Source organism: Harmonia axyridis, chromosome 7 (genome assembly GCF_914767665.1).
Source record: "Harmonia axyridis chromosome 7, icHarAxyr1.1, whole genome shotgun sequence".
In the NCBI taxonomy this organism is placed as follows: domain Eukaryota; kingdom Metazoa; phylum Arthropoda; class Insecta; order Coleoptera; family Coccinellidae; genus Harmonia; species Harmonia axyridis.
In genome coordinates, this window is record NC_059507.1 from 25,926,908 (window position 1) to 26,040,107 (window position 113,200).

The following is a 113,200-nucleotide window of genomic DNA, read 5'->3' on the forward strand; positions in this document are numbered from 1 at the left end:
GAATCATACGAGAAGAAAAAGTTTCCACTTCACAAGAAATTTTCACCTGCTTTGTTTATAGATATAGGTAACAGTTATTTTGATCAAATTCGATTCAAAATTCGAAAATTACAGACATTGTAAAGAAATGATAGAGCAAAATGTACGAAGTCAAGAATATTTGCGCCCGGTTTCAAATTCGAAGTCATATAATTTTGTATGATCTCTGAAACAGTTATCATTGAATATAATAAAAGACAAATATTAGAACAAATCAGTAGTATCATCGCAAGTTATTTACGCTTATCATAACAGGCAATGTTGGGTTGAGGTCTTTAAATTATTTCATTTCCTAGGTACCCTACAGAAAAATATTGTTTTCAACAACTGATGGAATCAGCAGCATGGAAACTCACTTGGCCCTGGCATATACACCCTTCACATATTTCTATAGCGTTGCATGGCAACTTTGCTATAGAACGGTTGGGTTTAGGTCTCCATAAAATTAAATTTCATTGAATATTTCACTCCTGTCAAGAATTCTATGTATATGGAAAACAATTATCGAAAATTACAGCGAATATTTCCCTCCTGTCAAAAATTCTATGTATATGGAGAACAATTATCGAAAATTACAGCGAATATTTCCCTCCTGTCAAAAATTCTATGTATCTGGAGAACAATTATCGAAAATTACAGCGATAATTGCATTGTAGGAAGCGAAACTGCACTGCGATAATTGTTCTGTTCATAGATGCATAGTTTCTATGCATCTTACACAGTTCGAATCTGTGGCAATTCCATTCTAAATCAGTTTGACAGGTAAAGTAACAGTTTATTCGGAAAATATTCCCCCGAATTACACTCGTGCATCAAAATTACCGGATAATTTCGCATTCCAGCGTGTTTTCTTTGAAAAACTGCATTCGGTCATTTTCATTTTTGGAGAAAGAGCCCTCCACCTTCGGTGTCGGGCTCTTTCTCCAAAAATGAAAATGAACTCATGCAGTTTTTATGACAACACGCTGTCATGCAAAATTATCGGTAATTTTGATGCACTTGTGCAATTACTTACGATAATTGCATTGTAGGAAGCGAAACTGCACTGCGATAATTGTTCTGTTCATAGATGCATAGTTTCTATGCATCTTAAACAGTTCGAATCTATGGCAATTCCATTCTAAATCAGTTTGACAGGTAATGTAACAGTTTATTCGGGAAATATTCCCCCGAATTACACTCGTGCATCAAAATGACCGGATAATTTCGCATTCCAGCGTGTTTTTTTTGAAAAACTGCATTCGGTCATTTTCATTTTTGGAGAAAGAGCCCTCCACCTTCGGTGCAGTTTTGATGACAACACGCTGTCATGAAAAATTATCAACAATTCTTATAATTATTGGGAGAGTGAGTAGAATGTATTCATCTGATTTGTTGTTTAAAGTTACTGAAGAACTAAAAATTGAATAACTTTACACCTATGAGATCCTATTGTATCAAATTAAAATAGAAAAAATATTGCCCAGCATATTTTCTTAACAAGACAGGATCAGAATAGAAACATTGTAGTCCCAAGGTTTAACAAACAAAAAACACAGAGGAGTTTATTTTATTACGGTCCCAAATGTTATAGGTATTTTATATCTACTGAAATAAAGGAGACATTTCATTTGAGAAGTGAGAAACATAGCATTCTGTTACAAGTTTAGCATTCAGTATTGTGAAAGAATGGATCGAATTTTATCTATAACGTCGTAAAATCGTTTCTGTCATTGTGTTTTCAGTACATACCTACTGCAATATTTCTTTGCGCAAGTATCAGAGTAATGAGAACTTTATTTTATTGAAAATATGAATTTCAGGAATTTAGGAAGAATCCTAATGGAACTTATTTACGTCTTAATTCCTCGATCATTATACGAGTTTAATCTTATCATTTAAATTTTCATTTCTGTGTATATAACTAACTTGTAAATAATGCTATTGTTGTCTGATGGACTATTGGCTATTTTTTTATACTTTTGTAATTATTTCTTCGATAAAAATTGTTGCAGCAAATATTTAAGTGAAGACAAAATTGGGTCAGTCCGAGATTGCTTTCAACTATTGAACATATACATATATGAATCGAAATAATTGAATTGATAGGAAATGCAAATTGCAAAGGTACGTAAAAATTCTTTGTAAAATAAAGCTTATCAAAATAAAAAACGATTCTGTAATGTGAAATGAATATCTATAAATCTAAAACATTCAGCCACTTCATTTTGTCAATTAAATTCCAGTTACATAATTTTTTTTTCCGAGTAATAGTAGGTATACCCGATAATGGTATAATTCCAACTTAAATTTACACCACCTATTTTCAATGAGGTGTCGTATTTTTCATGAGGTGTCGTATTTTTTATTGAGTTGTCGTTTGTAGATCCTATCAACCTTTGTTAAGTTGTAGTTATTCTCAGCCGACAGTCACCAAAGAAGTATTTTGTTTTATGATCTTGTAATAACAAGATCATAAAACATAATACTTTCTCTGGAGGAACCTACACAATAGCATAGAATCACGTACAACCTCAATCAACAATGAAATCGGTCCGAAGATTCACCTAACAGTCCCAAGTTGGAAATTCCAAATTCCTAACTACCGACCGTCTCGCTACTAAGCGAGGAACGAAGGTGCCGACCTTCGTTCCTCCGCCGCTGGAGTTGGTCCTCTACCTAGTCGCAACTCGTAATCGTCTACGGTTTCGTTTCCTGTAACCACAGTTACAAAATCGCGGTATTTTGGAGCGGTATTTTTCTGGAGCGGTCGCGAAAGTAACGCGACTGGTAAGTAACCGGTATTCGCATCCCTATTGACTAGTGATGTTGATCATCGGCCCTTAGTGCATGTTTTGATAATGTCCACTTCACTGTGTTCGTGCTGTTTACGCTTCAAATTCAGCCCAGAAGAAATTGAACAGCGGCATGAAAGTCAAGAAATAGATAAAATGTTGGAAAAAGACAAGCAAACACTTAAGAGATAGGTGAAGCTCCTTTTGCTAGAAGCTGGAGAGAGTGGAAAATCCACATTTCTCAAACAAATGAGGATTATTCATGGGATGAAGTTCGACCATGAATATCTCAAGGAGTTCCAACAGGTCATATACGAAAATGTTGTCCGAGGGATGCAAAGTTTAGTGGATGCCAGGGCTAAATTAGACATTCCTTGGGGTGACCCTACGAACTCTAGTGCTGGAAAAGAGTTACTTCTATTCAACAAAGTATTGCATTTAGATGCAAAACTTTTTCTAACTTACACTCCGTCTATAGCAAAATTGTGGTCTGACAAGTGGTATACGAAGAGCTTTTGATCGAAGAAGAGAGTTCCAAATTGTAAGTACCTGCCATTCATGTAGTGTAGGTTATATTGATAAAAGTCATTCATCTCAGTGAATCATTATTCTTGAGATCATCAATTATTTAATCTGCAAAGGATGTGACCATATTCTAGATGTGTAAGCTGTTAAGTCATATGATCTACTTAAATATTTGAACTATAATACAGTTTCCTTCTTGTTAGAACTTGATCAGAATTTTTGAATATATTGTAGCAGTACTTTTTCAGTCATGAATTATTGCACTGAAAGGCAATCCTATTTTACTTCTGCTTCAACCTCTTCTACTCTAGAAAAACAAATATGATTTTCATTGCATTTATATGTTTTATGACTCATATTCTGTTGAGATTTCCCTAACAACTCTTGTTTGAATTAGGACAAGCACTTCCACTGTTCCATTATGTTATTACATATTAAAATGTTCAATATTTTTTGGTTATGAGTGAAAAGGGACGAATAAGCTCTCTTTGAATCTAATCTAATTTCTTCTTATTTTTGATTAATTCCAAACTCATTCATTCTAAGCGCTTGAAGTATGGAATATTCAATTCTAATTTGCCCTTAATTGTTTGATATTTTCCCGTTACATTTCTTTTTTTCGATTCAAATCATTTTTTGGGTCAATGCCTTAATTTCCTTTTTTTAAATTTCTTTGATCTTCATTCATTTCTTCAACTGTTATTCCAAATTTCACTTACAAATTTTTAAAGATGAGAATGAGCATTTCGTGGTTCATTTTCATTGTTTTGAAATAAATGAGATCAAACACTGCTAAGAAGAACTGATATAGATAAGAATAATTAGTTACGTCGCAAATTTATTTGTGCTTTGTTAGGGCCGAAACTAGCCTATGTTATGATATTATACAACAATATAATTCCGTCACAGTAGATAATACCAGGAACAACAGAAATTTAATAAAAGAGTGGAATTATAAATCTTGCAGATAAGATTGATTTGGCCTAATATTTTTTTTATTTTTGGTGATGTTCATTGAATTATATTTTTTCTTTTTTCATTAGTTTTTATAATTAAACATTGAACATAACAATTGACACGATTTATCCATTATTTTAAAGAAGTGTTGAGTTTCTAATGTGCCATTCAAAGATCTGCAAAAATAGTTTGTCTACCCAGGTCAAGGTCGTTTTTATTGTTTTGTCAGGGCCCCCGCAAGGGTCATCAACGCCCGCGTGCCGAAAATATTTTGGCGCCCCTTAAGGGGGTAAAGTGGAGAAAAACGTCTCAGGATAATCGGCAAAAAATGTTTCAGTTTTTGTTAGGAATTTATTTGTAGAAGGGTTAAAAAAACTATCAGCAACCTTTATTGAATGCCTTAAGAACTTTATGCTGTCAGTTGTTGCATATTACATTTTTTAAATGTTTCATTATTTTATTCAAGCATTCGATCAAAACCGCATTTTATTTTAATTTTGTAATGAAACTGCAGAGTTTTCAAAACCTGAGCTTTATTCTTCTTTAATTTATTCATAATATTATATTAAAATATTAATATTAATAATTATTAAATATTATTCCATACTCCCAGCCATCTTCTCCCTTTGTTGAAGTCTAGCTTTTTTTTGCTCTCGAAATTTTGCATCAGAAGGTCGTTTTCTCTTGTATGGCTCCTAGAATTTAAGAAAAACTTGATCCAAAATTGGTAAGGACATTCACCCATGATTTACTTTGCGCCATCCCTTTGAGAATAACCTGTATGTTTTCATTTTTATGAATTTAAACCTTAAATCCGAGCCTTTAAACCTAAACGGAGTTAATATTAATAATAATAATAAGTTAAGACCGATCTGAAGCACATACCCTGTTCCTGTTATAATAATTAATTTTTGGCAAAGGTGAAATATAATTTTTTTAGAATGTCAAACGGCTACGAACATCAAATAAATAATACAGATGCAGGGTGCATATTAAAAAAAAATTAAGTATAATATGATGGTGGCCCCAGGTAACAAATTCAAAATATCAAAGTCGATTCAATTTTTTCACGATTACAAACAATACTTCCCTATTTGAAGCAAATAAAAATAATATTATAGTATATAGGTATGGGATAATTTAGGATGTGCACCATTTTAAACAGAAAAAAAAATATCGAATTTTATAGACCAATAGAAATGCTAATACTGTATGTGGATAGGTACTTACCATTTCATAAAATTTAATTCAATCATAACAAGAAACAGTTAAAAAAACCACAATTACACAAAATACAAATCTTTTTAATTATCTGAGTATTTTAATTTTTTGCGTCTTGACCTCAACCCCTAAACGTTTCGAAACAAAATAACTATTCTTTGGATAGGTTTCTGCTGTTATAGCATAGCAAGCAGATTTTGGTAGTTTCAGAAATTCTCTGTAACCTGTAGTATTTTTCCTAAAGATGGTGGCGAAAGTTTTAGTAATTCCCATGGCTAAAAGCTATTGCCTCGGTATTTATGATTGTTTATGTGTACTATATGCGTTTTAGTGATGATCGAAGAAATGGTGCCCGCCGTCCGGTGCAGGTGGTCCATAAAAAAATCCCGTACCGACAAAGGGATGATTGTTTATGATTTGTTTACTCGAAAAGAATCGTATATTTGCAATCTGTGGCCGAGGTTATTTTATGGGGATTGCGACGTTCGGGTTCGGGAACTTGTTTGGATGTGTAAAAGATGTCTTTGCACGTTGAAAATTGTTGAAAAAATAAAAAAAAAACTTTTTCAAAAACCTTTGGTCTTTGGGTTTTTCATGCGGTCTATAAGGGATTTTGGCGCCCCCTTAGAGTGGCGCCCGCGTGCGGTGCACGCGTTGAACGCGCGGTTGCGGGGGCCCTGTGTTTTGTATGAAGAACATGAAATTTATACATACCTAAACATTGGAATAATACAATTGAATGCTTCTGTAGGAATGAGTTTATTCAAATAAGTAGGTACATGAGCATCACTTAATTTAGTTACCATTTTCAAGTCCTTTTCTTTTTCTAATTCATATAATTCTTCGATGTGTTTCCATCTTGCTATCTTTCCTTCAAATTCCACTTCATATTTCAATAATACCTATATTCCTCATGCACTTCATTAAATGTGGGACGTCAAATAAATATAGCAATTCCTTTCCATTCATATCAAATTTAGTGCATTTATTAGTTACACCTAAATTTTTGGAAAATGCAACAAAGTTAGACCCCAAATCAGACACTAGGACTCTTGCATTAAGTACTATTTCAACCATTTTGTCGATGCAATCTCCAATAATTCCACTCAGGTCTGTTGGACTACAGGATGTATTCAAAAAATTATATCCTAATGGCTGCTTCCAATTATTGTTTATTCCTCTTACCATCAATACTAAAGCATTTTTTGCTGGGATATATTTTTTTCTTTGCCTGAAATAAAAAGGTTTTGTAAAAACTTGTTCTATATATCAAGTATTCAGCAAATGAAAAAATTCAGCTCTTAATGCTAACCAATATCATGGAAACCCACAATTTCATCATTTTTCTTATCATATTGCAAATTTGCTTTGATCGATACTTCATCCATTGACAAAGCACACATCCTGTCTTCTTTGCTTTTACCTTCTAGTCGCCATTTGAGACTTCTGAATATAAAATCATTTAAACCAGTTCTTTTCTCAATATTCTCTGTCATTCTTCTCAATGTAGATACTGATGGAAAATTATATATGGCAACCATTCTTTTATAAATTTTAGGCCCGGAATAATATAGTGAAAGGGCATGCTGTTTAAATTCCTTGGTATATCTTCTTCCGTTTAGATTTTTATCATTGAGATCACTGATTATTTTGGCTATATTTCCAAAACTATAATATTTGGCAGATGAATATCACAAGCCTTTTCGAATTTGTCTTTAGATAGTTGTGTCTTGCAGGGGTCTATTTCCTGAATAGACTGTTTGAAGTTGAATGTCTTTAATATCATTCTTTCAATTTCATTTTCCTTTGACTGAAAAATAAGGTTTTTTCTATTGACTATATATTCTCCAAATTTAACTATACATTACCTCAATTAGATGCCTCAACTTTCTTTTTCTTGGTGTTTGGTGAGATAATTCTTTAGTTGTTTGAGTTTCTATATGTGCAACTCGTTTTCCTTCGGTTCCCATTTTATCTTCTGTTCACTTCATACATACATATTTTACTAATTCCAAATATATTATAAATAATAAAATATTTAGTTCCTTTGTTGTTTTAATTCAAAGAAATATATTTAATGTTTTTGAAAAAACAGGAATTTTGAATACTTCGATAAATTTTGCTTGGTATTCAATATTCAAAGAGAATAGGAGTTGAATACAAGCAGTCGGGTGAATTCAAAAATTTGAATTGGTTAATCTGACAAATCACTTGCGTTTTGAACCTTTTAGAAAGAGTGGGAAGTTCGGTTATCTTTGTCATTTTTTACTACAGTAGTTCATAGTGAAACTCAAGGTCAACGAAACGCCGTGCCTAAAAACGGCAGAGAGAATTGTCTGGTTAGTCTGTGCTATTACCTTTCAATTAGGGATGCGCCGAAGCATCGATTCGGCTTCGGTATCCGGCCGCTTCGGTCTACTTTTCAATTATTCGGCTTCGCTTCGGCCGAAGCAGGGGGGTGAAACTCGTAGTACTAAATTGGAAACAAATATTCTATGCGCCTACCTAACAGAGAATGAAAGAGATAGAAGATGTATGGTTATCTCTGTCGCTCATGACAAGAAGGATAATGTTCCAAAATCCAAATTGACATTCGACAGTTGCAGTTTGGCGCCTTCGCGGTTTTAGCGGTTAAAATGTTTTGTTGCAGTGTATAATGAAAATAATTTACTAGGTAATTCACTATAGTTTCTCATCGTTCTTCGCAATTATTGTTTTTCTTGTTAAGGATATCTCATCCCAATTACCCATTCCTGAAAATACCACCAAAACCAGTGAAACTTTCCCTTTATAAAAATGTATTCTATTGTAAATTTCCATCTTGTAAAAATTCTTATAGGTCTAAAACCCTAAACCATCAGCAAAACAAGCGCTTTTTCTGTTTTCCTACCAATCCATCAAGGTTATTGTCATGGCAAAAAGTTTGCGGAATAGAACCGAGCGTGAAATGTTCATATTTTCGAATATGTGAGGATCATTTTTTACCATCTGATTTTAATTGCCCTAACCCTAACATTGTTTCCCGTCTTCGTGTTGATGCTGTTCCAAGATTTCCACCAAAATATCATGTTCTTAATGAACATAATTACACACGTAAGTCTGAAAATGATAGGTTATCCTCCAAAGCCAGCATCAATATTATTAGTGATGTACTAATCACTCCAAGCACTCTTATGACCTCAACATCTAATTCTTGCTCTTCTATGCCCTCACCATCTAATCCTCCCACTCGTATTCCCTCAGCATATAATCCTCGCACTCCTATTCCCTCAACATCTGATCCTCTCAATCCTATTCCCTCAATATCTAATCCATCAACTCCAGTAAGTAGCCCCGTATCATGTACAAGTGAATTTTCTAGTTCTGAAACAGCTCAAAAAAATTCATTAGATATGTACTCATTTTAGACAGACAGACAAACAGGATTTTTACGGAAAGTTGGGCTTCATAAATCAGATTTATCCTTTGAGCAGGAGTCCATGTACAAAATTCATAGAACTGTGTCTTCCAGATTATCGAAACTCAAAAATTTATTAAATAATGAGCGTATTCAGTTTCCAACACTGAAAGAATTGTACAAAGTTGGTAAATTTCAATTTATTGAAGACAATTTGAATAAAGTCACCACGCAGTTCATAAATTCACAATTAAGAAATGCCAACAAGCCTCCAACAGCTCGCCGGTGGTCTACAGAAGATAAAGCTTTTGCGTTATCTTTGTTTAAAAGGAGTCCAAAACTTTATAACTATCTTCGAAATATTTTTCAGTTACCATCACCTAGATCACTTCAATTAATTTTGGCTTCAATACCTTTCGAATGTGGACTTCTTAAACCTGTTTTGGAACACTTGAAAATTCACGTTGAAAACATGGACGAGATTGATCGTTATTGTGCCTTAATTTTTGATGAGATGTCTTTGAGTAGTGGTCTCTACTATGAAAGCCACAAGCAAAGAATATCTGGCTTCGAGGATTTGGGCACAAAGGGTAGAACATCCAACCCTGCAAATCATGCTCTCATTTTCATGATACGGAGCATCAGTAAATGTTACAAGATGCCTGTCGCATATTTTTTCACTAAAGACTCCATAAAAACTGATAATTTGAAAGAAATGATTATTCAAGTTATCAGAGAGCTACGATTGGTAGGGATGAAGGTTTGTGCCACAGTTTGTGACCAGGGTAGCTCTAATAGGGCGGCTATTGCTGCTCTCACTAGAGAGTATCCAGACAAAAACCCAAGTCCATATCAATTTATAGTTGATGGAGAATTAGTGGTAACAATATTCGACGTACCACATCTTTTAAAAAATACAAGAAATGCAATAATTGATTGTAGGATAGAATTTGAAAAAGGAAAGTTTGCAAGCATGGAACATATTTTGCAAGCTTTCCAATTCGATAATTCTAGACGTACTTATAGATGTCTGTTTAGAATGAAAGAGTCTTATTTCAATTTCAAAGATTCTTACATGAAAATGAAAGTTAAAGTAGCAGCTCGACAGCTGAGTCAAACAATGGCAGCAGCCATTGAAACATTTCATTCTTCTGGACATTTGAAATCAGATTCTTTACATACTGCGGAATTCTGTCATCTGATGGATAATTTATTTGACTCACTGAACAGTTCACAAGTGCGTAATCACGAAGGAAGAAAATTTCGATCTGCACTATCGGGTAATTCTCCTCATTTAGAGTTTTGGTATGACATGTTGTCTAAAATTAATAGATGGAAAATTTTTGATAAGCAGGGAAAGTTGAGAAATAATTTTAAATTCGTTGATGGGTGGCTAACAAGTATTAGAGCAATCATTTTACTTTGGAAAAAGTTACAATTGCAGGGGATAACATTTTTGAATTTAAGGAACTTGAATCAAGATCCTTTAGAAAACTTTTTTGGCCAGATAAGGCAGCATGGTGTCTGCAATACGAATCCCACATGCCAACAATTTGTTGCAGCTATGAAAACTTTAATTATTAATAATTTAAGTTCTCCGCTCAGCAAATCAAGAAATTGTGAGGATGATTTCTATGAATTTTTAGGGAATTTTGGTAAATTTATTGAAAAGTATTCAGACACCATTGACCAAACTCCTGAAACATCTTGTAGTAATACAATTGTTGACACTCCTGATAGTACGGATGAAATTTTTTTGGAGCAAAATTATGCTACTGCTTATGTAGCAGGGTATATTTTGAGCAAAGTTGATGTACTGGACTGTGTTCAGTGTCGAAATAACTTATTCTCGAATGATGTGATTTTAAATCAGCATCTATTCGTTACGTTTAAAGAGAACGATGAGAGAACAAGATTGAATTATCCGAGTGAAAGGTTAGTTCAATTTATAGATTTAATACATGAAAAATGTTATAAATACCTCCACGCAAATGCCCACAATGTTAACCTCGTAGATATAAGGTGTGTGAATAAGTCTTTCCCGCTTTTTTTCAAATTTTGAGCCTTTATTGTGAAAAAATGGTTACAAATGAATTATTGAAAGTATTGGCCGTCGCTAGCTACAACTTTTCCCCATCTTTCTGGCAACATACGAATCCCGTTGCGAAAAAATTCGACCGGTTTGGCCTCTATCCAGTCATCCACCCATTTTTTGGCTTCCTCGTAGGAATGGAAGTGCTGGTCAGCCAGGCCATGCGTCATCGATCTGAAGAGATGGTAATCAGACGGAGCAATGTCTGGACTATACGGCGGGTGGGGTAGGACTTCCCAATTGAGCGTTTCTAAGTATGTTTTCACCGGCTGTGCAACATGTGGGCGAGCATTGTCATGTTGCAAAATAACTTTGTCGTGCCTGTCGGAGTATTGTGGCCGTTTTTCTCGCAGTGCGCGGCTCAAACGCATCAATTGTCGTCGATAGACCTCGCCTGTGATCATTTCATTCGGTTTCAGAAGCTCATAGTAAACCACACCTAGCTGGTCCCACCATATACAGAGCATGAGCTTGGCGCCATGAATATTTGGCTTGGCCGTCGATGATGATGCATGGCCGGGTAGTCCCCATGATTTTCTTCGCTTCGGATTATCGTAACGGATCCACTTTTCATCGCCAGTCACGATACGATGCAGAAAACCCTTTCTTTTATGTCGCTGAAGCAGCTGTTCGCAAGTGAAAAAACGCCGTTCGACGTCTCTCAGCTTCAGTTCGTACGGCACCCAATTTCCTTGCTTTTGGATCATTCCCATGGCTTTCAAACGCTTGGAAATGGTTGTTCGGTCAACTCCCAATGCTTCAGCAAGTTCTTCTTGCGTTTGACACGAATCTTCATCAAGCAAAGTCGCCAATTCTTGATCTTCAAAGATTTGCGGCCGCCCGGAACGCTCCTTGTCTTCCACGTCGAAATCGCCACTTTTGAAGCGTCGAAACCATCCGCGAACACTTGAATCATCGACACAACCTTCTCCATAAGCTTCCTGAAGCAACCGATGCGCCTCGGCAGCAGATTTCTTCAAATTGAACCAATAAAGTGAAACTTCCCGCAAATTACGTCGACTCGGCTCAAATTTCGACATTTTCACGATTTCAAAAATTTATGATGCGAAAAAATTTCAACTAATGTGTTAGTGTGGAATTGTTGACAGATGAATAAGCTTTGATTATGACATATGTAACCATTAAATACTCGCACAGTATTGGTGGCGCCATCTCTTACAAAAAACGGGAAAGACTTATTCACACACCTTATAAATTTCGAAATTCCTTCAAAAAAGAACTCGTTAATTTTTCATTTTGTGGGGAACATAACATAACAGAAAAAATTCTCAATATGACTGCACGGTTAATTATTTATGAATATTTGAAGGAAAAAAACCAGTTAAAAACAGGAACTGCCAGTAATTTAAAAAAACAAGCAGTATTTTTGGATTCGAATATAAAAAACAAAAACCTCAACATTTGTTGAAAAAAAATTTTTTTGACTGATTCGTTTAATTTTTTCATTTGTGATATTGTTATAATGAGTCTTTTATTTATATATATTATTACGTTATTATGTTTTGAATTTGAAAAAACGAATTATTTTTCTATCCAAATATTTAAAAAACCTCAACATTCGTTGAAAAAAAAAATTTAAACTTGTTACTCTATTTTTAGATAATTTTTAATTAATTCGTTTTCAGTTCGATAATCAAACAATTTCCTATTCTACTATTAAAAAAACCTCAACATTCTTTTGAAAAATAATTAAAATATTTTCAAGACTGATATTAGATATTACGTTAATTTATTTTTTGTTTGAAAAATCGAACATCATTTTTCTTTGCGAGTATTCAAAGAACTCAACATTTGATGAAAAAAAAATTTTTAAAACCATTTTCTCTGATATTAAGTTAATTTGTTTTTTGTTTGAAAAAATACATCATTTTTTATTCAAATATTAAAAAAATTATCAACATTCGTTAAAAAAAAATTTATCTTGTTCCAATATTTTTAGATGATTTTACGTTAACGTTTTATAACCAAACATTTTCGGATAGTATAAGGTGTGTGAATAAGTCTTTCCCGTTTTTTTTCAAATTTTGAGCCTTTATTGTGAAAAAATGGTTACAAATGAATTATTGAAAGTATTGGCCATCGCTAGCTACAACTTTTCCCCATCTTTCTGGCAACATACGAATCCCGTTGCGAAAAAATTCGACCGGTTTGGCCTCTATCCAGTCAGCCACCCATTTTTTGGCTTCCTCGTAGGAATGGAAGTGCTGGTCAGGCAGGCCATGCGTCATCGATCTGAAGAGATGGTAATCAGACGGAGCAATGTCTGGACTATACGGCGGGTGGGGTAGGACTTCCCATTTGAGCGTTTCTAAGTATGTTTTCACCGGCTGTGCAACATGTGGGCGAGCATTGTCATGTTGCAAAATAACTTTGTCGTGCCTGTCGGAGTATTGTGGCCGTTTTTCTCGCAGTGCGCGGCTCAAACGCATCAATTGTCGTCGATAGACCTCGCCTGTGATCCTTTCATTCGGTTTCAGAAGCTCATAGTAAACCACACCTAGCTGGTCCCACCATATACAGAGCATGAGCTTGGCGCCATGAATATTTGGCTTGGCCGTCGATGATGATGCATGGCCGGGTAGTCCCCATGATTTTCTTCGCTTCTGATTATCGTAACGGATCCACTTTTCATCGCCAGTCACGATACGATGCAGAAAACCCTTTCTTTTATGTCGCTGAAGCAGCTGTTCGCAAGTGAAAAAACGCCGTTCGACGTCTCTCAGCTTCAGTTCGTACGGCACCCAATTTCTTTGCTTTTGGATCATTCCCATGGCTTTCAAACGCTTGGAAATGGTTGTTCGGTCAACTCCCAATGCTTCAGCAAGTTCTTCTTGCGTTTGACACGAATCTTCATCAAGCAAAGTCGCCAATTCTTGATCTTCAAAGATTTGCGGCCGCCCGGAACGCTCCTTGTCTTCCACGTCGAAATCGCCACTTTTGAAGCGTCGAAACCATCCGCGAACACTTGAATCATCGACACAACCTTCTCCATAAGCTTCCTGAAGCAACCGATGCGCCTCGGCAGCAGATTTCTTCAAATTGAACCAATAAAGTGAAACTTCCCGCAAATGACGTCGACTCGGCTCAAATTTCGACATTTTCACGATTTCAAAAATTTATGATGCGAAAAAATTTCAACTAATGTGTTAGTGTGGAATTGTTGACAGATGAATAAGCTTTGATTATGACATATGTAACCATTAAATACTCGCACAGTATTGGTGGCGCCATCTCTTACAAAAAACGGGAAAGACTTATTCACACACCTGATAGTATTGAAAAATATTCAACATTCGTTGAAAAAAAAAATTTTATCCATTAAGACTGATATTAGATATTATGTTAATTTATTTTTTGTTTGAAAAACCAACATTTTTATTATTTATCTTTGTGAGTATTGAAAAAAAATCAATTTGTTCAATAAAAAAAATTTTTAAATCTTTTGATCTTATATTATGTTATTTGTTTTTAGTTTGAAAAACCAAACATAATTTGGTATTTAAAAAAACTCAACATTTCAATCATGGGCGCCCGCAGAAATTTTTCTCAGGGGGGGCAAAATGAAAATAATTGAAAAACAATAAGGCATCCATGATTGTCGTAGGCGACATCAGTATTCCGTTTCTTTCTATTTCTGTATTTATATTTATCACCAGCGTCTACTCTGAATTTCAAAAGATCACTAAAAGTGGTACAGGGTGGACAAAAATACAATAGTTTCGTGTGTGCTCATAAAATAACGCATAATATTCTTTATTAGTTAAATTAATAATATTATCAAAAATACTTATTGTCTAGCGCTAATTGGTTTGAATGTAACACCCTGTAGTTTGTTACATTTTTAGATTAATAAAAATGAGCTGTTTCCAAACATGTTTGGTACTTTTAGTCTAGCAGACAGAATATGAAAGAAATTATTTCTTATTTTTATACATTTTTATCAATCTAAAAATGTAACAAACTACAGGGTGTTATATTCAAACCAATTGCCGTATTTTTGATAATATTGTTAATTTAACCAATAAAGAATGTTACGCGTCACTTTATGAGCAAACACAAAACTATTGTATTTTCGTCCACCCTGTACCAATTGGAATCAACATGTGATACATTTTTGGAATCTGCTCAGCCAGAGTAATCGGAAAATTCAGTCAAAATGGGGGTATTCCATTAAAAAAAAATGACGCTGACGTCATTACTCGAAAGTAATTCACCCTGTATATTAGATTATTATTTTAAAATACGGTAAATTAAAATAAAGAATCGACATGTTTCAGGATTATTTCTTAAAATGGTCTGTTTAGCTGAAAATGAATTTTGTTCCATACTTAACGGTTACGGACGCAGTGTATAAGATGAATTTATAAACAAATTGACACGCATGGAGTGCTTTCGGTTCCATGATTTTTCTTCACCCAAGAAGTGCTCAACGCGCCTAAAAAAGTTTTTAATTCAAAAAATACCTCTGCCGATTATGGATTATATGTATAGTATGTAATTCCATTGAAAACCGGAAAATAGTTGTGAATCTATTACTTTCCTTTTTTCCTTGACCTTTGGATTGAGAAAGTAATATTGAGGGTGTTGTGCTGAAAAATGAGGCATCCAAAATCTCAGGGGGGGCCATGGCCCCCCCTGGCCCCCCCCTGCGGGCGCCCATGATTTCAATTCAATTTCAATTACAAAATTATTATTTGTGATATATTTATTAGAGATTTGTTTTTTTACCGATGGTGTTTTTTAGTCAGTAAGAATCTGACACTACTGTTTAAGTGCGGACCCTTGCAGTGTCTCCTGTGAGGAAGGATCCTCTCAGGCAGCTGTACAAAGCTTTATTGTGTTTGTTTTGTGCAGTTGATGCAAGATTTTTCACCTATAAAAAAAAAACTTATTATTGATCATAAAATTGTTGAATAAATTCGTTGACATTCTAATATCTGTTTACAGGTCTGCACAACTTTTGGTCTAGTCTAAGGATTGAAATGAGTGCCTTAAATCTTCGATGGACGACTCCATTGGTTATGTACATCCTAAAATGGCTGTTTGATTACTATATCATCAATTTTTAACAGAATTATAAATGATTGAATGAATTTGACCGGTAAAGGTCAATAATTAATCATGGAAAACCCATTTATTAGTTGCCGACGTGAAGCCAACATACTTTAAAATCCCATATATCGCAGACCTCTAACAAAAAGCTCGTCATTTTTCAAAATACGAAGGGGTTGCAATTGCTTTGAAACCAGAGAACATCAAAATAGATAATTTTTTTACACTTTCATAGACTTAAGTTTATATTTAATATTGTATTCCTCCTTTCAGAGCCCTGAAGGTATAACGAAACTGGTCGGCAACTAATAAATGGGATTTCCATGATTAATTTTTGACCTTTACCTGCTAATTTCATTCAATCGTACAGTCATTATCAACCAACAATATTATAAATTATGTACTGTATTTCTGTTTGTTCCATGTAGTGTGTCCATTGAAATATTAGATAGAAGTCAAATAATATAGAGTGAAATCAATTTTTGCTCTTTTTACTAGTAGAATTAAAGGCCGCTTACATTTTAAACTTTCCTGCGGTAATTTCAAATTTTCCCGCCCTGAAGAAAGCCTATTTCTCACTTTGCCCGTTGGTGTCGCTAGTGCGGACCTAATCAAGATGGCGGTTATTTTGTTTCCACAGATTAGTAGGGAGATTGCATTTCTTATTATTAGTATTCTGTGCTGTGCAGTATGTCTGCATGTGTTGGTATATAATCTGGTTTTGTCAATCGTTCCAGATTATTCAAGAAATATTCCACAGAATCACTCTGAAAAGAAAAAATTAAGTTAGTATTAGGTATATCAACAATTACAAGAAAAATTATTGAATCACATGCTAATTATTTATCAATCACACAACTAGTATATTGTTGGAACTATAGCTTTTTTTAAAGCTTCTAGAAATAAGCTATAGTTCCAACAATACATAAAAAGGAAGACCCTTCAGATATCGCCAGTTATAGACCATTTCAAATTTGGGTGTCTTTGATAACTTAAGGGCCTTTAATTCCTTGAATCACAGATTATATGGGCGAAAATTTACAGGATGGGATTTCCAGGTATCTTCTTAAAGTAGTTGCAGAGCTATTTAGCGAACAGGCAAATGAGAGCAAAAGTTAATGGTTTCTTCTTCAAGGACTTTAATATAGATCATGGAGTTCCACAAAGCTCTAGATTAGGACCATTGTTATTTCTACTATTCGTTAATGATTTTCCTGAATATAGGAGAGCTAAGGTATTAATTATATTCGCTGATAATGTATCTACTTTAACGTCTGGCACCCTTTTGACCTAATGAGTTACCTTCAATATTTTCCGGAAGAGTTTGTGTGCACTGGTGCAACAAAAAAGGCATGTAATACTTATTGTATTTATTTTGGCGCTAATATCTGCTTGATCAGAGGTGTTGAAGTTGAACTGTGATTCAATGGTGTGATTGGAAGCTGCGTTTCACGGTACACAAAACGAAAAAATTTGAAATTTCTGCCTATTAAGGAATATTACAAAACTTTGATTGAAGATTCTTTCAGAAACAAAATCAGAAAGCTTGTTTCAGTATTTTCTTTTATTCAAGTTGAATTATTTATTATTTGCCTAGATTTTTCTATGTGGTATTTGTTTCAATCGATGGAATCTACACATACTTTATTTGAAACAGATATACATCTAATTTATGTGAACTTGTTGATATATATTTATTATTGTTTTATAGAAGAACTATTGTAAGTAGTAATTTATTTCCTATACACAATTACATCTTGAGGGAATAATAAATTATTATTATGAAAGTTTAGCCTTATGGATTGACGACTTTGATGATGAATAGGATGATAGATCAACAGTGATAACTGGACAACTGAATCGACACAATGTTAATTCGGCCTGGAATAACATAATTGCCTAATTTCGTTGAATTTTTGCGATCTAACATTTTCTACGTGGCAACACATTATCCAATTATTGTGACTTCGCCTACTAGAGGACATCCCCCATATAGTTTGCTGGCTTATAACCAACAAGTTTCAGAAATTTCTACATGAAACACAAACGAAAACTAACACGGGCTTAGCCAGGGGGGGGGGGTTTTGGGGGTTCAAACCCCCCCCGAAATGTTAAAGATGTCAAAAAAAAACTTTTTTTTTCAAAATCTCGAAAATATTTTTTAATGGAATTTGTAAAAAGTGAATGAAATTATCACTCTCAGTTTGATTAATTTGTAATGTGAAATTTGAATTGAATTACCTCTATGTAATCCAGTCAATTTGTGCTCACATGTGTCCTTCAAAGGAAAGTTATGGGTTAGTTTGATTTTTTCGATCGTATATAACGGGTGTTTTTTTTCGAGGTATATAACTTTAAGTTGGCATTACTGTTCAAGATGGCGACCGATTTAACAGCTGTCAAGTGATTTATTCTCAGTTCGGTTTGGCAATTCATCATGAATAGACTCACGCCTGAACAACGCTTGAAAATAGTGCAATTTTATTTCGAAAATAATGGTTCTGTGCGGAATACGTATCGCGCACTACGTCCATTAGCGATGAAGCGCACTTCTGGTTGAATGGCTACGTCAACAAACAAAACTGCCGCATTTGGAGTGAAGCTAATCCTCAAGTGTATGTCGAAACACCGTTACATCCAGAAAAACTGACTGTTTGGTGCGCTTTATGGGCTGGTGGAATCATTGGTCCGTACTTCTTCAAAAACGATGATGGCCAGAACGTTTCAGTCAATGGTGATCGGTATAGAGCCATGATTACTAACTTTTTCATTCCTGAATTGAACAACCATGATGTCCAGGAGCTGTGGTTCCAACAAGACGGCGCAACATGTCACACAGCTCGTGCCACAATCGATTTATTGAAAGACACGTTTGGTGACCGCCTAATTTCACGTTTTGGACCAATTGCCTCCAAGACCTTGTGATTTAACACCGCTAGACTACTTTCTGTGGGGCTATGTAAATTCATTGGTCTATGCGGATAAGCCACAAACCCTTGACCATTTGCCGTGTTATTGCCGATATACGGCCACAAATGTTGGAAAAAGTCATCGAAAATTGGACGTCCAGATTGGACTACATCCGAGCCAGCCTTGTCGGTCATATGGCAAAAATCATATTCAAAATGTAATGCCACAAGATTATCTTGCGGATAAATAAAATTCATATCAATCGAATAATCTATCGTTGTTTTATTGCAATTTAAAGTTCTATAGCTCTAAAAAAAACACCTTTTATTTTTTTGGGTTCTGAATCCGAATCTGAGGTTCAGCACCAGAATTCTGTGACGGAACATTAAAAAAAAATACAAAAAAAATTTAATCTTCTGACGTTTTCTTCCATAAAGTTTTTTGTCCGAAAAACCTGGCTCAAACGATAGTTCAAAATTGGCGTATTATATCTATCTCTGCTAAAACTCAGTTGATGGGGTAGTTTTAATTTCTTCGATTTATTATCTCTGTTTCTGGGGTACAGAATTCGAATCTGAAGTTTGCCACCATAATAATGATAAAACATTGAAAAAAAATGCAAAAAAGGTGATAACTATCATTTTTTACCGGTTTTTTGGATATAAACTTTCTACTCATAAATTTGAATTTGAGTACTCTGTTGTATAAATACTACGACGGTATTTTTCTCCTAAATATATTTATAGGAATCGATGTGAAGAAATAAACTAAATTTCAAAAAGTGATTTTGAAAATGCTTTTTTTCTCAAAACATACTTGAAAAATAAAACTAGTGAAAATAGACTGAATGGGTTGGCTCTTTTAAAGTTGATATATTTGAAAAGAAAAACATAAGATTTTTTTTATAATATGTAAAACCCCCCCCCGAAACTGAAACCTGGCTACGCCCGTGATAACTAATGAAGTTAATACATCAAAGTAACCTTCATTGTCGATTAATGCATGAAGGATTGAATATCGAAAATTAAAGTCAATTCTATAATTGTTTGACAAAAAGATTGTTTTTAATAAAATTTCGTTACTTACTTTAGGAACATACAATTGATTTTTGTGTATACTTGACTTTTTAATTCACCACCACAACAATTTATAAAAAAGTTGGAGATACAATTCTATGATTTTGCTAAAAAATCCTCCTGAAATTTAACGTGAACACTCAAATAGATATTTTACATAATAGACAAATTCAATCTAGTCAGATCGGTTGTTCCGTAAATATTGGGTCTTTGTTCCATATTTTGGTGCGATCAACCCAAAAAAATTAATATATAGTTTAAGGAGCTTCAAGCCTTGCGATAGTTGATTAAAAAAATATAATGTTAACAATTAACAATGCCTACTATCCAAATATCGATTTGATGAAAATTAAATATAAACACTTTTTAGTTTCCACAGATTTTTATTAATTAATTGTTTCACCGTCTTAGCGACTTTATCAAAACTTTGTTACATTGCAGAGTAACCAATTCTTGATAAAGCCTTTTAGGTATTAATGAAAATCTGTGGAAATTAAAACGTTTTTGTAATTATTCTTATAATATTAATGTGAATTTTCATCAAGTAAGGACTGAATCCATTGAATATCAAAAAATCGAATGAATATTTTTCCTTACCGCAAAGCCCTATAATTTAGAAATTGTGGGTTTTGAAAACTTTAATCGTAACAACTACGCGTTGAAACCGCTCAGCAACATTTTTAAAAAGTTTCGAGATGGTAGAGAATAAGAAACCAACAAAAAATTGGCAGATCCGAACTAAGCTACGTTTTTATCAAATTTTGGTACTTTCTACCTGACTTTTTTTACGAATTCTTGAAGTGTACAAGCCAATTCAGGCAAAGTACGTCCTAATACCTCAACTGTAAATCTATATCCTTAAAATAACAGACAAAATAATATTCTTTGTACTAGAGGATTTCCTAAATCCACCACACAGATTTTCGACATCTGCTGTTGGTCAAGCTGATACAATGGTCTCTAAACACATAAATATCACAAAAGCTAAATGAACTCATACTGTGAAGGCACCATTAGTAAAGATTCTCCCTAGAAGAGAATTTCTGATCCCAAAAAATTTTCAGTCAGCACTTCGACTATTGTTCAAACGAAAGAAAGAAAAAATTCTATAACAATTGACATGGTATTCAAAATTTCACATCTCCGTACCTACTAAGAATAGGAGTTTTCAAGTTGAATCAAGCTATCTGATATATTCATGACATTACCCCTTTTTAATTTATAATGATCTTTTATATTGTTTTCCCCTGTAATCACCGAATTCAATTTTCAACTTTTAAAAACTATGAATCATATTAGTATGCTAGAAAAATCAATAGCAACTTGTTTAGGAATCTTTTGGGAAAAATTTGCAGTAATCAAGGTTATTTTATGTTTCAATTGTGGTATTTTCCATTCTATGGGTTAAATGTCAAACTGATATTGGATTCAAATATTATGCTTCTATAAATATCCAAATTTTCATTGCTTGGCACGGAAATTGAAAGAAATTTTCAGAAAAATCGTATTTTTGTTCACAAATTTTATCTGACGAAATAACATAAAGAAAAAAGTTGGTTCATCAGATTTTCTATAATATTATTAGTAATTCAATAGCGTTTTAGTAAATACACTTCAAGCCCGAAATCGTTCAAATATACAGAATATCGAAAGAAATTACCCAATATTCCGATGACTATGTTTGAATTGATTTCAGATAAACCGAAAACAATGATATAATAAATGACATTTTATATGTAGTCTCTATGGGCGCAATGGGAACAAGAAGAGACAAGCCATGTTCATTGCGAACGATTAACAAAATTAAAGTTCAATTTTTTCCCATTGTACTCAAGATGAAATAACAAATCGGTGCAATGTAAATGAAGTAAATGATTAAACTACGAGCGAGTATGTACGTCAGTGGAGTAAACATAACAGCAAAAAGAATTCCGATAAACCAATATTAAGCCTTCTACATATTCAAATGATCAATTACTTTTCTGCCAGAACTTTTGACTTTCTATTCCTTCAAAAAAATTGTGAAAAATTCATATCATAAAGAAATTCGAGATATTATATTGGTTTTCCAACATTGAATTGTGAACCTCAAATTTTGTTAGTCAAATTATTTCCATGTTTGCTCACATTATAAAATTACATAAAATTTACTTCTCCAGAAAATTGATATTCGCTCTATAAATTTTACATAAAATTTCGAACGGCCATATTTACGGAACCCCTAGTCGTATTTCGCTCATTAACGAAATTTCAAAGTTCTTCCGTTTGAGAGTTCTAGTGTATACGACCTACCGGAAGTACAAAATTTAATTTGAAGACGGATTCGTCATTAGCCGAACCTCATCTTTTGAGAGCATTCCCGGCTCAAAATTCATAAAAATACTCACATTCAGACGAATTGATAGTGTTCGGCTCTCGAAGACGAGCACTCAAAAATATTACTACGGTATTCCTGATTCTTGTTTACATTAAGTTGTATGATATTATTAATTGACAATTATTATTGAACCAATATGTGCATTCAAAAAGATAAACTTATCTCACGTCCATGACGATGAACCTAGGGTTAGGTTTTTTCAGACACAAATTCACTAGATACCGACTAATCTTCGGCCTTAATTAAAATAATATTATGTAATAACATTTCGAATTGAAATTGCTATATTTCTTCGATAGAAATCTCGTTCGAAAAACTTAAAAATAAATGTTTATGATTTGAATCATTCTGATTTTGATGTGTGCTGAATAACACTCAAATGTATTGCAAATTTAACACTTTCGTTATACCCTCGGATCGCAAATCATCGAATCAAGGAATTATCGATTTAGAATTACGACTATGGTTTGAAAAAATTCATGGCTCTCAGGATAAGAGGTCTTGAACAAAATTAAAAAAGGTTATAGCTAATTGAGAAAAAAAAAATTGGACACGGTTGATGCGACTATAGGTCTCCCTAAAACGGTTCCTAAGGTTTGTTACTGGAAATGATAAACCAAAAAATACAGTCCGAATCGAATCGAAAAAATCAAATGTCGTAAATTTCATTCATTCAGTGGGTAATGCTATGATTATACCGAATGCAATATTTTTACAGCAAGATTAAAGCTCAAATGGTTTCCGAGTTGTGAATTCTTCGATATCCCCCTGTAAATGTAGTAATTACTCGCTTTGACAGGATCGATTTTGAAAAGATTGAATTTTTTTTTTCATTATAGCTTTTAATAGAGAAATCTTAGCTCTAGAATATTCTTCGAGAGAGAAGGAAATAATAAACCATTTTGAATATTTTGCAGCGTTTTTTTATTCAATTTTTGGATTTTAATAATTCCAAAACGTAAACTGTGGAACTTTCAGTGGAAATTAACTGTGTGAAAACATTTCACGGAGGATTAAAAATATGATTCAATCCAGTGTTCAATTTTTTGAGAAAAAAGGAAGTTGGTTATACGTTTCTAATACATGTATCAAAATAGCTCATTTAGCAGCGATAAGAAATTTCTAAGAAATTTTTTAGCATTATTTACAACCTAGAAAAGGTGGCAAAAATTCAACTAAAAATGGGTCATGTCTAAGGATCAATAAAATGGCTCAGTTTTTCTAAAGAAAGTTCTTTTTTAGTGCCTACCCTAATCGTCTGTTAAAATATGTTGAGCTCCAAAAGAGGCGGCAAAAATGTAAATTGCATGCGACAAGCAGACTGTAAAGCGATAAAACTGTGAATTTTGCCTGTTGCTAGTACCTACTTAGGGTATCGTACAATAGTAAGATGTATTTTGCGATAGAATTGTTCAGAACCTTTTCAGACTAGTCTTGCCAATATACATAATTGTTGTTTACAACTTCCAACAATAAACCTATACAAGCTGAAAGAGGGAAAGTTCTTACCCAAAAATGTTAACAGTTTACATTTTGACAACAAAAATTTTAAAAATTTTATCGACTATGCGGAACAAGCTTGATAACGGAAATAATTAAAACTTATAATCACGTGATGAGAAACGAACTTGAGATGACGTCAATTGGTGATGAACACGTTTCTTTGCGTTTAGAGTTTTGCTGCGAAATTAGTCATTTCAACAAAGAAATATGCTAGTTACTTTGAGAATCTTCTAACAATGCAATAACGGGTGTTCCAATACAAATGATACAATTAAAAATGGCAACACTGTGTATTATTTTTTGACAAGTTTTATCTTTCAGTAAGTCAGGTATGCTAAAATGTTTTGTCAAAATCGCTACAAAATTTGAGAAGAATTCATGAATGACATACTTCAGTTAATCAATTCACTATTCGTCGTATTGTAGACAAATTTGAAAGTGAATTTTCTTTATACGATTCAAGAGTACCAGTACGACGAAGAAATACGCACTTACAAGAGAATATTGATTTGGTCGCAGCAAGTGCAAGAGAAAATCCAAGCTGTTCTCAACAATTAAATCTTTATCAACAACAACATGGAGAATTTAAAGGAATGAATTGGATTCACTACTGGTCCAAGAACTGAAGTCATTGGACCACCAAAAATGTTTATTTTCTGATTTTGCTCAACTTGAAAATGATGAATAATTTCATCTGAAACTTTTCACAGCGATGAAGATCATTTTCGGTTGACTGGAGTGATGAAAATCCACACGAAAATTTTAAGGATTTTTTTAGGAAAATGGTCGGAGATGATAGTTAACGGAAACGATACGATTGAATGATTTTTTTTTTTCTGTTGTTGAGAATAATCTGGAGGATATTCGGTTTCAACAAGATGGTGCTACATGCCATATAGCCACTTAACAATAGAATTATTGAGAAAACAAATTTGGCGATTAAATGATCTCAAGAATGTTCTAGTTGATTATTCTCACAGATCGAGTGATTTAACACCTTGTGGGGATATATCACAAGTTGATGCTGATATTCCAACAGCTAAGCAATAAAAAATCAACATTGATGATGTACTATTGATTAAATACAACCAAATTCATATGGAAAACTGATTAAAAATCATTATTTTTCTTACGTAATGCAATTTTTCGAATACAAAAAAATTCTCACTGAATAATTAGTTTTTTTAATTCTTGTCATCACTACCAGAAAACTCTATACATCTCACGAATCGTTTTATCATTCGGTAAAATCATAGCTACCAAATAAACAGATTAACCTTTTCATTCTTGAATACATATTCCACAATGATTGGTTGTCTAGACATGAAAAATATCTATTATTCACATAATGGTATTGGGTGCAAGGCTTTTTCAAAGTATTTTTGATGGTTTCTAAAAAATTGAAATATTTTCCATGTAGGATGAAGTAATCAATCATTATATGAAGTTTGCAGTGTTTTCGATAACCAACTTAATTTAATTAGTTTCCAAGGAAAGCTAACAAATATTCTTATTAGAGTTTTATGGAATTCACCAGAAAATACAACTTAATTTTCTCTATTTTTCGAATTATTCTTTTATAGTATGCAATTGAAATATCGGGAAATTTTTATTTCATCAGAAATGTAAAAATAATCTCGTTTCTTCCGTGAGTGAGATGAGAAAGCAAGTTTTCGTTATTTGTTCTTAATAATCATTTATTTTGGAAAATGAATAACCACCACATGTGAGCTAGATTTGATGGACATTGAGGAACATGAATCTTCTAAGCAGAAAAAGGAATTATTATTGAAATTACTGCCAATTAAAATTAAAAGTTCATCAGTTATAAGTAATAAACTGATTTTTTTTCAAACTTTAATACCGTTTATCTTGAAAACGAAGCTTGTAGTCCAAGAAAATGGTCAATGAAATACGAATTTTGAGCTTAAAACTTGAATTTTCGATATAAGTTACTTTGAAGCATCTAAAAACGAACTGTGAAAGGTTTTTTTAAATTCACCCCCGAAAAGGGGTGAAAAAAAAATAAAAAAAGTGGTTTTTTTGAAATTTTGGGGAAATGGTAAGTGTTAGAAAAAAAAGATTCGAATAAAAGTTGTAGAGCGTAAAATTTTACATAAAAATGTTCTCAAAACTGTTTTTCCTAAAATTGAAATTAACTGAGATAGGGTAGCTAGAAGCTAGGGGATGATAACAGGAACTTTAAAAAATCATAAGTTGTTGAAAAATTGAAAAAACTCATAATTTTTTTTTTAAATTACTTATATGATTATAAACTTTAATTCTAGAGGAAATTTTTTTTTTTTTAATTGTTTATGAAAAAGTTATAACAATTCAAAATTTTTATTTTCAAATTAAATCAACTTTAACTGATGAAAATATTGTTTTTTTTTTTTAATAGATTAATATTTTAAGAAATTGACCATACGCGTTGAAATTTAATTTTTACCTGTTCTTTTCAAGCAGGTATAAAATAATTTACCTGGTGAAAGATATTGTGTGGCGGCGACTTTGCTTTTACTACCGACTTCGGTACCTCATGCATGGAAAATACTGTATTACATCAAATTTTGGAGTCGATCTGAATCAAAAAACTTTTTTTGGCGAAAAAATATCCAAGATTATAGTCTTGGTTTTTTCGAAAAATACGACCGATCGAATTTGAACTTTTTATGGTGTATTTAGATAGTTTCGAGGATGTACATTCCGAATCAGGCATCGATTTCGATCAGAAAAATTTGTATACACATTTAAAGCACTATTTTTCTACAAAATTAGCCATATCTCACATCTGGGAAGTGCTAGGAAGAAACCGATGGTAGATGTATATTCAGAATCGAAAATTCTGCATGTAACCAAATTTTGAACGTGATCCGCCGCCAATTTTTTTTTCAAGAAAACACCCACAAAAGAAGTCTGATATGGTACTCAAATGAAAGGTCTCGTTGGGAGGAACTCAAAAATGGTCTAACTTTCGATCTGGGATCAACGGTTCTCGAGTTATAGAAGTTTTTTGGGATTTAAAAAAAATTAAAGAGTCTGATATGGTACTCAAATGAAAGGTCTCGTTGGGAGGAACTCAAAAATGGTCTAACTTCCGATCTGGGATCAACGGTTCTCGAGTTATAGCAGTTTTTTGGGATTTCAAAAAAAAATTAAAAAGTTTGACATGGTACTCAAATGAAAGGTCTTGTTGGGAGGAACTCAAAAATGGTCTAACTTTCGATCTGAAATCAACGGTTCTCGAGTTATAGCAGTTTTTTGGGATTTCAAAAAAAAAATTAAAAAGTCTGACATGGTACTCAAATGAAAGGTCTCGTTGGGAGGAACTCAAAAATGGTCTAACTTTCGATCTGGGATCAACGGTTCTCGAATTATAGCGGTTTTTTAGAATTTCCAAAAAAAATTAAAAAGTCTGATATGGTACTCAAATGAAAGGTCTTGTTGGGAGGAACTCAAAAATGGTCTAACTTTCGATCTGGGATCAACGGCTCTCCCAACGAGACCTTTCATTTGAGTACCATAGCAGACTCTTTAATTTTTATTTTAAATCCCAAAAAACTGTTATAACTAGAGAACCGTTAATCCCAGATCGAAAGTTGGACCATTTTTGAGTTCCTCCCAACCAGACCTTTCATTTGAGTACCATATCAGACTTTTAATTTTTTTTTGAAAATTCTTAAAAACTGCTATAACTCGAAAACCGTTAATCCCAGATCGAAAGTTAGACCATTTTTGAGTTCCTCCCATCGAGACCTTTCATTTGAGTACTATATCAGACCTTTTTTGTAGGTGTTTTCTTGAAAAAAAAAATTGGCTGCGGATCACATTCAAAATTTGGTTATATGCAGAATTTTCGATTCTGAATATACATCTACCATCGGTTTCTTCCTAGCACTTCCCAGAGGTGAAATATGGCTAATTTTGTAGAAAAATAGTGCTTTAAATGTGTATACAATTTTTTCTAATCGAAATCGATGCCTGATTCGGAATGTACATCCTGGAAACTATCTAAATACACCATAAAAAGTTCAAATTCGATCGGTCGTATTTTTCGAAAAAACCAAGACTATATATCGGGTGTCCCAAGGTGAGTGGCCTATTAGATTATAATGGAAACTATTGATGGTAAAGATTTCAAATTTTGTAGATAGATATTTGGCCATATAAGGTACATTTTTAAAATACATTCACATTTCCAGTGTTGCCGGATGAACGACAATTTGGCAACAACTTTGTTATTTTGAATGGGACATCCGGTATTTCTATTTTTTTTATGATACTCCATAAAATATTAAATCTATTCACTCTTATTTTTTCATCCCTATCTTCAACGGTTTTTGAGTTATTAATTATTTTTCGAAATTTTAGATCAAATTGGCGTATTAAGAAAATGACTCTAGTTCGCTCAATATTTGAGATTTAAGTCAGAAATTTTGCAAGTCGTTAGATATTGATCTGATCTGTGTCACTGCATTTGAATTATGGTCGTCAATAATACAGGACGGACCAAAAAAAATCATCATTTGCCAAGTTACAAAATTGTAAAAAGTCTATTTTTTCAAATTAGACACCTAGTATATTTTTCAATTTTTGGAATCAGTACAACACACTCTACAATTTTTCTATTCACGTCCCTATACCTATCTCAACTGGACTCCGAGTTATATGCGTTTATTAGAACTCACATTGATTCAATAAGCGTTAATTTCTTTTGTATTGTTATTTTCTCTATGTCGTTCATAGATCGATATATCAATGAATCAGTTCAATCCATAAATGTCAAAATAAACAATTATTGCCTAACAGGTGTTTTGTTCCGAGGTTTTTCTATAAATAATGGCTCAAGAAAGATATATACATATAACGCATATAACTCGGAATCCAGTTGAGATAGGTATAGGGACGTGAAAAGGAAAATTGTAGAGTGTGTTGTACTGATTCCAAAAATTGAAAAATATACTAGGTGTCTAATTTGAAAAAATAGACTTTTTTACAATTTTGTAACTTGGCAAATGATGATTGTTTTTGGTCCGTCCTGTATTATTGACGACCATAATTCAGAAGCAGTGACACAGATCAGATCAATATCTAACGACTCGCAAAATTTCTGACTTAAATCTCAAATATTGAGCGAACTAGAGACACTTTCGTAATACGCCAATTTGATCTAAAATTTCGAAAAATAATTAATAACTCAAAAACCGTTAAAGATAGGGATGAAAAAGTAAGAGTGAATAGATTTAATATTTTATGGAGTATCATAAAAAAAATAGAAATACCGGATGTCCCATTCAAAATAACAAAGTTGTTGCCAAATTGTCGTACATCCGGCAACACTGGAAATGTGAAATTATTTTAAAAATATACCTTACATGGCCAAATATCTATCCACAAAATTTGAAATCTTTACCATCAATAGTTTCCATAATAATCTAATAGGCCACTCACCTTGGGACACCCGATATAACCTTGGATATTTTTTCGCCAAAAAAAGTTTTTGATTTAGATCGACTCCAAAATTTGATGTAATACAGTATTTTCCATACAGAATTCCTATTTGCAATCAGTTCCTCCCTAGACGCCCCCAAAATTGAGTTATTTCGAATTTTGTGGTAACGTTATCAAGGGGGTTTAGTCTGCCATCTGGTGGTATAAATCTGAGATTTTTAATATGGATATGCTTGCCCCACAACCATTTTTGAGTTCCTCCCAACGAGACCTTTCATTTGAGTACCATGTCAGACTTTTTATTTTTTTTTTGAAAATTCTAAGAAACAACTATAACTCGAAAACCGTTGATCCCAAATCGAAAGTGAGACCATTTTTGAGTTCCTCCCAAGGAGACCTTTCATTTGAGTACCATATCAGACTTTTTAATTTTTTTTGAAGATTCTAAAAAACAGCTATAACTCGAGAACCGTTGATCCCAGATCGAAAGTTAGACCATTTTTGAGTTCCTCCCAACGAGACCTTTCATTTGAGTACCATGTCAGGCTTTTTAATTTTTTTTTGAAATCCCAAAAAACTGCTATAACTCGAGAACCGTTGATCCCAGATCGAAAGTTAGACCATTTTTGAGTTCCTCCCAACGAGACCTTTCATTTGAGTACCATATCAGACTTTTTAATTTTTTTTGAAAATTCTAAAAAACAGCTATAACTCGAGAACCGTTGATACCAGATCGAAAGTTAGACCATTGTTGAGTTCCTCCCAACGAGACCTTTCATTTGAGTACCATGTCAGAGTTTTTAGAGTAAATTATTTTATACCTGCTTGAAAAGAACAGGTGAAAATTAAATTTCAACGCGTATGGTCAATTTCTTAAAATTTTAATCTATTAAAAAAAAAAATATATTTTCATCAGTTGAAGTTGATTTAATTTGAAAATAAAAATTTTAAATTGTTATAACTTTTTCATAAACAATTAAAAAAAAAAATTCCTCTAGAATTAAAGTTTATAATCATATAAGTAATTTAAAAAAAAAATTATGAGTTTTTTCAATTTTTCAACAACTTATGATTTTTTAAAGTTCCTGTTATCATCCCCTAGCTTCTAGCTACCCTATCTCAGTTAATTTCAATTTTAGGAAAAACAGTTATGAGAACATTTTTATGTAAAATTTTACGCTCTACAACTTTTATTCGAAACTTTTTTTTCTAACACTTACCATTTCCCCAAAATTAAAAAAAAAACACTTTTTTTGTTTTTTTTCACCCCTTCTCGGGGGTGAATTTAAAAAAACCTTTCACAGTTCGTTTTTAGATGCTTCAAAGTAACTTATATCGAAAATTCAAGTTTTAAGCTCAAAATTCGTATTTCATTGACCATTTTCTTGGACTTTTGTTAGGATATATGTGTATAGGATTTTTTCATGAAATTAGTTGTTCTATCCAACGTCTAAGTTATTGTACTAAAATCTAGACCATCCTCTATATTAGTCATTTATTATTATGAAGTTTGCTAGAAATATTTTATTCTCGGATTTTTAGCTTTCATGTTCCTGATTCTCTTGGAAGATCAATGGAACACAACATACTAATTTTGCACACAATCACAAGCTCTTTCTCAATCCAATGAAATGTTCTGAAATGCAGATTGGCGGATTTTTTCATCAGATTTTTTAGATACCCCACATTCTTAAAACGTAAACTGCTAAAATTGTAGAGTCAAAAGAATGAATACTACGTAATCGCTATAGAATCCAATAACATGATATTGATGACTTTTCATTTTATAAAATTCATTGTATATTGAAAAAACAACAATAATAATTTTCAACAAATTTTCTCAATTTTTTACAAAACTATAGAAACCGGTTTCGATATTCAAGTGTGGTTCTGGAATAAAGTATTTCAAAAAAAAACAGAATATAACGCGGTGATACACAAAAAAGAACGTGTCGTATAATTTTCATTATTCTCGATTTATGTGTATGTATATCCCATCCGAGATCCAATCTTATATTTTCTTTTCAAACATCTTCAATCGTCATTTCACTAAGAATAATCTGACTTTACGCACTTGGTTTCAACAGGAACAATCGAATAAATATTTATTGAGATAGGAACGAAAGACAGATAAAACAATTATATCTCCGACAATATTTATTGTTCTTTAAATTATGCATATTCCATTGAGAAAAAACACTCTAGTATTGAAAAATTTCGGTTGAATTTTTGCTATTATCTAGTAGTTTTAAAACGAATTCGAAAAACTGTCTATTTCTAACGCTGAATTTTTGACCGATTCTGAAGAGGATACATAACATAGTTCAACCGAAATAGAAACTTTAAGAGCGTGTTTACAGTTTTTTATTTCCGGTGATAAAGGAGCACCAGATATTAGCACCTCATCAAAGAATTCACCAGTATCGCTTCTCCATAACAGAGATACATCAAACCGAGTAATGGGCATCGTTCAAAATTACAAAAATTGCAAATTATACAAAATATTCACAACTCATGAAAACTACTAATTTTATAGATGCCACTCTTTCGTGAAGAAAATTATATGAGTGCATTAAAATTTTGACAGTTTAAGTCTTGCAATGGGGAGAATATAAAAAAATCCGTCCATATTCTTCATGAAAAGCTATTTGAATGAAATTAGTTTCTGAAATGAAATTGAAAAAAAAAGAAACATCACAAAAAATAACAGCATAAATTTTCGTTAAGTGTTCGAGAATTATTTCTCCAAAACATAGGTAAGCTTATTTGACACGAGTTCAGTTTATTTAAAACGATCCAAGATATTGCACATCAGATATTTACCATTTTTCAGAAATAGCCCAATACAAATTAGAATAATGGACTATGGATACAATATTTATATGTTCATCATTTTTGTAATTTCATTTCATGAAAAATTGTAAATTGAATTTACGAATAAAAAAAACTCAAAAATAACTTGTATATGTGACTTTTCTAAATGTGATGGAACTTTGGAATACGAACTGAGAGAATCAAAAAGACATGATGTAATAGTGCCAGAAGTGGAGTAAATTCAGATAACAAATAGTTATGAAAATGGGCCTCAATATAGACTAGAGAAAAAGGGGTTCAAAAAACAAAATTGTTAATGTGACTGAGCAGTAACAAAAATGTTTTTCGCATAGTCTGCATTGGCATTTCCTAATGGATACCGACTCCTTTTACTCGGACATTATATGAAAATCGATTCATTACTGATGAGTTATCTACTTCTAGCTTGAATTTCAATTATTTGCGATTAGCATTCAATTACTTTTCGAGCGCGAACAGAGCCTAGAATGTACCGAAGCAAAAATTTATTTTAATTAAATAGACTTAATTCCAAGAAAAAAATAGTCAAATTCCTATAAACAGCTCCTAAAAGCAGAATAAAGTATAGTATTTCACACGGCGCATAAAAAAATTCAGAAAAACGGGATTTTCCAAAGTTTCATTTAGGGTGAAATTTAGATCCTTTGAAAGTGGGCAGTTTTTCAAATACTGAAATTATATAAACTTTTTTGACGTTGTAGTTTCAATAACACACTTGAAGCTTTCTAAAAGAAAATTGATAGAACAATACAATATTAGACGTTTATGGAAAACTAATCATAATTTTCAGCTGAAAATTTGCATTTTGGGGTTTTGAGGTTATGATCTTTCTCCCTAAAATAATTTCAACTTCCGGTTATACCGGAAACCTTTTTTCCATTGGCACACCCAGTATATTATTGCATCATTAGATAGCTTTTTTGATGACAATTTCGGAAATATCCATTCCTTAGGTAAAAACACAACGGTTGATGAGGAATTCTTATGGAAAAAATGGTGGCGATGGGGGATTTTTTTAAATTTTTCGACAGAAAGAGCTTTTTTCGGAATTTTTTTTTCGATTCTGCAAAAACGTAGTATTATAAGACTGCGGTTTGGACCAAAAATGTACAGGGTCAGAAGATCATGAACTTGGACAACTCAAATTCATCAAAACTAAAGATTTTCAAATCAGAACCTATATTTTTTTTATTTCAGTCGATTCTACGAACAAAAATAGTGGGCAAACTTGGGCAAACCCTATACCTAAAATGAATACTTTGAGAGTTATCGAGGAAGAACTTTAAATGAGGAAAAACCGCAATTTATAATTGCGTGGAGAAGTGTGTGACTTCCGGAAAACACAGAAAAAAACTAAAATTCGATGTTTCCATAACTATTTTCACGCATACAACTTCAAAGGGATAAGATTACTCAACTCTCCTTAATACCTAGTAGTAAACCAATTGAAGATAAGCCAAATCAAATCAAAGAAATCATCAAAATCTTTGGAAACATTCGTTTTGACAAAATTGAATGGAGAACTCGTGAAAAAACAGGAAGATATTCTGAATTATTTCAAGGAGTCTCATCAATATTTATCACTCAAATGATCTGTTTATATGTCTGCAAGTTTTTTTCAAATAAAACTGCATCTCATTTAAATCATATTGAAATTATCAAAAAAGTTTGCAGACATCATATGAGCGATAAATATTGATGAGACTTTTCAACCGAAAATATGCAGCCATTTCGAACTCCTCAAGAGAATTCAGATCAAGTTTTCAAGAATTCATTGAAAACTTATATCTTACAATTATCTTCTTTGAAAATATGATCTTAAGTTTAAATCATTGTAATAACGAAATTTTTCAACAAAAAAAAATTGATGACAAGTGGGGTATTTCCAAATTAGAATCTCATGAAGTTTATGAATATATGAAATAGAAATTGGAAATTCGCATTTAAAAAAACTAAGTGATATCGTGTTTCACTTCAGACCAGCCGTAGAGTCAGAAAATAATTCAAGCTTATGCGCGCAGTGCTATCGATTCCGTCAGAATTTCAATAATTTTCCTAACCCACCCTGTATATCTCAAACTAAAAAATTGTAAGGGATAGGTATTCACCCTACTGATTGGAATAACAAGTCTTTTTGAAATTGAAGAAAATATCTAACATGAAAACGATATATTTTCCTCAGAAGAAATGGTTTCCATCAATTGAAAACATTAATTCAGGAATATTAAATCAGAAAAAATAACAATGTTCAATGTAAGTTTCAATATTACACAACTTTTAATAATCGAGTACCTATAAAAAAAGGAAATGGTTAAATTAGAATCAGACCAAACACATACTTATTTGAATAAACTCATTCCTACAGAAGCATTCAATTGTATTATTCCAATGTTTAGATATGTATAAATTTCATGTTCTTCATACAAAACAATAAAAACGACCTTGACCTTGGTAGACAAACTATTTTTGCAGGTCTTTGAATGGCACATTAGAAACTCAACACTTCTTTAAAATAATGGATAAATCGTGTCAATTGTTATGTTCAATGTTTAATTATAAAAACTAATGAAAAAAGAAAAAATATAATTCAATGAACATCACCAAAAAAAAAAAACTATTAGGCCAAATCAATCTTATCTGCAAGATTTATAATTCCACTTTTTTTTTAAATTTCTGTTGTTCCTGGTATTATCTACTGTGACGGAATTATATTGTTGTATAATATCATAACATAGGCTAGTTTCGGCCCTAACAAAGCTCAAATAAATTTGCGACGTAACTAATTATTCTTATCTATATCAGTTCTTCTTAGCAGTGTTTGATCTCATTTATTTCAAAACAATGAAAATGAACCACGAAATGCTCATTCTCATCTTTAAAAATTTGTAAGTGAAATTTGGAATAACAGTTGAAAGAAATTTAAAAAAGGGAAATTAAGGCATTGACCCAAAAAATGATTTGAATCGAAAAAAAGAAATGTAACGGGAAAATATCAAACAATTATGGGCAAATTAGAATTGAATATTCCATACTTCAAGCGCTTAGGATGAATGAGTTTGGAATTAATCAAAAATAAGAAGAAATTAGATTAGATTCAAAGAGAGCTTATTCGTCCCTTTTCACTCATAACCAAAAAATATTGAACATTTTAATATGTAATAACATAATGGAACAGTGGAAGTGCTTGTCCTAATTCAAACAAGAGTTGTTATGGAAATCTCAACAGAATATGAGTCATAAAACATATAAATGCAATGAAAATCATATTTGTTTTTCTAGAGTAGAAGAGGTTGAAGCAGAAGTAAAATAGGATTGCCTTTCAGTGCAATAATTCATGACTGAAAAAGTACCGCTACAATATATTCAAAAATTCTGATCAAGTTCTAACAAGAAGGAAACTGTATTATAGTTCAAATATTTAAGTACTTGTATCACAGAATATCCTTAAAAAAATATAATATTGTTCATGATTGATGCTTGATGAAGAAATGATGGCCGTTTGTACGAGTGTGGGTATGTACAGGTGCCATTGATAACCTGCCATTGATAAATTTACTAGCAATGCTATTGAGGCTGACCCGGATTGTGAGGCAAGTTGGTAGGGGGACCCGTTATGGTGGAGTAGTGGGGGGTGCCCAACATGTGATGTGGTGGTCCAGGACCTAGTTTTGGCCCATCTTCTGCTTTCTCTTCTTCTCTTCTTTTCAAACAAGCTGCCTTTGGATTCAAATTTCTTTCCCTAACTTGTTGCTCTAACGTCATTATAACTTCAACTGCCATATTAAGTATGCCAAGTTTTGTCTGGGGTTTATCCGTTTTCAAATGTGCCATACATATTCTTCCCAATTCCTTCAACGCTTCGTTTATGTCCCGAATACGTATTCGCTCACGAACATTGTTGGCCTGTCTACGTTCTTTTTCACGTACTGCCTTGTTGCTGGGATCGTCTATTTCTTCTTCTTCAGCGTTACTATACCTCCTCGACCTTTTGGAAGATTTTGATTGTGGCCCACTAGTCGAATTTGGTTGTATAACACTTTCTATTGAGCTGGATGGTTTTGTATCACTGTCTGGGGGTTCCTTGCGTTTCTTTGTGTTGTACGTTGCCCTTTCCACTTTGATTGGTTCTGGTAAGTGTGGTTCGGGAAGCGGTGGTACTGCGTATCCTAGAGAACTAAAATTAGGCTTACACATCTAGGATATGGTCCATCCTTTGCAGATTAAATAATTGATGATCTCAAGTATAATGATTCACTGAGATGAATGACTTTTATCAATATAACCTACACTACATGAATGGCAGGTACTTACAATTTGGAACTCTCTTCTTCGATCAAAAGCTCTTCGTATACCACTGTCAGACCACAATTTTGCTATAGACGGAGTGTAACTTAGAAAAAGTTTTGCATCTAAATGCAATACTTTGTTGAATAGAAGTAACTCTTTTTCAGCACTAGAGTTCGTAGGGTCACCCCAAGGAATGTCTAATTTAGCCCTGGCATCCACTGAACTTTGCATCCCTCGGACAACATTTTCGTATATGACCTGTTGGAACTCCTTGAGATATTCATGGTCGAACTTCATCCCATGAATAATCCTCATTTGTTTGAGAAATGTGGATTTTCCACTCTCTCCAGCTCCTAGCAAAAAGAGCTTTACCTGTCTCTTAAGTGTTTGCTTGTCTTTTTCCAACATTTTATCTATTTCTTGACTTTCATGCCGCTGTTCAATTTCTTCTGGGCTGAATTTGAAGCGTAAACAGCACGAACACAGTGAAGTGGACATTATCAAAACATACACTAAGGGCCGATGATCAACATCACTAGTCAAAACTTTCAGGGTTGTCTCTGCTTTCAGAACATGCTACAGATTTCGGATTTACTAAGGAAAATAAATTGACGGATTCCTACGTTTGGTAGAGGTGGTAACAGAAGTCATCTGTCAACGATGTTGCCAAATTTTATTTAAATTATACCGTGTATTTTTTGAAGTTATATTTTGTGATAATTCATATTTGAAAGGATCGAACGAAATTTTGAATAAAAAAGAAAATAAAGAATATCTGCTTAGAGCAGCTTCATATCTGTTCTCTCCAAATGCAGCTACTTCACCAGTAGATGCCATTTCAACACCCAACATGAAGTCGGCTCCAGCCAATCTAGAAAATGAAAATTGGGGCACTTTCACCCCTACTTTTCCAACGCCATGCAAGACCTTTGTTTCTTCACAAGGCTCTCCCATAATAACTTTGGTTGCCATAGCGACGAAATCATGATCTACAGTTTTGGACACAAATGGAAAAGATCGAGATACTCTGACGTTACATTCAATGACTTTGAGTTCATCATTCTTAGCAATCAACTGCATATTGAAGGTCCAGTAACATCTAGTTCTACTGCGATTGCTTTTGTTATTGCTTTTATCTTAGACAAAGTTTTAGGGTTAATGTCCTGAGGCGGTGTAACTAAAGTAGCGTCGCCAGAATGAACGCCAGCATTTTCAACATGCTCCGAAAGTGCCATACATAAAATCTCACCATTTCTCGCCACAGCATCTACGTCTAATTCTTTCGCATTCACTTCGAATTTGGAAATAACCACTGGATGTTCTTTGCTGACATCACTTGCCGCTTTCAAATAAGTTTCTAAATCTTTATTTGAATGAGCAACATTCATTGCTGCCCCACTCAAAACATACGATGGACGTACTAGACAAGGATATTTGACTTCGTCACAAAATTCGATTGCTGATTTGAGATTTGTTAGTTCCTTCCATCTTGGTTGTTTGATTCCTATTCTATCCAACGCTCTGGAAAATTTGAACCTATTTTCAGCCTCGTCAATCGATTTTGGAGATGTTCCCAGAATTCTTGCTTGTTGATGATATAAATCCATTGCTATACTATTAGGCAACTGACCACCCATGGATAAAATTATACCAACTGGATTCTCTATATTATAAATGTCCATAACAACCTCATAAGAAATTTCTTCGAAATATATTCTATCAGACATATCGTAGTCGGTACTGACTGTTTCAGGGTTGTAGTTCACCATAATTATTTTTCTATTTAATTTTCGAAGTTCTCGAATACAACCAACAGCGCACCAATCGAATTCTACTGAACTTCCAATCCTATATACACCTGAGCCAAGTACCATCACATGTTCCTCATCAAATGTGATATCATGGGAAATTGCATTGTACGTCAGATATAGGTAGTTTGTTGTTGCTGGCCATTCTGCTGCCACAGTATCTATCCGTTTCACAAATGGTTTGACACTTAATTCCTCTCTCATATTTCGTATAGCTTGTTCTGTACTTTGTACTGCTGCGCCTATTTGTTTATCGCAGAAACCTATTTGCTTAGATTTCAATAATATTTCTCGAGTAACTTCTTCCGGAGTAAGTGATTCCAAATATGTATTCCAATCGATTACATTTTTCTTTTTCTGCAAGAACCACCTGTCGATTTTAGTGAGTTCATAAAGTTTATCCACGGTATATCCACCTTTCAAGGCTGCAGCTATAACAAACATTCGTTTATCAGTAGGTTGCTCCAATTCTTCATCTTCAACTTTTTTTATATATGGATCAAAACCAGATACATTTTCATCGACCATTCGGAGTGCCTTTTGAAACTCTTCTTCAAATTTTCTTCCAATTGCCATTACCTCTCCCACACTCTTCATCGAGCTTCCTATTTTAGTACTGACCCTTTGAAATTTATGTAAATCCCATCTAGGGATTTTGACAACACAATAATCTAAACTAGGTTCGAAGCAAGCAGTTGTATCTCCTGTAACTGAGTTTTTGATGTCAGGAAGTGGAATTCCTTATCCTAATTTAGCTGCTACATAAGCTAATGGATAACCGGTAGCTTTACTGGCCAATGCAGAACTCCTCGATAATCTTGCGTTCACTTCAATTATGTAAAACTCCTCAGAATCAGGGTTCAAAGCATATTGAATATTACATTCTCCAACGATTCCGAAATGTTTAATTACTTTTATGGCTATAGTTCGAAGCATATTGTATTCCCTATCACTTAATGTTTGACTTGGTGCTACAACAATGGATTCTCCTGTATGAATTCCTAAAGGATCGACATTTTCCATGTTACATACTGTTATACAGTTATCATAGGCATCCCTAACAACTTCATACTCGACCTAGAAAAAATAAATAACTCAGTGGTTTTGGTAAGACGGAAAAACCTGATAACTTACCTTTTTCCACCCTTTAAGTGATTTGTCGATAATTAATTGAGCTGAATGTGCCAAACCTTTGATAGCAAGTACTCTTAGTTCCTCCTTGTTATTAGCGAACCCAGAACCTAACCCCCCTAAAGAAAATGCTGCTCTTGTCATTACAGGATAACCTAGTTCTTCTGCTGCCTCCAGAGCTTCATTCACTGAATGAGCTGCTAAACTTGGAGCGACTTTTTCTCCTATCGCGTTAATTTTTTCACTGAAAATTTTTCTATCTTCTGTATCTATAATTGATTGAATAGGGGTTCCTAGTATATTCACATTATATCTTTCAAATACTCCTTTTTTTTCTAATTCAATACCACAATTCAGACCAGTCTGACCACCAAAGGTAAGTAGAGCTCCATCAGGACGTTCAACTTTGATTACTTGTTCCACATACTCTGCAACTAGAGGTAGGAAATATACTTTATCAGCTAGCCCTTTAGAAGTTTGAACTGTAGCTATATTTGGATTGATGAGGACAGTTTGGATATTTTCTTCACGAAGAGCTTTGATTACTTGTGATCCAGAATAATCGAACTCTCCAGCCTGTCCAATAGATAATCCCCCTGATCCGATAATAAGAACTTTTTTTGGCCTCGCAATACTAGAAAGTTCTTTTTTGAATGATAATTTCGATTTGATACTTTCCATAGCAGTCATTTCCTTTTTGCCCTGATTTTTCACCAGATCTAAAAATACATCAAACAGACATTCTAAATCTTCTCGCCCAGCTGTATGCTCTGGATGAAATTGTACACTGAAATATGGAAGCTTGGTATGAACTATTCCCTCATTTGTTTTGTCATCAGCATTTGTAAAGAGTGGTTCTCAGTTCTTGGGCAAGGAGTGAGGATCCACAGCATAACCGTGATTTTGTGAGGTCATATAACATTTTTTCGTATGTTCATGAACACATGGTTGATTGTGTCCGCGATTACCATAACTAAAAAAAAATAATCAGTGGACTGCGTAAGCATAAAAATATTCAAACATACCTCATCTTGAATGTCTTGCATCCTATGGCAGAAGCCAATAGTTGATGTCCTAAGCAAATACCGAAGATCGGTTTCATTTTTGGAGATCTTAGCACTACTTTCATGTTTTCTATTGTGTCTTTACACATAACAGGGTCACCTGGGCCATTGCTCAGAAAGAGACCGTCATACTCATCTACATTTAATTTATGATTCCATGGAACAACATCTACTCTAGCGCCTCTTTTCAAGAGACATCTTATTAGGTTGTACTTCAAGCCGCAATCAACGGCACAAATTCTTGGATATCCATTTTTGTTGTATGTAACTGGTTTCTATAAAATATTGACTGAGTAAAGACTATAATAATGTAGATTCCTAAATTTCAAATCATTTGGATTTACAGTTTAGTTCGCCTATGATGAGAGACTGGTTTTAGAGAACAATTTCTCACATTCAATGTTCGGAAGAGAGTTTGAATATTAGGAATACATTTCATACGAATTCAATCGAACTGTTTTTTTCATAAATAGATCTTTATGCATCGACAGAGTAGATTTGCCCTTAAAATACTCTAAAAACTTAGAGATCAAAATTTGGTTTGTCTTCATTGCTTCAATATGTTCTAATATTTCATTGAGAGTTAAATTGTACTTATATTCGACAAGAGTCAATTAATAAATAAATTGACGAATCAAATGCAGATATTTGCCGAAAATATGGATCATTCAGTTCTACAGTTTCAACTATCTGAAAAAATAGAGGTGAACTTCAAAATTTGAACATACCTAAAATAAACAGCCTTATAATATTGGGACTGTCAGGGCTAGAATGGTTCAACGAAAAATATTACAAAACGTTCCCATTAGAAAATCTATATTGCAGAAGAAATCAGAAGGATTTTCAACTTATCGTCCCCTAACTAACCCTCTTCTAACTAAAAGTTGGATTGATCGCTTCAAAAGAAGATACCATATAATAATAATAATATAATTTCAAGTAGAATGCATGAAGAAGCTGCCAGAGTTTCAAAAATAAGATTGCTCAAATAATTCTTGGCCCGACATTGAAAAAAAAAATATTCTAATGGTGATATTTTCAAAGCTGACGAGACTGGAATTGCTTTGAAAAATATGCCAAATCATACTCTTATGTTTCAAAACGAGAGATGTTATTGAGGTAGGTAAAAGAAATAATGATGGAATTACAGTAGGTATTAAATTCCGCTAACATGTATGACAAGGAAAAAATTATTAATTATCGAAAAATCAAGGACACCTAGATATTTCCTGTTAATTATATTTCAAATAAAAAGTCATGAGTCACATCTGAAACTTTTGATACTAAAATCAGAAAATGGAAACTTGATTTACAAAAAAGAAAACACTTATTCTGCTCATCCACATTTCAAAAATCTATAGAGCATAAGTGCATTAGTGTTTCTGCCTCCAATTACAATCTCAAGTTAAAACCTATGGACCAAGGAATTAGAACATGTTTAAATATCATTTAAAAAAAATACTTCTAGTAGTTTGATATCTCATTTAGACAATGTAGAATATTTTAAATTTTCTCTTCTTGATGCTATACTTGTGTTAAATAGAATGAAGAGAATTCTCAACGGACTCAGCTCAGTTTATTTGATTGGGCAAATAGAAACCACCTATATATTATCACCAAAGAATTGAGGGACTATGACACTCTGGACGAGTCTGGAAATTTGTGAATATCTATCTGACGAAACGAAACATCAAATGAAGATAACGATAAAATATGGCAGTATCCATCTGCATCCCAAATATTTGATGCAATGAAAATTATATCTAACTGAATGGATTTGAAGATGAGACAATAGAAAAATATTATAGTCTTCAATAAAAAATAGAGCGATCATTACTGAATAAAAAATTTTCCTTATTTATATTTTCCTGGGTGAGTGCAAGTGTATTATTTATATTCAGTTGTTATTATATTGTTTACCTTAAACAATGCGTTGAATGTTTATAATCCTACGATGACATATGTTTTATTCACATATATTCTTTCTCCATATTCAGAAAATAGTTATCACAATCTTACTTGTAATAGCAGAGGCTGAGAATAATGAGACTATCTTTGTAATAACCGAATTCTGCCAATGTTTTTTAAATAAACGCTCGTATATAGCGATCAATTCATTTTCCTCATCAATCTCATTATAAGCGAACATTAACATGTAGGTAACATTAGTGAACACTCACAGCCACTGAGACTTCTGCGACTAGGTGTAATATATTTGGATTCTCAAAGGTTGTTAATTCAGTTGTTTCGGGTAGCTCATACACCATTTTTCCTAGACAACTTCCTTTCTCTCTAATTTTTTATCGACTCCTTGTATACCTGGTACATTTTCCTGCACCATCCATTCTGAAAATGTTTGTTGTTTTCTCCAATGACTGGGATAATCACAATATTCACCCACAACCAATGCATATGCCCAGATCTTGGAAGACTCGAAAAAACTGAAATTGAAAATATTACATTTTTATAAAATGAATTAAGCAAAGGTCAGATATAACCAAATATGATGAACAGAATGGGTATTTACCAGGGAATGCCATGCTCATCTTTGAGTTCTTGGTCAGGAACACCATAACTCCCAATAATAGGATAAGTTAAAATTAATATCTGACGATTGTAACTGGGATCTGTTAAGGATACTGAATATCCCACCATTCCAGTTTGAAATACTGAAAAAAAAATGGTTTTTAGAATAATCATCATTCAATAAAATATATGAGGATATTTTGTATGAACTCAATCGAAGTTTACACAAAAAGACAATGCTAATTTAAAGAACAAAGTAAATAAACTGATTCTACATAAAAAATAATTACAGTTTGCTATATAACTTCAGTTGCTTGGTAATCCGAGATACAGTTTTCCTTAAAAATTGACTATTTAATCATTAGTCCCAATTTTTCGAGAGGAAAAAATTGTATGCCATTGAGATGTATTTAAGACTAAAAATTATTTTTTATTTGCTCATTCAATTTATGAATAAAAACTTTTTTTCGTATAGGGCACCAGTTTTATGCAAAAAAATCAAACATCTCAACTTTAATACATTATCAAGAACTATCCATTAATAGATAATCCATTAAAGAAATAAAAATAAGCTTAAGGGACTTTTTTCAATGAAAATGAGTCTACATACCAAAAAAGGCATATGAGAGATTTTTTCTAAATTGAACGAGGAACTCAAAAATGATTTTCATCTTGAAATAAATCACATTTTTCTTTTAAAAATAAATTGGTACGCCACTGAGATATTTCTGGCTGAATGATAAAATTCCCAATTCTATGTCAATAAATGCACAATCACTGTTGGAACTCACCAAATTTTTTTGAATATCTCATCCGCTTTCAGAGCAATAATAATAACCAATATAATGTAATATGTAGTTTGTTTTTAAGAAGAAATCTAACACCCCGTATCTCGGAATATTTGCAAAAAAAATTTTATAGCGAACTGTCATTATGTAGGTTATATTGTGGAAATCAATTTTTTTTCATTTAATTTTTCGTTTCATGTAATGAATTTTCATTAAGTAAGGACCAAATCCATTAAACGCCATATAAAAGATTTAACATACATGACAAAATTAAACAAAAAAGAACTTTTTTAGAAAAGTCCAAGTATATTTGGAGAAAGATTTGCATCGTTTGTTATTCCTCATTCTCAAAAACTATTGATGGTTCTAACATCAAAGAAATTTCATTTTCATTGAGGAGAATTCAAAATTTTTTATTATTAACTGAGGTTGTATTAACACTATTAACAACACTCACAGAATCTTTATAGGCATTTAACGAATGTTTCGATATCGATGCTGTCATCTTCTGGAATTAAAAATAGTTTTTTAATTTTTGTTTTTAAAAATAACACCATCGTTTTCACAACGTGCATCAAACACTTGTTAAGATTTTATTGATTAGAGTGTGGCTACTACAATTTCATATTTTTGTTCAGTTGATAGATCTCGCACTACTTCTCCCCTGACCATTTTTGAGATCACAACTTTTTTAAGGATGAGTATAGCAATATAAAAAGTTCCTCTGATTTACCGTCCTTTTTTACCATATGCAATAATTCAAAATAATTTTTCACGTTCTTGTTTTTAATTTTATAAAAACCGCATTTTCAGCCTTTGACAAGACTTTTTGTATAATATTTTTATTATTCATAAAAAAAATTGTTTGTTCCGGAAATTATATCATGCGTATATAATTATTCTTCAATAAAAATTTATCTGATTTTCTTCCATTCCAAAAAAATTAATATGATGATGAACTCTTTGAAATGAATAATAGTGAAAACCTCATATATAAAAAAAAAGTTTCAGGTGGCCTTGGAATTGAACGCTAGACCAATAAATGAAGATAGGCTAGTTATTTTTCATATTCATTCGTCAAGATCAAGAATTTGCTATTTACTCAATTTAGTCAACAAATTTCGGCAGATAACGCTGAGGTCACACAGATTCTTGTCTCAAAATGATTCTCTTTAATAGCCTAACCGATATGGTATCTATTGAAGATAACATTTTTCAATATTCTTTCAGAAGCAAATTATTTTCCGCTAGTAAGTGTTATCAATGGATGATCTTATTATTGGCTGTAATAACAAGTAACTATTTTTTTTCACAGAAATTCTGGTGGAAAACCCAAAGTTAAAATGTTCGGGGCTTTTACGAGTTTTCACGTTAACTCGAAACAGGAATTTTTCGATCCAAATAGATATAGCTCTGTTGATAAAATAAAATTTTGAACCATGAATAGAAGCCATTAGAATGTATACATATTTCTAGTCAAGCTAAGAGAATTACAGTAGGCCACTGGCGTTATACGAATGAATGTCTATACCAAATTAAATTTTAATTTAAATTTCAATAAAACAATTACTCCTCCGGAGCAAGATTGATTGTTGTACTGCTTCTATTTTGAGAACGCGATCTATATGTTTCAAAGACGAAAAAATAATAGTCAAAATATTCAACAGTGAAAACCATATCGACTTCAAGGGCAATTTACAAAAATCCAGATTGACAAAATGAATAGTTTTTTTTTTATTTTGAGCTCTCGTTTATTCAAACGCCTATTGCGCTCTTCGAGACCTTGAAGACGATCTTCCTGGATATGTTAGTGATTATTTTACATATACAAACTAAATTCCAGCCTAGGTCAGATATGCTTGAATTTCCTGTGTTTCTGATGACGAGATTAACACAAAATTGTTAGTGGATCTGTTGTCACTGAAATATTGGGTATATCTTTCGATATTTTTATCGATTTTTTTTGTGATTCTTATTATGCGATCAACATGATATTTGGCATGAAGCTTGAAACTGTAGTTCTTCTAAATGCGAAACTCAACTACCCCTAAAATTAAAAAAGTTTTTCCCTTAGATAATTATCGCGTGCACTATAGCAAGGGCCAAGGACTTTATCGTTTGAGACCATTCTCGGCTCAATATTCAATACAGATATCTTGAACAAGTTATCTAACGCTCTGCTCAGGGAAAAAGTCTCAAAAACAGATTTATTGATTAGAAAGATGGAAATGATGAAAATCTATTATTTTTGATAATATATTATTGGAGCATTGTCTACAATGAAAACCACAAAACTAGTCATCAAATTAATTCTCACCGCAGACTTAAATACCCCTACTTCATATTTTTGAAAATTTTTCAAATTTCATTAATTGAAATTGTTTTTTCAGAAGTCCATGAAAACATTTGGTGAAATATCAATGAAACAACGGAATAAGTATATTATAGAATTAGTATTATAGATTTCAATATTGTAATTTCAAAATTCGCCGACAACAAATACATGTTATGTACGCATTTGACAACACAGCACACCGGAAAATCTAGTGTTGTGAAGTTAAAGAACCGGTTCCACATATTTTAATTAGTGATAAGAGAAAACGAATTGATTAGGAAACTAATAATAATATCTACTTATAGTCATACCAGGATATTTTGAGAAAAACATTTAAACTATTATATTTCTGAATGGAATAGAAAAAACAATACGAATACAAGTGAACTTACCAACTTCACCATTTTTCGGTATCTTCGCTCCGAACGATTGTCCTTTGATTATTTCTCCATCTTCTAATATTAAAAAGCATGGTGCGGAGTTTTCCATGTTTGTTCTTGTTTACATTATCATCAAACTTAATTTATATCATGATCAAACCTTGATATATTGGTACCATTTTTCGAAATGCGCATGATTGGAGTACTCAAGTGTTCTTTTTCTTCACATGATTGTACTACGATTTTGAGTATCCAGTGGCGGTACCTTCAGGCGGTTCGAAGGATTCCAAGGGTCAGAAGTTTTGCGCGCTCGCTCATAAGTAATATCATAGGTACCTTGAGATATGTTGTATTGAAGCCAGTTTCAAGCAATTTGTACATTTGACTAGACATTGAATAACCCATTCGAAAGATTAATGTAACTAACAATAATTTTAAAACGAGCTTTTCTTCAATTAGTCTCGAATTCATATTTTTAAAGTCAAGTTGTGAATATTTTTGAATTTGGATGCGTTCAATGAGCTGGTCAATCTGTAACATTCGTAATAAGCTCAATAACTCAACAGTCAAAAACAGTGATCAAATTGTATATTTGACAAATTTTGGTGTGGTTTAGAATCAGCCTGTATATACATAATTCGTACCCAGAGTTTTTCAATTCGGTCAATTAAAAAACACTCAGTATGAAACCTGTATAAGGGCTGGCCGAAGACCAGTAATGCAGATTTTGATATTGAGTCCATATCTTACTTCAACCAGATTACCAAAAATTGAAATTAGTCAAATATACAATTTAATCACCGTTTTGAGTACCCCGCCTATGACGAATGTAATCGGTCAGCCTGTGTATAAATTTTTCATACAGAGTATTTTTTTAAATTAAATCAATTGAAATAACACTCGGTATGAAACATGTATATACAGGCTGACCATAAACCAGTAATGCAGATAGTGATAGTGAGTTAATTCCTTACTTTAACCAAATAGCCAAAACTTGATTTTAATGGAATTTATGGAATTAGTAGGTTAATCTACGCATGATTTCAAGACAACAAGTCCGTTTAAATATTAGTTCAATTTTTTATAAAATCTACAGATCTGACGCGTTTGTTTACGGGTTCAAACAATATTTAAATAAAAAAAAATTAACTCACCGACTTCTCCCTCAGAAGCATTTATAGCTCCAAAAGAACTTCCTCTAATAACTTCTCCATCTTCCAATATAATATAGCAAGGTATTGAATCCATTTTAGAAAATTTATTTTCAATTAAAAATATTTACTTAGAATAAAAAAAAAATGTATATTGAAATTTCAAACAAAAGCCTAAAATGAAATTAAAAGATAAGTACTAATGATTCAATGACTGAGCTTGAAACTGCACCCACCTGTGCAAGCTGTGGGTGCAGCTTCAACCTCTGATTTTTAACTGTTACTAGTACTACTGATACAGTGTTGCCGAAAGTATAAACTCAAGATCGGTATAAATGACTGCGCAAAATCGGTGTATTTGGGGAGGAAATCGGTGTAAGGAAGATTTCGCCAAGAATATCAATTCATTAAAATAAAATATAAACAAAAGAACATTTAATTAACTGATAATACATTTTCTTGTAACCAAAAATAACATTAAGTGAAAAAATTAATAAAATACAATATTTTCATTAAAAAATAAAAACATATAAATTTTCCCCACAATTGGGTATTCATGAAATTGTCGACCCATACCAATATGATTTTGATAATATGGTTGTGACACTGTAACGAGAATTGATAGGTTCTATATGAAATAGTCTGATATTTCTGTTTTCTCGGTTGTATCGATTTCACCAAATCTAACGAAGAACAAATAGGATCTATTTCTCTAGTAGATCTGAGTAGACAGTTTCTTAAACTAAAGATATTGTAAGAATCTTCCACTACAAAAGTACAATAAAATTTTGGTACTTACCCAAGCAAGCTGTGATGTTAACTGGTTTTTCTGAACAAAATATGCAACACTGAATGTTGACACTTTCTCCCATCTTTGCAAAAAAGGCTCAAATGTTTAAAACCAATGAAAATAACACGAAAATCTAGACCAATCGCATAAGGACAAATTATTGGAAAAGCCAAAAAATTTTTGCGTTTCCTTTATCCTATATTCCTATCATAAACCCATTGAGTAATTGTATGCAATTACCTGCCGACAAATGTGGTCGGTACCTTCTAGTCTAGTTAATCCTATAGAGTAATAAACATGTATAAGCCGGAAATCCCAAAATTTCGAAAGCGCCCGTGGTCTGTAACTTTCCGGTAATGAAGGCCCATGAATCTTTGAATCTTATCTTTATGTATCTAAACCGAGCAAGATGTGCTCATCTAATCTCTTGCATTTGCCTATGCATCTAATTATAAAGAATATTTAATTTTTCGGTAAAAAATTCAATTTAATAATAATAATAATAATAATAGTTATTTATGTATCAAGGGAGTTATGAGGGTTTTAACCACAGAGGGCAACAGATTTCAATCCCGAGGGACGTAAGTCCCGAGGGATTGTTGCGTTGCCCGAGGTGGTTAAAATCCAATAACTCACAAGATAGATAATTAATTTTATTTCATACTGCATGAAATATAAAAACCAAATTGTTTTGGATTTCAGAACAAAACGAATTATCTTTATCAAGAATTAAGTAGGCATGGTTGCCATGGAAATGTCACTGACAACATTGTAGATATTTGTCATATCGTGTTTCTCATCATATTCAAATTAGTGAAAATGAATGCAAACTCAGAGAGAATTGAGATTTCAAGAGATTTGTTGGAAAAGGCTGAAAAAGCTCGTTCCGTACTACTACCAACAAAGTCGGAACTTAAGTACAAAAAGGAATATGACAAATTTCTTTGCTAGTTTTTTGGAATTGCCGAATCCAGAAACATTCACAGGACATTGTCTGCGAAGGACTTCTGCGACTGCCTTGGTCAATGCAGGAGCAAATATGACAACATTGAAGAGACATGATGGATGGCGAAGTTCAACGGTGGCAGAAGGGTATTTGGCCGACAGCATGGAATTGAAAAACAAAACTGCAAGACTGTTAGTTGGCATGTCAGATGAAAGAAGGGAAACAACTTCATGTTTGAATACAGTCATTAACAGTGACAACCGTTTAATAGAAAATCCTTGCAATTCGGGTAACAACTTTAGTGGTAAATTCGACAAATGTCGGTTTATTTTTGTGAACACTTTAGAGGGAGTTAAAGATCTATAACTGCCCTGTTTAACTCCCAAGGGAGTTATGACAATGTTTATAGTTACGGTAACTAAGCATTTATTCCTTTGTAATGTATCAGTATGAAATAAACTTTATTTTTCTGACCTTAAATCAGTACATAATATCTATGAAATTGAAAAAACGGTATACATTTATCCCCTTTCGGTACATCGGGAGATCAGTTTCCAAATCGGTATAAATACCGATAAATCGGTGTTTTCGGCAACACTGTACTGATAGTTAACCAGTGATGGTACGCCCTTTTAAGAAGGTCCTATTGTGTTCCCTCTTCTTTTTGAACAGCTTAAGGGTGGGAGAACATACCATATGAATCATAGCGTTGCCGTTCGTACGATAATTATCGTTTTGTACGATAATTTGCTGCTCAATACTATGTACGATACCGCATGTACGATAATAGCGTTTTGTACGATAATTTCAGTGTACCTATCATTTGAGCTAAAGTGTCACTCAAAATATAATGAAACTCAGTATGACTAGATTTAGTAGATATCCAATTTTTCAGTAGATTATTGCATTTTCAGGAAGTTTTTAGTAGGAAGAAATCATTTGATAGATTTTAGTAGTTTTAAAAAATCTAACCGAGACGGTTGGGAATGTCTAGACTCAAGAATGTTCCGATGAATCAATTCATTGTTCATTGGGGTTCTACGTTCAACGTGAATCTAGGAGAACGAACCTACTCAAACATAATAGATCATAAAACTTCTTTGGTGCCTGTCAGCTGAAAATAAATACAAAGAATCATGGAATATCCGAACTCCGGAGGGACGAAGGGTCCTCATTAAAAACAGATGGTGTTCAAAATTCAGTTGAAAATATACCAATTACCATTATCTCTCATTTGGTATTCTGTTTAGTGAAAAACAATTGTTGTAACTGGAATTTCATTGAAAAATTTGTGTGGCTGAATATTTCAGATTTGAATATATTCATTTCATATAAGAAAATCGTTTTTTTGATGACATTTATTTTATAGAGAATTTTTACGAAGATATATCTCTGTATTTCCAATCAATTCAATTATTCAGATTCATGTTATTTTATATGTGGTTATGGGAGCAAATGTTCAATTGTTGAAAGCACATTAAAAAGACCATCAAAAATATACTGCCGTTTCAATTGAAAAGGGCGTATGTGCAAAAAAGCACATTTGAGATATTTGTCTTTGAAGACTTTCATTTCATCCACAGATTCAATTGAATTAATATGAAGAAAAAATAAATGATAATGCATGTTAATTAAATTTAATCTGTGAATAGGATAATGCAGGTTGTCTGATCTTGCCTAATAATTGATTAATTATTCATTTACCGTTTTGTTCAAATAAAAAATAAATTACTTATTCGATATATTGCTTGTTTTTTCATCCTTGTCCACAAATTATCATATTTTCTCGCAAAAATTTCCTTTATTTCGAATGTGTACGATAAAAATCAGTGGGATACGATAATATGTACGATAATTTTGAACACGCGGTACGATATTTTCGGCTTGTCGGCCTGGCAACGCTGCATATGATGATGCATTCAGATATTTCTTGAGAATTCATTCGAAAATCGTCAATGGAAACGGATTGTACGCCCGTGACGATTAATAATCCTATAATTAAAACGAACAAACCTGTAAGATGCCCCCCTATAACTATTATACAAAAAATCGAATGCTATAAGCAGTTCCATTCAAAAATTAAATCAGTCATTAAAAACAAATATTCGGTGAAGTATAACACCAATGCAACAATAATACATACAACTGACGTGAACGACTACAAATCGCTTATCAATACCTTGAAGATTGAAGACATTGAATACTTCTCTCACACCGCCAAGGAAGATGCAAAGAAAAAACTGGTTATAAAAGCCGCCCCATTTATGACGGAGTCGATGCTGGCAGAGGAACTATCAAAAGGAGGCAGAATCAAACCCGAAGAAATCAAAGTAAGCAAATTGAGAGGGAAAGGACCAAACCCCCATTCATTTTTAGTATATTACCCCAAAAAAACTAACCCCCAGGATCTGAAGTCAATCCAAGTAATTGATAACGTTCGTGTACAGCGGCAGGACTTCACAAAAAAACAAAGTGTCACGCAGTGTCACCGTTGCCAAAAATTCGTACACGGATCGGCAAATTGTAATATTAAGCCAAGGTGCGTTAAGTGCGGGAAAAACCACCTAACCTCGGAGTGTAGCGCGAAGTTTATTGATCGAGATCAAATTCAGTGTGCGAATTGTAACGGGCCTCATACGGCCAATTACTCTAAATGTCCTGTGCTAATAAGGTATGTGGAATCAATAAAAGCACCGACAAATCAACAACCTTAAAACAAATAAACACACCGTGATTTACTTCAAAAGATTTCCCCAGACTTCCCCCCAAGACTATTATAGAATCAAATTCCCTTATTCAAGTGCGGTTACAAATGACCAATTTCCGACGACAAAAACAATCACTAAAACAGACAACCTAGACGACTTCCAAACTCTTCTGAATGAATTAAACGAACTAAATTCTATCTGTAATTTAACGCAACTCATTTCGTTAGTTAGAGAGCTGAAAATTAAACTTAAAAATTGCACATCCCCTATGGATAAGGTGGCAATAATTCTAAATTTATCAGAAAAATATGGCTTTCAAAGCCTTATTCAAAGATATTAATCTTATATCATGGAATGCCAACGGTATTACTAATAAAGTTAATGAACTGGAAGCCCTAACTAACGAAATTAAGGTCGAAATAATTTGCATACAAGAATCCAAATTGAATAAACGTAAACCTCCTAAAATCCGAAACTTTTACTATATCAATAAACCGAAAAATATCGGTGGAGGCCTCATTATTTACTACAAGAAACATTTGAAACCTATTGAAATACAAACTCATACTGTGAATTCCGAGTCCCAAGCAATTAAGATAAACGATTGTAAATTTCTATAACGGTCACCAAACTCCATTAGACACTGACGAACTAGACTACCTGATAAACCTTGACGAAATTGTAAATTTCTATAACGGTCACCAAACTCCATTAGACACTGACGAACTAGACTACCTGATGAACCTTGACGAAAGGGTAATAATAGCCGGTGACTACAACTGTCGAAATAGTTCCTGGAATTGTACTACTTCCAACACCAACGGCAATCTTCTGAAAAGATACTTGGATAGTACAAATTACATCTTAAATTTTCCAAGAAATTCATATACGTATTATCCTACAAATAACAATACACCGTCAACAATAGACCTAATGACAACCAAAAACATAACAATAATCCAATCCTTCACAATTCAAGAATTAGACTCTGATCACTTTCCCGTATTAACGACCATACCCAAATCTAACTCTTCTTCTCTACCAAAACCTAAAGCTACATACTATACAGACTGGAAGAAATTCAAAGAACTAATTAATCAAAACGTAAAAATGAATAACAACCTCCACACAACGGACGACATCGACAATTGCATTAGGCAACTAACCAAAATCATCAAACAATGTTTACACCATTCCACGATTACAACTAACACGCAGAAATACCACTATTTAAAGATTCCACCTCACGTTCAAGATCTAATTAAAATTAAAAATAAATTACGCAAAAGACTCCAGCGAAATCATAGTATGAGCTTGTTTCAACAGTATAAGGACTCAGTGAATCTTGTGAGGGCAACGCTAAACTCGCTGAAAACCGAAGAATGGGAAAAATTCACAAAAAATTTAACCAATTCAGATGAAATGTGGAGGATTGCTCGATCGTTGAAAAACAACTCTAATCCCAGTGGAATTTCCACATTGCACGGACCTCATGGTTTGATTTTCGACGAAGAAAGTAAGGCTGAACATCTAGCAGAAAATTATGCAAAAATTCATAATTCAACACGTGGTATGTCCGACCGTCAAACTGAAAGAACAGTTGATGAAAGAGTTCTCTCATTTATTAACTCTAATTTAGACACTCCCCCAGATCATTCAACTTCCCTCAATGAAATAAGACAAATAATTAAGGCATTAAAAAATAAAAAAGCACCCGGAGAAGATAAAATCAGTAATCTAGCTCTGAAACATCTTCCGAGGAAAGCTATAGTACAGCTCAACTATATCTTTAATAGCTGTCTAAAACTATGTTATTTTCCGAACTCCTGGAAAAACGCGATAGTCCTCTCCTTTCCTAAACCTAAAAAGGACCCAAAATTTGCATCCAACTACCGCCCCATAAGCTTATTGCCAACAATGTCAAAAGTTTTTGAAAAAATCATTTTAAATAACATTAAAAACCACGAAAATGATTATAACGAAATAAAAGACGAACAATACGGAGTTAGAACATCCCATAGCACGGTTCTACAACTAGCAACTATCACAGACCTAATAACAAAAAATTTCAATTATAAAAAGATCACTGCTATGCTGAATTTAGACATTGAAAAAGCTTTTGACACTGTGTGGCATAATGGTCTCATTTACAAGCTCCTTATGACCAAACTCCATCCTCATATAATCAAAATTATCCACTCCTATTTACAGGGTCGAACATACCAAGTAAGAGTAGAAAAAATTCTTTCAACCAAATATTCAATTTCTGCAGGAGTTCCACAGGGAAGATAGTTATCTCCAACCCTATTCAATTACTACATTAATGACATTCCAAAAACACCCCAGACAAATTAAAAATTTTCGCAGATGACACGGCTATACTTTCGGAATCCTCAGACCCAAACTATGCCAACAAATATATTCAAGCTCATGTAAATGAACTAGAAAAATATTATAACAAATGGAAAATTAAAATAAACGCCAAAAAAACAACTCTAACTCACTTCACCCAAAAAAGGAAAACTCCACCTATCAGCATCAAGGTAAAATTCAACGGCGAGTTAATCCACATTCAAAATTCGGTTAAATATCTAGGGGTCACCCTAGATAAAAAATTATCTTTCAATGAGCATTTAGGTAACATTTCACGAAAATGTTACACAATCCTCAACAAAATTTTTCCATTGATCAGTAAAAACATCAAACTCAGCCGGAAATCCAAACTTCGGGTTTTTAAACAAGGAATTAGGCCAGCATTCTTGTATGCAAATCCAATTTGGAGCAAAATTTCAGATACAAATTACAAAAAACTTCAACGACTACAAATTTTTGAGAATCATACTCAACAAAAATAGATACACATCAATCAAACAACTCCATGAACTTAGCTCGAAAGCAACCCCCTCCTCTAGTGGCGCTAGTGAAACGTGAAAGTAAATATATCATTAAAAAACATTTTTTTTCTATATAATCTATAATACTGAAAAAAAAATGTTTCTTAATAAAATTTGCTCGATGAGTAGTTGATTTGATCGATACTGAATAGAATCGAACTTTTTTGTCGAAAGTCCTAGTTCCTAGACTTATGATTTTATAGGTTCATTTATATTGTGGTTGTACCAAACTTCATTGCAAATTTTCACTTTGCACTTTTCAATTGAATTCTGTTGCATAAAAAAAAACCGAAAAGAAAAAATGCAAAATAAAAGTCAAGACAAAAGTTGCACTATAGTTTTGCATTGCATATTTTTACTTTGCACTTTTCAACTGAATTTCGTTGCATAAAAAAACATTCGAAAATAAAAAATGCAAAATAAAAAGTCAAGACAAAAGTTGCACTATAGTTTTGCATTGCAAATTTTTACTTTGCACTTTTCAACTGAATTTCGTTGCATAAAAACAATCAAAACTAAAAAATGCAAAATAAAAAGCCAAGACAAAAGTAGCACTATAGTTTTGCATTGCAAATTTTTATTTCGTTGAATAAAAATCATTCAAAAATAAAAAATGCAAAATAAAAAGTCAAGACGAAAGTTTCAATATAGTTTTGCACAACAGATCCAAGCAGTGTGCAGCAGAAGTGTTTTTTCCTTTGAAATTCGACAAAAGGCGAAAATCGCTAGTATTTATTGCTGGTAATATCAGAATTCAATCTGAGTAACATTTGAATAGTATTAAAAAACAGGGCTGCCATGGCAAACCAGACATTTTGCCGGAGCGCCAAATTGTAGGGGCGCAAAATCAGTTAATGAAACAAGACATATCGCATGTTTTTTTAATGAAAAAATAATAAAATTTCCAAAAACCAATTTCTTTGAAATCATAATTACAGTTATGAAAATACAAAGATACTAAAATGCAGCTTTAAGATCTACGTCGTCCTTTTACTATAGGTTCATAATTGAGTGTCGTACTTTTAAACATTTCAGGACGCTTTTTGATGAAATCGACAAAACAACCTTCTATAATTTTGGCAAGGTGATTTTGAGTTAAAAAAAGACGATTCGATATGAAATTGAAAACTTCCAAAGAGGAATAACAGAGGCTCCTTCAAAGAAAATTCAGATGAATAAGGCAAAGCAGGACGGCGAAATTTTATTTTGCCGGGGCGCCAAAATGTCTGGCGGCGGCCCTGTTGAAAATAAAACTGAAATATGAGGTGTTATTTGCGATCACAAAAGATAAATAGTGTTTCTCAATTTCTTCTTGAATTTTGGGTGAATCACAAAACTTACACTAGAAACGCCAAGTGACAAAAGAAATAGTCATGAAAACCAAAAATCTACTCTTTCCTCATAAAACGATTATTCCACAACATTAGGTTCAAATTTAAAAATAATCATATCGACGACCCTCTTTAACTCAAGTAAAACTGAAAGACATTAACGAAAATTTCCTGGTAATAATCAATGCATTCCTAGAAAAGACCCACCTCTCTTACCAGGTTTCATCACATGGTTAGGTCTTTAGCAAGAGTAGGGGAGAATGCAAAAAGCATTATATTATGCCCGATTCTGTCCGTCTAGAATAGTGCATGTTTTGTTAGTGGGCTGAATGAACGTGAAAGGGTGACTAGGGGAGACATATAGTAGGCGCACACAAGACCTAGGAAAGTGAGAGTTGTCACGCACAAAGTTTGATTGGACTGCTGCCAATCGATATCGAAAGATTCACCCCAGTCTGGCTGGACCAAGTGCTACTACCCTTGCTGCATATTTATATCGTTTCTCCGTGAAGAACGCACACAAGGAAACTTAGCAGTTTTAGATACAAGATGACCGAGCCGTTTGATGAAAAAGACCTGGAAATCCTAGAGCAGATCAAGAATACTTCAGGTAAAACATTCAGTACTTTGTATTGTAAATGATTTTGTATATTAAGATATTTAGATTGTAGAATTTGTAGTACATTTTTCTATTAGTTCAACATTGTATTGTATATTTTAAATTGACACATTATTTTATTTTTCTTTCTTTTATTTCACTCACCAACAAATCGACATTAACGCGGTTGCTGAAAGGTTGATCGAACAAATATGTCAAACCTAGTGTCAACTTCAAAATGTCATGTCATGTTATGCGCAACGTATGATATTGCTTAGCGAATATCATTTGACAGTTGACATTAAATTTGACAACTAGGTATGATAATGCTGAGCGAATCTCATTTGACAGTTGACATTAAATTTGACAACTATTAAGTTCGCGCTGATCATCGCTTCAGAAACCAGGCGTTAGTGTAGTGTTCACATAACATTTTTAATCGTTTTCAATTGTCGTTGAATTTATTTTTTGCACGATAGAACGACTTTTATTAGTAACCCCGTTTGTTACTAGATCGGGAGTGAAAGTCTTGTATCTACCCTCTTTACGAAGTTTTGATTTCTCGGGAATAACTGCAGAACAGCAAAATTCCCAGGCTTTTTGAATTTATTTTTCTACAGAAGATTTGTTATCGCTCATTTTTGTATTATGAGTGAATTCAGTTAATTATAATTAAACAGTTTTCAATTACTTTAAAATATATTTATTCAGACCTCCAACAATGCTCCAACATAAAACGTGTTCTTCACCCATTATATTCAACAACAACAACTACAAATAAAACACATATTTTTTTTTTCGCTTTACAGCGTTTTTATTATTATTTTCCTAAATTATATATACAAGAATATTTACAAGGAGAAATATACAGGATAGATAAATTTAAATTTTTAATTAGAAATTAGTACCTGATCTCTGGGATCGCACCTAATGTTTTTATATAAATTATAATGTATGAACAATATTGGGTGGTTAGTATAATTTTTTTCTAGAGGTATGTTGGGTCAAATAAAACACATATTCGCCTCAGGTGGGATACATTTTTTCAGGATTTCTTACGTTAGAGTAATGTGATGTATCAATTTATGTCGTATTCTAATATTAGTATTTTGTGAAGTAGTAGTGCCGAGGTATTTGGTTTTTTCAAGTTTTTTGGCAGTATATTTAAAGAATTTTATAGTATCGTTTTTTATTTTGTCCTGAATTAGTTCGATGTTTCCTGTTTTGTGAATTTCTTCAATTGGTGTATACCTTGATTCATTTAGAATGATTCTAAGGAATTTATTTTGTAACACTTGTAATGTTCTTAAATTTGACAATGAAGTTTTGCTCCATATTGGATCTGCATACAGGAATACCGGACGGATGCATTGTTTGTATATTCGAATTTTTGATTTTTTGCTGAGTTTGCTTCCCTTAGACAAAAGTGGGTACAGACTGCGAAGTAGTATGTAGCACTTCTGTCTAATGTTGTTTATGTGGTCATTGAAGTTTAATTTTCTGTCTAGGGTGAGACCTAAGTATTTGACCGTGTTTTGTTTGTTTATTATTTGACCGTTGAATATTAGGTGATTTGGATTTGGTGCAAGTTTATTTTTATGCGTGAAGTGGATTAGGGTAGTTTTACTCGTATTAATTTTGATTTTCCATTTCTGATAATATTTTTCTAACTCGTTCAAATGATTTTGGATGTATTTATTCACTTGATTGGAATTTGATGATTCGGCCACTATTGCAGTGTCATCGGCAAAAATTTTTAGTTTTGTACTATTTGTCTTTGGAATGTCATTTATAAAATAATTGAATAGTGATGGGGATAGTAGGCCCCCTTGTGGTACCCCTGCTCTTGATGCTAGTTTTGTTGAAAGCGTTTTTTCTACTCTTACCTGGAAAGTTCGATTTGTGAGGTATGAGTGAATGATTTTAATTAGGTGTGGAGGAAAGTTGATTTTAATAAGTTTGTAGATCAGACCTTCGTGCCAGACGGTGTCGAAAGCCTTTTCTATATCCAAATTTAGCATGGCTGTGATTTTATTGTAGTTAAAATTTTTTGTTATTTGGTCAGTAATTGTAGCTAGTTGAAGTGTGGTGCTGTGCGATTCTCTAAATCCGAATTGTTCATCTATGATTTCGTTTTTGATGTTTTCATGGTCTTTGATTCTGTATAGGATTATTCTTTCTAAAACTTTCGACATCGTTGGGAGGAGACTGATTGGTCTATAGTTTGATGCTATTTTGGGATCTTTTTTTTGTTTCGGGAATGATAGCACTATGGCATTTTTCCAGCTTTCAGGGAAGTAGCATAGTTTCAAGCAACTATTAAAGATATAAAGTAGTTGTATTATGGCTTTCCTAGGAAGATTTTTTAATATGCGATTGTAGATTTTGTCGTCGCCTGGGGCCTTTTTGTTTTTAAGTAATTAAATTATTCGTCTTATCTCCTCAGGGGAGGTAAGTACTTCTGGTGGAAAATCGAAGAATTGATTGTTGAATTGGTTTATTGTTTCTTTGACTGTATTTTCGGTTTGGCGGTCAGACATGTCGCAAGTAGAGTTATGATTTTTTGAGTACGTTTAGCTTTACACTCATCCTCGAAGATTAATCCTTGAGGGCCGAGTAGTGTCGAGATTCCAAAAGAATTTTGTTTTAGTGAGCGCACTATTCGCCACATTGCGTCAGTGTTCGTTAGATTTTGCGTGAATTTTTCCCATTTGTGTGTTTTTAGAGAGCTTATTGAGCCTCTAACAAGATTAATTGTATCCTTATATTGTGCATGGAGGCTAGCTGTGAAATTGCGTTGTAGTCTTTTTCTTAGTTTGTTTTTAATTTTAATGAGTTCCTGAATTGAGGGGGGAATTTCTAAGTGATGATTGGACGGATGGGTTATTTTATTGGTTGATTGAAAAAGGCAATTTTTAATTAAGTTGGTGAAACATTGGATGCATTTGTTTATGTCTTCCGTTGAATTGAGTTCTCTATTGATAGTTATATTTTGATTTATTAAGTTTTTGAAAAGTCTCCAGTTAGTATAGTAAGAGGCTGTTGGTTTTGGCAGTGCTGAGGAATTAATTCTCGGAATTGTAGCCAATACCGGGAAATGATCTGAATCTAGAGCCTGGATTGTGTACGGTTGGGATATTTGGATATTGTTTGTTATCATCAGATCAATGGTTGAGGGAGTTGCTCGATGGGCTGGATGATAGGTATACGAATTTCTGGGAAAGTTTAACACAAAATTGTTACTTTCTAAGTATCTCCGGAGAATTGTTCCGTTACTGTTATTACCTGCACAGTTCCACGAAGTACTTCGACTATTGTAGTCCCCGACTATTATTACTCTATTGCCTAGTCTGAAAATATAGTCTAATTCGCTAGTATCAATGGGACTTTGATGTCCGTTGTAGTAATTTACTATTGTTAAGTCATTTAAACGTATAGCCTGGGTTTCGGAATTTACTGTCACGGTTGGAATTTCAATCGGTTTTAAGTGTTTCTTATAATAAATAATAAGCCCCCCGGATTTGGTTTTCGGCTTATTTATGTAGTAAAAATTTGGTAATTTAGGAGGTTTTCTATTGTTCAGTCTAGATTCCTGTATGCAGATTATTTCGACTTTTATTTCATTCGATAGAATTGCCAGTTCGTCAATTTTATTGAAAATTCCGTTAGCATTCCAAGTAATTATATTTATATCTTTTTTAGGAGACTTAAATACCATGTTTTTCAATTAGGTTTTGTATGGTTAGTATCTTATTCAATGGAGATGTGCAAGTTTGAATTTGGTTTTTGATATCTCTGACTAGTGATATTAATTGTGAAATGTTGCAAATTGAATTGAGTTCTTGAATCTCTTTAATTAAAGTTTGAAAATCGTCTAAGTTATTTTGAGTTGAAATTGGGGTTTCTATTATGGTTTGCTGGGTTTTTGGGGAGGATTTTTTTGCCATCTCTAGATATGAGATTTGGTTTGTTACAGGGTGGTAGCTTGTTTTTTTCAAAGGGGCGAATTGTTTCATGTCGGGTATTTTCGGGATATTTTCTGGTTTTTGAGGCGATTTGTGTATTAAAGAATCAACATACCTCAGAATTATTGGACATTTTGAGTAATTTGCAGTGTGTGGTCCATCGCAGTTAGCACATTGTATTAATTCGCTATTTTTTTCCTTGATTTCACAGTCTTTTGTTAAGTGGTTTTTCGCGCATTTGACGCATTTCGGAATTCTATTGCAGTTGGAAGATCCATGGCCTAATTTTTGACATCGGTAACATTGTGTTACAGGGGATTTTCTCGAATATTTCTGCCATTGAATTTTGACATGGTCTATCTCTTCAATTTTTTTAAGGTCTTGGATTTGGCAAGATTTTGCAATATTTACCAGAAAGGAGCGTGAATTGGGGTTTTTACCTTTCATTTTTATGCAGTCGATTTCATCCTGCTTTATTTTTCCACCCTTTGTGATTTCCTGGATAATTTCACTTTCAGTCATGAAGCAAGCGGCTTTCAAGACCATTTTCTTCTTCACTTGATCACTAGGGGTATGGGAGAAATACTGAATATCTTCCTTTTTGAGAGCAGATATCAGAGCTTTGTAATCACTCATTTCCTTTGTAGTGATTTTTATATCCTCTTTGGTATATTTAATCAGATATCTGCTTTTAATAATAGTTTTTAATTTTTGATGGAACTGGGTATACGATCCTATTTTTTGTGTGATTATCACGGGAGGGCATCTTTTTTGTCCATTGGTTGGGCTCGTTATTGTAGGTGTTGGGCTCGAGGTTTTCGAGTGAGTATTTTTTTCGGTCTCGAGTACTCCGAAAGAATTTGAAATTTTAGGTGGGTAAGTCTTGACGATTGGCGCCTTCGATGTTTTTTTGGGAGAAATGAACGTTTCACAGTCCATTTCTTCACTCCACGTGGATGTGGAAGCCATTGATTCTTGGAAAGTTTTTACAACATCCATGTCCTTAAACCGCTGCAGGCGATTTTTAAGGTCGAGAATAACTCCTCTATGTTGTTGAAGTCTTTTAACACTTTTAACACTCTGCACTTTGTCACTTGTGAATACACTTAAACTCAGGTACGTCTCGTACGGTCGTCAACTCTCTCTCGATCAGTAGTCGATAACAACAACTACTCAAGTGACGCGGTTTTTTATACACTTTTATATTTCTAGAACATTCCATAATACAGTATTCTTTATAGTGTCTAGCGCCCTCTATGAGTGAGTGGAAAATTGTATCCTATTACAGATTACTTTAACACCCCCCCTTACAATTTTACATTCTTAATTAACAAAATTAATAAACATTCATTTTATAGCGATAATTTTCAAATTTATCACGGCAAAGGGATTTTGTAAATGTATCTGCTAAATTTACATTTCCATCAATTTTAACAACATCAATTAGCTTATTATTAACAGTATCATGTACAAAATGTAAAGCTACATTTATATGTTTGGACCGTTTTGAAAAATTACCATTTTTGGCTAACATAATACAACTAATATTATCAACATAAATCTTAATTTCATTCAACAAATCCTTTGACAAACCAAGATCAACTAAAATATTTTTAATGAATAAAATTTCTTCTATTGTATAAGCTAAGGCAATATATTCTGCTTGGGTAGATGAACGTGAAACTGACTTTTGCTTTACAGTCTTCCAAAATATTGGATTTCCAAAAACTTTAATTATTGATCCAGTTGTTGACTTTGAATCAGTTGGATCACCTGCCCAGTCAGAATCTGAATAACCACAAATCATAATATCAGAATCACCAGTAAAGTGCAAACTCAAATGCTTGGAATGGTATAAGTATATTAGAATGCGTATAGCATGTTTGTAATGAGTATCACTACAACAATTTTGAAATCTACTTAGATAGTTTATTGCGTACATTATATCAGGTCTGGTTGCTTGAGCAATATAAGATAATGCGCCTATTAAATTTCTATAATTTAAACTTTCGTAAATTTTTCCTTCAAACAATTTTAATCCTGTTTCCATAGGTGTATGCTTAATTCTTGAGTGTACAATTCCGAATTTTTCAGCTAAAGTTTCAATGTATCCCGAAAGACTGAGGATGGCACAACTGATAGCTTTTGACCAACGTCGACTCCGTGGGGATCTTGTCATATCTTTCCGTATAGCCAAGTACAATTATGCTAACCATAGAGAACTTCTCATCTTCAACAATGATCCGCGGTTGAGAGGTCACACTTTCAAATTGAAAAAGGAAAAGTTTGCCACAAGACAGAGACAATATTTTTTGTTCAACCGTATATTCGAGACATGGAATGGCTTACCTGGTGATGTAGTGAATTCTGACTCAGTGAATAGTTTTAAAAACAAAATAGACAGTTGCTTATTTGGTTAATTTGTTTCTATGCATATAATAATTGTTTTTTTTTTCTCTGCATGCATTCAGTCAGCTTATTGATTTCTTTGGTTTTTAGGCTTACATAGGACTTAGACCTCAGCCTTCATTTATATGTAATAATAATAATAATAATAATTCTTCTTGAGAAAGTTTCATTTCTCTTGTAGATTTATTAAAGTCAATTTCGATGCCTAAATACCTTTTAACATTTCCTAGATCTTTCATTTTAAATTGAATTTTGAATTCACTTTTAATGCTCTCAATGAGTTCTTTATCTGGACCACAGATAAGTAAATCGTCAACAAAAAGTATGCAACAGATTTCTGATTTCACATTACAGTACAAACATAAGTCATGATTACTTCTAGTAAATCCCAGTTTCGTAATAAAATTATTGAAATGGTCGTACCAGTTCCTTGGCGACTCACGTAGACCATATAAAGATTTTTTTAGATGATAGACCATATTTTCATTTTTAATAAAACCGTCGGGTTGACTAACATAAACTTCAGATTTTACATCACTGTTCAAAAATGCAGTTTCTTCATCCATATGATGCACATTAAATCCTCTTTTAACAGACAAGCTCAAAAGTAACCGTAAGGTAGTCATTTTTGCAACAGGGGCATAAATTTAATCAATTTGGTCTTTTTGTTCGTAGCCTCTAAGTACAAGCCGTGCTTTGAAATTGTCTTCAGATTTTTTTTATAAACCCATTTTACCGAAAGAATTTTCTTATCAACCGGCTTAGGTATTAATTCCCACGTTTTTGAATCATTCAATGCACTAAACTCTTTTATCATTGCATCCTTCCAATTTTGTGAATCTACAGAATTTATAGCCTCATCGAAAGATTTAGGAGCATCTAAATCTGCTAAATTTACAGAAATAATAAAATCATCATATTTATTCGGAAGTCATCTTTTCCTGACAGGTCGATCAATTGTACTTCCTTCATTATTGTCTTTTTCGATTTCATTATCATCATTTTCCTCATCATCACTTATTTGAATAAAATCAGTACCGGGCTCTACAACTTGAACATTTCTAGCTAATTCAATTTTACCGTTTATCAAGACTCTGTAACCTAAATCAGTATACCCAATCAAAATTCCTTCAACTGCTTTGTCGTCAGATGTTTTTCTTTTTTCGTCAGGAATTCTCACATACCATAAATTTTCAAATTTTTTGCACTTGGTTTTCTACCGAAAAAGATTTCAAAAGGGGTTTTCGATTCGAAAGTAGAACTATTTCTCAACCTATTACCTACAAAACATGCGGCCAAGACAAATTCTGGCCAATATTTGCGGTCTAATTTAGATTCTTTTCTGAGACATCTTACTCTGTCCATTATTGTCCTGTTATATCTCTCTGCAACTCCATTCAACTGGTTATATGCAATGCAAGGAAAAATTCGAAAACCTTCATTTTTAGCCAAATTATAAAACTCTTTATTCAAAAATTCTTTTCCGTTATCGCATCTAAATTCACATAAAGGACCTTCAGCATAGTTTTTAAGAATATTGAAATATTCAACAAATTTATCGTATACTTCAGACTTGTTCTCAATTGGATAGGCTCTTGCAATTCTCGAGTAATCTTCAATAAAAGTAACGAAATACTTTTCTCCATTAAACCCATCTACATCCAAATACTTCACATCAGAATGCACTATTTCACCGCAGTATCTAGCTCTTCTACGTTCAGAAGCATATTCCTTGTTTGACATCTTACTTTCTAGGCAAATTTTACAGCTTATGAAATTATTATCTAAATGGTCTGGCAAATCATCTAAATACTTATCACGACACATTATATTCAGATCTTTAAAGTTAACATGACCCAAGATACGATGGAATCTTTCCTTGGTTGACATATTCTTAGCAATATGATTTGCAGAAATAGCATCAGCACCTTTTAAAACTTCACACGTTATAGAGAATAATTTATGATCGCCTGTAATTGGGTATTCTTCTGTCTTTTGTTTCAGAAATTTATCTTAAGGATGTAGCAATTTTAATTCTCTTCAGTTATTCACTTCACACGTGCATGTATGCTTTTTTTTTGTTTAGATTGAGTATTATAGGTTTGTACCTCTACTCTAATTGAAATTATAATAATAAAAATAATAATAATAATAAAAAAACGAGAAGTAGTATTGAATCTTGACATCCTGAAAGAAGTTTGAAGACCTGATCCGTCGTCTCAGTTTTCCATAACCTTTCAAATATTTCAACTCGGATGATCTGATTTGCATCCGCATCCCCCAGTTGTACGAGGAGGTACAGAGATTATTGCGCAAATGCTCCAAAACTTTGCCAACAACTTCGAAAACCAATCAGCAGACCTACCCCGCTTCTACATCCAGAAATATACCGCTGAAATTTGTACTCAGGACGGATTCCGATGTTATGAACAACATCCTTTGAATATTCATTCTCCTTTATTTCCAGCCTTTCTCTCCTTTCGTCCGGGTATCTGTTACGTAGATCACAACCGGCATATTTTCCATAATAATCCTCTATAATGTACCAGATTGTTTTGTTTTAATTTACATACTCCGTTTGATGTATTTTTAATTGTATGTTCGGCATTGTTTCGAGGAGTCGAACTCTGGAATGAATATGAGAGTTCGGTGAATGGAACACTGGGTTGGAGTTTGAAAATCTCCGAAAACAATGTCATCCTACTGTTTGAATGCGAATTTCGATGCAAAAGTTCACGTGCGTGCTTTCGGCATAATGGTCTATGTGTGTTACCTTTCAGTTGATTGGAAGAGGCACGTTATGTTGCTCAAATAAAAGAATAGGTAGAATTTTTCTTTGCGTTCAACAATGGGTTTTGATGTTCTCTTTGCTCGGTGCATTTCTATCGGTAACTGAATAGTATTGGTCTCGATTCTAGGAAATTTATAGTTTCGTAGACTGTCGCTCAAAAGCTCCCGGCTTCATATAAGTTTTTTTTGTTGTGCTTGAACTTTTTCATGTTTTAACGAAGCTTGGAACTGTTATTCCAATATACAACTCGTTCGGATCTGTTGTCACTGAAATATTAGGTTTTTTATATTCTGCTTGAATTTTATATGATCCTGATGACGCTATCAATACAAAATTTTCGAAAGTTTGAAATGGTTATTCCATATACATATATTAGTGAATAAGTGGGACAAACTTCAGTGTTTTTAAAATCTGACTATTCATTTATTGTTCTCAAGAGAAGAAAAGGTATGCCAGATATTTCAAAGTAAAAATCAGTTTCAGAGCAATAATTAACTAGTCAATTCTTGAAAACTTCAACATATGGGAATATTAGGCATTTGTGAACAAAAGTTATATAGCGAACTGCCAACATGTTTTCAGGCAGAATCACCCCCCTGAAATTTGTCGCACTTATTCACTAACACCCTGTATACACACAAAATCTCAGTGATGAGTTTTCTAAGTTCCTTCATGATGATGTTGGTTTTAGGATCATATGGCGATGGAACCATTAGCCTATAATGAGGTCCACACCCGGCCTTCTCTTGAAGAACGCTTGGAGAGCATTATTAGCGGTGCTGCCCTAATGGCAGATTCGAGCTGCACTAGAGATGAAAGAAGAGAACGTATAGTTGCACAAACGAAATGGGAAGATAGTAATGTGGATAACGTCGACGTTTATTTTCAACAATACGGCGCTACGTGCCATACAAGCAACGAAACAATCGCAATTTTGCAAAAAAACTTTTTTGACCGTGTTATTTCTCGGAAAAAGGTGATCGCAACTGGCCTCCAAGATCTTGTGATTTAACACCTTTAGACTTTTTTCTTTGAGGCCACGTGAAAGACAATGTCTATGCCAATGCTCCACAATCGTAGAGATTGTATCACTGGGAGATTAAACAAAAATGTTATAAATTTTTTTTATCTCTTATTCTATTCTTTCGATTTCATTGCAATTATGTGTGTCAATATTTTGCTGGATAGAGATTCATCTTCATGGGCCTCTGCAATGGTTGGATTTGACTTTTGACGCAGATGGGTGCTCCTCGCAATGCAATCAATTCAGTATTATAATTCAGTAAGTGAACAAACATTCTGATTTCTTCAAAATCGAATCGTATTTAGTGATTCCTGTCTAAGCACCAAATTTTATATTCAGACAAATAAAGATTGTATCACTGGGAGATTAAACAAAAATGTTATAAATTTTTTTTATCTCTTATTCTATTCTTTCGATTTCATTGCAATTATGTGTGTCAATATTTTGCTGGATAGAGATTCATCTTCATGGGCCTCTGCAATGGTTGGATTTGACTTTTGACGCAGATGGGTGCTCCTCGCAATGCAATCAATTCAGTATTATAATTCAGTAAGTGAACAAACATTCTGATTTCTTCAAAATCGAGTCGTATTTAGTGATTCCTGTCTAAGCACCAAATTTTATTTTCAGACAAATAAACTTCGGGATGATTTGGCAGCTGCCAGAGCTGTACTCAAGAAACATTCCACGATGTTATTGACAGCTTCTAAAGTATACGTAAGACATCCTGAATTAGCTGCGGCCAAAGCAAACAGAGATTACGTGTTGAAGCAAGTTTGTGAAGCAGTCAACACCATAAATGATGTTGCTCAGGGTAGAGTCACTCAACCGTCGTCTTGTCCTTATGACGGACCAGGTGAATTGGCAGCTGCACTTGATGAATTTGATGTGAGTAATTATAATAATCGTTTCCATTTGTACTTGAATTCATTTGTCTATTTCTGCGGGAAAGTCTTGCAGAACAAAATCGTGCGGGAATATCTCAGTTTTTCACAGATTTTTTGGTTATATTTCATTATTTAGCAGATCGAACTGTCCTGTCACAGATTTATCAAATTTCTGATACAGAAAACATTTTTCAATGCAAAAAATCAGTTAACAATACTTATGGAAATATTTCATTAATTTTGATGAAAATTCAGTGAATTAAAGAAAATGAAATAATGTATAATACCTGTACAGAAGGCTCATTCTAACTCGTTCGTTCAAAAACTCATGAAAGAATATCAATGCTTTTTACACTTGTATTTTAAATAAATATTATTTCATGTATCAGGATTGATGAGTTTTCTAAGTTCCTTCATGATGATGTTGGTTTTAGGATCATATGGCGATGGAACCATTAGCCTATAATGAGGTCCACACCCGGCCTTCTCTTGAAGAACGCTTGGAGAGCATTATTAGCGGTGCTGCCCTAATGGCAGATTCGAGCTGCACTAGAGATGAAAGAAGAGAACGTATAGTTGCACAAACGAAATGGGAAGATAGTTATGTGGATAACGTCGACGTTTATTTTCAACAATACGGCGCTACGTGCCATACAAGCAACGAAACAATCGCAATTTTGCAAAAAAACTTTTTTGACCGTGTTATTTCTCGGAAAAAGGTGATCGCAACTGGCCTCCAAGATCTTGTGATTTAACACCTTTAGACTTTTTTCTTTGAGGCCACGTGAAAGACAATGTCTATGCCAATGCTCCACAATCGTAGAGATTGTATCACTGGGAGATTAAACAAAAATGTTATAAATTTTTTTTATCTCTTATTCTATTCTTTCGATTTCATTGCAATTATGTGTGTCAATATTTTGCTGGATAGAGATTCATCTTCATGGGCCTCTGCAATGGTTGGATTTGACTTTTGACGCAGATGGGTGCTCCTCGCAATGCAATCAATTCAGTATTATAATTCAGTAAGTGAACAAACATTCTGATTTCTTCAAAATCGAATCTTATTTAGTGATTCCTGTCTAAGCACCAAATTTTATATTCAGACAAATAAAGATTGTATCACTGGGAGATTAAACAAAAATGTTATAAATTTTTTTTATCTCTTATTCTATTCTTTCGATTTCATTGCAATTATGTGTGTCAATATTTTGCTGGATAGAGATTCATCTTCATGGGCCTCTGCAATGGTTGGATTTGACTTTTGACGCAGATGGGTGCTCCTCGCAATGCAATCAATTCAGTATTATAATTCAGTAAGTGAACAAACATTCTGATTTCTTCAAAATCGAGTCGTATTTAGTGATTCCTGTCTAAGCACCAAATTTTATTTTCAGACAAATAAACTTCGGGATGATTTGGCAGCTGCCAGAGCTGTACTCAAGAAACATTCCACGATGTTATTGACAGCTTCTAAAGTATACGTAAGACATCCTGAATTAGCTGCGGCCAAAGCAAACAGAGATTACGTGTTGAAGCAAGTTTGTGAAGCAGTCAACACCATAAATGATGTTGCTCAGGGTAGAGTCACTCAACCGTCGTCTTGTCCTTATGACGGACCAGGTGAATTGGCAGCTGCACTTGATGAATTTGATGTGAGTAATTATAATAATCGTTTCCATTTGTACTTGAATTCATTTGTCTATTTCTGCGGGAAAGTCTTGCAGAACAAAATCGTGCGGGAATATCTCAGTTTTTCACAGATTTTTTGGTTATATTTCATTATTTAGCAGATCGAACTGTCCTGTCACAGATTTATCAAATTTCTGATACAGAAAACATTTTTCAATGCAAAAAATCAGTTAACAATACTTATGGAAATATTTCATTAATTTTGATGAAAATTCAGTGAATTAAAGAAAATGAAATAATGTATAATACCTGTACAGAAGGCTCATTCTAACTCGTTCGTTCAAAAACTCATGAAAGAATATCAATGCTTTTTACACTTGTATTTTAAATAAATATTATTTCATGTATCAGGATTGATGAGTTTTCTAAGTTCCTTCATGATGATGTTGGTTTTAGGATCATATGGCGATGGAACCATTAGCCTATAATGAGGTCCACACCCGGCCTTCTCTTGAAGAACGCTTGGAGAGCATTATTAGCGGTGCTGCCCTAATGGCAGATTCGAGCTGCACTAGAGATGAAAGAAGAGAACGTATAGTTGCAGAATGCAACGCTGTTAGACAGGCACTTCAAGATTTACTATCTGAGTACATGTCGAACGTAAGTAACCACAGGTTATGGGCCCAGTCACTAAAATTTAATGAATAAATATGATAATCTAATCGGTTTATTGATTCCAGATGGGTAATAAGGACAAAAGTGAAAAGTTAGCTGGGGCTATCGACAATATGGGGAGAAAGACGAGGGATTTGAGAAGGCAGCTACGTAAAGCTGTTGTCGATCACGTCTCCGACAGGTAAACTCCTTACTTTTGATTAGTTTTCACATATGGTGAATTGAAATTTTCTGCAGTTTTCTGGAAACGAGCGTACCACTTTTGGTCCTGATCAAAGCAGCTCAAAGTGGCAATGAAAAGGAAGTGGAGGAGTATGCAGTAGTATTCACCGAACACTCCAATAAACTTGTGGAAGTTGCAAATTTAGTGTGTAGCATGTCTAATAACGAGGACGGTGTGAAGATGGTTCGATTTGCAGCTGCTCAGTTGGAAAATTTGTGCCCGGAAGTGATAAATGCAGCTAGAATTTTGGCTGCAAGACCTAGAAGTAAAGTGGCACAAGAAAACATGGATGCATTCAAACAACTTTGGGAAAATCAAGTTCGTCTGTTAACTGAAGCTGTTGACGATATCACAACAATCGATGACTTCTTGGCCGTATCAGAAAATCATATTCTCGAGGATGTTAATAAGTGCGTGCTGGCTTTGCAAGAAGGTGATTCCGATACTTTGGACAGAACGGCCAGTGGTATACAGGGCAGGTCTAACAGAGTCTGTAATGTTGTTACTGCAGAAATGGATAATTATGAACCCTGCATTTATACCAAACGAGTTTTGGAGGCTGTAAAAGTGCTGAATGAGCAAGTGATGCCGAAGTTCACTCAAAGAGTTCAAGTAGCCGTTCAAGCTTTGTCCAGCTATCCGCCAAAAGAGGTGGATGAAAATGATTTTATAGATGCTTCAAGACTTGTTTATGACGGAGTACGAGAGATACGAAGAGCAGTTCTGATGAATAGGGCTGATGAGGATTTGGATCCTGAAGATGTTGAACTGGATGAAAATTACACATTGGAAACTAGAAGTAAATCAAGTGCTCATACAGGAGAACACGGTGTTGATGAATATCCGGATATTAGTGGAATAACAACAGCCAGAGAGGCAATGGGCAAAATGCCTGATGAAGATAAAAAGAAAATTTTGCAACAGGTGGAATTCTTCAGGAGTGAAAAATTGAAGTTTGACAAAGAGGTAGCAAAGTGGGACGATGCTGGCAATGACATAATCGTGTTGGCCAAACATATGTGCATGATAATGATGGAGATGACTGATTTTACTCGTGGACGTGGACCCTTGAAGACAACTATGGACGTAATTAATGCTGCTAAAAAAATTTCTGAAGCCGGAACAAAGTTGGACAAACTGACTCGACAAATAGCAGAGCAATGTCCCGAAAGTTCCACCAAGAAGGACTTGCTGGCTTATCTACAAAGAATTGCACTATACTGTCACCAAATGAATATAACATCGAAAGTGAAGGCAGATGTTCAAAATATTTCTGGCGAGCTCATCGTTTCAGGCTTGGATAGTGCAACTTCATTAATTCAAGCAGCCAAAAATTTGATGAATGCAGTTGTATTGACTGTTAAGGCCTCTTACGTGGCATCAACGAAATACCCAAGACAAGCTGGAACTGTGGCGTCTCCGATTGTGGTTTGGAAGATGAAAGCACCGGAGAAAAAACCTTTGGTAAGACCAGAAAAACCAGAAGAAGTTCGAGCCAAGGTGAGAAAAGGCTCACAGAAGAAGGTTCAAAACCCTATTCATGCACTGTCAGAGTTTCAGAGTGCAACTGAATCGATATAATTTCCCATGATGAAAATATTCTCGAGAGTAGAAATTTAATTTATTAGATTATTATTAGATTAGATTTAGATTATCTAATTTAATGAAGAATTCGAATTTGGAATATGAACTACTAGCCAAATGTGAGTATTTCAATCCTGGTGGTTCTGTGAAAGATCGAATTGCCCACCGGATTGTAGAAGATGCTGAAAAAGCAGGAATACTGAAACCAGGCGCTACAATAATTGAACCCACTTCTGGAAATACTGGTATTGGTCTCGCACTTGCAGCTGCTGTTAAAGGGTACCGTTGTGTGATAGTTATATCCGAGAAGATGTCAAATGAAAAAGTGGATGTTCTTAAAGCTCTTGGTGCCGAAGTGGTCAGAACTCCTATCTCAGCTAGTTCCGATTCACCTGAAGGACTATTTGGCGTAACTAACAGACTGAAGAATGAAATTCCCAACTCTATTATTCTCGACCAATACAGTAATCCTGGAAATCCTTTGGCGTATTATGATACAACTGCTGAGGAAATATTGGATCAATGTGATAGTAAAATCGATATGATTGTACTTGGTACTGGTACAGGTGGCACCATGACAGGAATTGGAAGAAAGATCGAAGAAAAATCACCAAACACAATCGTTGTAGGTGTTGATCCTGAAGGTTCCATTTTAGCACTGCCTGAAGAAGAAGAAGAAGGCTTGGATAGTGCAACTTCATTAATTCAAGCAGCCAAAAATTTGATGAATGCAGTTGTATTGACTGTTAAGGCCTCTTACGTGGCATCAACGAAATACCCAAGACAAACTGGAACTGTGGCGTCTCCGATTGTGGTTTGGAAGATGAAAGCACCGGAGAAAAAACCTTTGGTAAGACCAGAAAAACCAGAAGAAGTTCGAGCCAAGGTGAGAAAAGGCTCACAGAAGAAGGTTCAAAACCCTATTCATGCACTGTCAGAGTTTCAGAGTGCAACTGAATCGATATAATTTCCCATGATGAAAATATTCTCGAGAGTAGAAATTTAATTTATTAGATTATTATTAGATTAGATTTAGATTATCTAATTTAATGAAGAATTCGAATTTGGAATATGAACTACTAGCCAAATGTGAGTATTTCAATCCTGGTGGTTCTGTGAAAGATCGAATTGCCCACCGGATTGTAGAAGATGCTGAAAAAGCAGGAATACTGAAACCAGGCGCTACAATAATTGAACCCACTTCTGGAAATACTGGTATTGGTCTCGCACTTGCAGCTGCTGTTAAAGGGTACCGTTGTGTGATAGTTATATCCGAGAAGATGTCAAATGAAAAAGTGGATGTTCTTAAAGCTCTTGGTGCCGAAGTGGTCAGAACTCCTATCTCAGCTAGTTCCGATTCACCTGAAGGACTATTTGGCGTAACTAACAGACTGAAGAATGAAATTCCCAACTCTATTATTCTCGACCAATACAGTAATCCTGGAAATCCTTTGGCGTATTATGATACAACTGCTGAGGAAATATTGGATCAATGTGATAGTAAAATCGATATGATTGTACTTGGTACTGGTACAGGTGGCACCATGACAGGAATTGGAAGAAAGATCGAAGAAAAATCACCAAACACAATCGTTGTAGGTGTTGATCCTGAAGGTTCCATTTTAGCACTGCCTGAAGAAGAAGAAGAAGGCTTGGATAGTGCAACTTCATTAATTCAAGCAGCCAAAAATTTGATGAATGCAGTTGTATTGACTGTTAAGGCCTCTTACGTGGCATCAACGAAATACCCAAGACAAACTGGAACTGTGGCGTCTCCGATTGTGGTTTGGAAGATGAAAGCACCGGAGAAAAAACCTTTGGTAAGACCAGAAAAACCAGAAGAAGTTCGAGCCAAGGTGAGAAAAGGCTCACAGAAGAAGGTTCAAAACCCTATTCATGCACTGTCAGAGTTTCAGAGTGCAACTGAATCGATATAATTTCCCATGATGAAAATATTCTCGAGAGTAGAAATTTAATTTATTAGATTATTATTAGATTAGATTTAGATTATCTAATTTAATGAAGAATTCGAATTTGGAATATGAACTACTAGCCAAATGTGAGTATTTCAATCCTGGTGGTTCTGTGAAAGATCGAATTGCCCACCGGATTGTAGAAGATGCTGAAAAAGCAGGAATACTGAAACCAGGCGCTACAATAATTGAACCCACTTCTGGAAATACTGGTATTGGTCTCGCACTTGCAGCTGCTGTTAAAGGGTACCGTTGTGTGATAGTTATATCCGAGAAGATGTCAAATGAAAAAGTGGATGTTCTTAAAGCTCTTGGTGCCGAAGTGGTCAGAACTCCTATCTCAGCTAGTTCCGATTCACCTGAAGGACTATTTGGCGTAACTAACAGACTGAAGAATGAAATTCCCAACTCTATTATTCTCGACCAATACAGTAATCCTGGAAATCCTTTGGCGTATTATGATACAACTGCTGAGGAAATATTGGATCAATGTGATAGTAAAATCGATATGATTGTACTTGGTACTGGTACAGGTGGCACCATGACAGGAATTGGAAGAAAGATCGAAGAAAAATCACCAAACACAATCGTTGTAGGTGTTGATCCTGAAGGTTCCATTTTAGCACTGCCTGAAGAAGAAGAAGAAGGCTTGGATAGTGCAACTTCATTAATTCAAGCAGCCAAAAATTTGATGAATGCAGTTGTATTGACTGTTAAGGCCTCTTACGTGGCATCAACGAAATACCCAAGACAAACTGGAACTGTGGCGTCTCCGATTGTGGTTTGGAAGATGAAAGCACCGGAGAAAAAACCTTTGGTAAGACCAGAAAAACCAGAAGAAGTTCGAGCCAAGGTGAGAAAAGGCTCACAGAAGAAGGTTCAAAACCCTATTCATGCACTGTCAGAGTTTCAGAGTGCAACTGAATCGATATAATTTCCCATGATGAAAATATTCTCGAGAGTAGAAATTGGTACTTGGTACTGGTACAGGTGGCACCATGACAGGAATTGGAAGAAAGATCGAAGAAAAATCACCAAACACAATCGTTGTAGGTGTTGATCCTGAAGGTTCCATTTTAGCACTGCCTGAAGAAGAAGAAGAAGGCTTGGATAGTGCAACTTCATTAATTCAAGCAGCCAAAAATTTGATGAATGCAGTTGTATTGACTGTTAAGGCCTCTTACGTGGCATCAACGAAATACCCAAGACAAACTGGAACTGTGGCGTCTCCGATTGTGGTTTGGAAGATGAAAGCACCGGAGAAAAAACCTTTGGTAAGACCAGAAAAACCAGAAGAAGTTCGAGCCAAGGTGAGAAAAGGCTCACAGAAGAAGGTTCAAAACCCTATTCATGCACTGTCAGAGTTTCAGAGTGCAACTGAATCGATATAATTTCCCATGATGAAAATATTCTCGAGAGTAGAAATTGGTACTTGGTACTGGTACAGGTGGCACCATGACAGGAATTGGAAGAAAGATCGAAGAAAAATCACCAAACACAATCGTTGTAGGTGTTGATCCTGAAGGTTCCATTTTAGCACTGCCTGAAGAAGAAGAAGAAGGCTTGGATAGTGCAACTTCATTAATTCAAGCAGCCAAAAATTTGATGAATGCAGTTGTATTGACTGTTAAGGCCTCTTACGTGGCATCAACGAAATACCCAAGACAAACTGGAACTGTGGCGTCTCCGATTGTGGTTTGGAAGATGAAAGCACCGGAGAAAAAACCTTTGGTAAGACCAGAAAAACCAGAAGAAGTTCGAGCCAAGGTGAGAAAAGGCTCACAGAAGAAGGTTCAAAACCCTATTCATGCACTGTCAGAGTTTCAGAGTGCAACTGAATCGATATAATTTCCCATGATGAAAATATTCTCGAGAGTAGAAATTGGTACTTGGTACTGGTACAGGTGGCACCATGACAGGAATTGGAAGAAAGATCGAAGAAAAATCACCAAACACAATCGTTGTAGGTGTTGATCCTGAAGGTTCCATTTTAGCACTGCCTGAAGAAGAAGAAGAAGGCTTGGATAGTGCAACTTCATTAATTCAAGCAGCCAAAAATTTGATGAATGCAGTTGTATTGACTGTTAAGGCCTCTTACGTGGCATCAACGAAATACCCAAGACAAACTGGAACTGTGGCGTCTCCGATTGTGGTTTGGAAGATGAAAGCACCGGAGAAAAAACCTTTGGTAAGACCAGAAAAACCAGAAGAAGTTCGAGCCAAGGTGAGAAAAGGCTCACAGAAGAAGGTTCAAAACCCTATTCATGCACTGTCAGAGTTTCAGAGTGCAACTGAATCGATATAATTTCCCATGATGAAAATATTCTCGAGAGTAGAAATTTAATTTATTAGATTATTATTAGATTAGATTTAGATTATCTAATTTAATGAAGAATTCGAATTTGGAATATGAACTACTAGCCAAATGTGAGTATTTCAATCCTGGTGGTTCTGTGAAAGATCGAATTGCCCACCGGATTGTAGAAGATGCTGAAAAAGCAGGAATACTGAAACCAGGCGCTACAATAATTGAACCCACTTCTGGAAATACTGGTATTGGTCTCGCACTTGCAGCTGCTGTTAAAGGGTACCGTTGTGTGATAGTTATATCCGAGAAGATGTCAAATGAAAAAGTGGATGTTCTTAAAGCTCTTGGTGCCGAAGTGGTCAGAACTCCTATCTCAGCTAGTTCCGATTCACCTGAAGGACTATTTGGCGTAACTAACAGACTGAAGAATGAAATTCCCAACTCTATTATTCTCGACCAATACAGTAATCCTGGAAATCCTTTGGCGTATTATGATACAACTGCTGAGGAAATATTGGATCAATGTGATAGTAAAATCGATATGATTGTACTTGGTACTGGTACAGGTGGCACCATGACAGGAATTGGAAGAAAGATCGAAGAAAAATCACCAAACACAATCGTTGTAGGTGTTGATCCTGAAGGTTCCATTTTAGCACTGCCTGAAGAAGAAGAAGAAGGCTTGGATAGTGCAACTTCATTAATTCAAGCAGCCAAAAATTTGATGAATGCAGTTGTATTGACTGTTAAGGCCTCTTACGTGGCATCAACGAAATACCCAAGACAAACTGGAACTGTGGCGTCTCCGATTGTGGTTTGGAAGATGAAAGCACCGGAGAAAAAACCTTTGGTAAGACCAGAAAAACCAGAAGAAGTTCGAGCCAAGGTGAGAAAAGGCTCACAGAAGAAGGTTCAAAACCCTATTCATGCACTGTCAGAGTTTCAGAGTGCAACTGAATCGATATAATTTCCCATGATGAAAATATTCTCGAGAGTAGAAATTGGTACTTGGTACTGGTACAGGTGGCACCATGACAGGAATTGGAAGAAAGATCGAAGAAAAATCACCAAACACAATCGTTGTAGGTGTTGATCCTGAAGGTTCCATTTTAGCACTGCCTGAAGAAGAAGAAGAAGGCTTGGATAGTGCAACTTCATTAATTCAAGCAGCCAAAAATTTGATGAATGCAGTTGTATTGACTGTTAAGGCCTCTTACGTGGCATCAACGAAATACCCAAGACAAACTGGAACTGTGGCGTCTCCGATTGTGGTTTGGAAGATGAAAGCACCGGAGAAAAAACCTTTGGTAAGACCAGAAAAACCAGAAGAAGTTCGAGCCAAGGTGAGAAAAGGCTCACAGAAGAAGGTTCAAAACCCTATTCATGCACTGTCAGAGTTTCAGAGTGCAACTGAATCGATATAATTTCCCATGATGAAAATATTCTCGAGAGTAGAAATTGGTACTTGGTACTGGTACAGGTGGCACCATGACAGGAATTGGAAGAAAGATCGAAGAAAAATCACCAAACACAATCGTTGTAGGTGTTGATCCTGAAGGTTCCATTTTAGCACTGCCTGAAGAAGAAGAAGAAGGCTTGGATAGTGCAACTTCATTAATTCAAGCAGCCAAAAATTTGATGAATGCAGTTGTATTGACTGTTAAGGCCTCTTACGTGGCATCAACGAAATACCCAAGACAAACTGGAACTGTGGCGTCTCCGATTGTGGTTTGGAAGATGAAAGCACCGGAGAAAAAACCTTTGGTAAGACCAGAAAAACCAGAAGAAGTTCGAGCCAAGGTGAGAAAAGGCTCACAGAAGAAGGTTCAAAACCCTATTCATGCACTGTCAGAGTTTCAGAGTGCAACTGAATCGATATAATTTCCCATGATGAAAATATTCTCGAGAGTAAAATTGGTACTTGGTACTGGTACAGGTGGCACCATGACAGGAATTGGAAGAAAGATCGAAGAAAAATCACCAAACACAATCGTTGTAGGTGTTGATCCTGAAGGTTCCATTTTAGCACTGCCTGAAGAAGAAGAAGAAGGCTTGGATAGTGCAACTTCATTAATTCAAGCAGCCAAAAATTTGATGAATGCAGTTGTATTGACTGTTAAGGCCTCTTACGTGGCATCAACGAAATACCCAAGACAAACTGGAACTGTGGCGTCTCCGATTGTGGTTTGGAAGATGAAAGCACCGGAGAAAAAACCTTTGGTAAGACCAGAAAAACCAGAAGAAGTTCGAGCCAAGGTGAGAAAAGGCTCACAGAAGAAGGTTCAAAACCCTATTCATGCACTGTCAGAGTTTCAGAGTGCAACTGAATCGATATAATTTCCCATGATGAAAATATTCTCGAGAGTAGAAATTTAATTTATTAGATTATTATTAGATTAGATTTAGATTATCTAATTTAATGAAGAATTCGAATTTGGAATATGAACTACTAGCCAAATGTGAGTATTTCAATCCTGGTGGTTCTGTGAAAGATCGAATTGCCCACCGGATTGTAGAAGATGCTGAAAAAGCAGGAATACTGAAACCAGGCGCTACAATAATTGAACCCACTTCTGGAAATACTGGTATTGGTCTCGCACTTGCAGCTGCTGTTAAAGGGTACCGTTGTGTGATAGTTATATCCGAGAAGATGTCAAATGAAAAAGTGGATGTTCTTAAAGCTCTTGGTGCCGAAGTGGTCAGAACTCCTATCTCAGCTAGTTCCGATTCACCTGAAGGACTATTTGGCGTAACTAACAGACTGAAGAATGAAATTCCCAACTCTATTATTCTCGACCAATACAGTAATCCTGGAAATCCTTTGGCGTATTATGATACAACTGCTGAGGAAATATTGGATCAATGTGATAGTAAAATCGATATGATTGTACTTGGTACTGGTACAGGTGGCACCATGACAGGAATTGGAAGAAAGATCGAAGAAAAATCACCAAACACAATCGTTGTAGGTGTTGATCCTGAAGGTTCCATTTTAGCACTGCCTGAAGAAGAAGAAGAAGGCTTGGATAGTGCAACTTCATTAATTCAAGCAGCCAAAAATTTGATGAATGCAGTTGTATTGACTGTTAAGGCCTCTTACGTGGCATCAACGAAATACCCAAGACAAACTGGAACTGTGGCGTCTCCGATTGTGGTTTGGAAGATGAAAGCACCGGAGAAAAAACCTTTGGTAAGACCAGAAAAACCAGAAGAAGTTCGAGCCAAGGTGAGAAAAGGCTCACAGAAGAAGGTTCAAAACCCTATTCATGCACTGTCAGAGTTTCAGAGTGCAACTGAATCGATATAATTTCCCATGATGAAAATATTCTCGAGAGTAGAAATTGGTACTTGGTACTGGTACAGGTGGCACCATGACAGGAATTGGAAGAAAGATCGAAGAAAAATCACCAAACACAATCGTTGTAGGTGTTGATCCTGAAGGTTCCATTTTAGCACTGCCTGAAGAAGAAGAAGAAGGCTTGGATAGTGCAACTTCATTAATTCAAGCAGCCAAAAATTTGATGAATGCAGTTGTATTGACTGTTAAGGCCTCTTACGTGGCATCAACGAAATACCCAAGACAAACTGGAACTGTGGCGTCTCCGATTGTGGTTTGGAAGATGAAAGCACCGGAGAAAAAACCTTTGGTAAGACCAGAAAAACCAGAAGAAGTTCGAGCCAAGGTGAGAAAAGGCTCACAGAAGAAGGTTCAAAACCCTATTCATGCACTGTCAGAGTTTCAGAGTGCAACTGAATCGATATAATTTCCCATGATGAAAATATTCTCGAGAGTAGAAATTGGTACTTGGTACTGGTACAGGTGGCACCATGACAGGAATTGGAAGAAAGATCGAAGAAAAATCACCAAACACAATCGTTGTAGGTGTTGATCCTGAAGGTTCCATTTTAGCACTGCCTGAAGAAGAAGAAGAAGGCTTGGATAGTGCAACTTCATTAATTCAAGCAGCCAAAAATTTGATGAATGCAGTTGTATTGACTGTTAAGGCCTCTTACGTGGCATCAACGAAATACCCAAGACAAACTGGAACTGTGGCGTCTCCGATTGTGGTTTGGAAGATGAAAGCACCGGAGAAAAAACCTTTGGTAAGACCAGAAAAACCAGAAGAAGTTCGAGCCAAGGTGAGAAAAGGCTCACAGAAGAAGGTTCAAAACCCTATTCATGCACTGTCAGAGTTTCAGAGTGCAACTGAATCGATATAATTTCCCATGATGAAAATATTCTCGAGAGTAGAAATTGGTACTTGGTACTGGTACAGGTGGCACCATGACAGGAATTGGAAGAAAGATCGAAGAAAAATCACCAAACACAATCGTTGTAGGTGTTGATCCTGAAGGTTCCATTTTAGCACTGCCTGAAGAAGAAGAAGAAGGCTTGGATAGTGCAACTTCATTAATTCAAGCAGCCAAAAATTTGATGAATGCAGTTGTATTGACTGTTAAGGCCTCTTACGTGGCATCAACGAAATACCCAAGACAAACTGGAACTGTGGCGTCTCCGATTGTGGTTTGGAAGATGAAAGCACCGGAGAAAAAACCTTTGGTAAGACCAGAAAAACCAGAAGAAGTTCGAGCCAAGGTGAGAAAAGGCTCACAGAAGAAGGTTCAAAACCCTATTCATGCACTGTCAGAGTTTCAGAGTGCAACTGAATCGATATAATTTCCCATGATGAAAATATTCTCGAGAGTAGAAATTGGTACTTGGTACTGGTACAGGTGGCACCATGACAGGAATTGGAAGAAAGATCGAAGAAAAATCACCAAACACAATCGTTGTAGGTGTTGATCCTGAAGGTTCCATTTTAGCACTGCCTGAAGAAGAAGAAGAAGGCTTGGATAGTGCAACTTCATTAATTCAAGCAGCCAAAAATTTGATGAATGCAGTTGTATTGACTGTTAAGGCCTCTTACGTGGCATCAACGAAATACCCAAGACAAACTGGAACTGTGGCGTCTCCGATTAAGGTTTGGAAGATGAAAGCACCGGAGAAAAAACCTTTGGTAAGACCAGAAAAACCAGAAGAAGTTCGAGCCAAGGTGAGAAAAGGCTCACAGAAGAAGGTTCAAAACCCTATTCATGCACTGTCAGAGTTTCAGAGTGCAACTGAATCGATATAATTTCGCATGATGAAAATATTCTCGAGAGTAGAAATTTAATTTATTAGATTATTATTAGATTAGATTTAGATTATCTAATTTAATGAAGAATTCGAATTTGGAATATGAACTACTAGCCAAATGTGAGTATTTCAATCCTGGTGGTTCTGTGAAAGATCGAATTGCCCACCGGATTGTAGAAGATGCTGAAAAAGCAGGAATACTGAAACCAGGCGCTACAATAATTGAACCCACTTCTGGAAATACTGGTATTGGTCTCGCACTTGCAGCTGCTGTTAAAGGGTACCGTTGTGTGATAGTTATATCCGAGAAGATGTCAAATGAAAAAGTGGATGTTCTTAAAGCTCTTGGTGCCGAAGTGGTCAGAACTCCTATCTCAGCTAGTTCCGATTCACCTGAAGGACTATTTGGCGTAACTAACAGACTGAAGAATGAAATTCCCAACTCTATTATTCTCGACCAATACAGTAATCCTGGAAATCCTTTGGCGTATTATGATACAACTGCTGAGGAAATATTGGATCAATGTGATAGTAAAATCGATATGATTGTACTTGGTACTGGTACAGGTGGCACCATGACAGGAATTGGAAGAAAGATCGAAGAAAAATCACCAAACACAATCGTTGTAGGTGTTGATCCTGAAGGTTCCATTTTAGCACTGCCTGAAGAAGAAGAAGAAGGCTTGGATAGTGCAACTTCATTAATTCAAGCAGCCAAAAATTTGATGAATGCAGTTGTATTGACTGTTAAGGCCTCTTACGTGGCATCAACGAAATACCCAAGACAAACTGGAACTGTGGCGTCTCCGATTGTGGTTTGGAAGATGAAAGCACCGGAGAAAAAACCTTTGGTAAGACCAGAAAAACCAGAAGAAGTTCGAGCCAAGGTGAGAAAAGGCTCACAGAAGAAGGTTCAAAACCCTATTCATGCACTGTCAGAGTTTCAGAGTGCAACTGAATCGATATAATTTCCCATGATGAAAATATTCTCGAGAGTAGAAATTGGTACTTGGTACTGGTACAGGTGGCACCATGACAGGAATTGGAAGAAAGATCGAAGAAAAATCACCAAACACAATCGTTGTAGGTGTTGATCCTGAAGGTTCCATTTTAGCACTGCCTGAAGAAGAAGAAGAAGGCTTGGATAGTGCAACTTCATTAATTCAAGCAGCCAAAAATTTGATGAATGCAGTTGTATTGACTGTTAAGGCCTCTTACGTGGCATCAACGAAATACCCAAGACAAACTGGAACTGTGGCGTCTCCGATTGTGGTTTGGAAGATGAAAGCACCGGAGAAAAAACCTTTGGTAAGACCAGAAAAACCAGAAGAAGTTCGAGCCAAGGTGAGAAAAGGCTCACAGAAGAAGGTTCAAAACCCTATTCATGCACTGTCAGAGTTTCAGAGTGCAACTGAATCGATATAATTTCCCATGATGAAAATATTCTCGAGAGTAGAAATTGGTACTTGGTACTGGTACAGGTGGCACCATGACAGGAATTGGAAGAAAGATCGAAGAAAAATCACCAAACACAATCGTTGTAGGTGTTGATCCTGAAGGTTCCATTTTAGCACTGCCTGAAGAAGAAGAAGAAGGCTTGGATAGTGCAACTTCATTAATTCAAGCAGCCAAAAATTTGATGAATGCAGTTGTATTGACTGTTAAGGCCTCTTACGTGGCATCAACGAAATACCCAAGACAAACTGGAACTGTGGCGTCTCCGATTGTGGTTTGGAAGATGAAAGCACCGGAGAAAAAACCTTTGGTAAGACCAGAAAAACCAGAAGAAGTTCGAGCCAAGGTGAGAAAAGGCTCACAGAAGAAGGTTCAAAACCCTATTCATGCACTGTCAGAGTTTCAGAGTGCAACTGAATCGATATAATTTCCCATGATGAAAATATTCTCGAGAGTAGAAATTGGTACTTGGTACTGGTACAGGTGGCACCATGACAGGAATTGGAAGAAAGATCGAAGAAAAATCACCAAACACAATCGTTGTAGGTGTTGATCCTGAAGGTTCCATTTTAGCACTGCCTGAAGAAGAAGAAGAAGGCTTGGATAGTGCAACTTCATTAATTCAAGCAGCCAAAAATTTGATGAATGCAGTTGTATTGACTGTTAAGGCCTCTTACGTGGCATCAACGAAATACCCAAGACAAACTGGAACTGTGGCGTCTCCGATTGTGGTTTGGAAGATGAAAGCACCGGAGAAAAAACCTTTGGTAAGACCAGAAAAACCAGAAGAAGTTCGAGCCAAGGTGAGAAAAGGCTCACAGAAGAAGGTTCAAAACCCTATTCATGCACTGTCAGAGTTTCAGAGTGCAACTGAATCGATATAATTTCCCATGATGAAAATATTCTCGAGAGTAGAAATTGGTACTTGGTACTGGTACAGGTGGCACCATGACAGGAATTGGAAGAAAGATCGAAGAAAAATCACCAAACACAATCGTTGTAGGTGTTGATCCTGAAGGTTCCATTTTAGCACTGCCTGAAGAAGAAGAAGAAGGCTTGGATAGTGCAACTTCATTAATTCAAGCAGCCAAAAATTTGATGAATGCAGTTGTATTGACTGTTAAGGCCTCTTACGTGGCATCAACGAAATACCCAAGACAAACTGGAACTGTGGCGTCTCCGATTGTGGTTTGGAAGATGAAAGCACCGGAGAAAAAACCTTTGGTAAGACCAGAAAAACCAGAAGAAGTTCGAGCCAAGGTGAGAAAAGGCTCACAGAAGAAGGTTCAAAACCCTATTCATGCACTGTCAGAGTTTCAGAGTGCAACTGAATCGATATAATTTCCCATGATGAAAATATTCTCGAGAGTAGAAATTGGTACTTGGTACTGGTACAGGTGGCACCATGACAGGAATTGGAAGAAAGATCGAAGAAAAATCACCAAACACAATCGTTGTAGGTGTTGATCCTGAAGGTTCCATTTTAGCACTGCCTGAAGAAGAAGAAGAAGGCTTGGATAGTGCAACTTCATTAATTCAAGCAGCCAAAAATTTGATGAATGCAGTTGTATTGACTGTTAAGGCCTCTTACGTGGCATCAACGAAATACCCAAGACAAACTGGAACTGTGGCGTCTCCGATTGTGGTTTGGAAGATGAAAGCACCGGAGAAAAAACCTTTGGTAAGACCAGAAAAACCAGAAGAAGTTCGAGCCAAGGTGAGAAAAGGCTCACAGAAGAAGGCTCAAAACCCTATTCATGCACTGTCAGAGTTTCAGAGTGCAACTGAATCGATATAATTTCCCATGATGAAAATATTCTCGAGAGTAGAAATTTAATTTATTAGATTATTATTAGATTAGATTTAGATTATCTAATTTAATGAAGAATTCGAATTTGGAATATGAACTACTAGCCAAATGTGAGTATTTCAATCCTGGTGGTTCTGTGAAAGATCGAATTGCCCACCGGATTGTAGAAGATGCTGAAAAAGCAGGAATACTGAAACCAGGCGCTACAATAATTGAACCCACTTCTGGAAATACTGGTATTGGTCTCGCACTTGCAGCTGCTGTTAAAGGGTACCGTTGTGTGATAGTTATATCCGAGAAGATGTCAAATGAAAAAGTGGATGTTCTTAAAGCTCTTGGTGCCGAAGTGGTCAGAACTCCTATCTCAGCTAGTTCCGATTCACCTGAAGGACTATTTGGCGTAACTAACAGACTGAAGAATGAAATTCCCAACTCTATTATTCTCGACCAATACAGTAATCCTGGAAATCCTTTGGCGTATTATGATACAACTGCTGAGGAAATATTGGATCAATGTGATAGTAAAATCGATATGATTGTACTTGGTACTGGTACAGGTGGCACCATGACAGGAATTGGAAGAAAGATCGAAGAAAAATCACCAAACACAATCGTTGTAGGTGTTGATCCTGAAGGTTCCATTTTAGCACTGCCTGAAGAAGAAGAAGAAGGCTTGGATAGTGCAACTTCATTAATTCAAGCAGCCAAAAATTTGATGAATGCAGTTGTATTGACTGTTAAGGCCTCTTACGTGGCATCAACGAAATACCCAAGACAAACTGGAACTGTGGCGTCTCCGATTGTGGTTTGGAAGATGAAAGCACCGGAGAAAAAACCTTTGGTAAGACCAGAAAAACCAGAAGAAGTTCGAGCCAAGGTGAGAAAAGGCTCACAGAAGAAGGTTCAAAACCCTATTCATGCACTGTCAGAGTTTCAGAGTGCAACTGAATCGATATAATTTCCCATGATGAAAATATTCTCGAGAGTAGAAATTGGTACTTGGTACTGGTACAGGTGGCACCATGACAGGAATTGGAAGAAAGATCGAAGAAAAATCACCAAACACAATCGTTGTAGGTGTTGATCCTGAAGGTTCCATTTTAGCACTGCCTGAAGAAGTTAATAAAACAGAAACTGATATTTACGAAGTAGAAGGAATTGGCTATGATTTCATACCAACTGTTTTGGACCGTAATGTTGTTGATGAGTGGGTTAAAATTAACGATCAAGAATCTCTGCCAATGGCTCGTAGACTCATTAAGGAGGAAGGTCTTCTATCTGGAGGAAGCAGTGGTGCAGTTGTTTCTGGTGCTCTCAAAGCTGCCAAAAACTTGAAGAAAAATCAACGTGTTGTAGTTCTGTTACCTGATAGTATAAGAAATTACATCACAAAGTTTGTTTCTGATCATTGGATGGAGTCAAAAAATTTACAAGAACCTGTTAATACACAAAATCATTGGTGGTGGGATACTGCTGTTACAGAAATCACAATGCAACCTCTGACAACAGCTAAACAGTGTATCCCGTGTTTCAAAGTGTTGAAAATGATGAAACTAAGTGGAATAGATCAAATACCAATTGTTGACAATGATGGTTCTCTCGTAGGTGTGGTGACTATGCAGAATTTACTAAATAAACTTATAGCAAAGAAAATAACTGCAAATGATGAAATATCAACTATAGTTGAGACAATTTTCCCCAAAATATCTAGCTCTGGAACTTTGGGAGTTGTTTCAAGAACGTTGGAAAGGGAATCATTTGTGGTTGTTGTAGACAAAAACAAAGCACTTGGTATAATCACTGCTGTTGATTTGTTACAATTCATTGCCACAGAAGAAGGTTGCCGAAGAAAAACAGAAGAGAATAATCATCTGAATAATTGAAAGTGCAATAATTTATTGATATTGTTGTTTCAAAATAAAAATGTGGAAGTTTTTATGAAATTTGTGACTTTCTTTTATGTAGTTTTGACTGAATTGATGATATAATGATTTTTATAATTACTTATTTACTAATTTGAATCTGAATATAATTCTATAAGAGAAAATATATTATCTGGGATTAGTTTCCAATATAGATAATTGTTCGAAAATAAATAATTTATTTTGATGTAGATTTCGTTTTCTTTTTATTCCATAACACCACCTTCACATTGGTAGCCGAACTACTACAAATTCGATAATAAACATGTACCTATTCTATTCGATAAATGTTTTAGTTCAAAGAATATTCCAAAGATGTAGCAGCAGCAAAAAGAATCAAAGGTATCTATATTCTCAAAGTCAGAAATCTTCTATTAACCAAAGATTAACCTAATCTTTGCTATTAATGATTCCAAATTGTTTGAAATTCTAATTCAGAATCTTTTGTCAATCATATCATAATTCCTGGGGCTTTATTTTCCTAAAGTTAAGATTTCATAAACTAAGAAATTTGAGGTAACAAATTAAACGAAAAACCGATTTTTGGATTATACAGGTTGTTTCAAAATTGAGTATCGAGATTTCAGGTACTTTTTTCTATAAACGTGTCCGCTAACGCTTTGAGCGTTGAACGTGAACTACAGAGTTCAAGCTAAAAGATTTTTTTAGTTTATTCTTCATAGCTCTTTCAGTTTTTATTAAGATCAAATTTGAAATTTAGGGTTTATATCATTCAGTATGCTAAGTGATTTTAACAAGCTACAGGGAGATATTTTCTCAAGGGTCAAGCTGGTGGCTGAAATGCATTCTATAATTTGTTAATTCATTTTTCGTCTCCTTTGGTTTTTACGCATTTGCGATCGTTATCGAGAGAAAAGTGAAATAATTTTTTGTAATTCGCTACATTTAATTGAAATTTTCCAAAAACGTAGGAACCTATTATCAAAATGAAAACAAAAAACTCTACGTATTTGTGGTTTGGTTATATCTAAATTACAAGTTACCTCGAAAAAATATGAAACTTAGGGCAACTGTATAATTCAAATCTGATCTTAATATCTCGAAAACTGAAAGAGCTATTAAGAAATAACTAAAGCAATCTTGATACTTTAGCACTCTTCAGTTCGGTTACGGATAGCATTAGCGGATATATGTAATGGAAAAAGTCTTAATTTCACCTGAAAAATACGTTCCTAAAATCTTGATATTGAATACTGAAACACCCTGTATAGGTACCGGGTTTTTCACCATAATTTGACCCCACCTTTAACTTTGGTACTAAAACAGGTACAAAAAATGTTTTCTACGAAAGTTTCACGGAATCAACTAGAGTTTTTTAAAATGATTTCACACAACGAAATATATATAGAGTGGGCAAGATATTGATTGCAACTTCATTTTTCAAATGGAACACCCTGTATATTTTTCTATATTTGACTAGCTCTTTTTCCCCTGACCTCGAATATATAACATATGTTTGGCCTATCTCTCTTATTCTGAGTACCACAGAGTTTCAAATTTTAAGAACCACCTGGTAAGCTAAGTAATCAGTTTTTATGTGGAAGGCTGCGATAATTCAAAATACCCTTTTTTGAGTTATCCCGTCATTGAATGAAAATATTTATCAAATATGCACTACACAGAAGCAGAAATATTTGAAATATTTTAACTTTATGTGAAGAACAATAAAAATAAGAAAGCTACAAGGAGAGAATATATGGAATTACATCCAAATCATCTAATTCCAATTTATAGTGAAAAACGTAAGTCATATCGTTGGCAACGAGATAACTCAAAAAAGGGCATTTTGAGTTATCGCAGCCTACCACTTGAAAACTGATTACTGAGCATGCTAGGAGGTTCTTAAAATTTGAAACTCTGTGGTACTCAGAATAAGAGAGATAGACCAACCATATGTTATATATTCGAAATCAGAGGAAAAAGAGCTATGATGGAAATTGTTATCAACAGGTTCATGATAATTATTCGCGTTTTTCTGCGGTACATTTGTTTTCCGTTCGATATCCTGTATTCTTTGAAGAAGCAAGGCGTTATTTAATTTAAGAATTTCATTTTTTTCATTCGCTGATTCTAATAGTTGAACGAGAAATTGATTTTTAGTCTCTAGTAATTTTCGTTCGAGGAAACCCAAACTACTCACTGTCTCTTCCTCTGATTTTCGAAGAGATATCTCGATAGTTTCTTCGGAGTTACAACAGTTCATATGAAACCCATCAATAAATTTTATGTGTTCCATCTTTTTAGCACAAGATTTATGCATAATTTTTTCACAGAATGCACAAATGACTATACCGCATTTTTTTGAGCCGCATGAAAAGCCTTTTTCATTTTTATTCGCGATATTGACATCGATATAATTTTGTTTTTGAGAGCTCGTCTCAGATTCGTCGTCACTTTCGTCGCCCATATTATCTTTTCGAAGTTTTTGGAGTCAGAGTTGCGAGATGTAGTTAAGTTGATGAAAAATATAACGTGTTGTGGATATGATGAGGTCCCAATAAATGTAATAAAACGTCACTTTTCACTAATAATAAAACCAATTTGTTTCATAATGAATTGTGTATTTAAGTCAGGCATTTTCCCAGATGCCCTTAAGAAAACCCTCGTGACAACTTGTCATAAAAATGGTGATTTGGACGATCTTTCAAACTACAGACCGATTAGTTTGGTTACCTCATTCGCCAAGATCTTTGAAAAGGTTCTTTCTAACCGTCTCGTAAACTTCTTCAAGAAATTCAAGGTTTTGTCGGGAAGTCAGCATGGTTTCACCCAGACCAAAAGCACTGAAACCGCTTTGTTTGAATTCCTTCGGAAGATAACTTTTCTCCTTGAGGAAGGTCGAGTACCAGAAGGGCTGTTTGTAGACTTTACGAAGGCTTTCGACTCTGTAGATCACAATATTTTATTGGGGAAACTGAAAATGTACGGCATAAGAGGGATTCCACTCAAACATTTTGAGAGTTACCTCACCAATAGAAAACAAATAACTTTTTTGCATCACAAAGGAATACGAATTATATCATCCGAAAGAATCATACACAAGGGAGTACCGCAAGGAACCATAGTGGGACCCATACTATTCGTAGTATATATTGACGACTTACCCGAAATTTTCAATAAAGTTCTCGATCCTCAAAATGATTTTATAACTTCGCCATCCACTACCCATTCAACAAATTCACCACAACAAAACATTGCAATTGAATATGTTACACCTAGAGAAGAACATATTGAAATATATTTATATGCCGATGACGCTAATGTTTTAATATCAGGCCAGAATATTGAAGATGTCATGAACACTTTAAGAACATCAATGACAGTGATTGAGAAATGGTGTGTTGAAAATGGCTTAGTTCTGAATGGAAACAAAACCAATGTTTTAATGTTCTCAATTAATCGCTCAAATCTAACTGTTGGGGCGTTTTCGGAATTTCCCCAATATTTGTTTATTATTGTTTGTGTCGGTTCATATCTCACATATGACACCACATGTTTTAATTTCGCTCTCGTCGCGTTTCCATTCAGTTTCAGTTTAGAATTCGACGCCGCCGTGTTGTAGAATTTCGACCAGCTTTTCGCATTTTCGCTTTTCACCCGCTTTAGAAAAATTTCTCATAGTAAAACCGCAATATTTAGTGTGCACCTTGGTGTTAGTGCATCATAGTTATAGTTCAACTCGCATCATGGTTCAACCCGCATTATTAGGATTATAGCATTTTTATTCAAACCAAGGAAGGTCGGGATTACCACCTGCATCCCGAGCCGCAGTGGGAGTGCTGTCCAGGTTTAAAATTTCATCTTATTTTTTCCTTATTTTACCTTCACCCTTCCTAATTTACTTCCTGAATTTGAATCTTCGAAACAAATAGGTTTTTCAAAAATCATCAAAGGACAAAATATTCTTAGAATAGTCCAAGGAACAACCCCCTGAATTTTTGCCGCATGTTTAGGAAACACCCTGTATACTGGAGAGTCTTATGTATATACACAAAAATCGGGATACTTTCCACAAACACTCAGCGGTTCACAATCATGAGACCAGGTTTAGGAACAACTTTATTGCCGCAAGACATAGACTGAAAAAGACTCGAAACACGCATATATTCAATGGAATCAAAATGTACAACAAACTTCCACAATCCCTAACATCACTGGATCATAAAACATTCAAGCGGAAAGTTAAAGCCATTCTCACTAAATGTGCATTTTATTCAATGGATGAATTTATGAGGTACCAGTCATTATCCTTCTGCGTTTCAGTTCGTACCTATGTGTAATAGTTTGTTTTATAATTGGTTGTTGTAAATTTTAGAAGTATTCATTTATTGACTATTGTCTGATTTATACACTTTTTATATTATGATGTAGATTATCATACAATTCTTTGACACTCCCTGTAAAATTTTGAGGGTATCTAATAAATTATTATTATTATTATTATAGGGGAGAAGACGTGGAATAATTACAAGACCTCCAACATTGCGACACACCTCGTTAAGACGACCCTTGGAGAAAAGACAGCAGTAGCACTTGCATTATCGAAGACTGCAGTATCAGAGTCTGACCAAAAAGTTCTTGATTATTCAGCAAGAAAAGGCAAGTTATTTGATCCTAGTGCCCCCATAGATCAACGTATCCTATCTCAAGCGATTAAACCTTAAGTATTCTATCATCAAAGACTTTTCCGGATGGCTTTGATTGTATACCTCGAAGTGTCAGAGTGATGGAGATCTGAGCTCAAAATAATATGAAATAAATCATAAAATAAAAAGTACCACAGGATTTTATGAAGCAATTATAAAGTAAGGAACAAATAAAGTGGTAGCTGAACCTTGTAACAATAAAGCCTAAATACAACACAAGCTCAATCATTTTTGTACTGTTCATGTTAGAAAAATACAGAACCCAGCAAATCTATTTGTGAACCAACATGCATTTATATTTTTGATATGTTTTTTGTCAAGTTGTATAAAGCGGTTAACGCTTGCAATTACTGAAAGCATGCAATCTGCAATCAAATTACCTAATCTATGACGTGTGCTTGTTTTTGTTGTTTTGTTTAATTATTTTGTCCAAATTCCTGTGATAAATTGCTTAATTTGTTTAATTATGTTCTACAGAACTGAGAAGATCACAAAGAAAGCGTAATCCTCCCGATCGTTTCGCATATCCGGAGAACTATATAAGGCGGCCAAAAAGGAGAAGTAAGAAAAATCTTTAGACCTATTAGTAAACACCAAGGGCGTAGATCCATTTTTTTGAAGGAGCGAAGTTCGCGAAACCACACCCGAATCAAACAAACCATGGCTGATAATAATAATGATTATCCCCAGAACAACTAACAATTCGCTGATCAGCGCCGCGTTTATCGTGGCAAAGCTGAAAACCAGCGTGATATTATTATTATTATAAAACGGCCATCCATAAACCCGGCCGCAAACCCCAACCAGGGCAGAACAAGCGCGCTCAGAGTAAAGAGATGCCTCCACTAGGAATAAGCCTACCCAGAAGGCTGCCAACGTCGGTGGCACCATGTCTAGTGCGAACCCCGCCGATGCATCACTGTTCTCTGTCGGCATGTGTATACTTGATAAATTTCATGCTATGTAAATGCTCCTATTTCAGGCTATTCCGAGTCAAATGTTCAAGATGCGGAGATCGTCTGCTGCCACACGAGATGGTGCTGCGAGCGTAGCAACACGTATTTCATCTACAATGCTTCGTCTGCGTCATCTGCTGCCAGCCGCTGCAGAAGGGTGAAAACGTGGCATTCACACCGCCTGCTTCTGCATGCATAGAAATATCGATGCAGATGTACGAAGAACTGACTACAGATAATCCAAGTCTGCCCAAGGAGTTGCTTCCCGAGTATATCCCGTACTACTCAACAGCAATGCTTTGATTAAAAATTCTAGCGAGAAAGGGCAAGTTATTTGATCCTAGTGCTCCCATAGATCGACGTTTCCTATCTCAAGCGACTCAACCTTAAGTATTTCATCATCAAAGACTATTCTGGATGGCTGTGATTGTATACCTCGGAGAACACTGTGCATATGGAAGAGCTGAGAGAGAAGTTCAAGGATCATCCAAGGCTGAGATAGGAGACATCACAACTAAGCCCAGCGGAATTGTCCGAAGTGGTAAGTAGCATATGTAACGAATTTGCTTCTAGGAACAACAAAGGCATCGTTGAAAACCATGCCTACTTGGGGAATACAAGCTCCTCCTACAGCGTTGATCTTATCTTCTGCCCTTTTAGAGAAGAATCTAGCCTTCACTATGACTGGTTGAGCGGGCAACCTTCCTTTTCCTAAAAGTTTGTAGTATCCAGCATTAATAAGTTTTATAACTGGGGCCTTTCCATTAGGGTCATCTTTGTACTTCTGTCTTGTTAGTTCACTTACAAGTGTCCATAATTTATCAATGTTGATGGCTGGCTGCCATTTAGAGTTTTTTTTATGATATCTGACCATACCAAGCTTTCCAAAATATCCAGGATGGTATTTGTCAAAGTCAATCCGGTGGTGATGCATACAACCAGCATTACCGCGTCCTTCCACATAACGTTTCATCGATGTCCCGACTAATTATGCTACATCATTACAACAGCGATCTAACATCGATACTATCGAGATCTCCTGATCGTTCTTCGAGCAGTCCCCTACTTGACATTTTTTCAAGGAGTATCAGTCCTTCCTCACCTCTATCTATTAGGCAAAGTGCATTTTCTCTAGTTTCCGAATCGACTTTCAACAGAAGAATTATCTTTCTCTTAGAGGTGTAGACTCTCTAATGTATGCAAATTCCATGGGTTCATTTGTATCGCGCAGGTATCACCCCTATTATAGGCAACTTATTCAAATTCAAATTAATTCATTACAACATATAGCATACAACATTCTAAAATACATAAGTATGATCAGAAATGTATGACCTGAGCAAAGCTTGTATTTCATACACTCCGACCAACAAAGATGAATACAAAGATATTCGCTACATTAAAAATCAACCAAATCCAAAATAACTGTCCTATAATTTATAAATAAGAAAATAAGCTCTCTAGAGGCTGCCAATATAAACTAACACATATTCTCGAATACAGAGTGAAATATACCAGAGTTTTCCACGATGTAAGTTTTAAGTTTTCTTTTATCTTGTTTGTTCTTTACATTAATATTAAATTTCATCTCAACTGGAAGAAGGCAATATAGTTTTGGTCCATAATAAAATAATTTGTGCTGTAAATGTGTTCTATGAAATCTTGGGACTATTACATTTTTATTTTGTACACTTCTTGTATTTTGACCATGTTCAACGATATTGAAAGTTGTTCATTCAAGTAATTTCACTTCCTCCAACTAAGATCGTGTTATACATTGTGGAGAGTAAAAGTCCCGCGAAATATTACCGACCGGGTGTAGTTTATTACTTAGCGCAACGTATTGGGGAATCTTTGTCTATTGCCGACGACATTTCAACGCAATGAAGGTCATATCGCATACGAGGATTTTTATTCGAATAAACATCCGATTTTTGAAATGCTCGGTTGTTGATTAACCGAGTATTGAAAACATCCGATTATGCCCAACACTAGTTACAAGTGAAATAGACAATAACGACAATTTTTAAATTTCATTTCACCTTACCCTTAAAACCTATCTAAGCACAAAATACAGTTCTGCTTTTCTCTACAATTCTGCAGAGCTATGGATCGATTCATGTTAATTGTTCATACAAACTTCAATAAAATCTCTGGTAGGCAGATGAGAGAATTATTTTATTCGCATTCCAAAATGATAAGAGAAAATTTCAGCAAAAACTTTTTTTTCGGAGGGTACAGACAATTTATGCTTGAAAATGATTGTGATAGGACTTCCTGTGGTTTCCCAAACAAAAAAAAAACAACAATTCAATAAAGCATAGTTTACAATCAACAAATATTCGATATCGCCATTAGATAATGTTAGGAATATGAAATTCAATGAATATATGAACATATACAATACACGAATTGATCAAAATAATATGAAGCAGTTGAGGGTAAGATTTGATTAGTCTTTTTCAACGGAATATCATTATAGGAAAAATCTTCTGAAAAGTTCTTCCTAGTTCATCCGAAATTGTAGATATGCTACACATGAGTAGAATAAAATGAAAACAGTGTTCAAATCGAGGAATTGATCATCAGCTGCACTATCGAAATGAGAGGATTTTTTATACTGGAAACATTTGTATAAAAGTACAGAACACTTATCTTTTTTTTAAAAATTGGGCCTCGAAGTAGGGTTTTTGATACGATCCTTTTTTTACACATTTCTTACGATTCATCTATTCCTTTTCATTACATAACTTCTGACAAGGCATATCTAGTTTGACTTCACCTTGAGTTTCTGACAGAAAACTTATCAGTCCTCATATCAGTTCAGAGTAGGAATGTTTTATGTGTACAGATATCAATAACCATATATATTTTGGACTTTGGTTGGGTTGATTTATTCTGGCCAATAGTATAAGAACTCTGTACTTTAGTTAGGATGCATATGCAATGCAGAATAACCTCTTTAATTCATTTGAATGTGGCACGTTGTGGAGCTCAGAATAATACCTCGAAGCGAATTCCAATATACACACGTAAATCAAAATATACAGAGTGTTCCAGAAATTTTCTGACGTTACTCTGGAAAGTAGTAATTATGAATGTCTAATTTCACATTATGCAATATCTACAATTTCTTTCTCTTATGGCTATCTGGTAGTGCATTGCACACAAATGTAAAAGCATTCACGAAAAGTTCTTCATATTATTTTAAGATCTATTCTAGAACCTCATACTCCTACAAAATAAAAATATTTTTATTGAAGATTTCGAATACTCATCCTGTAAATGAAAATTACTTTGGTTTTTTTGTTTTTTAACAAAAAAAAATGAACATTCAATTGATAGGATTGGCGGTTATATAGTTTTGGGAAAAGACAAGTTCATATCAAAATTTCATATATTCACGAGGATTTTCGAGTAATGAGTCTGATGTAGTTGACATGTTATTATTATTGACTGAAAACTGGAAATTTGGAATGGCATAGCATAATCTCTACATAAATCTGTACCTCAGAACCAGACGGGCATAAGTCACGTTTTCACCAATTTCTAGTAGACCAAAATCAATTTCAAGCGGATAACCGCGGTTGTCTATGGCCTTGCACTAAGTTAGAGCCCTTTAGGAATAACCACGAATAACCAACTTGACTCTCTTGAATTCAGTGTGGTTATAGTCCACCATTTTGGTTAATGTAGATCAGGTTGCTGTAACCAAAACAAACACAACCATCTTTTATTTCGACATAATCAATGTGTATAAATGCTCCTTTTCGATAAAATAAATCTTGCCATCGATAGAAAATTATGTTGTATTTTTATTTTGATTATTCAAACTGATCAAATTTAACCTTACTTTTATAATGTCATTAATAACCAAAGGTATAACCCAGCTCTCGAGTGTGGTTATTCGCGGTCGAAATCGGAGACGTTGAAGACTAGTCCATAATAATAATAATAATAATAACCAACAATGACTAAAAGCGCTTGAATGCAGTTCGTTATTGTTGGTATTCACTGATGATAATCAGGTTATTCGCTTGAATTTGATTCAATAATATAGTGAAAATACTAATTTCATCGTTGACAACATCGTATGAAGCTTTTGTTGAAAATATCATGTTGGAATTCGTAAATAACACGAAATAAGGCTCTCTCAATTTTCATTTGAATTGAGAATATTCAAAGAGATTTCACTGTATAAAGGAGAACTGTATTTGCGTGCGTATGAAATTGGAACGACAGCGAAATATTTGATAATGATATATTACGTTTGTTTATGCCATTCAAATAATTCTTTATCATTAATAGAATCAACTGTTCTCAATTTCATATTTATTCGATTAATCTCATCGGAAAAACTAATATGTTTTCAATACTGAATGACAAATAAAGTAGAAAATTTGTACTTTTAACTTTCGCCACTGGGGCGCTGGCATCAAATTTTGAATTTCCAATAATGTGGAAAGTCTTAATTTACGCTACATAGTTGGTGAATAAGTACCAAAACTTATAATTTTTTTAATTATCACAACTACTTAACTGGATCTTCACAATAATTTGGATTTTCCTGAGAATTACTATCGACAGCTGTTTGATTTTTTTTTTTCGAAATCGATTGCAGATACGAGAAAACTACAACAAACCAAAAAGTGTAGTACGGAACCAGAGTTTATTTTTAATTTTTCTAAACTACTAGTGGTTACAAAAAAATAATTCTGGAGGAAAGAAACGGGAAAAATAATAAACCTCGGACAAAGACGCGCTTGTAGTGCAATTAAAGTAGGTACTCATCTTGAAAGCAACAATAAAATCATGAACCGTAAAAGGATCCGATTTTGTACTGACGTGTCGATTTCAAGGGAAAGTGAAATGATTATATTTGTTCATTTTATGGAGAAATTTTTGTTCTTCGGCTTTGTTTTCTTAAATTTTATATTTCGAAAATCTTGCGGAGGAGTAAGTTCTCGAAATAATGTGCGTCACCATGAAATCAGTCGAAATAAACAATGGACCCCTATCGCGGTAGTAGCGTTGGCATTTAATAAAATACTGCCGTTTAGCTATTGGACAAAGTCAGAAATCGATAAAACGTTAGATTATGAGGACCATTTGTATAGAAAATCTAACGAAATAAGAATTCCACAAAATTTCGAAAATATATCCTTGCATCCATATCTGATGTTGCAAGATGTTCATCCAAAATTCAGAATTGATTAGTTTTATTGCATTTTGAACTAGGATGGTATTTGTACATAAATTAAACAATATTCTATTTATTGCTCTGAAGTTTTTGTTTCAACTTCTGTACTGGAATGGTGTTCCTGAATATTTGAAATTATTTCTATAAAAAAGAGGTCATCGAAATTTATCTCGGAAAAATCCATACTGTTCCTTTTTTAAAAATTATTAATCATCTCGAATTCCCAGCTATGAAATTTTTCGATTTTTACCTTAACTATACAGGGTGATTCACTGGGATGGCCTTTTAGCTGAAAATTTGCGTATTGGGGTTTGAGACAATGATCTTTCCCCCTAAAATATTTTCAGATCTCTACAACTTTCAGTTATACCGGAAACAGACTGCTTACTTCTTCATTTCAAATGGCACACCCAGTATATTATTGCATCATTAGATAACTTTTTTGATGGCAATTTCGGAAATATGCCATACCTTGGGTGAAACTTCAACGGTTCACGAGTTATTGGGATTCTTATGAAAAAAATGCTGGAGATGAGGACTCACATTTTCTTGAATATTTCAGCAGAAAAAGCTTTTATCGAGAAAATATTTTTCTGTTTGCGGTTTGAACCAAAAATGTACAGGATGTTCATAAGAAGATCATGAATTTGGACAACACAAATTCATCAAAACTCAAGATTTTCAAATAAGAACCTATATTTTTTATTTTTTCAGTCGATTCTACGTACAAAAATAGTGGGGTTTACTTAAGCAAACCCTTTACCTAAAATGAATACTTCAAGAGTTATCATGAACCGTTGAGTTTTCACCCAAGGCATGGCATATTGCCGAAATTGCCATCAAAAAAGCTATCTAATGATGCAATAATATATTGGGTGTGCCATTTGAAATAAGGAAGAAGCAGTCTATTTCCGGTATAACCGGAAGTTGTATAGATCTGGATATATTTTAGGGAGAAAGATCATTGTCTCAAACCCCAATATGCAAATTTTCAGCTAAAAATTATGGATAGTTTTCCATAAACGTCTAATAGGCCATCCCGGTGAATCATCCTGTATAATTTTTATGAGTGACACAAGTGAAGCATTAATTTGATTAAGAATTAATTGTAAATAATTTAATTATCTGAATAATGAAATAAGTTATTCGAGTAGGTATATTTCATGAATTTATATGTTATGTTTCATTTATTCCGAGAAAGTCTTGATGGGGAGATACTATACTTTGAAGAAAATTATCACAAAAAGATCAATACAAAATTGACAGTTTTACACAGGTTATACGAGAAAAAAACTTAAACTTTAACACATGTATCTCAAAACAAAATGTTTGGGGACTCATATTATAGGACTTTTTTTTTTAAATGATCCGGAAATCTGTCATTTTCATTTGCATCTCCAATTTAGGAACTCCGTGTGATTACCCCCGGTATCCCCCCATTTCTACGCTCTTGTCGTGAACTTTGAACAATAATATTTTATATTCTATCGACTGTCATTAAATTCCATTCATTTGAGTAAAAATTCGATATGAACTGAATTGTAATTTATTGTGAATGTTTGCAGCACAGAATACTAAATATATAAGAAGTGCTAACGCCGTGTTAAATCAAGGCAACAATATGGCCGATATTTTGTCCGCCATCATGTAGTGTAATATGGCGGGAAAATTTGAATATGAAGGTATGACAATTCATTGAAATTGTTGGAATATTATTAGTATTTATTTTAGGTTATGTTGTTATAATTTCGAATTAAAACAGAAAAATATCATCGAAAAGTTTTATTTATCAAAGGAAATTTACATATTTGCTTAAAATAATAATTATTTATAAAAATCAATACATAATATACATTATTTTATTTACACTATACCCGACTGAAAAAAAAATATATCTTTTTATACCTACTTCATAAAATTCTATCTGATGAACAACTGAATTGATATATTTCTGAAGCAATATTAAAATTTCTACACATACATGAAAGATAAAAAATCTTCGGTTCGATTAATCTATCTTCCTACATTTCGTGATTCACTTTAATTGGAATAAATTAATATTAGAAATTTTTATATGAATAAGATAACACTATACATAAATATACATTCTTTCTTAATAAATATAATATATATTTTTCAAAATAATCTATATATTTGGGTATAACAAATTTATATATTTTTGTATTTTAAAAATAATAGATTGTCTGACACAGTTACTCAAAACTTGTGTTAATTTGCTTTTGGCTTTTTTATCACTGATTCAAAATAATACCATTTGCTTCAATGAGTAATTGTCATTGTATATATACTAAGTTATGAAAATCCACTTCAAAAATACTTGAGAAATAAATAAAATTATTGATTGAATCACAAGATACATTGAATGCAGAGAGTAAAATTTCATAACTTATAATACATTGGAATATATGTATACACATACATATATTCATACATAAATTAACAACAATTCTAACAAAATAAAAAACATTGATTCATAAATAAATTAATAAAAATTCTAACAAAATAAAGAACATTGATTCATTAATAAATTAAAAAAAATTCCAACAAAATAAATAGACTTTCTATATTAATTATCACAGGTCTTCTTTGGTGCTCATTTGGAGGTTGTTGATGGTGGAGATATGAAACAAAAAATAATTATGAATATGTAGTTGAAGAGCAATTCATTTTCATTTTTTTCGGAGGTTTACTCTCTGAAAAAATCTTTTGTTTTCGGAAATGCCCTGAACTTAATGTTTTAGAGATATTTCGATCTTTTGTATACTTGTATAAAAGTAATCTTAGAGTCAATTTTAAAATTTGTTCGCTTACATCCTTATGTTCATAACAAAAAATGAATTTTTGTAGATGTTCTTTAAATTCATTCATAAAAATATCCTCCAAGCCGATTTTATGTTCATTTGTTTCAAGGAATTTGTAAAGTTTGTTATGAACCAAGTCTAATAATTGAAGCAAATAAAGGTAATTAAACGATAACAGAAATATTTCATGAATCGTCTTTGATGATAATTTCAGGCTTTTAATTCACTCATTCAAAATATACAACGTAAGTAAAGAATATTTTCAATATGTAATTGGAAAGCTGAATGCAGAAACACTTAAAACTTGATGATTTGAACATTGTTATGTTTTTCTTTTCAGAAGATGGATTATTTTCGTTTGGATGGATAATTATACCGGATATTTATTTGTCGAATATCAATTAGAAGTATCTAGAGATGTTGGACCATTTCAAGTCTGAAAATTGAGATTAAAGCCTCAAATTATTAATTAATTTGTAAAGAAATACAATATTTAATCACCAATTATACAGGGTGTATATATTTGAAGTAGTAATTAGTCATTTTTGGAGAAACGAGACATTTTGAAATCTGAAATTCTCAATTCTCTAGAAATGGCAATTTCATTCTTCTTTGAAAAATTTGGGAAAAATGCATAATCAAAATGTGAGCGTTATTATCAGTCAATAGAAATACTACCTGAAATAAGGAAACTGCGTTCAATGTTTATTTTCAGTTTTGACAAATATTGATTTTACATAATCATTCGATAAGATCTATGAAAAGACCTACACTGAAATTTTTGTTTTAGGAATTTTCATTATATAATAAACTGAAAAGAGGCAGAATGAATAGATCTACCTTTCAAAAACCCATGGCTTATGTGGCCTCACAAGTAATCGTAATATCATATCTAGGTGTAACATCTTTGAGAAATCAGGTTATAAGAAATAAATAAACTTTATTATTATTATTAGGAAGTCCCTCATTTTCAAGATTCATCAATACTTTTTTCAGTTGAGCAACAAATTATTCCTCTATTCCATAATTTATTAAGAAATACAATATACGACAAACAATTATAATATAAGGTGTATATTATAATGAGATCCACATCGACCGAAACAGCACAAGTCAACATAATAGAAGAAGCTCGGCCAACGCCGTTCTTGGAAATGTACGCGATAGTGCTGAAGTGCAAATTCTCTCTGTGAACTCATAAAGCTTTCTTTGTAGATTTCAGGACAGACTTTAGTTAGTTATGAATCAGATTTAGAACATCAAGCTTCGTTTTGTAACTCACGTTTTTCCCAAATCTTAATCTGTAGAATTATTAATTATTTATCCAAGTGTTGTAATTCTTAATTCGAAATAGAATAAATCCTTTTTAAAAACAGACTTTAAGATACGGAAAACATAATTGGCGCTGCGAACAGGATATCGCAACGGGGTTTTAGTTCGAAACTGAAATAAGTGTCCGCTACGGATTGTGTCCAAGGAACTCCCGTTGAGTTTCAACTCTTGATGTGATATCCAGAACCATCATCAACCACCCCTTCAACCCAGAAGGAAGCCAACCACTTCGATCCAGAAGGAAGCACCACCCCTTCAACACAGAAGGAAGCCAACCACTTCGATCCAGAAGGAAGCACCACCCCTTCAACACAGAAGGAAGGACCAACCACTATAGGATGCAAATCTTGGTGTAAGTCCATCAACCCCTTTTTCCCTCATTTTTTCCACATCAGTCCTAATTTCAAATGACAGATAACTCATCTTAAGAATTAGAAATTATCGCTGAAGACTCAGAAATTCTAGAGCTAGGAGCAAATTTTTTACAAAATCAATCGATTAGAAATAATAGATTTCAACCTTATCGTAGAAGAACTTTAACACATTCCGAAATGAATAACCAAACTTCTTCTAACGTTATACTTACCGAAGTAACTAACGTTATACCTACCGAAGTAATGTCCAGACAGGACTTACAATTACTATTGAATTCCATACCAGAATATTCACCTGGTCAAAATCTATCGATATTCATCAATGAAGTCGATAATTTACTACTACATTTGCAAGGAAGATTAAATCCTGACTTGAACTATGCGCTTAATTTTTCTATAAGATCAAAATTGAAAAATGAAGCCGGAGATTTCATTGCTTTCCAAAATGCCTCTGATTGGCCTACAATCAGAAGAGTTCTCTTGCAAAGGTACGGAGACCAACGTAACGAAGATTTATTAATTTCATCATTAAGTCAATGCGTACAACATAGAAGTGAAAATTATTTAGAATTTTACAGTAGGCTATCAAAAAATTTAAATGATCTCCTTCAACATCTGACCTTAAATATTCAAGACCCAAATTATCTCTTGTTCAAAAAGCAGGACATTCAAAATTTAGCCCTCAAAACATTTCAAATTGGAATTCTAGAACCTTATCGATCCTATCTAAGTAATTTCGATTCAAATACCATCGAAGAATGTATAAATAGATGTAAATTTTTTGATAATAGAAAACAAGAATGGGAATATTGTGAATTCCTACGAAAATCACAAGAAACGCCTAAAAAACCAATTCACATACGCCCACAACCATCAAATTATCCAAATCGTTCGAATCATTACAATAATTTTACTCCAAATTATTTTAATAACCCATCAAATTTTACTAATCCAGCAACAAATTCTCAATTTAATAACAATTCTAGAAACCCACCAGGTTTCCCTCACTCAATAAATAAACCGATTTCAAACAATCAAAGATTCCCCACGAATCGCGAAGTTTTTGGAACCAAACCCGGTTCAAATATTTACAAAAATCAACCAAAACCCACGCCTATGTCAATTTCGACTAGGAATACTTCTAAACAACCACAACAAACACCCATGTCAATATCAACCAGAACATTCCAAAGAAATCCAAATCAATCACAACAACCAAAATTTTATTCGGAAGAATTATTTAATGTTCAAACCGAGAATGATGATCCAGAATGTTATGAAACGGAATATTATAATGCGGAAATTGAACAACAACCTGATTGTGAGAATTATTACGAGGATGACGAAAATTTTCAGATGAATGCCTCGGAATCCCATTTAGACTTAAATTGTGTAAAAATTAAGTCAAAATTGCCCTATATTTATCTACCCAAAATTGATCTTAAAATTTTAATTGATTCGGGAGCAACAAACTCCGTCATTAATTCGAAAAATTTTTTGAATATTTATACAAAGAAGAATTCAGTGTTTCAGGCTTAGGAAATACTATTAAAGCTGACAATAATTTGAGCATTCCACTTTTATACGAACTAGGAATCTTCGATAATATCCATCTACATGTAGTTGATTGGCATCAGAAATTCGACGCTTTATTAGGTACATCAGATCTACAAAAATTAGGTGCAAACATCGACTATAAAACACATACTTTAGAAATTAATAACATGAAAATTCCATTCAACCTTGCATATTCTTCCACAAAATTGAAACCGAAAAAATTCGAAGCAAATAATTTTGTTAAAGTACCTGTCACTATAGAAAACGGTGATGTTTTATTACCAAAATTAAATTTTCAAGAATTTTCAACTCCAGAATGCATTGCTCATGCGAAAAACGGATTTTGTTTTATACCAACTTCAAAACCAAATCAAAATAACATAGAAATAAATTTTTCTGAAAGAATACCTGTGACATCTCTTTTAGAGACTGAAATATCTACACCTCCATTAGAAAGCCAAAATTTTAGAATTGCTAAAAATATTAGAACCTCACACATGAATTCGGAAGAAAAACGAGAAATTTTGAAACTCTGTAGTAAATTCAAAAATATTTTTTATAATGAAAATTCCGATCTTTCATTCAGCAATAATGTAAAACACAAAATTCGAACAAAAGATGAAGAACCAGTTTATGTTAAATCTTTTAGACACCCCCATCACATGAAAAAAATTATTCAGGAACAAATTCAAAAATTATTAGATGACAAAATTATACGTCCATCGATTTCACCCTACAGTGCCCCAGTTTGGATTGTTGATAAGAAAAAAGACGCATCTGGACAAAAGAAATACAGAATGGTCATTGATTATCGACGTCTTAATGAAAAAACCGTAGAAGATAAATACCCTTTACCGCGTATCGAAGAAATTTTAGATAACTTAGGAAAAAGTTGTTATTTCACAACAATCGACATGGCAAAAGCATTTCATCAAATTGAAATGGACCCCGAATCGATCGAAAAAACCGCGTTTACAGTGAATAATGGCCACTTTGAATATGTTAGAATGCCTTATGGTTTGAAAAACGGCCGAAGTACATTTCAACGTTGTATGGATAACGTACTCAAAGAATATCTCCATAAATTCTGTTTTGTATACATGGACGACGTTGTCGTATTTTCCAAATCCTTACAAGAACACATTAATCACTTAAAATTAATATTTCAAAAAATAAAAGAATTCAACCTAAAAATCGAACTTGACAAATGCGAATTTTTAAGCAAAAATGTAGAATTTTTGGGACATGTGATAACCCCGGAAGGAGTATCCCCCAACCCCTCAAAATTACACACTATAGAAAATTACCCAATACCTCGTACAGTGAAAGAAATCAAATCATTTCTAGGTTTGGTAGGTTACTACCGCAGATTTATTCAAAATTTCGCACATATTGTCTCACCTTTTACTAAATGCTTGAAAAAAGGCGCAAAAATAAACCCTGATGATCCCGATTACGTGCATGCATTCCACTTATGCAAAGAATTATTGACAAATGCCCCAATTTTAGTATATCCAGATTTCGAGAAACCATTTAAATTAACCACCGATGCTTCAAATGTTGCTATTGGAAGTGTTTTATCACAATCAAATCGACCTGTAGCTTACTATTCAAGAACTCTAAATTCAGCTGAAAGAAATTATTCGACTATCGAAAAAGAATTACTTTCAATCCTAGATTCTACAAAACATTTTAGGCCTTATCTTTATGGACAACATTTCACAATTGAAACCGATCATAATCCCCTCGTATGGCTCTCTAAAATCAAAGAACCAAATTCTCGACTCATACGTTGGAAACTGAAATTAGAAGAATTTGATTTTGAAATCATTCACACCAAAGGCAAAGAAAATAAAGTTGCCGATGCTCTTTCTCGTATAGAAATACATAATCGAGAAAATGAACCACTTCTATCTGATGTTGATTTAAATGCAGAACTATCCTCTATTTTACCAAATGTGAGTGAACTCCCTGAATTAGGCGATGAAGAATTAGAAAATATTCTCAATTGCCAAAACGATGAATTATCTATTCCAAATAATAGTGAACAACAAAATTTAAATGATGATCAAAATTCTGATACTGATGCTACCATTCATTCTACCCAAGAAGATAATGGAAAAGTCATTCCAATTACAGAAAAATCAGTCAATATCTATCCCAATCGAGTAATTTTAAACATCGGTGAACAATTCAATTCGAAATTTAGTAAACCCTTCGGAAGAAACACGTATAGCGTATCAATACGACAAAATTGTATTACAGATGACTTTTCTAAACTTTTCAAAGAAATTCTCAGACCAAATGAATCTTACGGAATTTATTTTAGAGACAATAAGCTGCGTTTACCTCTCGTTAGATTTTGTAAAGAATCATTTAACTACTCTGCCAAACTTTTTATTAGCAATATCTACTTATTGGATGTAATTTGCGAGGAAAATCAAAAAGAAATTATTTCCGAATATCACGACAAAAATCATAATGGAATTTCAGAAAGTCACAAATTTTTATCAAAAAAGTATTATTGGCCGAGAATGAAAAACAAAATCACTGAAATCATAAATAAATGTGAACTATGTCTTCAGTCAAAATACGAAAGACACCCTTATAGATTGAAATTTTCTGGCCCTCTTCTTGCAAAGAGACCATTTGAAGTAATACACATCGATACTTTTTCTTTTCTTAATTCCAAATTTTTGACAATAATAGACCTCTTTTCTAAATACGCCCAGTCGTATCTCGTTAAAGATGGTACAGCATTAACAATCCTCAACAAATTACGCCATTATTTGGCACATCATAATATTCCTCAAAAATTGTTTGTGACGAAGGAAGAGAATTTCATAATAAAACCTTTTTAGAGTATTGTAAGTTGAATAAAATTGATTTACACTTTACTACTGTGAATAACCCAAGTTCAAACTCTCCTATTGAGAGATTTCATTCAACACTATTAGAAAAACTCAGAATTTTGAAATTGAAAAATCCAAATGAAAATCCTTCAAATCTTATGATCACTGCAACTTTGATCTATAATCAATCAATACATTCAACGACCGGATATTCTCCATTTCATTTACTTTACGGTCCGTACGACAAATTACCAGAATTTGACTTGAACATGACAGTTTACGAGCAATACAACGAAAAAAGAAAGAAAGAAATATTACCATTTTTTGACCATATTTACGAATGGAATAAAGAAAAAGGGCAGAAAAAATTTAATAGAATAAATGAGAATAGAAACGATCCCCCAAATCTAGCACAAAGAGAAGTCTACGTTGAAAGAAATAGACCCAGAAAAACTGACCCGCCTTTTGAAAAAGTTACAGTTGAACGACAACAACAAAATAAAATTAGTGGTTTAACTCAAAAATCTAGAGAAACCACAGCTCATATCAAAAAAGTCAAACGACTAAGAAAAAATGTTTGTTCTTTTCAGGATACCAATGATCCTCCTGATACAGACCCAAATCAACCAGGCCCTTCAGGTCAACAAAATAATCAGTAATGGATACTTTGAAGAACCCTTGAGTCAGGCCAAAATTCTTGATCATTACCATAATTTTCTCTTTTTTATAAACATCACGAATTTACAAATCAATTATAATCAACTTAATTACAACTTTAATGCACTGCAGAAAAATCGAACTATTGATGAATTATCTCATAGAATTTACCTTCAATTAAAATCGAATTTAGCCCAAATTGAACAAATACTACATAAATTCATTAACAAAAAAGTTAAAAGAGGTTTGGCTAATTTTATTGGCAAAGGCATAAAATTTATCACAGGAAATCTAGACGACGATGATCTGAAAACTATTAACGAGAACATAGAAAGTCTCCATCAAATTAAAAACTCTGAAATTGAAAGAATCAATAAATTAACTTCTTTTGCAAATCATTTAACACAAAGGTACTCAGAAGATTTAGCTTTATTGAATGATAATATTCAACATACTAAATTACTTTTTCAAAACATAAAATCAACGGAACAATTCAGAATGACTGTTGAATATCAAATACTTCAAGCAGAAGATCTATTGAATACTTTCTTGATGCTTGAAAGAACTATCAGTTTTGCAATGAAAGGAATACCAAATTTAGAACTCATAAAAATCGATGAACTTCTTTTGATTGGAAAGTATCTCGAAAAAAATTATAAACCACAACAATTATCTCCAATCGATCACGTTCATCTCTATAAAACTATAGAGTTTGCTAAAATATCTGTCATAGGAACGGATGAATCCATCACCTTTCTCCTCAAAATTCCTATTCTCAAACAGATCACCACAAACTATTCCCGAGTGTACCCTCTACCTAACCACCAAGATATTGCTGTAATACCTCCGAAAAAGTATTTGGTCAGAATCAACTACGAAGAATACTGGACCAATGAAGCCTGTATTTCCACATTAGGCAGTTCCATTGTCTTATGTCTTCAACCACCAGTCAAAGAAGCCTGCATCCTGTCATCACCAGACCAGTGTCAAAAAGTGCTCATCAAAAACAACTATAAGATAATCCATACACTTCAGAACAAACAGCTTCTCACCCTGTTTAAGAATACGCAGACAATACTAGAAGATTGCCATGGTATAATTATGAAAAAATCCATACAAGGAATAAACCTGCTACATTCAGATTGTACCATCATCATCGACAATTCAATATTTGAAAACACTGAACCAATTTTTGAGATGAAATTTGAAAACATTTCGAAACTCCCATTGAGTTACGATTATAAAATGGAACTTCAGTTAAAACACTTAAGAGAACCTACATCAATCCTGCAAGAAGGTGAGAAACTTCAAAATCAACCAATTTATCTACACCCAATAACTCAGCTCACGCATTATACCATAAGCGGAATTTTACTCTGTTTCATAATCATTGGAACAATCACTGTCATGATAAACAGAGTAAGAATTAGAGACCTGTTATACAATCCGAGGAAAATCATTCGCATCGACCTCGAGAACAACCCAGGTGATCCCACTGATAACGAGGACGTTATCTGAACTAAGGGGGGAGGTATTATGAGATCCACATCGACCGAAACAGCACAAGTCAACATAATAGAAGAAGCTCGGCCAACGCCGTTCTTGGAAATGTACGCGATAGTGCTGAAGTGCAAATTCTCTCTGTGAACTCATAAAGCTTTCTTTGTAGATTTCAGGACAGACTTTAGTTAGTTATGAATCAGATTTAGAACATCAAGCTTCGTTTTGTAACTCACGTTTTTCCCAAATCTTAATCTGTAGAATTATTAATTATTTATCCAAGTGTTGTAATTCTTAATTCGAAATAGAATAAATCCTTTTTAAAAACAGACTTTAAGATACGGAAAACATAATTATATATTTAGAATACAAGGAAGGACACCTTTTGAAATCTAAAAATTTGGTTAATAGTAGGTTATTTTTCATAATTTATGAAATAATACAGTATATAATTTGCAATTTATAGGTTGCATAGATTTAGAATACCAAATAGTGATTTCTAGAGAGAGCCCCCTATTGAATAGAAGGTATTCTTCATAATTTATAAAGGAATACAATATACAATTAATAATTGCAACAATTCGAAAGACCAATTGGACATTCCTGAAGAACTAAGGCATTTTAAGAATCTGAAAATTGTATTGATGTATTTTGCATACTCTTCTGTTGCATATTTCTTGAATGTATATGGACAAAAATGATTTTTGTGGGTTCTGGTGAACGATCAAAGGGATGCAGAATACAGGTAACAATGTCATTAGTACCAGTTGAGATGTAGTTATCATAGAAAAGAGATGATGTAGAAATTTCACTAAATAATTCTGATTCAGTGGAGGGCAGCAGAATGTAAAATGGAGAGTTAGTATGTACAGAAATGATATAGAAGAAGCTAGTGATGAAATGAATTATGATAATGACTATATATCAGATGTCCAAATACCAGTACTAATCAGGAATTGAGAAGATCGAAATGAGAATCAAAGACAAAGATAGTTCAAGATCACATAACGTACATGTATGTTTCAGACGAAGACTTATCTAGATGGGACGGAGAGCAATGGAAGGCAGTGATGGAGGAAGAATATGATTTGTTCATCAGGAATAATGCCTGGGAAATTGCAGAACTTCCTGAAAGTGCCAGTGTAGTGGACTATTACTGGGTGTTTAAGAAAAAGCTTAATAGTGATGGTTCGCTACATTATAGAGCAAGACTTGTAGCTCTGGGTTTTACTCGGAAGTAAATTGAACAGGGCAATTTATGTCCCATACATATGTAGTAAATAAAATTTTGACAGATATTAGTTACAACTGATTCAACAATTGAGCATTGTATTCACATAAAATCAAAAAATAACTTGCTTACTATTGTTGTATTGTACGTGGATGACTTTTTTGTTTCAACTAATGTTAATTCTGAATGAATATATCTGATAGAAAATTCAAGTGATAATTTTATGACAAAGAATTTAGGGGAAGCTAAAAAATGTTTAGGGATGAATATCAATAGAAATGATGAAAAATTGCAAATATTCAACATGTCTGATTGTAAATATGAAAGCTCCTTTGAAAACTAAATTGAAATTTGATTCAACAAAAGAGAGTTGTAATGATGAACCATATAAGAGAGTTATTAACGTCTTTAGCAGTATTAACTAGTCCTGATATAGCATACCCTGTTAATCTCTTGAGTCAATTTAATTATTATCTCATTATTGGACACTGGAAAAGTGCAAAACTCATTTCAAGAGGCAAGTAAAAAAAGATCATTGTTCAATTTTTACTTCAGTCAGAAGGACCGGTGTTCAGTATTTGAAATGACTGCCTCGGTACTAAAATTGTATCATTCAATACTATTGACCCATGTTAGTGGGTTCGATAACTACACTGATTTGATTTTGTTTTGAATGTTAACTTTGGATCTGAATCAATTAATAATTTAATTTTTACCAAAATTAAATGCAATGAATAAATCAGTAAGATAGCATTTTCGAACTGTCCATAGAGCACCTATTCCTACAACGATTAAAAGATTGGAAACTTTAGTGAACAAATAGGTATATACATTTTTATAAAAGTTTGATCATTCATGACATGGAAAGTTTTAATAATAATAATAATAATAAAATGGTTTATTCTGTAAGCTACAGGGTATAAACATATAATCACAGAGGCGTGAGCCTGTACGTGTAATAAATTGTTACTTTTTAAAGTATTTTATACCTACATTGAATTGCTGGAAAATTGATACCAATGTCGAAAGTAACTGCCATGTTAAAATTTATGATGAAATGATCCTTCAAATTTTATTTCTGTCGTAACATTTTTACTAGTATTTCAAGTGAAAAATTTGAACTCATTTCTATATATGTATATCCTCGCCATCCATGAATAATTTGATTGTTCAACAAAAAAATGGAGAATAAATATTCATTTGAAGAAAATCTAATCGCCACACTTCATCTGAAGAAGACCAGTGAAAATATTCCATACATTATTGAAATCAATATCTTCGAAGTACTATTGAAAAGACTAATAATGGAATTTAGAAGAATATGTCTTTCTCAAATTTATAGTCATATGCACAAGTCCAAATTTAATTAATTCACATCTAAAATTAATTTTTTTTCGGAGAATTATTCAGTATAGCTATAAATGAACAACCTAAAAAGAGACAGATTGAATATACTGGCCTTTCAAATACCCATGGCTTATGTTACCTCAAAAGCAATTGTTATATCATATCAGGTGGAACCTTTTCGACAAATAAGGTTGAAAATTTGAAAGTCTAATTTCCAAGGTTTATTAATACTTGTTTGAGTTGAGCGGCAAATAAAATGATAATATAACAGGGTATATATAATCTAAATTATTCGTATGGAAGATTTCACGACGATTCGATTTATTCATTATAAATTCAACAGCACTGCACTCAAATTCTTCAGAAACGGATAGGTCACTTATATTTTTGCACTCTTCTGTCGTAAAAGTGTATATTTTAGATATTCAAAACATACATGGAAATTTTTGAATGTCATCTGACTAACTTGGCTCTTTTTTCCAGTAATAAAGCCAATTATGAATTATCTATAAGTAGTTTTTCTATTTGTTTAATACTGTTTCATAGTAGCACAACTTTTACTCCAATCCAAGACTGTATTGACTGGATGATTCATGTTTATTTAAAGTTTACAATTTACGAATATCGGTATTCCTATTGATGATCAGATGAAGTTCTGTTCTCTTTTGTAGTTCCATCTGCTGTCGCTATAGATTCATATTCTCACGAATGAGAATGTAGTTTTATAGTTTGTGGAACATAAACAAAAAATTCCTGAAATAAAGTAACATTCATCCAATTGAATCAATAATACAAACCCTTCAAACGAACCTGAACTGAGGAAAATGCATTCGATGACATCAATGTTCATTTCCAAATTTTGACAAATATCTATTGAATTTTTGATTCGCCGAAGACTTTGCATTTTATCTGTCGGCATTTATTCCAATATTAAATAACAATTTTGGAAACTGCAAACTTTCTCAAGAACTTTCACAAGTAGGTATATCGAAATGGAATATTTATTATTATATTATATTATATTATAACATGACACTGACAGTCGAATCGTCCACAGATACCACAGAAATATGGGACTTGAAATGTCGAAATAATCCGAAACACCCCGTATACTCGAAAACCGCGAGGAGAATAGAAGGTTTGTTTTTTCCGTTTATATCAACGTATTCAAGGTCGTCGCCGCTCTCGAAAAGGCGTGAAGGAGTCTTTGTAGATTGTCTTCTGAATCTGCGATCCAGACCGCATCGTCCGCGTAACATAAAATTGTAATATTTTTGCCATAGTATAACTTGTCCATTACTAGGTTGAAAATCATTGGACTTAGGGAGTCTCCTTGGCGGATACCATTTGGTGTTTTAATTTCTCTCGTTACACCTGATGTTGTTTGAACTCTTGTTTTCGTGTAATAGATCTTTGATCAGTTTCGTTAATTGTTTTGGTGTGTTATTCAACTGCAGAATTGCTATCACGTCTTCTAGCCTAAGGCGATCGGAATGCCTTTTTTAGGTCCACGAAGCACATAAAAGCGGACGTATTGAATTCGATAGCTTTCTAGACTATCTGACGAATTATAAATATAGCTTCCGTTGTTGACCGATTTTTACGGAATGCCAGCTGTTCTTCATTGATGTTGACTGTTGCAGTTTTCCCAAAATCTTGGTAAATAATTTTTGTACTGAGCCCAGCAAGGTTATACCTCTATAGTTTTCAGGATTGCTTTTCTCCCCTTTTTTGAATATTGGGATAGTTGTAGTCTTCACAGTTTATTAAATAATGTTTCTAATTCGTCTTCTAGTCGTTCTACTTCATACTTCAAAAATTCATTACAGATTTCATCGTTTCCTGCAGCCTTTCTGTTTTTGAATTCTCCGAGAGCATTTTTAATATCATTTTTTGTAATTTCTATTATTTGGTCACCCCCTCCT

General features: G+C 34.0%; 20 protein-coding genes, 2 long non-coding RNA genes and 1 pseudogene across 26 annotated transcripts; 17 read left to right on the forward strand and 6 right to left on the reverse strand.

Moving 5' to 3' along the window:
- Window positions 1-6,611: 6,611 nt before the first annotated feature.
- Window positions 6,612-9,918, reverse strand: LOC123683916. Its single transcript, XR_006748069.1, has 3 exons — window positions 7,385-9,918; window positions 6,829-7,326; window positions 6,612-6,747 (listed from the first exon to the last, which is right to left on the reverse strand). It is a non-coding gene; the product is annotated as an uncharacterized LOC123683916 (long non-coding RNA).
- Window positions 9,918-16,557, forward strand: LOC123683906. Of its 2 annotated transcripts, none has more exons than XM_045622912.1 (2): window positions 9,918-10,848; window positions 15,974-16,557. In XM_045622912.1, exons 1-2 carry the CDS (start codon window positions 9,953-9,955, stop codon window positions 15,993-15,995), a joined length of 918 nt encoding a protein of 305 aa, XP_045478868.1. In that variant the 5' UTR covers window positions 9,918-9,952; the 3' UTR covers window positions 15,996-16,557. The 2 variants fall into 2 exon arrangements, 1 of the variants encoding a protein (XP_045478868.1); XR_006748066.1 differs by lacking the exon at window positions 9,918-10,848 and adding an exon at window positions 14,304-14,416.
- Window positions 15,696-22,703, reverse strand: LOC123683915. The gene is made up of 3 exons (XR_006748068.1): window positions 22,452-22,703; window positions 16,597-16,845; window positions 15,696-15,899 (listed from the first exon to the last, which is right to left on the reverse strand). It is a non-coding gene; the product is annotated as an uncharacterized LOC123683915 (long non-coding RNA).
- An 11,799-nt stretch (window positions 22,704-34,502) lies between these two features.
- LOC123685345 (protein daughterless-like) lies at window positions 34,503-36,442 on the reverse strand. Its single transcript, XM_045625002.1, has one exon. It carries the CDS (start codon window positions 36,440-36,442, stop codon window positions 35,813-35,815), a length of 630 nt encoding a protein of 209 aa, XP_045480958.1. The 3' UTR covers window positions 34,503-35,812.
- Window positions 36,443-36,499: 57 nt separating this feature from the next.
- Window positions 36,500-37,033, reverse strand: LOC123685346 (guanine nucleotide-binding protein subunit alpha homolog). The gene has a single exon (XM_045625003.1). It carries the CDS (start codon window positions 37,031-37,033, stop codon window positions 36,500-36,502), a length of 534 nt encoding a protein of 177 aa, XP_045480959.1.
- A 14-nt stretch (window positions 37,034-37,047) lies between these two features.
- Window positions 37,048-46,736, reverse strand: LOC123683897 (annotated as a pseudogene).
- Window positions 46,737-56,720: 9,984 nt separating this feature from the next.
- Window positions 56,721-65,438, forward strand: LOC123684669. Its single transcript, XM_045624008.1, has 2 exons — window positions 56,721-56,997; window positions 63,045-65,438. The coding sequence occupies exons 1-2, from the start codon at window positions 56,937-56,939 to the stop codon at window positions 63,368-63,370; spliced, it is 387 nt and encodes a 128-aa protein (XP_045479964.1). The 5' UTR covers window positions 56,721-56,936; the 3' UTR covers window positions 63,371-65,438.
- A 1,381-nt stretch (window positions 65,439-66,819) lies between these two features.
- Window positions 66,820-68,816, forward strand: LOC123685199 (catenin alpha-like). Of its 2 annotated transcripts, XM_045624816.1 has the most exons (4): window positions 66,820-67,432; window positions 67,630-67,723; window positions 67,805-68,062; window positions 68,496-68,816. In XM_045624816.1, exons 2-4 carry the CDS (start codon window positions 67,697-67,699, stop codon window positions 68,814-68,816), a joined length of 606 nt encoding a protein of 201 aa, XP_045480772.1. In that variant the 5' UTR covers window positions 66,820-67,432; window positions 67,630-67,696. The 2 variants fall into 2 exon arrangements, with proteins under 2 accessions (XP_045480772.1, XP_045480773.1); XM_045624817.1 differs by lacking the exon at window positions 67,630-67,723.
- A 156-nt stretch (window positions 68,817-68,972) lies between these two features.
- Window positions 68,973-72,172, forward strand: LOC123685162 (catenin alpha-like). 2 transcript variants are annotated; one of them, XM_045624781.1, is made up of 6 exons: window positions 68,973-69,086; window positions 69,284-69,377; window positions 69,459-69,716; window positions 70,150-70,353; window positions 70,434-70,549; window positions 70,606-72,172. In XM_045624781.1, exons 2-6 carry the CDS (start codon window positions 69,351-69,353, stop codon window positions 72,170-72,172), a joined length of 2,172 nt encoding a protein of 723 aa, XP_045480737.1. In that variant the 5' UTR covers window positions 68,973-69,086; window positions 69,284-69,350. The 2 variants fall into 2 exon arrangements, with proteins under 2 accessions (XP_045480737.1, XP_045480738.1); XM_045624782.1 differs by lacking the exon at window positions 69,284-69,377 and having other exon boundaries at window positions 69,046-69,086.
- An 82-nt stretch (window positions 72,173-72,254) lies between these two features.
- On the forward strand, window positions 72,255-75,963 carry LOC123685188 (cystathionine beta-synthase-like). Its single transcript, XM_045624807.1, has 2 exons — window positions 72,255-72,741; window positions 75,139-75,963. The coding sequence occupies exons 1-2, from the start codon at window positions 72,255-72,257 to the stop codon at window positions 75,537-75,539; spliced, it is 888 nt and encodes a 295-aa protein (XP_045480763.1). The 3' UTR covers window positions 75,540-75,963.
- LOC123685187 (cystathionine beta-synthase-like) lies at window positions 73,131-75,166 on the forward strand. Its single transcript, XM_045624806.1, has 2 exons — window positions 73,131-74,127; window positions 75,098-75,166. The coding sequence occupies exon 1, from the start codon at window positions 73,225-73,227 to the stop codon at window positions 74,110-74,112; it is 888 nt and encodes a 295-aa protein (XP_045480762.1). The 5' UTR covers window positions 73,131-73,224; the 3' UTR covers window positions 74,113-74,127; window positions 75,098-75,166.
- On the forward strand, window positions 74,062-77,139 carry LOC123685186 (cystathionine beta-synthase-like). Its single transcript, XM_045624805.1, has 2 exons — window positions 74,062-75,138; window positions 77,023-77,139. The coding sequence occupies exon 1, from the start codon at window positions 74,195-74,197 to the stop codon at window positions 75,080-75,082; it is 888 nt and encodes a 295-aa protein (XP_045480761.1). The 5' UTR covers window positions 74,062-74,194; the 3' UTR covers window positions 75,083-75,138; window positions 77,023-77,139.
- Window positions 75,604-76,420, forward strand: LOC123685210 (catenin alpha-like). The gene has a single exon (XM_045624830.1). The coding sequence runs from the start codon at window positions 75,604-75,606 to the stop codon at window positions 75,994-75,996; it is 393 nt and encodes a 130-aa protein (XP_045480786.1). The 3' UTR covers window positions 75,997-76,420.
- Window positions 76,061-76,453, forward strand: LOC123685209 (catenin alpha-like). Its single transcript, XM_045624829.1, has one exon. It carries the CDS (start codon window positions 76,061-76,063, stop codon window positions 76,451-76,453), a length of 393 nt encoding a protein of 130 aa, XP_045480785.1.
- Window positions 76,536-78,304, forward strand: LOC123685185 (cystathionine beta-synthase-like). The gene is made up of 2 exons (XM_045624804.1): window positions 76,536-77,022; window positions 77,480-78,304. The coding sequence occupies exons 1-2, from the start codon at window positions 76,536-76,538 to the stop codon at window positions 77,878-77,880; spliced, it is 888 nt and encodes a 295-aa protein (XP_045480760.1). The 3' UTR covers window positions 77,881-78,304.
- LOC123685208 (catenin alpha-like) lies at window positions 77,945-78,760 on the forward strand. The gene has a single exon (XM_045624828.1). The coding sequence runs from the start codon at window positions 77,945-77,947 to the stop codon at window positions 78,335-78,337; it is 393 nt and encodes a 130-aa protein (XP_045480784.1). The 3' UTR covers window positions 78,338-78,760.
- LOC123685347 (cystathionine beta-synthase-like) lies at window positions 78,347-80,644 on the forward strand. The gene is made up of 3 exons (XM_045625004.1): window positions 78,347-78,712; window positions 78,852-79,362; window positions 79,820-80,644. The coding sequence occupies exons 1-3, from the start codon at window positions 78,347-78,349 to the stop codon at window positions 80,218-80,220; spliced, it is 1,278 nt and encodes a 425-aa protein (XP_045480960.1). The 3' UTR covers window positions 80,221-80,644.
- LOC123685212 (catenin alpha-like) lies at window positions 80,285-81,101 on the forward strand. The gene has a single exon (XM_045624831.1). It carries the CDS (start codon window positions 80,285-80,287, stop codon window positions 80,675-80,677), a length of 393 nt encoding a protein of 130 aa, XP_045480787.1. The 3' UTR covers window positions 80,678-81,101.
- Window positions 81,102-81,198: 97 nt separating this feature from the next.
- LOC123685213 (catenin alpha-like) lies at window positions 81,199-81,591 on the forward strand. The gene has a single exon (XM_045624832.1). The coding sequence runs from the start codon at window positions 81,199-81,201 to the stop codon at window positions 81,589-81,591; it is 393 nt and encodes a 130-aa protein (XP_045480788.1).
- Window positions 81,592-81,602: 11 nt separating this feature from the next.
- Window positions 81,603-85,532, forward strand: LOC123685184 (cystathionine beta-synthase-like). 2 transcript variants are annotated; one of them, XR_006748266.1, is made up of 2 exons: window positions 81,603-82,617; window positions 85,416-85,532. XR_006748266.1 is itself a non-coding variant. In XM_045624802.1 (2 exons), exons 1-2 carry the CDS (start codon window positions 81,674-81,676, stop codon window positions 83,016-83,018), a joined length of 888 nt encoding a protein of 295 aa, XP_045480758.1. In that variant the 5' UTR covers window positions 81,603-81,673; the 3' UTR covers window positions 83,019-83,442. The 2 variants fall into 2 exon arrangements, 1 of the variants encoding a protein (XP_045480758.1); XM_045624802.1 differs by lacking the exon at window positions 85,416-85,532 and adding an exon at window positions 82,618-83,442 and having other exon boundaries at window positions 81,603-82,160.
- LOC123685207 (catenin alpha-like) lies at window positions 83,083-83,899 on the forward strand. The gene has a single exon (XM_045624827.1). The coding sequence runs from the start codon at window positions 83,083-83,085 to the stop codon at window positions 83,473-83,475; it is 393 nt and encodes a 130-aa protein (XP_045480783.1). The 3' UTR covers window positions 83,476-83,899.
- On the forward strand, window positions 84,862-86,801 carry LOC123685171 (cystathionine beta-synthase-like). The gene is made up of 2 exons (XM_045624793.1): window positions 84,862-85,415; window positions 85,873-86,801. The coding sequence occupies exons 1-2, from the start codon at window positions 84,929-84,931 to the stop codon at window positions 86,739-86,741; spliced, it is 1,356 nt and encodes a 451-aa protein (XP_045480749.1). The 5' UTR covers window positions 84,862-84,928; the 3' UTR covers window positions 86,742-86,801.
- A 6,116-nt stretch (window positions 86,802-92,917) lies between these two features.
- LOC123685348 (60S ribosomal protein L27a-like) lies at window positions 92,918-93,391 on the reverse strand. Its single transcript, XM_045625005.1, has one exon. The coding sequence runs from the start codon at window positions 93,374-93,376 to the stop codon at window positions 92,918-92,920; it is 459 nt and encodes a 152-aa protein (XP_045480961.1). The 5' UTR covers window positions 93,377-93,391.
- Window positions 93,392-113,200: the final 19,809 nt, after the last annotated feature.

Excerpts from the sequence above, each read along its gene's own strand:
- LOC123683906 (XM_045622912.1), top strand. The coding sequence starts at position 9,953 with ATGAAAGAGTCTTATTTCAATTTCAAAGATTCTTACATGAAAATGAAA. Across the intron at positions 10,849-15,973 it reads TTGAATTATCCGAGTGAAAG|GTCTGCACAACTTTTGGTCT; the intron begins GTTAGTTCAATT and ends ATCTGTTTACAG.
- LOC123685345 (XM_045625002.1), bottom strand. The coding sequence starts at position 36,442 with ATGTGTAAGCCTAATTTTAGTTCTCTAGGATACGCAGTACCACCGCTT.
- LOC123685346 (XM_045625003.1), bottom strand. The coding sequence starts at position 37,033 with ATGTCCACTTCACTGTGTTCGTGCTGTTTACGCTTCAAATTCAGCCCA.
- LOC123684669 (XM_045624008.1), top strand. The coding sequence starts at position 56,937 with ATGACCGAGCCGTTTGATGAAAAAGACCTGGAAATCCTAGAGCAGATC. Across the intron at positions 56,998-63,044 it reads GCAGATCAAGAATACTTCAG|CTAAAGTTTCAATGTATCCC; the intron begins GTAAAACATTCA and ends CGAATTTTTCAG.
- LOC123685199 (XM_045624816.1), top strand. The coding sequence starts at position 67,697 with ATGCAATCAATTCAGTATTATAATTCA. Across the intron at positions 67,724-67,804 it reads CAATTCAGTATTATAATTCA|ACAAATAAACTTCGGGATGA; the intron begins GTAAGTGAACAA and ends TTTTATTTTCAG. Across the intron at positions 68,063-68,495 it reads CTGCACTTGATGAATTTGAT|GATCATATGGCGATGGAACC; the intron begins GTGAGTAATTAT and ends TGTTGGTTTTAG.
- LOC123685162 (XM_045624781.1), top strand. The coding sequence starts at position 69,351 with ATGCAATCAATTCAGTATTATAATTCA. Across the intron at positions 69,717-70,149 it reads CTGCACTTGATGAATTTGAT|GATCATATGGCGATGGAACC; the intron begins GTGAGTAATTAT and ends TGTTGGTTTTAG. Across the intron at positions 70,354-70,433 it reads TATCTGAGTACATGTCGAAC|ATGGGTAATAAGGACAAAAG; the intron begins GTAAGTAACCAC and ends TATTGATTCCAG.
- LOC123685188 (XM_045624807.1), top strand. The coding sequence starts at position 72,255 with ATGAAGAATTCGAATTTGGAATATGAACTACTAGCCAAATGTGAGTAT. Across the intron at positions 72,742-75,138 it reads TGTACTTGGTACTGGTACAG|GTGGCACCATGACAGGAATT; the intron begins GTGGCACCATGA and ends GTACTGGTACAG.
- LOC123685187 (XM_045624806.1), top strand. The coding sequence starts at position 73,225 with ATGAAGAATTCGAATTTGGAATATGAACTACTAGCCAAATGTGAGTAT.
- LOC123685186 (XM_045624805.1), top strand. The coding sequence starts at position 74,195 with ATGAAGAATTCGAATTTGGAATATGAACTACTAGCCAAATGTGAGTAT.
- LOC123685210 (XM_045624830.1), top strand. The coding sequence starts at position 75,604 with ATGACAGGAATTGGAAGAAAGATCGAAGAAAAATCACCAAACACAATC.
- LOC123685209 (XM_045624829.1), top strand. The coding sequence starts at position 76,061 with ATGACAGGAATTGGAAGAAAGATCGAAGAAAAATCACCAAACACAATC.
- LOC123685185 (XM_045624804.1), top strand. The coding sequence starts at position 76,536 with ATGAAGAATTCGAATTTGGAATATGAACTACTAGCCAAATGTGAGTAT. Across the intron at positions 77,023-77,479 it reads TGTACTTGGTACTGGTACAG|GTGGCACCATGACAGGAATT; the intron begins GTGGCACCATGA and ends GTACTGGTACAG.
- LOC123685208 (XM_045624828.1), top strand. The coding sequence starts at position 77,945 with ATGACAGGAATTGGAAGAAAGATCGAAGAAAAATCACCAAACACAATC.
- LOC123685347 (XM_045625004.1), top strand. The coding sequence starts at position 78,347 with ATGAAAATATTCTCGAGAGTAAAATTGGTACTTGGTACTGGTACAGGT. Across the intron at positions 78,713-78,851 it reads CAGAAGAAGTTCGAGCCAAG|ATTAGATTTAGATTATCTAA; the intron begins GTGAGAAAAGGC and ends GATTATTATTAG. Across the intron at positions 79,363-79,819 it reads TGTACTTGGTACTGGTACAG|GTGGCACCATGACAGGAATT; the intron begins GTGGCACCATGA and ends GTACTGGTACAG.
- LOC123685212 (XM_045624831.1), top strand. The coding sequence starts at position 80,285 with ATGACAGGAATTGGAAGAAAGATCGAAGAAAAATCACCAAACACAATC.
- LOC123685213 (XM_045624832.1), top strand. The coding sequence starts at position 81,199 with ATGACAGGAATTGGAAGAAAGATCGAAGAAAAATCACCAAACACAATC.
- LOC123685184 (XM_045624802.1), top strand. The coding sequence starts at position 81,674 with ATGAAGAATTCGAATTTGGAATATGAACTACTAGCCAAATGTGAGTAT. Across the intron at positions 82,161-82,617 it reads TGTACTTGGTACTGGTACAG|GTGGCACCATGACAGGAATT; the intron begins GTGGCACCATGA and ends GTACTGGTACAG.
- LOC123685207 (XM_045624827.1), top strand. The coding sequence starts at position 83,083 with ATGACAGGAATTGGAAGAAAGATCGAAGAAAAATCACCAAACACAATC.
- LOC123685171 (XM_045624793.1), top strand. The coding sequence starts at position 84,929 with ATGAAGAATTCGAATTTGGAATATGAACTACTAGCCAAATGTGAGTAT. Across the intron at positions 85,416-85,872 it reads TGTACTTGGTACTGGTACAG|GTGGCACCATGACAGGAATT; the intron begins GTGGCACCATGA and ends GTACTGGTACAG.
- LOC123685348 (XM_045625005.1), bottom strand. The coding sequence starts at position 93,376 with ATGAAACGTTATGTGGAAGGACGCGGTAATGCTGGTTGTATGCATCAC.